General features: G+C 31.6%; 3 protein-coding genes across 14 annotated transcripts; 1 reads left to right on the forward strand and 2 right to left on the reverse strand.

Annotated features, from left to right (window-relative positions):
• Positions 1-15,740: 15,740 nt before the first annotated feature.
• LOC134695583 (uncharacterized) lies at positions 15,741-73,667 on the reverse strand. Of its 5 annotated transcripts, none has more exons than XM_063556855.1 (5): positions 73,650-73,667; positions 38,426-38,474; positions 21,763-22,321; positions 18,249-18,400; positions 15,741-17,594 (listed from the first exon to the last, which is right to left on the reverse strand). In XM_063556855.1, exons 3-5 carry the CDS (start codon positions 22,067-22,069, stop codon positions 17,121-17,123), a joined length of 933 nt encoding a protein of 310 aa, XP_063412925.1. In that variant the 5' UTR covers positions 22,070-22,321; positions 38,426-38,474; positions 73,650-73,667; the 3' UTR covers positions 15,741-17,120. The 5 variants fall into 5 exon arrangements, with proteins under 5 accessions (XP_063412925.1, XP_063412922.1, XP_063412924.1 ...); XM_063556852.1 differs by lacking the exon at positions 73,650-73,667 and adding an exon at positions 64,796-64,903; XM_063556854.1 differs by lacking the exon at positions 73,650-73,667 and adding an exon at positions 40,007-40,027.
• On the forward strand, positions 23,813-95,417 carry LOC134695582 (calcium uptake protein 3, mitochondrial-like). Of its 8 annotated transcripts, none has more exons than XM_063556843.1 (13): positions 23,813-24,069; positions 26,412-26,559; positions 45,968-46,078; positions 58,793-58,840; positions 76,901-76,983; positions 80,842-80,895; positions 84,376-84,432; positions 85,459-85,515; positions 87,392-87,480; positions 88,234-88,411; positions 89,046-89,154; positions 90,922-91,079; positions 94,117-95,417. In XM_063556843.1, the coding sequence occupies exons 1-13, from the start codon at positions 23,827-23,829 to the stop codon at positions 94,189-94,191; spliced, it is 1,410 nt and encodes a 469-aa protein (XP_063412913.1). In that variant the 5' UTR covers positions 23,813-23,826; the 3' UTR covers positions 94,192-95,417. The 8 variants fall into 8 exon arrangements, with proteins under 8 accessions (XP_063412913.1, XP_063412911.1, XP_063412916.1 ...); XM_063556841.1 differs by lacking the exon at positions 80,842-80,895 and adding an exon at positions 81,081-81,161; XM_063556846.1 differs by lacking the exon at positions 85,459-85,515.
• Positions 95,418-99,790: 4,373 nt separating this feature from the next.
• Positions 99,791-103,765, reverse strand: LOC134697467 (serine/threonine-protein phosphatase 6 regulatory ankyrin repeat subunit A-like). Its single transcript, XM_063559748.1, has one exon. It carries the CDS (start codon positions 103,763-103,765, stop codon positions 99,791-99,793), a length of 3,975 nt encoding a protein of 1,324 aa, XP_063415818.1.
• Between the last annotated feature and the right edge of the window lie 40,414 nt (positions 103,766-144,179).

Here is a 144,179-nt window from a genome sequence, read left to right on the forward strand (position 1 = left end):
TGAGGCATCAGGTTTTAATATACTAACCCACTAGGATCCTGTCAGTATTATTACTATATATGTTTGGATGGGACAGAAAGTTTCCATAACAGTAGGGCATCTGTGGACTCCTAAAGGTTCTGTCACATGCTTACAGCTTGCTGTGCCTTACGTGGGACATCAGGTGGTTTTACTATATTAACCCACAGGGATGCTTACATACACAGTCATATTTTGTCAATATTATCGAATGGGAAAGAAACTGTCAATAGCAACAAGCCACCTACGGACCCTTAACGTGTTATGTTAAAGGCTTTCCAGCATGCATAGAGTGCGACAAATCAGATTAAACATGCGACTCATCCGTGGGATATATAAACACTCAGCCACATGCGAACTCGGAAATCTATAAACGGACGTGAATGCGTATTTATACATCCAACCCATCCATTTGGACACCCTCTTATGCATATGTGTTATAGTGTGATGAGAGAAATCCACATGCCCAAATTTATATACCCTTCTCAATCTTCTTCCTCTTCGTTCTCATATTTGGTTTGGTTTGGTTTAAGTTTTAGACTACCATTTGGCGTATGAAAACTGGATGAAGATGAGACAAGCCAGCTACAAAGATAAAAACGTACATTTTTGAAAAGTCAATAAAAAATTGCCAAAATAATCAACGGATGTCGCTAAATACTGAAGTTTCCAAACTTATACCTGTACATGGACTATCTGGTAACCAATGTTGTTAATGTATGATTGATAAGTATAATAATCATTATGTCAACCTTACATAACCATTCTTGTTTATTTATCTAATTAAGTTGTAAAATGAAATATTGTTACCTTAAAGCATCGATATTGAACACGACATAGAAATCAATCAGATAAATATACATACAAAACACAACAGGTGTAAATATCGGATAATGACAAAAATTAACGGAAGGAAAGGTCTGTCGAAACAAAAAATTCTACTAAATCAAATTGTTTCTTTTCGTTAATACATGTACTGCCGATATCGTGCACCAAATGATATCCCACAAAACAGGAAACATATATAATAGTACAACGGAAATAAATTATATTTACAACAATTACAACTGTTTCTGTTGTAAGTGTTGCGGACTGTTGCAAATAATTGGAGTTTGACTTTTTCCAATGTGGAGAGTTGTCTTAGGAGATAAAACCTTAGTATGAATCTCATTCCACTAATGATAAAGTGAAAACACGGTTACTGTAAGGGGGCAGGGTAATGTTCAAACACTAAATGCAAGAAAATCGTGATGACTCAACAACTAGAGAACCTCTCAAGAAAATTAATCTAAAATAGATGTGATGCAACTCCATTGGTCATTCCGATTAAGTATCAATCTGACCTTATATAAACAAGATAGCGCCGAAGGCGAGACGTTGTCAAGATTTCGGTATTTAGCCAAGACAAGGTGTCAAAATTAACACTCTCTACTAGATTAGTCACTTAATCATTCAATGACCTCAACGTTCAGATTAACCAATAAACAGCCTTCACACTTTTAAATTTCTTGACGTAATAGCCCTGCTTCCTACTAGCGTAGAATACCTAAGATGGTTTACAGTTAGGATTACGGAATGATTACGACTCATTCTCCGTGTTTGTCTTTGTAACATTATATAAGGTATATTAACATACTACTCGCTATAAATTGTCATTATCAGATAATATCTGTGTACTTATGACTAATTTTACTTACTATCAGTGTATTATGTATATTGTAAAGATTTAAAGATTTATGGACTTTCATTAACCCACTAACTGTTGTGTCCGTATCAATGTACCCCTGGACTCTATTTAGGATTTTTCTTTACACACATTTCCCCTCTACTGAGAACGAACGTATCCGTATCTCAATTAAACTTTTAATAATCCAATAAAAAGAAAATTTCCGAGTAGTTAAGCTAGCTCTATATGGTGACTATTATTTAGTTAACGTACTCGAATCAAATTTTCAACAAGTTATGTGTACAGTTTGTTCAATTGTTTCACTCTATATAGATATTTGTACCCAACTGCCCCAGGTGAGTGAAAGGGAGGATTTTGCGCTGTCAAACAAATTAAAACGCTGTACATATTCTGAATATGTCTGTCCCAGCCCAGTAATTTGTATTGCGCTGGTTGTGGCCGGTAGCTGTCACTGAACTTTGTTCTTTTTGTTCTTTTTATATTATATATCATAAATCTGGTCATTACCTTTTTTTCTTTTGGATTGTTATACAATTTATCATTTTAAACCTTTTAATGACTTTTGCTCATTGTTGCATGCATTACCGTCCCCTAAAGGAGTGTGCACCTTTTTCACCGCGTCTTTGGTCGATTGTTGTCTCATCCTGCAATCCAAACCACATCAGCCTCTGCACACAGAACGTTAAGTGATAAGTCATATGAGTTGTACAGTGGTCCTTGATTTCAATATGACGTTTAACAGTAGATCATTAAATTCATATAAATTATTAAACACATAAATATTTCATGTATTTTGCAACATTTGTTACAAGATACGTATGTTTCGTTTAAAGGGATAGTTTTCCATTATTTGATGCTTTTAACATTTGACCAATAAGCATATAGATATCAAATTTAAAGCGACTTTTCAATTAGTGTTAAATAGTCTTTCTACATCTCTTTATATTAGTGGGCGATTTTAAATTCCTTGTTAAAATGTACACCCACAACAAGGGTCGAGTAATACTACTATAATAGAACAGGCCGTACTGATACTTGTAATTGCGAAAGTTTTGAACGTTTTTTTCATGCTATTGTTTTACTATTCAAACTGTGTCATAGCGTATTTCACAATCCGTAGAAATATTTAGCATTACTAGTATTTCACAACAATCAATTCTTGCGTCATTGCTGGGGAAAGAAAATCCAGCTATCATTTCCATTAATTGATTATAATAATGTTTAAATATTGAGAATTATCGGAAATGTAGGATAGCGTACTCCCACTTTAAGCATATAAGATTAGGATAATTGTAATATCTGTTTAATATATAACTATGATATCGGAGAGCTATAGTAACACACTTTCTCTTATGAATATGTCGTCCTGAACATCATGAAATATCTGTCACTGAACGTTATGTTTAAGCAACCAACAATCAATCAACCGTATGCATATAAGAAGATGTTTTGTTAACATAGACGAGAAGCAAAATACGGTAGATAATGTATATAAGCAAATTATTAAGGATCCTGAAGTCAATGCATGAAATAAGAAACTTGAATAAAAGTTTTCCGATTAGTTTTAAGTCATAAATGTTGAACGAACTTGAAGGTTTTTTTGCTCTTTGATAAAATCTTTGGGTTTAGGTTGTGATGGCAGATGAATGTTTGACCAATAAACTTTAAAGCAATGATTGGGTCTCATGCAGAGTAGGAAAATGGAGGTTCTTATTTCTAATTTCTGTGATTTAAATTCTTCTTGTTCCAATAAATAAAATATGACTGTTTGAAACTCATCATATAATTACAAGCTATCTATCTTTGTTAAATAAGAGACAATTCATTTTACATATTTTAAGAAAATAACAAAAATGATGCATCGTTTTGTCAGATATAATCAGATGTCTTAAATGAGGTTTTAATGCAGTGATGACCCTATACATTATTACTTATTTGAAATATGACCTGAAATTAATTTTACAGACAACAACAATCTTTTTTTATATAAAAATATTGATAATGCAGATAGAGATAAGAATTAAAAAAACACAAAATAAACACAAGGTGTAATGATATGTTATTCAAACTATTTTACAAAGGCGCATATAATTTTGTTTTTCAAACATCAATGCTTTGTTGTTCCATTTAGTTTTACTACGTGCCTAGTTTGCAGCACCAATACAAGAACGAAATCCTTACATGAATTCATTAAACCCTGAATAAACGAAGCCTTCACTTTTAACATTCTTTTGTTATCAACTTGAAGATTTTACAGATTTAAACTAGGTGTAAGTCAAGGTATAAAGCTGGATCTGTGTAAGTCAATGTATAAGGCTGGATCTATGCAAGTCAATGTATAAAGCTGGATCTGTGTATGTCAAGGTATAAAGCTAGATGCGTGTAGGTCAAGGGATAAGCTGGATACGTGTAAGTCAATGTATAAAGCTAGATCTGTGTAAGTCAAGGTGTAAAGCTGGATATGTGTAAGTCAAGGTGTAAAGCTGGATATGTGTAAGTCAAGATGTAAAGCTGGATGTGAGTAAGTCAAGGTGTAAAGCTGGATATGTGTAAGTCAATGTATAAAGCTGGATGCTTGTAAGTCAAGGGATAAAGCTGGATACGTGTAAGTCAATGTATAAAGCTGTATCTGTGTAAATCAATGTTTAAAGCTGTATCTGTGTAAGTCAAGGTATAAAGCTGAATATGTGTAAGTCAAGGTATAAAGCTGGATATGTGTAAGACAATGTATTGAGCTGAATATGTATAATTCAAGGTGTACAGCTGGATATGTGTCAGTCAAGGTGTAAATCTGGATATGTGTAAGTCAAGGTGTAAAGCTGGATATTTTTAAGTCAAGGTATAAAGCTGGATATGTGTAAGTCTAGTTATAAAGCTGATTACGGGTAAGTCAAGGGATAAAGCTGGATACGTGTAAGGCAAGTTATACAGCTGGATATGTGTAAGTCAATGCATAAAGCAGGGTATGTGTAAGTCAAGTTAAAAAGTTACCCTGATTGTATCTGCGGATTCTTCAAGTTCCAAATGTGGTATATGCTAGCAACATAGTAACCAAACTAAGAACTATATTCATTGAAAGGACGTCTTCTAAAAGTTTGTAATTTTAAGTTAACGAACTGTTCAAGAGGTGGCTCCTGGTTATTATGGAGAAGATCCTGTGATGTCTGAGAAAAAAAACTTTCGTTCATAAAAAGATCATTTGAAATACCATATAAAAAACTGGAACCCAACGTGATTACTTTCAAGTCTACATACCGGTATATAGTAGTAGGTAAAGCTTATGTCAAGTCTATATACCCGACAGTATATAGTAGAAGGTAAACAAGACATGTATTGATTACAGTTCCATTCATTAATTTCTAAGTCCTTAGTCAGCGAGATACTCCACATGAATGATCGCTCGTTTAATTACATAATTCAAATATAGATAAGAGTTAGGTAAATTGATATCTCACTATACATTTGGTTTGATTTGTGTAAACGTAAACTATACGATAGATCTGTCCGATATCTCGATCGCTTAGATATAACACTGATCGGATAACATAGTTGCATTAATATGCCACGTTATGTTTTCCTGTCTGTGTGTCCGTCTGCCCGTTACTTCTTTCAGTATCTCAATCTTCTAGGTCTGATCCTAATTGGACAACATGATTGTATAATTATGCCACGTTATGATTTCCGTCTGTCCGTTAGTCCATCATTTTTTTCGATTTTCTAGACTATTTATCGAGTTTGTGATAACATGAACAAGACGACGGGTGTCACATTTGGAGCAGGATCTGCTTACCCTTTCGGAGCACCTGAGATTACCCCCAGTTTTTATTTAAGATCGTGTTGCTTTATATTCTTTAGTGTTCTATGTTGTGTCTTGTGTACTATTATTTGTTTTTTTTCTTTTTCTTTTTAACCTTGGCGTTGTGAGTTTCTTTTTGATCTATGAATGTGGATGTCCCTGTGGTATCTTTCATCCTTCTTCTAGAAATAAACCTAGATAACTTTGATATGATTCTTACATACATGAGTTTGTTCTGTCGACGGTTGCTGTTACAGGTAAACGTGTTGGGTCAAGATAGTTTACCACTAAGTTGTGGTCACATCAACTTAAATCTGGACACACATATTGATTGAAATGCGAACATAGAAAAGAGAAAATGTATATAAATATTTGCTGTTGCATATGTTAATATAGCTTACAGTCAGAACATTAAGTACGGTGAAATATATACCTTGAAGGTAACACTTTTATGTCTTGTAGTAAAATTTGTTCTTGGCTTTGAATTTTATTTGTTTTTAATTGCAAATAATTAATTTTGTATAGTGCTGTATTCTTATAAACGATACTATGATTGATATTTATAAGTGTTTCTGTGTGTGTGTTCTGGTATTTTCAGAACATTGAAGACATTTCATAGAACTTGAAACAGTACCAATCATGGAAACTGGTCCCCATCTGCTCAATTATAGTAACCTCTATGACACTTATACAAGTCCGATAAAGTACAATGTTACAGTAGCTTACGAGTATTTTATTTTTGTGCTATTTAATGTTTGATCTTAGCTTTACGTTTCTTAAAAGTTTAACGGTAGCCATCACAAACTCCACACTACTCAACGTGTAATCGTGTTTCATCATATATCCTACCTGCTTATATATCGATGTTTCCAAGTGCATTATCAATTCACTGATAACTCGGATTAAACAGATCTTATTTGAACAGGGACCTTCAGTTTGAACTTTTGTTAAGATGGTGCTAACAATACGAACTTATTTCCTTGATGAAACCAACCGAACGATTCATACGAAATAAGTGAAATGAATTACTTATGCTACTTCGATACTTAAACGAAGTGGACACACTGAATTAGTTATTCTTAGATATATAAGACAATATCACAAATGGACTAACTTACTTTTAAACTTTATGAGTGTACACTATTGAATAGGTATTGTAGAAACGAAGAAAACCTCCCATAACGATCAAATGATAATTCACTTTGTGTACTAATTTGATTTTTTAAATTATATTTCTGGTCCGATGCCTGATTTAACAAGATGTTGAAGATGAGGTTGTTGTGGCCACTATTTTAACAGCAGTTAACAGTCTTTCACCTATATACCATTGATGGATTCTATTGAGTTGTTAAGAACCTGACAGGTAGTTAGCCTATAAAGTGATTTTTATACCTCGGGTTAAATGGCGAACATATTATCTGATCATATAAAATACAGACAAAATTGATTTATCAGTGAAAATCTAACCATAGAAACCTCTTAAAATGAATGGGATCTTTACTTGGCGATACACTGTTAACGTGATTTCATCTACCTGATACCTTCTCAAACTTTGTATGTTCAGTTGATGAAGTATAAGAGAGAACACAACGTTCTACGAAGTGCATGTAAACGCAATCAGTTGTAGCATATCTATATGTTGTTTAAAGCTTGATAAATCACTCCGGTGCATTGATAAATTCGAAACCTATGATGGCTCGCGAGAAGTATATGATATTATTAAACGAATCCTACCATAGGAGGATTCAGGGGGGCCTGGGGGCCCGGCCCCTCCCTTTCGTGGGAAAAATTTAGTTGATTATATACGGAATTATTGAAGGATGACTGGAGCCCCCCTTTTAGGTCAGTCAGCCCCCCCCCCTCCCCCCTTTAGGAAAAGTTCTGGATCCGCCACTGCATACCATCGTAAGTGCCCATCGTTCGTTGCTATAAATGCCAAAAATAATGAACAATTTCATTCAAAAATCTGTTGCGCATTTCTTGTTACTAGTCAATTGATTGCCAGTTTATATACATGAAATGTTTGCCCCTGGACGTTTAGCAAGCAAAACCAATTCATCAATTGTCCGTTTCTCATTGGCATCTATAATATTGTCATTTGGGGCAACCATTTGATATTCTAGGAGCCAAGAGGAATTTTGCTTATTCATTAGTCAGGTGCATCTATCGCAATGTATGCTTTTTTTCTATGTCTTTCTCTATTAGAAGATTAAATGTTAGTTCCTATTTCTATTAAAAGCCTTCGATTTTTTAAATCACAGTTTGCATTTTCACCGCAATACCTCGTAGAGAATATTGTGCTGTACTTTCATTGACATAAATCTTCACGAAGAATTAAACGATCTTAAGATTTATCAACATAACTGGTAAATGTATCTTGGACTGAAACGATCTTATCGAGATCTGCAACATCATACGCTTGTATACTATAGTATTGAGATTGTTAAAAGGTGATAACTGTAAGTCGCTTAACACATTATCAATAGAATCAACAGCCACTGTGCATGCTAGATAGACATGAACTAACACTTTTAAACATGGAATAATAAATGGATAGCAAGTTTTTGTGCATGTCATTTGCATGCATGATGGCAAATTCCTTTTAAAACATGCTGATAGAAATATATTATAAGACGAATTATAACAAAGTAAAACGTTAAACATAAGACAGTTTTTCTATTTTGAACATTGTCAATGAAAAATTAGAATTTAAGTGATGCACTCTTATATCGTTGCGGTTTGTTTAAGAGCAATATATCTTAATTGTAACGTGGTTTTTTTGTTGTTCTGTCACTGTTACTGACAGTCTGGAGGTTTCTTTTAATATATGCATGGTTTTGCAATATCTATATTCCTCGTCCCGTTCCTTTGTATTGTTCATTGACTTGATATCTCATCGGTATTGTTAATATACAGGCATTTCCCATTACTTGGTATTGTATACATACTCTACTCTTTATACCATTACTCGGGAGAGTTCAACTACCCTTAAACTGTTTCTCTATTGTATATCTATACCATATCACATTTCTTAATATTGTACATATACTCCATTGTTTGTACATGAATTCTAATATTTTTTCATGTACTTTTATTTGTCTATTGAAAATTGTCTATTTTCATATAGGTTTTTGAGCTATTAGTTTAAAGAGAAGTCAGCAGTTCGTATTGAAAGTTATTTTCGATTCTAATTTTTCAACTGTAAGTTTGTAGAAACTTTAAAAAATTGAACAGATAAAGAATTAAAAACGATCACTTTATTAAAGTTTTTAAAAAGAAAATAAGACTTATCAAATATCACTGTTAATTGTTAGACATTTTAGTTCCTTGGTATTCTAAACCTATAATGTTACCATACAAGCAATGTGTATATAAACAGATAAAAGTAATATTATCAGCCAATATTGCATATGTGTTTCTCGTATTTCTAACTGTTCATTTTATATTACACAATGAAAGGAATTACTTAGTCATTGTTACTCTGAAAAAAATAATAATGTGTTGATATTCCGATTTCGAACTGAACTATTATATATATTATTTTTTCTATTACTATAATTAATCGGCGAATTTCACTTATTGTTACCATTCCAGTGTACTATGTCAGTGGTTTTGGTATCAGTACATTACTTTTATATTAGCGATGTTTAGTATAACAGTATATCATTTGTATTTCAATGTTGTAGCTTGCAGTATTGTTAATATATCAGTGTTGTTTGGTAGGGAAAAAAATGCTTCTATGTCAGTGTCATATGTCACATGTTAGTGCATGTTGTTTGATATCAGTATTGTTTCTATGTCAGTGTTACTTATTAGCCGTTTACTGTTTGTATGTCAGTCTGTTTATATGTCAGTCTGTTTGTATGTCAGTCTGTTTGTATTTCAGTCTGTTCGTTAGTTGTACTTTATATGTGTCAGTGCATGTTGTTTGATAGCAGTATTGTTTTCTATGACTGTGTTTATCGGTCGGAGTTTTGTTTGTATATATCAGTGTTGTCTTCCAGTAGTCCATTAATAGCTGATGATGTCTGCGTTATTGGCTATGTCAGTGTTTTCTACTGCAATATTTGCGTCAGCTTCTTGGCCATTCATGAAGAATATATAAAATGTTTAGGAGCTAGGAGAAATAGGTCGCCTAAGCTAGTGTTTAGATGAGTATGATAGTGTTTTGGCTGTTAATGTGAAGATATCTAGACAGATTACAGAATGACTCAGGTCAATCTGATATTTAATTCTGTTCTGTTTATTCTGGCCGTAATATTTGTTATTGTTTGACTACTAGGTATCACCTCTCATTAAATGTGTCTGTCAGCAACCTATATATACAGCTCTGGTTAATCTTCTAAAACATGATATAAGCCAACACATATACATACATGTAAGCCTAATGCATTAGGTCAAGATGGCACTATAATGTTAAAACGTTTGGTTTGGGACGATATCCAATAAAAGTTTGGAGTCTTGTAGGTTTTTTTTTATAGATTCATTGTGTGTTTGGTTTGTCTTAATGGATATTGCAGTGTATAGCACATCTTGTCTTAATCTTGTGCATTTCTAAAAGGGGATTGTATTAATCTGCTGTCTTATTGAGATATCTGATTATCATAGTGGATTGTATTCTATTCAATTGGTCTTCATTTGCTTAAGTTGAATGTTGTATGGGCAATGATTGGTTGGATTCCCAATAACAAATGACGACCAACCAATCAGTGACCTCTTCTGACACACGCATGTGCAGATTATTTAAATAAGAGAGTCGTGGTATAGTGGTAAGTGCATCGGACTACTAACACAAAGGTTCCTGGTTCGATTCCCGTTCAGGATGAAAATTTCAGGAACTCAATTTTCGGCTCTCCCTTGACACCATTTGCGAGTATGGTCTTGAGGAAACGATGATAGTCCGTCGGAAGGGGACAATAAATGGCTGACCCATGTTAAGAGAGAGCCATATCTCTTACACGTTAAAGACACCCTTGTAGATTTCGAAAAATAGTAGGCTAATGCTAAGCACTCGCACCCGAAAAGTGCAAAGGGATTAATATAAGTTGCAAAACTTGTTACCCAATCCACTATAAATAAATATGTTTAAACTAAATTGCCCTCACATGATTTTTTAATACATAACATTCTTGAACTTCTCAGACAATTCTGTTTGTTGTTTTTTTAATCCATTTATGTACAGAATATTCGACCATATGCAACCTTTGCTTTTATAATCAGTTTACAACAATACGATGCCAAACGCAATCTTATCTTTACAACGACGACAGACTCCCCTTACTATGACATTTATTATATCGACCATTCTCTTCGTTTTATTTTTGGTCAATAATGATAGGTCTGTTAAATTTTAATGAATATAAATGAGTTCCTGTGCGACTTTTTCTACATTTAAATAGCGAGATGAAATACCATGAATATTGATCTCAGACCAATTTACATTTACTAATCATCAGCTATTAAAAAAAAACGGTAAGCCATGTAGAAGAGTAAACTTTGTTTTCATAGCTAAGTATTGCTGCACTTCTAAGACATTGGCCTGTAAATCCATAGCTAAGAAGTAAAGTATTGCTGCACCTCTAAGACATTGGCCTGTTAATCCATAGCTAAGAAGTAAAGTATTGCTGCACTTCTAAGACATTGGCCTGTAAATCCATAGCTAAGCTGTAAAGTATTGCTGCACTTCTAAGACATTGGCCTGTAAATTCATAGCTAAGCTGTAAAGTATTGCTGCACTTCTAAGACATTGGCCTGTAAATCCATAGCTAAGAAGTAAAGTATTGCTGCACTTCTAAGAAATTGACCTATAAAATTATAGCTACGCTGTAAAGTATTGCTGCACTTCTAAGACATTGGCCTGTTAATCCATAGCTAAGAAGTAAAGTATTGCTGCACTTCTAAGACATTGGCCTGTAAATCCATAGCTAAGCTGTAAAGTATTGCTGCACATCTAAGACATTGTCCTATAAATCCATAGCTAAGCTGTAAAGTATTGCAGCACTTCTAAGACATTGGCCTGTAAATCCATAGCTAAGAAGTAAAGTATTGCAGCACTTCTAAGACATTGGCCTGTAAATCCATAGCTAAGAAGTAAAGTATTGCTGCATTTCTAATACAATTGGCCTGTAAATCCATAGCTAAGAAGTAAAGTATTGTTGCACTTCTAAGACATTGGCCTGTAAATGTATAGCTACGCTGTAAAGTATTGCTGCACCTCTAAGACATTGGCCTGTTAATCCATAGCTAAGCTGTAAAGTATTGCTGCACTTCTAAGACATTGGCCTGTAAATCCATAGCTAAGCTGTAAAGTATTGCTGCACTTCTAAGACATTGGCCTGTAAATCCATAGCTAAGTTGTAAAGTATTGCTGCACTTCTAAGACATTGGCCGGAAAATTCAAAGCGAAGTTGTAAAGTATTGCTGCACTTCTAATACATTGGCTTGTAAATTTATAGCTACGCTGTAAAGTATTGCTGCACATCTAAGACATTGGCCTGTAAATCCATAGCTAAGCTGTTAAGTATTGCTGCACCTCAAAGACATATGCCTGTAAATTCATAGCTAAGTTGTAAAGTATTGCTGCACTTCTAAGACATTGGCCTGTAAATCCATAGCTAAGCTGTAAAGTATTGCTGCACTTCTAAGACATTGGCCTGTAAATCCATAGCTAAGCTGTAAAGTATTGCTGCACTTCTAATACAATTGGCCTGTAAATCCATAGCTACGCTGCTGTAAAGTATTGCTGCACTTCTAAGACATTGGCCTGTAAATATAAAACTACGCTGTAAAGTATTGCTGCACTTCTAAGACATTGGCCTGTAAATCCACAGCTAAGTTGTAAAGTATTGCTGCACTTTTAATACAATTGGCCTGAAAATCCATAGCTAAGAAGTAAAGTATTGCTGCACTTCTAATACATTGGCTTGTAAATTTATAGCTACGCTGTAAAGTATTGCTGCACATCTAAGACATTGGCCTGTAAATCCATAGCTAAGCTGTAAAGTATTGCTGCACCTCAAAGACATAGGCCTGTAAATTCATAGCTAAGTTGTAAAGTATTGCTGCACTTCTAAGACATTGGCCTGTAAATCCATAGCTAAGCTGTTAAGTATTGCTGCACCTCAAAGACATAGGCCTGTAAATTCATAGCTAAGTTGTAAAGTATTGCTGCACTTCTAAGACATTGGCCTGTAAATCCATAGCTAAGCTGTAAAGTATTGCTGCACTTCTAATACAATTGGCCTGTAAATCCATAGCTACGCTGCTGTAAAGTATTGCTGCACTTCTAAGACATTGGCCTGTAAATATAAAACTACGCTGTAAAGTATTGCTGCACTTCGAAGACATTGGCCTGTAAATCCACAGCTAAGTTGTAAAGTATTGCTGCACTTTTAATACAATTGGCCTGTAAATCCATAGCTAAGAAGTAAAGTATTGTTGCACTTCTAAGACATTGGCCTGTAAATCCATAGCTAAGTTGTAAAGTATTGCTGCACTTCTAATACAATTGACCTGTTAATCATTAGCTAAGTTGTAAAGTATTGCTGCACTTCTAAGACATTGGCCTGTAAATCCATAGCTAAGCTGTAAAGTATTGCTGCACCTCTAAGACATTGGCCTGTAAATCCATAGCTAAGCTGTAAAGTATTGCTGCACCTCTAAGACATTGGCCTGTAAATCCATAGCTAAGCTGTAAAGTATTGCTGCACTTCTAATACAATTTGCCTGTAGATCCATAGCTACGCTGTTGTAAAGTATTGCTACACTTCTAAGACATTGGCCTGTAAATTCATAGCTAAGCTGTAAAGTATTGCTGCACTTCTAAGACATTGGCCTGTGAATTCAAAGCTAAGTTGTAAAGTATTGCTGCAATTCTAAGACAATTGGCCTGTAAATCCATAGCTAAGCTGTAAAGTAATGCTGCACTTCTAAGACATTGGACTGTTAATCCATAGCTAAGCTGTAAAGTAATGCTGCACTTCTAAGACATTTGACTGTAAATCCATAGCTAAGCTGTAAAGTATTGCTGCACTTCTAAGATATTGGTCTGTTAATCCATAGCTAAGCTGTAAAGTATTGCTGCACTTCTAAGACATTGGACTGTAAATCCATAGCTAAGCTGTAAAGTATTGCTGCACTTCTAAGATATTGGTCTGTAAATCCATAGCTAAGCTGTAAAGTATTGCTGCACTTCTCAGACATTGGACTGTTAATCCATAGCTAAGTTGTAAAGTATTGCTGCACTTCTAAGACATTGGCCTGTAAATCCATAGCTAAGCTGTAAAGTATTGCTGCACTTCTAAGACATTGGACTGTTAATCCATAGCTAAGCTGTAAAGTATTGCTGCACTTCTAAGACATTGGACTGTTAATCCATAGCTAAGCTGTAAAGTATTGCTGCACTTCTAAGACATTGGACTGTTAATCCATAGCTAAGCTGTAAAGTATTGCTGCACTTCTAAGACATTGGTCTGTAAATCCATAGCTAAGCTGTAAAGTATTGCTGCACTTCTAAGACATTGGCCTGTAAATCCATAGCTAAGCTGTAAAGTATTGCTGCACTTCTAAGACATTGGCCTGTAAATCCATAGCTAAGCTGTAAAGTATTGCTGCACTTCTAAGACATTGGCCTGTAAATCCATAGCTAAGCTGTAAAGTATTGCTGCACTTCTAAGACATTGGCCTGTAAATCCATAGCTAAGCTGTAAAGTATTGCTGCACTTCTAAGACATTGGTCTGTAAATCCATAGCTAAGCTGTAAAGTATTGTGTATTGTATGTAAGGTTTTACAAGTACAGATACACGTAGACAAAGGGGGAGACGAATCCCATTATTTGGCTAGTAAACATTTTAAACGTAAAGTTTTGAGCAATGTTCAAAACCATAACCGTATACTAACCCCCAAGATGAGACAAAGTTGGTTCCTTTTTATTTTAATCTTTGTTTTGTTGAAGATGCATAGCCAGGAAGAAATGAAGATATCTTACAATATGTTTGCAGTTGTTTTGATTAACCACTATTGAAGAAGATTGTTTTAAATCCGGTCTTTATTTTTCTTTGTTTGGTGTTGCTGTCTAGTAATGCTACTCATATTTAACCAGATTCTTTATAAAAATAAGGATTTGGGTATATACCATCAGCGAAACAAAAAACAAAAAGGCACATAATGTAAACTATCGATAGATATACATTATATATAAAGTTATATAGGAGGTGTAAATAGATTATTACTTCGCATGCTCTTTCTAAGAAATATCCATTATATATATAGTTACATATTCCAGTTTATAGGTGGTGTAAATATATTATTACAACGCATGCTCTTTCCAAGAAATATCCATTGTAATGGAATATGTAATAGACTTCCTGGGAAATGTTGTAATAAATATCAAAGCAGAATAAAAGGTATGAAATAGTTGTTCCTCAGCCAAGAATAATTAAATCAAGCATCATAGTATATGTAATAAACTATACGTTACAAATATAATGCGGAAGACAAACGGACATTTTTGTGCTTAACCGCCAGTGACCAATAGTAGACATCTTATCAGGACGAGAAGGACTGTTAAATGGATCTTTAGTACTAGACAGATACGCTGAGACGCGAAAAATGCATGTTCACAACAGTAAAAGAAAAAGAAATGTTATCCTACTCCGACGCCATTTACATATTATACTATAATGCTGTGCTTAGCGGAGAAGAAGCTAAAAACTATTTTTGATTTAACCTGACCGAAAATAAAACCATGACCCCTCCACTATACCTCTACGCCATTAGGTCTGCTAGTTTTCTGCGTTGTGATTTTTATTCTGTTTTTAGGTCTTATATAGTTTTCTGTGTTGTGTTTTTTATTCTTTTGTTAAATCTTTTATTTCCTGTGTTGCGTTTTTTGTTCTGTTGTCAAATCTTTTATTTCCTGTGTTGTGTTTTTGTTCTGTTGTTAAATCTTTTATTGTCAGTGTTGTATTTTTTATTCTGATGTTAAATCTTTTATTTTCTGTTTTGTATTTTCATTCTGTTGTTAAATCTTTAGTAGTTTTCTGTATTGTATTTCTTATTCTGTTGTTAGGTCTAGATCTTTTAGTCGTGTTTCGTGTTAAGCCCTGAAGTGGTAAGTTTGCCGTCGATTTCCATACCCTAACATTACCATCTGATCCTCTGTCTCACTGTCAACCAATCCACTATAGTGCTTTGATGCTATTGTGAACAATAAAATATTAAATACTTTTTGTTTCATGAATTTTTTAATAATTTTATGATAAATTGTATCACAAAATAAATTCACATGAATTGACTGAAGCCCATGTGACAACATAAGAAATATTACAAAGTGAATGGCAAAATCATACAAAAATTATGTCCCTGAATAGTCAACGAAAAATATTTGTTTTGTTAATTTGTTGAACGTAACAAGCAAAGTGTATAAGAGTATTATAGAACTGCCTGTATTCAGATACTGGCTTTTAATTAAATAAATAAATAAATTGAAGTTTCTACCTCTATACACGGACATATAGCACCAAAAAATTGAATATAATGCTTTCTAAGCAACTTTAAGACAACGTCATACAAAGCAACAGTTAGGAGAAACATGCTTATCAATATCTACGAGAACTGATATGGAATGTACACAAGTATATATAGCATCTTAAAGCAGAGTATGAACGGAGACATGTGGGTAATGTCTGTTCGTCCCATGCTAATGGTATTTATTCAAGTTAGTAAATATTATTTTGTTCCGACTCATATTGATATTGAATTTGGTCGGAAAAGCGTTAATTACAATACATGTGTCAAAAGAGGTAAACTTTTAAACAAGAAATGACACAAGCAAATACAAGTTAAACAAAGAAAATGATGTATTGCATTTGGTCCCAGTTAGATTAGAGTTCATAGACATCAGATAAAGATGTTGTGTCAAATATTGGTTAATTTTTTTCCCCTGATTAATCAGTGGACAGTTCAGATCTTTATAAACCCTTACAGGGAAGTCATGTTTATGATCAAATGCTGTTTATAAATATATTTACAATCATTTGTTAAGTGTATCAACGTTTCTTAGTAATTCACATCGTAAAGAACTTGTGCACATGTTTGTGCAAGAAATTAATGCACAATTTCATTATACATGTACTACTGACTTTCATACAAAATAATCCTCCACAAGAATGACCTAACCAGAAGGCCTTTAGAAGTATGAATACTTCAGGTATTTAACCCGCCATCTTGCTATTCCTGTATTTCAGTCGTTTTATTGCACTGTTTCTTTAATTATTACAATATCCATAAAAGGAATTGTCCATAATGTCCTGGATGATATAGATGAGTAAACAATTTACAAAAACAATGAGTTATCATGAACATGATATTGAGACTTTTGGAGTAACATACTAAGGCTAGTTTGATCACAGATAATAGAATAGAGACGCTGTCACTGTACTCGTGTCAAATAAATAACAAATACTGTAAATGGTTCCTCTGGAATATCGACTCATGCGCAACCACGGCTTCCTCTTTCTGCAATGGCGGCATATCATTTGGCCGCTGAGGACGTAGTTTTGCACCGTTCTGTGTTTTGAGACAAGAATTTGAAAAACCTATAAAATGTGTATATAGCTTCACCCAGTATCACTAGTAATCGTGGGATTTTGTTTTCTCATTTGTCGTAATTTGTCCCAACAATTGTATTTTCTAAATCGCTTTATATCCTTTATAGAAGACCTAAAATAGTTTTTCCACACTTTCCGACAGAATTTAAAACGTCTTTTGGGTTTTTTTGGAGGATTAGTTTGATTTGCACAAGTAGAGTTTGATGGCATTTCTTTCATCACTCTGTTTATACTCAACATTGGTTTGTGTTTTTCTTTCCTTTCATAGTGTTTTTGAACAACGAACACTGTTCCATTCTTCGTAAACCCTAATTGAAACCGCACTGTATGATGTTTTCTCCTTTTCCCGTTTTTAAAACGTAGCGATCGTCTTTTATATTTACTAAAATGGTGTAGATGTTTGAAATAATGATATTTCCCGCCAGTTGTTTCAAACTGTGGTTTCTGTATAAAAGCACAATCAGTGTTGTTGTATTCTGTAGACTGAAAAATAAATAACAATCATTTAAATCAACTGTTGGTCATATCCCCACCCGTTTTCAACATGAATATAAAAAAGAAGATGTGGTATGATTGTCAATGAGACAACTCTCCACGAGACCAAATGACACAGAAATTAACAATTATAGGTCACCGTACGGCCTTCAACTATGACCAAAACCAATACCGCATAGTCAGCTATAAGAGGATCCTCTTTTGTATATTCTGGTCTGAAGAAAATAAGTCTTCATGTAAATTTTCTTAATACTAATATACATATACATTTACCATGTTCAATAAATCTACAGGTCAATGTGTTTCTTAATTATTCATAATTCATTTTAGATGCTATCAATCACGATGCAGAAAAAAAACTCTTGTAGAATATGTACAGACCGATATCACCGCCACCTATAGAGGTACGCACTGTCTACCTTATAGGCATAGTCATAGACAATGTACAGACCAATATCATCGTCAACTATAGAGGTACGTACTGTACTGTCTACCTTATAGATTATGTACAGACCGATATCATCGTCAAATATAGAGGTACACATTCACCTAACACTTAATGGTAAAGTATCAAAAGAAATCGCTCCGCCTTTATATGTATGCTGTTACTTAACAAATTTATAATAATAATAATATTCTTACCGCATACACCTCTCCGGTACTTCTAACACACAAGTATTTCCCCGCTTCGACACCTCTAAGATACACAGCGGCATTATCTGCCACTTCTTTCGCATCAGCCATGTTACCATTACTTGTTAATTTAGCGGAATGACTGCCACTTTCTAAAGCACCTGAATAAAAACAAAAACAAAATAACTAAAGTTATGATTTAAATGAGATACATGTATACTGTTTGTGCCGGTGCGTTTTGTGGCGAATATCATATTATTTTTTGCTACTGTAATATAGCGTTGTATTCGGTAACATTATACAGATGACCATTGTCTATAAGTGGGCAATAAACCAATGGTATATAACATAGTAGTTTAGGTAGATTTTATTAAGATGTTATTGATGTATACATGTCTTTGTGGAATCGTATATCTTTTGAAGATGGGCAATATTGTCAAAGTATTTTTCTCAAAATAAGAAAATAATGTAACTCAAAATATCCCACCATCTGAGTCAAGTTTTACGCCTACATGTTAAAAGCTAAGGATTTCCATTTATAATTGACTGTATTAGTGATAACTAATTAATTTGAACAATGTAACTCTTTGATCTCGTAATGAAATCATTACACACCTAACTAGAAACATGGGGTCAATCCTTTTATCCCGAATTCATTAATTCGTGTAAGAAATTGAGGAATAAAGAAAAACTTAATGGCAATATTTTATCGTCTAGATAAAGATTAAATACTTTAGTGTTAAATGTTTTCTCCATACAATGACTTTAATCCAATACTATAGTTTTGACTTTATTTAGCAATATAGCTAGAAAGAACACTTGATTAAATAGGATTAGGACAGGATTAAAACAGAATAAATCCGGTCTGCAATGAAAACTAAAAGCTTGGTCGAAGGGAAAGATATCATATAATCTTGTCATACATGGTATTCTTCTTTGATTGATATAAAAATAAAATGTGATATGATTGCAATTGAGACAACTTTCTACCAGAGTTCAAGCGACGTAGAAATCAGCAAGTATAGTAGGTCATCGTACTGTCTTAGACACTGAACAAAACCCATACCATATAAATGTAGCAAGCTATAAAAGGTCCCGTCTTGACAAATGTATAACTATTTGAACGACAAAAGTGACAACCTTCTTTCTGTAAAAACAATAAACGAAAAACGTATATGATATACAGCAACAAACGGCAACCGCTGATTATCCGGCTACAGTTTGTAAAAGCAAATATATAATTGCGGCGGGGTTACCTATATTTCCGAGTGCTCTACCCGTCCCTTAACATGGGACAGTGATGTAACAGCACAACACAAGAATGAGTTGTAAAAATCAGTTGACAAAGGCTCGACTCATCTCATTGAAAGAATGCACACAAACAAACTATAAAATAAGACTAGACACAAAGTATCGGGACATGAGAGTAATAGACTAGTAGTTCCTGAAAGCTAGTGGAAAGTCCAAATCAGCAAGAACAATAAACAATGTTTTCTTAATGAAAATACCATGGCAGTATACTTTCAATGTATTTAGTATTTTATTTTATTTTTACTTTTGAGCATATATTGATTATTTTGCATTGACCAATAACCTTTCAGATGGGAAAAATATTGTATGGACTTATCTTTGCATTTTCTAAATAAATAAAAAAAATCATGTATTATACGAAGCTTTGAGTATGACATATTTACCAAAACGATGAATTTCATATTGGTCAACACAATAAAGTAATAGATATTGAATGAAGATAATCCTATTAAGGCTGTGAAATTCAGATCTACTTACACAAATTCTTAAATAAAGTTTCTCACTTAATGCGTGAAAGCTAATCTTAGGGGATAATCTTTCGTGAATAAGCACCTCAATGATTTTGTTTGTTTCTGGAAATGGCAGATAAGAGATAATGTAAAACAGTCCTTGGAAGTATTGGTTTAAACATTTTAACTCGTCTATTAATAAATTCAATTGAATTCTTTTGTTAATTTAAATGTTGTCAATGAGAGGTTCATATTTCGTCTGGTTAGTATCAAATGAAGAACAACATGATAAAACGCAAATTTCTATCCAAATTCAATTATTTGAAACAATGTAAAGTGGACAAATTTAAACTTGCAAAGTTTGAATCCGTTTACCATGTTTGTGGAGCAATGCTAATATGTAATAGTACATTCATTCTTTTATTATAAAGCTACAAAACATGTTATGCCTGCATGAAAGAATTAAAAGGCACTTGAGTTTGTGTATTCGTGTAACAGTACTATTAAAATCTTAGAATAATTTAATTACAAGCCACCTGCAATAAATTTTATCATAAACAAGATATGGTGAGATATATTACATGTATATGTTTATCATATATTGACATTATTGACCATGCTTCATTATAAACGAGTACACTATCCGAGGTTTTCGACAAGGGTCAAGTATTTACTACGATCATTAGATAATTGATATAGCATGTGCTCTCCGTCTTGTATTATGTCTATGGAAGTAAACTCTTTGACCCCGTGCACGTTTTTCATTATAAGTTACCTTAATATGTGAACTTATCGTTTAAACTTTTATAAAACACAAATTCTGAAAAGTCAATTCAAAATGGTCACCCAAGGGTTAACTAAAATACGACCAACTAGATGTCCTATGATTTCATTATAGAATCCCTCAAAATAATTAATATTAAAATGTACACATAGTCAAGTTACAAGTTAAGTTGAGTTATGAATTGTTTCTGAAATTTCTAGCATAGGTGATTTGTCAAAATTTTTGATTGTAAAAAAATGAAATTTATTGGCATGTAGTAAAGTAAAATTGACATAGATTGATTTCACAACTACTTGTATAGAATATTTTATTTTTACCGCGAAAAGGTGTGTTCGACTTCAATGACAAGAAGACATCAGACTTAATTCAATTAGTTTCAACACATACTGTGCATACTTTGTATTGCCGTGTAAAATAACGATGTGTTTAACGAGAACCCCCCAGGAATATATAGTTTAAACAAACAAGAGATGATTAAAGCGTAATGACATTACCAGTAACGTGATAGCGATTAACACCAGACAGCGTTCATTTGTAAACTAATTAACAAATTACGATAATCTTTTCACAAGACGTATTTTTATTTTTCTTAAATTATTATAAAAACATTCGTCTCGTGGTTAGAATTATAGAACAAGTTTCGTCGAATCATCTCAAAATTTTAATTGGATTATAATCGGCTATTAAGGGAAGTTATTCTGGAGTTGTCGCCTGCTAACGTACAAATTAGAATTAAAAATTAATTTAACCGAAACATTAATTAATTAATGATGGATCCTTAATTGATTTGGCTCCACGACAGACAAACGACTTCGAGTTTTGCCCTTCACTACACATGAGTGAAACGTAAAGCATTTTGTATCAAAATGATCTTATTGCTTCGAAATATTTTCAAACTCTTTAGTACAAAAAGAGAACATTAGGTGTAAACCCAATTCCTAAACGAAGTGAAGAAAGTATAAAGATATTATAAACTTACCGTATTTGGTTGGACATGTGTTAGCTTTCACTGTTCCATCTTTTAAAATTTCTAACCACATATTGTTATTTGCATGTAAAAATAAATATTCGTTTTTTATGTCCATTTCTTCTGGAACTAAAATGTCCGACATATTTCTACTTGAATGAAAAGAAAACCCATTAGGTAAAGGTCCACCTTTAATAGGAGCACTATTTGACATGGTAAATATTCCAGAAAATACAACACTAAATATGATAATTGGTACGATATGTTTCAAGTTTGCCTTATATGCTACTCCGAGTTTTAGAAAGACATGCGAGTTCATTGCTTAAGAAACCCAACACGTAATGACTGTGCATATGGACATATGTGTCGGATGCAAACATTAGTAATCCTATGGTAATATAAAATTCTCCAAGTTTTATTATTTCTATTTTTTCTTTCTAGGATCGGAATCTGATAAATATATTCCATCAAGAATTTAGGTAAGCATCACTTCCCACACGTGAACATAGTAATATCTTGTCACAACATTATCATTTCAAATCCCACTAAATCCATTGATTGGTCAGTTTCTCTGCAAAATACAAAAAATAAATTTGATATTTATATATATTAAATTATGAATCAGAGAGGGACGAGTAGGCTTCCAGCTCACATAACATTATCTATTGATTGGTGCATCCCACTTCCGTCCAATAATACATGATCTAGCGGTTTCCGACGGACAACCCTAACACTATATATTGTTGTAATTTGTTGCTGTAAAACAGAAGGTTCACGGGTCAAGTGCCACTTCATAGTATACCGTTGTCATTTTATATTTCAATTCAATATTTGAATTGAGGCAGAGACATATATACACTATATGATGTTATAGGTCTCTGATTAAAAATTTCATAAAATACCATAGCCATCAACGGAAAGCTGGAAACGAAATTCAACATAAGAATTTCAGTACTGTAGTATAATAATAATAAATTTCATAATTGTTTTAAAGTTGCAGAAGCTATGATCAACCCATATAAACAATAAAACATTTTCCTGAAAGCATACACGTACAACGATAAAATAGAAAGATTTATTAAAAACACATAACAAAGCAATAACTTGTTTCATTAGTAGTCATACATCCTCGAGGAACACAGTGATCATTTTAAGGTCAAATTCATATAGATCATAAATTGTCTGAATACAGATCGAATACGGGAAATTTCAATAAATTCCAAACACAGATTATACGGTATGGGATGCATTTTGACAATGTTAGGAATTCAATTTTTTAAATGAAAAAAAATAACATGGAGAAGAAAACATTAAATAAGATATATTTTATTTTAAATAGAGGACACATTACGGATACAATCAGTAAATTGATAAGAAAATTAAACAATTTTTAAATATTATTAATACAACAGCTCAAGAATATAACAGGACTATTGAATATAACCACTATATTTCAACAGGTTTTACTGAACTAAATGTACATATATACCCTAGTTCACTGAGAAAAATGTGATCGTGTAAATTCTGAAGTGTTGCAGAAATGAAATCATTTATCTTGAACGAATTTTCACGTTAAAATATTTGTTCAAATCAGTCAGGTGATAACTATAGGTAAAAATTTTACATACACTGCACAACTTTTAACTCCAGGTCCTAGATATAAAGTACCTTGATAAAACCTAGAAATTTTTATATTGCTAGAAAACGCCTACCTTCATTACAAGTTTCATTTTATAAAACATGCAAAATTACAATTTTGCAATAAAGAGTAGAATTGTCTCTTAACAATTACATATAGAACTTAGCGCAAAATTTGTATTGAGGTCTAACCGGCCAGGAATGAATGAAATATTTTTGAGACAGAAAAGAAAACGTTAAATGGTAAATAAAACTATTGTAACTAATTTTATAAAACAAATACCTTGCGTTCAATTAATGATTAACTCCGTCCAAATGAAATATTTCAAAATCACATTTAAAATTCCAAGTTTTACGGTGTCTTATTGAAAAAAACTATTAAACCGTTTGTCTACACACCAAACTTTACAATCAGCTGAGATCTGACAGTCAACAGGTATGCGCATGCGCCTAAGAGGATTTGTATTTTTCAATATGGCGGCTCTGAGGCCCTCTCAACTATTTCAGACTTGTAAAGCGCATAAAACACTTTTGAGAAACTTTTCTAGGTTTAGGGGTAAACGTAGTGCATCATTATCGATTGTGGCAACAGGTTTTACTACTGCAGCATTTGTTTCTTTTTACCAGTGGCAGAAAAAGTACAAAACAAGAGGTGTCATACCAATTTTGCTGGCGAAAGAGGTAAGAATTGTGTGTCTTTCACTCTATTTTCTTAGTGAAACATCTAATTATATTCAGAGAGAGAAAATATATACAAAAGACGAAAATATATATGTCTAATGAAGGAATTTAGTCCTTAATTTGATATAGAAGTCACAGGAAGCTAGCCTATGCAAATATTTTGTTTCTCTTGCGGCGAGTCTTGGATAACGACTTATAATTATTAAATTAAAGTTAACCTGAGGCTGATGCTGAAAAATGTTTTTCTACAATTATCAACTAACACATTTTTTAATTTCTGGAACTAACATAAACTTGGATTTCAAAAAAGATATACAGTTAGGTCGAATGAAAAGTCAATTTTCTTAAGGGAAATACATGCAAAGGGAGGTAATTCTTATTGTTTTGATGGTACATCAGTAATTCCATCAGTAATCAAGACTAGAAACTCCAAGGATGGAGATTCATCAAAGACATTATAATCTTAATGCCTGATGCTGAATTTTAAGCAGATTTGGGGTAAATAATATTGGTGATGGTAATGTATCTGTCAGATAAATCATAATAAAAGTTATTGCGATACTCACCCAGTCATGAAACTCACATGAATAAACCCCTCACAATAATTTTAGAATTTTTCAGTACATACATTTGTTACAAAAATTAATCAGAAACGTAATATATCTGTTTATTTTACAACCAAACATATACATGATACAGTATATAGCGACCTTTAGTTAGGGTCGTGTATAGTGCCAGAATCTGGGTTTGGTGATGTACACCCATTTTTTTTCTCCAGATTTTACCCCAAATTTTTTTGCTGATCTACCGACTCTATTTTTTTTAAAGTTTGTAAATGGAACTGCATACATGTATATACTTTTATTTCATCCTAAACAAAATTGCGCACATTTTAAAAACTTGTTTCAATATAATTTTTTTGAAAATCAAAATCTGAACAATGTACAAAAATGTACCTCTAATAAGGTAAAGTACAAAATGCATGTACATTTATCAGCTAATGTTCTATTACCATAGGCAGATCCGAGGAGATCCTGCTCCTCCTTACATGTATGTGGGAAAAATTTGGTTGATTATATAGAAAATCACTGAAGTACGACTGAAGAGGGTCCCCTTAAGGAAAGTTAGTGCCTCCTTCTTATATTTAAGAACTTGATCTGCCAATGAATACATATCATTTTCCACATATGGTTTACAGTTGTTTTACTTTACTAAATTTGGAGACCTTGGTGTTATGCATATTAATCATACTATTTTAAGGTGAAAGTATTCACATACCACATACATACATAGTCTTTACTTATCTTTTGCAGTGAGTCCTACAACATGTGCAATAAGTTTATTGAAAGAAATTTGTCTGGTTGTTAAATAAAAATAATAATAAACGTGTATCATATTAAAAATTCTCAGGAAATTTGTTGATTATGCCATTTTGTACTAAGACAACTTTTATCAATTCACTCATCAAAACACACAGATAAATGCTTTTGTCCATTAGATTTACAAACAGACAAGGTTTTTTCACAGTTGAATATTTGTTAAAAGATAAGATTATTGACTGTTTGACAAGTCATTGTAATAAAACCAATGTCTTATTTTCCCATGAATTTCATTGACATAATGAGGCATCTCGTTTACTCATGTCCTTTGTACCTTGTATTTGTTTTCAACAACGACAAAATTATGTTGTTAGATTTCAGTACGTTTTTTATAAGTATACTCGTCAACAATTTTTGTGTCAACATAAAAAAAAGTTTTTCAGATTCACCAATTTCAATTCATACCTTAATTGTTAAACATGTACTTAATGACAAAATGCATATCAGTTAAAAAATTTAACTTGAATTAAATTTCTCATTCTATGTTCTGGGTCATTACGTTACTTTTGTAAAGACGAAATGTTGATGCATTGCATTCATTGTTCAGCATACAGCTGTACTCCTACTTATTTTTGTATGCCACTTTGGCATGTTTAGAGAGTAGAAATTTGAAAAAAAATTAACATGCTTACATGTACAATGTTCATAGAAGATTGTCCCAAATAATGCCAAATTTATACTTTCCCGGTACATTTTGTAAGTGTAACTTCTATAAATTTTAAATATAATATATATAATCCTAGGTACATTTAGTAAAACAATGTATGAAATCTCTTCACACCAAGTTACTACAGAAGTAGTTTTAAAGAGGTTTGCCTGATTCATTGTTTTAAAGAGGTTAGCCTGATTCATTGTTTTCCTTTTACATTGTACTTTATGAGTTTTAAGTTGTGAATTAACCTGATTCATTGTTTTCCTTTTACATTAAATACTTTATGAGTTGTTGTGAATTCCTGTTTTAAGGATGAGGAAGCTGGTCAGAAGCCGACACCTCGATCGTTGACCTACAGAGAGATGAGGTTCCTACAGTTTGCCTCGGTTCAGTACAATGGACAGATTTATATGACACCTCAGGATTTCTTAGAATCAGTCACAGAGGAGGTGCCAAGACGTAAGTTAATTACAGAAATTCTTTTTTGAAATTTAACATACATTTTTGTAAATTTTTGTACATTGTACAATAGAATCTCTATAAGGGATGCTTTTACTTCTCTTGACAATTATTTGATTTTCCTTCTGACATCTTAATTCAACTTGCTTTCAATACCGACGAACTACATGTAAAATAATAACTTCCACACCAGAAATAGGTCCGAAATTGTCACCCATGCCATCCAACAATCCTTAAAAGAATTTACATATATATATATATATATATAGTCACAGGCGATTTGGTGTCACGATATCACAGTAGCATGGGTTCGAATCCCGGCGAGGGAAGAACCAAAAATTTGCGAAAGCAAATTTACAGATCTAACATTGTTGGGTTGATGTTTAGACAAGTTGTATATATATATCCATGAAATACACATATTTGCTGCTGGCATACATGTATATCATAACTATTCCCATGTACATTTTGTACTTTCCATACTACATTTATGTACATGTTATTTTCCTATGCTTGAAATTGATGCATGAATTAAAGTTAAAAAAATATGATGCTGCTAAAATCTAGGGACTAGTCCAAAAATTATCAGGTTAAGTTTCAAAATTTGAAATGGAAAGTCCTTTATCAAATGGGAAAAATCGAAAGCTCAATTACACAAACAAATGGATAATAAAGTTCTGTAATATTCCTGACTTGGTACAGCAATAAAAGGATACCTGCTAAATCTGGAATGGAGACAAAAGATTGATTGAACAGCTAGTTAGATATGAACTGGAGAGCCAAGTCAACAAAAAGAACAACAGCTGGATACATTATTAATGTGAACTCCAGGGGCCAAGACAACAGATGAACATACATGTAACTGAGAACTTTTTGGGATCTGGTCAATTCTTATGAAACTTGCAGAACATTTTCAATGGTATACATACATGTACATGTTTATTGTTAAATGTACTAAAAATCCGCCAGTAAAAACCCACAAAATATAGGTCCCATTAATCAATGAGTTGTCCAAAATATACAAAAGTTAATTCAAAAGTTGAAGTCTTGTGTAGAACAAAATGTATTTAAAAGCACTTTGCACATATATTTATATATATATATATGACTGATTTATATGCTTAAAAATGAAAAATAGATTTATGTCATTTTTGTAGATAGAAAACGTTTGTTTACAAATTGGTCTTTAATAAACAAATTATATTGAGAAAGATTTGTGTAATGTTTTTAATGTTGACAAATAAGTATTGGTGGTTTTTATGGTGTTTGACTTGAAATGGAGTCAAGCTGAAAATATGGTAATTATAATTGTAGCTTTGCCTTTGGCCAAGAATCCATAAAATATTATTGTCAATTAATTAAAGAAAGCTTAACTTTATTTTGATATACAGCTGTTTCTAAAAAAATGTGATGTTTGAATTTCATTGATGAAACGGATATGATTTAAATTTGAATGTTATCTTAAAAAAAAACCTTTTTAAGGTATTAAGATTTATCTCATTTTTTATAGTGGAATTTTTAGGAGTTTGTTTTTTAAATGATAAACACTATTTATTGGTTAAGCAATTATGGTAAATCCTCTTCTTGTCCATACTTGTTTACTTGCCTGTCGCATGTCAAAACTAGTGTTCCGATTATCGATTATTATTTGCAGATGATTCGCAACAACATAATTTTTATAGAAGGCAAATCTAGATCTTTTACATCAGATTTTGGCATATAAGAGCTCATATAAGACATTATCATGGGACTTATCTCTATTGTTGAAAATACAGCCGAGCGTACTTAGCCTATTTTGCCTATTTGTCTGGTTGCTGTCTTATGATGTACATGCAACATTTACCTTTGACATTCTAAGGATTGAAATAAAGGGGTATCATAACAAATTGAAGTTTTGAATTTAAACCTTTCAAACACCTTTAACTCTGCCACTATATCTAGGGTGACAGAACGAGTATGAAAACTTATAGTTCTAGAGTCACATAACCATTTTCTAGTCTGATACCTCATGAGATTTTCTAGCTGTGTTATGTTGCTGGATTGCAGTGTTTCATACTGCAGATATTTACAGTAATGGTACATGTACATGTATAAATGTTTCATGTTATATAAAATATGGAGATTTTGAGACCGATTTCCACCAGAGACCAATGAGTGAAGTTGTTAGAAACTATAGAAAAGGCAACAGTTAATTAATAAGTCATCAATAATGAGCAAAATCTATACCTCATTGCAACCTATGAATGGCTCCAATATGACAAAATGTTAAAACAATTATAACAGAAAAAAAATTCAACAGCCAGATTAAAAATCAAAACATGAAACAAAGAACAAAAAAAGAGATACAACATTTAGATGTACAGGAACATCATCATTGTATTCTGTTAAATCTGCAGGTCATACTTAGGGTGAAACTCAGGGTCATCCATTTTAGCTGGTGTAAATCCCATAGGGTTTTTCCTCTTTGTTTGGATATGCTAGAAGATAATAGGATTCCAAATTGTTTTACCCATGTGTATATATAAATATACATATACATGTAATACAATTTATATATATAGAACATCATTAAAATACTGTCAATTTTTATTGAATGATAAGAAGTTTTATAACACTTGTTACATTTTAGAACATATGTGTGAATTTTGAAATAAAATATGCATGAAGAGTTAAAGTTACAAAACTAGCCTGAATACATTAGACCATTATAAACAGGATAATTAGAGGTTTAGGAATTATATCCCCACAGTTATCCTGGTGGCCTTTTTTCTTTGATGAGAATATTTAAGTAAATCAAATTAACAGATTTATTCTCTATCACTTTGTCCTTGGTTCACAATATATTAGTTCTTTTTTTGTGAATGAATTTACTTGACTTGTAATTTGAATGAAGAAAAGATTTAATTTTTCATCAGATAGGAATTTTAAGATTTTTTTAATTATACATTAGATTTCAATCTATAAGTAAGTAAGTCACAGTGTATTGGAATGATTTGAATTGAGAAAAGTTATGTCAGTGGTTTTGAAACTTCGATTGACTTAGTAAATAATATCTATTACTATATAAAAAAATGCATGTAAACAACTGAGTCAGAACATGAAGACACAATGATTTTGTAAGGTAGTGGGGTACATCTTATGTATTAAATAACATTACTGAAGTGAACTAAAAATTAACAAAGAATTGATGTGCTATCCCTACATGTATGTACATCTCCTTTCATTCATTATCACCTTTTGCAACGTTATCATGCTAATGATTTGTATATTCTGATTGAATAGACATACCGTATAGCGGTTATTTTCGCGGGTGTAGGACTTTGCAATCTATGTTGGCGGTTATTATTTTGGCATATATTCAAAAAGTTTATCAATATCTTTGTTTGTTCACTATAAATTTGGCGGAATTTAGTTTTTGCGATTTTGTTCTATCAGCAAATATAAGCGAAAATGTACTCCCTGCGAAAAATAACCTGCTATACGTTATACTATGTATCTCCATTAGAAAAATTGAAACATACATGTAGACATAGCATGTTGTATAAAGCATATAGAAATTTTATTTCTTAATTCCTGAAGCCAGAGTAAGAAAAATCTATTACAGTAGTAAAATATTAAATAAAGAGATTATGATGGTATTATAATGAAACCATTATGTTAGATTCTCACAGAGATCAAATGAGAAGGATTTTTAACATCTATGGGTCACCAGAAATCCTTTAATAGGGCTTTGCTAATTGTTGAAGGTCGTACGATGACCTACAGATGTTAATTTCTGTCTCATTTTGGTCTCTTGTGGAGAGTTGTCTCATTGGCAATCATGTATACCACATCATCTTGTTTTATATTTAATAAAATTGAGAATTGAAACAGGAAAAGGGTCTGGCATTTTTTGTATTGGTATTTTGAACAAACAACAACTTCCACACTTTGAAGTTTTTGTGAATAAGCACATTGATTGCTCCCTTCCCACTTTTTTTGGTATGTGATAGAAGGTACCAGTTATTAAATAATAGAATACAAGAGTATCTCTATATACTAGTGGTTTTAAATATATCGAAGCTCAGCTACTTGTATTCATATATATATATCGTACAAGGTTAGATCTTATGAGATAGACTCAAAAGATATTTGAAAGTAAATAAATACTTTTGTTGTATTAAAGTTAAACAAGATTTGTTTTTTTTAAATATGGAAGGTACATTGATATAAACTTTAAAAAAATTTGCAGAGGCGTTGAATTTTTTCCCACTAAGATATTGATAGAGATATTCAAATAAAAAAGAAAATCTTTGTGGTCAGAGCGTTTAAGTTTTTCAACATTTTATTTTATAAAAAGAAAACTTTATTGCGTTTTTTTTTGCTTTTGTTATAAAAGAAGGAGGTGGTTTCAATTGCCAATGAGACAACCTTCCACCAGAGACCAAATTTCATATATCATATATATATAGATGTAAGCACCTATATAGGTCTCTTTACTAGTCTGCACCAAAATCTTTTACGACTATATATAGCTATTAGCTTGATCTTAGAAAGACCAATATTTCAACAGTCTTTTTTATGTGTCTAAACAAACTTTTGCAATAATGTACTAGTCCAAATGGAGTTTACTAGTCTTGGGGTTTTAACTTATAATAAGTTGCTAAAGGTGCATACCCACAACATATTTTGTAGAGGCGTTAAATATTTTCCCTTCCAAGAAATTGATAGTGATATCTGTATAAAAAGCAAATATTTGTGGTCAGATCATAGGTTTTCAGTATTTTAATTATAAAAAGAAATTTTTGTTGCATGTTATTTTGTTATTACATGTAATATAAAAGAAGGAGAATTTGGTTTACGATTGCAAATGAAACAACTATCCACCAAAGACCAAATTATATCTATATCATGTCTATAGATGTAGTACACGTAAGCGAGTCTATATAGGTCGCTGTACTAGTCTGCACTAAAATCTTTACTGAATACTAATTTGACCAAAGACCAATATTTCAACATTTTTCTGATGTGTCTTAACATTATAGTTTTGCAAAATGTAGTACATAAACTCCAAATGAAATTTTACAAGTCTTAGTGGGCTTTAAACTATATATAGTGGCTATTTATAAGGCAACAGACGGTGACCCATACCACATAGAAAGATTTGAAAGCATCCTTTAACATTTCAAACTAGGAAATTTCTGTGTCTTTTTTCTAAGTTGCATATTGAAATATCGGCACCATAGCATCGTCTTATTGGGCCAAAAAAGTATAGCGGGCTATTTTTCGGGTTATTTTTCGCAGGTGTAAAATTTCACAATTTTCTGTAAAAGGGTATACAAAATATTTTGGCAGTTATGATTTTAGCAGATTCAAAACTTTTATCAATACTATTGCATGTGTTGTTTTAAATTGGCGGAATTTATTTGAGCAATTTTGTTCAATGCGAGAAAAATAGGCAAAAATTTGCACCCTGCGAGAAAGCCCTCTACACGCTATGTACGGTATGCATTTACTGTTAATTTTTTACTTCCTGTTTGCTGAAAACTTCTATTTTTTAATTTGCCATGCTCATATATACATGATATATATATAAGTTATTTAATAATTAAGGTTCACAGTATATCTTGTTTACCTAAATTGTAAAAGCAAGGACAAAAACATTTTACAAATGATGATACAGCATATATGTTTAATATTGTCAAAGTTCCAAGTCAAAGTGTGCAGTACTATATAAAGATAAATCACTCCCAATATTATATAATCTGGTCACAAGGTAGACCAACAGAGCTGTGTAGGCGTAGTTTTGATGATTTTTTCTGATGTTTTTTTCTCTCAATGAAATTAGATTATCAAATTTGCATTCTTCTCATGAAGTTCATGGCAGCTAGTAACATTAAACCATTAGTTTTGAATAAAATGTGTAACTGAAAAAGTTTCAAATGCAAGTCTTCTGTATAACGACTTTAAAGGAAAAGGAATCATGAAATATATTTGGTTTCTTAACTTCTCATTTATAGCTGCATTTATGGTTAACCAAAACAGATAGGGGTATGTGACACTGTACACCATGCTGTAATTGTTTATTAATGCACTGACATTCAGTAATGTAATGCACACATGGTTTTTGCTGACTCTTATATCCTATACTAAGAAGAAAGTAGGTGGGAGTGTTGAGTTGTTAACCTGTTCTTCTCTCATTCCAGATTAATAACTCAAAGACTAAACATCAGATTGCAACTTACTTTGATGTATGGTCATATAATGACAGGAAGACCACTATTTTAATTCCGAGGTCACTTAAGGTCTTGGGTTAAGGTCAGGGAAAGTACAAATGCCTTTTGAGTAAGGCCAAAGGTCAAAGTTTAAGGTCACAATTACTAACAATAGAATGTATGGAAAAATTATTTCCATATGGTTTGCTTTGCTTGATTAGAATGAAAAGAATTCAGATTGAATTCAATGGAACAGGAGAAAACATATTGTGTTGATTAAGCCTATTAAATGTAAGGTCAAGGTCATTGCTACTGATATAGATTTTTTGGGGAAACAGTTTTGGATGTAATGTGTTTACCTGTCTCATTGAGATGAAATCAGATGAAGATATTCAGATGAAAGTCATAGTGGGAGACTCCTTTTGATCTTGGGGTCTGTTTATCCAAGAATGAGGTTATTGTTACTGGAAGTTAGTTTTCATCAATTGTAAATGAAATGCAAGACTGAACATATATAAATGACATGTTCTTTTTTATTTTCTCCATTTATAAATGAACAGCTAATGAAGCATCTGTTGGCTCTTGTTATAGGTATTTTCTATTTGAATGTTGACATGTTTCAAATAAGTAAGTGAGGCAATTTTGAAAATTTGTAAAAAATCATTCTTATTTAACAAATTTGCAACAAGTTTTCTTGTCAGAACATTATGGACATTATATCACATTTTAACTTGTAAGTTTTATTTACCATAATTTGGTTAATTGCTAGGAAAATAGAAGAAATTTTTATTTTCTGACTTGAATTATACGAACTATAAGTTGGAGGTAGTCAATATAGTTGAAAGTAGTATAATGGTGACTTATGAATGTCTGTGTCATTAGATTTAAATAAACTTTTTTAGTTGATGTGAGGTTTTCAGGTGCTGAGGTGACGACTCATTTTAAACAAGGTAAAGTTATGTTTCTTCTGACATAAAGTAACAAAGTCCTTATAATTGGCTTAACATATATAACTTAAAGATATTGAATGAAAAATGATTTACAACTGCTTTTAAGGAAATGTGCATCATAAAAAATGATAAACCCTATACCAAGAATGGCTTTATATGTTTTGTTAACAAATAAAATATCTTTTTACATTTGGTGATAAAAAGAATAAAAATGGTGTTATACTTTGTGGTATTAGGTATGATAATACATTTGCCTCATAACCTTATAGGTCTTTGTTTAAATGGATTGATGGACATATTTGTATAGTACTGTACAGGAGTGTGGCATGTTGTGGTTGTGTTTTATACTGGGGATTCATTATCATTAGTGTGTTTATAATTTTCATAAAGTATATGGACAAAGGTCATCATCAAAATAAAGAATAAACGAAATAAAAGTTTCCTTAGTCAACCGAAATTGATAGCAAAATGTATCTACTGTATGGTTATTTGTAAAGGTAAAGCAGTGTTTTGCACCAGTCAGCCAATCAGAGGTACTAATTTGTATTAGCTTACCATGTGTTAACCTCTTATATCCTGGGATATTATTCTCATTGGGTTTCTATCTTGTTACCATATTATTCTACATCTCCCTTTGGGCATTTTGTGGATAATTTTGTGTTATTTCATAGTTACTTTTTGAACAAAATTGAATTTTGATATTTAATGTATTTAGATGTAAACCATTTTAAGAATTTGATCACATAGTTAACAGCAATATTCCTACTTTCATGCAGAAGCTTGAATCAATTATATGTTGATGCCTATAGTTTATTTGACATTACAATGGTCATTTATGACATGTTGTAGTTATCATTTTGTGGTTACTGAAAGGATAGGTACCATAGATACCTTTATTTAAATATATATAATCATGATTGAATTACATGTATGTCTTTACTAAGTACAAACTGTGATGGACTAATTCACCTGTTGAGAAGTGGGCTTCGTGAATTCATGAGATATACATGTAAACTAATAGTTACAGTGACTGTGAGTCACTTTAAATATTTCAATTTCAAAACCAAGGCATTTTAAATTGGACATATATCAGTCTAAAAACAATCATGAAAGCAAAAGTTACATGAATCATTCAGTTTGAACTAAAATAAGTAAAAAAGGTTTCAAAAACAGCATCATATATATACATGTAAATGTAAATATTGCAACAAATCTGAATGTCTATTGATAAATGTTAAGGGTTAGAACCAAGGTTTCCAGTACTTAGGGTTGGTTTGATTTAGCTTTTTAAAAACATAGACCTAGCTAGTCACATTAAATGATTTCATTGTATTTAAAACTGTTTGTTTGCCAAAAGTCAGAATATTTGTATTCTTGCAGAAAGCAACTTGTGAAAACCCAATTTTGGCCAAGGGGCTGGTTTAAATATTTTCTGAACATTTTTAATCAAGCATAAAGCATTACATTTAACATGAAATGATGTTTTCCAGTATACCATGTTTATTGTATTGCTACATTCAGATATTAGACAAATATTTAATTAGTTAGTTAATGTGGTACACATTTGATAAAAGAATGACTTATTCATGTATTGACAGTTTAGTAATGTTTTATTTGTTTTTCAATTATTAATGTTATTTAAATTATAATTATATGTTGAAAAATGTATTTTCAGTTATAATTTGATTTAAAATAAATTTACTCAATATTAAGTAAAGATCTTAATCCTGACGTAAACTAGACCAAAGCAAGGTCAAATCTGTCAGGGTGACACCATGCGGGCAGATCAACCTAAACTGACCACTGGTCATTTGAGATTTAAATTTTTCGTCCTCTAAGAATGACAAAGTTGATAGAGAATTAAAGGTTTACAGATATATATTGACTGAAGTGTTATCATAATCCACATTTGATTAATAAGTTCAACTATTAATATAACTCACATAAATTAGGAAGGTTAATATCACTATATATATATATAAAGAAATTAAATGTTTTTTTTTGGTTTTTTTTATCAAGGAGGAATTAAATTCAAAACATTGCTGATAAGTTGAATAATGTTGTTAATTTTTTTTAAGTGAAGAACAGATTTTATTATTGTACTATAGCAGTTATATTTTTGCATGAATTTTGGTCTCTTATTTGCAAGGTGCAGGGCAGATTAAAAAAAGCAAAACTTTTCGCCCAAGACAGATAGAATAAAGCCTAAATTAAGGGGACATTTGATTGCACCCTCATTTTTCAGTGATTTCTGTACCACTATAAAGACATTACTGAATTTGCCAGATAAAATGTTTCACTCAAAGACATTAATACATTATCTTTATTAGTTTAATTCCAGATGATTTCTCAAGCAGAACCATCATCAAATATTTTCTTTTTTATTCTTAAATGTTTGAATGAGTGATCCTTCATTATGACAGTGACTTAGTATTTATCTCATGAATCTTATACTTATAGAAATAGAGCTTTAAACAGATGAATATTCAAGCAGTGGGTTCTTGGAATAAGGGTTATATATTATATTACACTCCTTTCTAAATGTTTAAAAAATAAAATCTACTTTCGTTTTGCTTATCAAATTGGTGTAGCATTAAATTATATCCTTTACGGCACCCATATATTTGCGATTTGTGTACATTATGAATTAAGTTTTATCTTTTAGTCTATGTTTATTCATTGTACGTTATATATTTATTTGATGTGTATACCCTTGTAAGTAGGTGAGAAATATTTGAAGTCACTTTTGGTCTATTGTTTTGATTTGAAGAGTCCAAATAAGTAATGCAAACTTGTTAGTGGAGCCAGTCGGACTGATAAGTTCAAAGGACAAAACACCCATTATTACCACAAAGTCAATAAGTTTCCATATACAAGGATGGCCAACTTGTCAATTGGTAGATAAAATTCTAATAGATATTTGTTAGAGGGGATTCACAAAAGGTTGCTTGAAAAAGTTTGAATTGATTATTTGAGCTATTCTGTTTCTTTTTCTTGTGAGTATTGACACTGGATTATGGAATTTGCCTTGTATATAAAAGAGGAGTTCCATAGGTCGGTAATATTGTTAATAGAAGTTGACTTTGTTAACTTCTTGGTTCTGAAGTGTCTTGCAGTCAGTTTGGTTAACTTGTTTGTGATTATATCTCATGAATGGATGGAAACAACATTTCTGCTTTTCTAGGCCAGACAAAAAATGTATTTTCTTTCAAACCCAAATGAACCTTTGGAAATCTGTATATATAAATATAAACTACTTTTGCAAATGTTCTGAGGTCATTGGACATGAGTGCTGGTAAAGTTGCAACATTCCTTCTGAGGGAAGGGTGAAATTTACTGAAAGCAGCTCCCTAGTGCCATAATGTATTGAAAGCAGCAGCACCTCATATTTGTAAACCAACTAAATTTTAAATTCAGCTGTGTTAAAGAATTGGAGAATCAAGACTTATATAAAGTGGCTACCTGTAGTACACTTTGTGTGCTTGTATTTAAGACTTGGCATCTGTGCTAAAGCCATAGACTCTAAGGACATACATCATAACATTTAGGTATATAGATGTAGATGCATCCTTGAATTATAAGTACTCACAGAGCACTTTACAGAATGAAAATCACTTAACTCATATATCACAGTTCATTGGCTTAAAATTGAAAATGTTTTTCACTTATTTATGCATTTTGATTTTCAATGCTAAATATAATGCCTATGTTACTTATTCTATTCCTGTCAATATATTCTGATATAACCAGCATGGCTGTGGAAATGTTACATAACGTCAAATACAAATGGTAAATCAGTCAACTGTATGCATGCTTATCACAGCGCTATCAAAAATCCTGGGGAGCACACTTGCTACATATTTAATTAGTTACTTTTGAGCTTTCATAACTTACAATTATTACTAGTAGATTTTGGTTCTTATATTTTTATGATTGACCTATAATTATATTACTATGCTTAGTATCTTTGGTTGATTGGTTGATGGTTACTTTATGTTCCTTCACAATTATTCCATTTAGATTCTGAAGAATAACATGCTAATGAGGTATTGCCCTGCTTTGTTCTTGACCAACATGTAATGATAACTTACAAGTATGCCAAGTTGTAAAGCCTTTGTTTTTATTGGTACCCAATTTTATGGCAATTCTAAATGTCTTCATTATATGCAAGAAAGAGGATGCGAGTGCTGATTTTTACGCAGCTGCATTAGCCTTCTCTTTTTCGAAAACTACAAGAGTGTCTTTTACGTGCAAGAAATATATCTCATCTCTATCTTAGTAGAGGTTATCCATTTATTGTCCCCCTTGATGGACTATCATTGTTTCTCAAGGCCATATGCGCAAATGGTGTGGATGGAGTATTCAGTAATTGAAATTTTCTTCCCAGGAGGGTGATTGAACCAGGAACTTTTGTGTTAGAAGTCTGATGCTCTAACCATTATACACCACAGCTCCTAAGCTTATGTGAGAAACCTGTCCATCTTAAGTGTAATAATTGAAAGAACTTACTCCTGCTGCGTCGCTCTATTAATAATCAACAACTGGAATAAAGGGTGAAAAAAAAATACATATATCATTGCCAGGGGACATGGCAGGGTCATTGATAAGAAGCAGGATTTTATTATAATCCTACTTGCCTTATTAGACTTTTTAGCTTTATTTTAAGTATAAAAGTGTCCTTCAGATTAAGGAATGAAAAAAAACATATGTAATTGGACCTACCTTCAACTTGTTTGATGGCCTTAATCTAGATACATCTAAACTTTCATTTCTGAAAAGTTAAAAAAATTTATTCATTCATAAAATTGCTTACACATTCTATGAGCATGCTTATTTAAAAATGCATATTGAATTTCATTTTGTGAATACCTTTAAAAATGGATGATATAAAAACGTTCTCCTTGTATGTATAATAAGTAACAATACAATGACATAAAGCAATATAACAACCTACTGGGTAGAACATTTCAACATTAAGTCTTTTATTATCTCAAAATTAAAACCTTCAGGTACAATCTATTTATAGTTTAATGTCGCAATAGGTTTTTATAAATCACTGAAAAAATAAGAATAAAAATAAAGAGTACATTATACTTATGTTTAAGACATTCACATACAAGATGTAAATTTTATTTTATTGTAAAAACCTGCTGACTTAAAGCATTTAAATTGGTCTAGTCCATTGAGAAAGGTTAACGTTGTGACCGTATAATTTCTTTGATATATCTACCTATTACAGGTGATTTGAACCTACCTCGAAGTTGATGGGACCTGGCCATGTTTGTAAGAAAAGAATGACATTGTCTTCAACACAAAACCTTTTTATAGATTATAAGTCTGAAATGTTCCTTTGTTTGATTAGTGGCTTGACACAAAATCACATAGGTCTCTGTCGGCGAACATTTAATGAATGAAAGTGGGTCTATCCCGTCTGTTAATGGGCAAATGGTGAGCTAGGAAAGTTACAAGTGTAGACTTGTATAAGATAACTTGTCTTTTATCTACCTGTTTGTCAGTAAATACACCTTCCTGTGTTAATCTATAAGTTTTATTCATTTAACTTTGAATGGGAAAAACTCCTTCCAATAGATCATTGGGTTCAAATTGTTTTCTTCTTTATTTCTGAGGTCTAGAGTATTATTTGGCTTACAATGCCCGCTACTGTACATAAAATCCTTGAACTCCCTGAATTTGGACCCTTTTGTTGTATGGTATACCAAACTGTCAAAATTTGAAATGCAAATAAATTCTGGCTTGCTTAATTGTAAAAAATGCAAATGAGTGTTTTATAGATGTTAAGTAAATGGTATGCATTATTTAGGAGATGTGAGCTGGCTCCACTTTGATGATTATATGTTAGCTGTTAGAAACCTCTTACAGCTAGTCATCATCAAACCAAAGGTATTTTTATAGACGGAGAACACATGTAATGTTAAAGTGTTGACCTGTAGATGAGAGACAGTGCTGACAACATATAAGTTAGTATTAATAGCAGGTGCTTGATTAACTCATTACTGTAGCCATCATGTAATCTACCAGATCTCTTGGTGTATCTATTGATTTTAAGTATATTAAAGAAGAGAATGCAGGAGTTTAATAAGCCACCAGATTATTAACTGGTTAGGTTACCATGTGCAATCAATTCTAGATAATTAAACAAGTGTTTTAGAAAATACAGTTCAAGTTTAAAACTGGTGATTCCTAAGTTAAATATTGGAATTTTCATTATTCCAGGAATAATGATAGTTCATTAAGTCATTGAACATGTCTTGAGCTCTTTTTGTACTTAAAGATTGGTTGTACCTTATTAATGAGATGGTATTCCAGTGTTAAGTTTAAGTTACATAATGGAGAATCATGTAGCTGTATCTCATATTGTAGAACACTTAAGTCTTACTAAAAGAGGAAGTGAAAAATTAGGTATACCCATAAAGGAGTGTGTGATATAAATATTGATATTATCAATCAGCTTTATTTTCTGATTATCTCCACTTGTTTGATGTTAGCACTTAAAAGTGTACCTGAACATTAGGTATTTGTTGATTAACACAGGTAAAGAGAAGATATGATCAGATATATATGGTTTGATATATAAATATTCATCTAGGGACATACAAACATTTAAAAGATTGTGAGTGATTGTTGTAATACTTATCACCTTTACTTCTTTACAACAGATAAACCATTATAACAATATCTCTAATCTCAAATCAGTAAATCAGGGCATGTATTCCCCAACAAGGCAAATATGCAGGTACATTTTGAAATCGTTGTTGAAAGGTAGCACCAGTGCTTTGAACAAGAGAATCGTCTATTACTTGGACAATGGTGATAAATAAACCAGTCACTATCACATTAAATCAATGAGATTACATTTACATAACATTTTGTATGACTTATAAATCAGCGCCCTTAAATGTCAAAATATAGTTATATGACCTGGCCTAGATATAAAGTCAAATTGCATTGATGCAACATAATGCAAACATCGATTAAACGATCATTACCATGAGACAGCTACCAAACAACTCATCCAAGCCTATAAATTGTCAGGCAAGTGGAAAAAAAAATCTATTTAGAAATTGGCAGAACACTAATTGTTAATGACCATGATAATTTATTCAAATCTTTACTAGACTGAGAACAAATTACACATTGTTAAAAAAAAATAGGCACGTTTGGTTTTTAAGGGTTTTTGTTTGCAGGTCTTTCTGTCTTTTGTGTCTTTGAATTCCTATGATTTTACTACCTCATATATGTAAAAGGTCAATGGCCTGGATTCTGGAGTCAAAGCAGAATACATATTTTAGTACATTTGTACTAAAGAATTTTGAGAAATTGCTGTAATGCTCTTAAGCTGAATACAGTTACCATAGAAGTTATGCCCCTGCACTCCAATGCAAGTATAAAGGTAATACTTGAATAGTGTTATGTCTTCCAAGACAAACAGGGGTATACTTGTGTCATTTCAAGACAAATGGGGGCATACTTGAGACATTCCAAAACAAATAGGGACATACCTAAATATGAGTCATTCAAAGACAAAAAGGGGCATATGCTTGTGTCATTTCAAGACGAAAAGGGGCAATTACTTGTTTCATTCCAAGACGAATAGGGACATTCTTGTGTCATTCCAAGACAAATATGGACATACCTAAATATGTGTCATTCCAAGACAAATAGAGGCATACCTTGTCATTCCAAGACATTTCAGAGTGTTAAGCATAAATTTCATGAGAAGTTCCTATCCCATCAGTTAAATGAGGCAATATATTGGAAGTTACAAGTTTCTTCTAAAAATAGAGTGCAGAGAAGTGAAGGCATTGAGTAAAACATATATTCGTCCATAAAAGGAGAAAGAAGTGTCATTGCTCCAGTTTTAAGACAAGTACATGAGACGATGCACTGATGTAAAAGTTATAAAAGTGAGAGAATTGCATTAGATGGAAGATTTAAGGTTAAGAGACTGACAGGGGTTATTGTCATGTAATCAGAATAGATCAAAGACTGTTTAGGCTGTCTGAAGTTGGCCTGTACTTTAGGAGACTTATCACCCTGTCTAATTCCGACACTGCTGATTTTAAAATCCTCTGTAAGATTTCAATTATTTAATGTTTTTTCATTTCATTGTGATAAAATCAAATTGAAATGAAATTGTAACGCATGCCTTTGTGAAGTTAAATCTACCCTGACTTGATAAGTATTTTTGACCTATATTTGTACATTGTTGCAAATATTTTCTTTCATCAATCATAACTTACTAGACAAGCATATTTTCTTAGGTATGGTGATGTGTCCTCTCATATTTTAATACATTTTTGGCATGATTGCAAAAATTCTAAATGTCGTTCGTTCTGCGCTTTGAAGTTTATAAGCATTTATCATCGAAAATAAACAGTGGTATTAAAAGCTATTTTAATCCTTTTAGACCGAGTTAAACATACCAGAGATAGTTAAAGTCTTACGTTGTTGGTTGCTTTGATTATCAGGGGTACAATGTCTTTTTCCAATATTAAATATTGGTCACAATTTAATTATTGTTTACTTTTACTTAGCACATTCTTCTGCAGTGAATAATGTTAGCATATACTACAAGTAATAATTGAGGCTCTAAAGTGAACACAGTGGTTCAAATTAGCTTTAAATACTAATTAAGATCTGGGACCATTTGAAATTTTAATTTAAAGGTCCTCCATGAAAAATAAATGGTCTAAAGCATCAGTGTACAGTATAGAATGGTAAATCCTTGCAATTGGCTATTGTAAGCAAAAATGAAAAGTCCCTTTCTAGTAATCCAGGTCCTAGAATAATGTTGGCATTAGGTCAATGGCAATCAAATCAGTGGGAAGGTCATCAATGAATGAAAAAAATAGAAAAGTTAATGTAATGAATCAAAATAGGTGGAAGGTTAGTCAATGAATCAAAACAGATGGAAGTTCATTATAAATCAAATCAATGGGACTTAGGTCAATGAATCGGAACATAATGCAGGTCACTGAATCAAAACAGATGGAAGCCAGAAAGGTCACTGAATCAAAACAGATGAAAGCCAGAAAGGTCACTGAATCAAAACAGATGAAAGCCAGAAAGGTCACTGAATCAAAACAGATGGAAGCCAGAAAGGTCACTGAATCAAAACAGATGGAAGCCAGAAAGGTCACTGAATCCAGATGGAAGCCAGAAAGGTCACTGAATCAAAACAGATGGAAGCCAGAAAGGTCACTGAATCAAAACAGATGAAACCCAGAAAGGTCACTGAATCAAAACAGATGAAAGCCAGAAAGGTCACTGAATCAAAACAGATGAAACCCAGAAAGGTCACTGAATCAAAACAGATGGAAGCCAGAAAGGTCACTGAATCAAAACAGATGGAAGGTTAATGCTGACCAGATCAGCGGAATGGTCATTCCAAACAGTTAGAAAGTCACAGAATCAAAAACAGACAATGAATCATATCAAAGGCAACCTAAACTGGTGGGATTTCACAGAATCAAAATAGTTTGAAGATCAATGAATTAATCAGTTAGAAGGTTGATGAATCAAATCAGTGTGAAGGTCAATGAATCAAATCATTGTGAAGGTCAATGAATCAAATCATTGTGAAGGTCAATGAATCAAATCAGTGTGAGAGTCAAATTAATTGAATCAAATCAGTTTGAAGATCAATGAATCAAATCAGAGTGAGGGTCAATGAATCAAATATGTGTGAAGGTACATGAATCAAATTAGTGTGGAGGTCAATGAATCAAATCAGTGTGAAGGTTAATGAATCAAATCAGTGTGAAGGTCAATGATTTAAATCAGTGTGAAGGTCAATGAGTCAAATTAGTGTGAAGGTCAATGAATCAAATCAGGGTGAAGGTTAATGAATTAAAACAGTAGAAAAGTCAATAAATCAGAAGGTTTCTGAATCAAGCATATTGAAAGTCAAAGACTCAAATGACATAGAGACGATTAAAGTCGAATCAGAGAGGCATTAGGAGTGTTAAAGGAGAGTGAAAAAGATAACAAAGACCAATGTAAGCTCAGAACTACATGTACTTGTTTGTGTGTAAAACTTGCCTACATTTTGACTGACACATTGTGAAATCTTGTTTATTTGATGTCAGTAATATTACAGAGTTTTGATTCATAGAGTATCAACATTTTCCAGTCCTTATTTAAATGATCAGTAGGTCAAACATACATCAAATTGGTACATAAGAAAAACATTGTTGAAAAGACGTAATGCAGATCTGTAATTTTTATATGATTCTAAAATAAAAGACAATCTTAGGAGTTTATCAAGCATAACTGGTTATTTAAGAATTCAGTTAAAAAAAAATACGAATGAATAATTAGAAGAAATACAGTAATTCTTTGAAAGGAAAAGTTAAAAACATTAATTAGTAGAATTCCTTTGCAACTGTGTTTATACTGCATATGATTGAATGAGATTTGACTGTTAGTAATTAGTGGACAATTTTGTAAATATGTTTGAGGTGAGGGGAAAGACTTGTTTTGATCAGATTAATAGACTATTAACTTATATTTATGTCAGATGTGCTCTTTTTTATGAATCAGAAAGTTGATAATTATATTTATGGTAAATTGCACTCAAAGACACCACTTTGTGGGTATTTCAACTTCTGTCATAAAGATAAAAATGCTCTCTTTTTTGAATGTGAACATCAGCAATCATATGAAGAATTGTCCTTGAAAGTTTTCAATTCTTATAAAATCAGATTCAAACCATGATGCACCGAAGGGATATTGTTTATGCGTAGTTAAAAGCAATTTTTAGTTCTAAAAGAGACTTAAAAGTGTCCTGGTGGAACAGTTAATGACCAATGTTCCTCCATATAAACACTAGAACATTGTAGACAATTGTATAGATTATTGGCTTTGTACACATTGATATCGTAAATTATTGGCCGCAAGCCACAATGTCAACAGCAGCGAACAAGCTAAAAGGTTTCACATTGTGTTGAGCTGCTGATATTTAACGATATCTATACTAAGAAAACCCGATTCTCTGTTTATGGTTCTATTACTGGTCTTTTCCCTCTCCCTAAGACAGTTTTACGCTTGACGAAAGCAAGCTTGATAAATGCCTCCTCTCACATTGTGACATTGCTGATAATGTCTGGTCTTGTTTGAATGCTTGATACGAGAATTACAGAGCGATAGAGCAGTGTGATATAGGGGTAGGGTAGAACGATAAAAAGATATTTTTGGAAGTAGTGATTATATTATGTGGCACAATTTTCAAGCCTTTTAAAGTGTTTTTTTTTATAAGAATTGGTCATTGGTATGAAGTTGTCAATTATTTAAATGAATATCATCAGATGTGAAAGGTTTTATACCATGTTGTGTCTTTGAGATAATAACAAACAGCAATAAAACCCGTGTTCTTTTGCTCTTTAGTATGTCAAGTGCACATACAAATTAATTTAGTATAATTCCTCTTATTTATAAAAATCTTAATAATAATTTATTACATAGACAAAAATATTTGCTTCAAGAATTATCTATGAATGCCTGAATTTCTTCATGTATTACCAAAGATTACCGCAATATAAAATTAAATATTAGATTTAAATCTACATTAAGTTATGTTTATAGAAACTATACATGATGGAAAAATTTGATATATTTTGATATATGTAAATCTATAATATATATCTATGTAATGACAGTCCAAGGTCCTAAGACAAACAAAAGATGGACGTGAAATTTACTTAATAAATTACTTTTAGACCCTTGAGATTGAGAAGTTATGAATCACACACAATTTCTTTATTAATAAGTTGTTGAGACACAAAACATTATGGTTTGTAAACATCTTGGAATGTGACTTTGTTTGGGAAGAATAAACATGGTCAGTCACTTATTAGTAGAAAAAGTGTGGCATAACCGATACATGATGATTGCCACAATTCCTTTGTCATATAACTTTAGAAAGACTTAACATCACTTGGCTTCCAAAGGTCAGAAGGTGTTAACATTTTACAATTATAGAATTGGGACCATTTTTGGACCTTTCATGAAATTTAAAGAGCCAATCAGATGAATGATATGGGTTGAAAGGGCCATGGGACCAAGTGATATATACATGTAGTTCTGAGGGTCCAGTGATTTTTAGTTGAGACATCTTGATAAGTGATAAAAGGTTGGAGGGCCAATACATGTGATACAAGGACAAATATTAGAGATCAACTGATTTATTTGAGTTTTACAAACCATGGTCAATCTTTATAACATTTTCTTTTTGTTTATTTGCAGCTCGAATAGGAACAACAAATCTCACTGATAAAGATATGGAACAGTGTTTAAAACATACACCCTCCAGAAGAAAGGGAGACAATAAATTGTTTAGAAAACTCCATGACAAAGGTTGGTTATACTTAGAAGCACATACAATGTGTTGAAAAAAATAATTATTATAGATATTGGTAGATAAATAGAATACATGTGTATGTACATTGAAACTCCATGACAAAGATTGGTAGATACTTGCAATTGGTAGCACATACAATGTGTTAAAAAAAAGACCCAATAATAAATGTGGGTAGATTCCTATTATGACATTAAAACAAGCCTACACAAATAACATAGATAAATTAGTCAAAAAGGTTGCATGTAAACTTGAAAAAACATCAAACTCCATGACCCAAAAAAAAGATAGAAAGTGAAGTCCGTAAAAAATGACCAAATCAAATTAATGTTATCAATCAATGGGAAAAGTATAAAACAACTGCTATATTCCTGACTTGGTACAGGCTTTTTCCAGAGAAACCTGGTTTTATAAATTTACCTTGCTAAACCTAAGCTGAGTGGTTTATGAACACTCCAAGATAATAGGTTTACTTACTCATACATTAAAGCTCACTGACAAAAGAATTCACAGGTTGGTAGATATTAACACCACCAAAGTTTCAAGATTTTAAATACTTTTTTGTTGTACATGTAGATTCTGTATTTAAACATATTAGTTTATTTCAGTAAAAAATAATTTTATCATTTCTCATTGATCTGTAGAATGATGCATGGTTCTTCAATGGACAGTTTTCCTTAAATAGAATCAATGTGTTCCTACAATTTTGAAAAGATGTTTTTTGTATGACATACAAAGTTGTGCTTTGCAAGGGAATTTAATTATAAGAGTCTAAGTCTTGGTAGATAGTTTAGTTTCTAAGTTAGAACTAGATTAAGGACAGATTATCTTATGTCTAGGAACTGAATATACAATATTCTCATTCAAACATTAGTAATTGATTTTCCAAAAAATCAGGTCATAAATGTGTTTTTATAGACCATGTACCAATTAACACCCATGCACTTTACCAAAAGAGATTGACATATTTATGCACATGTAAAATAGGTTTTGCTATGAGAGTTTAAAGACTTGTTCTTGAAGAGTTTGTGTGGTGTGTGATTTTTGTTTGATATTTGTTTTGGATAACATGTAAATGTTTGTAAGACCTTCTACCATGATTAACCCTTGCTGAGCTACTAGATTGGCTCAACACCAAGTTATAGTAAGCTTAACATAGACAAGATGTTAACACCTGTTTCTCTCCTGAGTCTAGACAAAATCATTATGACTTTCCTACTTTTCAAAGGTTTTTATTTAATTTCTTTGAAATAATCTGGATGATTTATTGTAATGAGAGATGAATGATTGTTTAAGAATCCTTTAATTTTTATTGAAGTAATTTTTAATGATTATTTTTCAAAAGAAATTTCTATTTCCATCATGAGTGGTTTAACAGTTTAATATATATGAAAAAAGTTAAAAATAATACTTGTATAAAGTTAAATTATTGTTTAATGTCCCTTTAGTTAGCACATTAGAAAAAGTTCAGTTAAAATCTGTTCATCATTAAGTGATATTTCTTGCAAGTTTGTGTTTTCTATTAAACTGAATTGTACTTGAACAATCTAAAAACCAGATGCTCCGCAGGGCGTAGCTTTATACGACCGCAGAGGTTGAACCCTGAACGGTTGGGGCAAGTATGGACACAACATTCAAGCTGGATTCAGCTCTAAATTTGGATTATGATTAAATAGTTGACACAGCATAGGTTTCTGACACAGAATGAATGTGTTCTAATGAACTTAATTTTTTTGTTTTCTCTTAGAGCAATTCACTATGCTGTTGAATAGTAATCCTCTCAAAAAAATGTTTGAAGAAATTTTCTTTTTATTTAAGAAATTTCAAATGAGAAAAATTGAACCCAATTTTTTTAATCACATCCCCCTTTTCATTATTCCAAAACTAATCTCAATTAAAATATTCTAATGGAGTTTGCAACAATAACTACTCATTTAAATACATCATAAAATATTAAGATGTAAAAAAACTGCTTGTTTTCACTGAATGGTAAAGATTATTTTAATTTATCAGTTGGTAGTAAAAAGTGAATATACATTGTATATTGTATATATAACAAAGATTTAAGTTGATTCTGGACAAAGAAAGATAACTCCAATTAAAAAAAAATCTTGCTATTGCACAATGTTTTGCAATAAGATATTTCTTGCTTACTATTCTGGACAAAGAAAGATAACTCTAATTAAAAATTTTTTTGCTATTTCACAATATTGTGCAATTAGATATTTCTTGCCATTGCGCAATACTGTGCAATTGAAAAGACTTGCTATTGCACAATACTTAATATAATAAATTTAGATCCTGATTTGGACCAACTTGAAAACTGGGCCCATAATCAAAAATCTAAGTACATGTTTAGATTCAGCATATCAAAGAGGCCCAAGAATTCAATTTTTTTTAAAATCAAACTTAGTTTAATATTGGACCCTTTGGACTTAAATGTAGACCAATTTGAAAACAGGACCAAAAATGAAGAATCTACATACACAGTTAGATTTGGCATATCAAAGAACCCCATTTATTCAATTTTTGATGAAATCAAACAAAGTTTAATTTTGGACCCCGATTTGGACCAACTTGAAAACTGGGCCAATAATCAAGAATCTAAGTCCATTTTTAGATTCAACATATCAAAGAACTTAACCGATTCTTTTTTTGTCAAAATCAAACTAAGTTTAATTTTGGACCCTTTGGACCTTAATGTAGACCAATTTGAAAATGGACCAAAAGTGAAGAATCTACATACACAGTTAGATTCGGCATATCAAAGAACCCCAATTATTCAATTTTGATGAAATCAAACAAAGTTTAATTTTGGACCCTTTGGGCCCCTTATTCCTAAACTGTTGGGACCAAAACTCCCAAAAACAATACCAACCTTCCTTTCATGGTCATAAACCTTGAGTTTAAATTTCATAGATTTCTATTTACTTATACTAATGTCATGGTGCGAAAACCAAGATAAATGCTTATTTGGGTCCCTTTTTGGCCCCTAATTCCTAAACTGTTGGGACTTAAACTCCCAAAATCAATACAAACCTTCCTTTTGTAGTCATAAACATTGTGTTTAAATTTCATTGATTTCTATTTACTTTAACTAAAGTTATTGTGCGAAAACCAAGAATAATGCTTATTTGGGCCCTTTTTTGGCCCCTAATTCCTAAACTGTTGAAACCAAAACTCTCAAAATCAATCCCAACCTTTCTTTTGTGGTCATAAACCTTGTGTCAAAATTTCATAGATTTCTATTAACTTAAACTAAAGTTATAGTGTGAAAACAAAGAAAATGCTTATTTGGGCCCTTTTTGGCCCCTAATTCCTAAAATGTTGGGACCAAAACTCCCATAATCAATACCAACCTTTCTTTTGTGGTCATAAACCTTGTGTTAAAATTTCATAGATTTCTATTCACTTTTGCTAAAGTTAGAGTGCGAAAACTAAAAGTATTCGGACGACGACGCAGACGACGACGCCAACGTGATAGCAATATACGACGAAAATTTTTGCGGTCGTATAATTAGTTTTCTAGTGTGGATCATAGTCTTTTGGCAAATAGAAATTGACATAATTTTTGTTGGAGTCTTGGCTGCATCTTGGCTGCCTGAGTGGTCTTGGTAGTATTAGACTGTTGACACTGGGGTTATGAGTTTAAGTCCAGGCACATGGTCATTGGTAGGTGGCCTTTGACTCTGTTATTCTGTTATTCTGTTGGTACTCAGACTTCTTTTCCACCTTAAAAAGTTACGCTCACAATATAGCCAATTTAACTGAATGTTGCGTTAAATACCAACAATTGATATTCAATCAATCATAATATTTGTTAAGAAACATTATCATTGTTTGAATTCTTTTGGAAAAAATTCAAATTAAGTTCGCTCTAAATATTGACTTAAGAGTTTTAAGACTATGAACATAAAAAGTTGGATATGATTACCAATGAGACAACTATTCTCCCAAAGACTTAGATGTAAGCTATAGGTCATTGTACTCTACTAGTTTTCTACAAATAAGAATTTTGGTAAATCCCAAAAAAAGCAAGTATAAGTAAGGGAACCATATGTTTGAGTGTAGATGATCTGAGTGTTTAGGAACTTTGATCTATCTTATATAAACAGAATTAAAAATGAACTTCTATGCCTTCTCTCCAATGTAAAACACAACAAGATTAAATAAACAATGTTTCAATACTTAGGACAGAAACCTACATATGTTGTAAGAGTGAAGTGAAAAGGTAATTAAGATATAGTGAAACCTAGGTGTAACTAGTCTTCCAGTATTTTAGAGTCTTACAGCTACAGAAATATAGAGTAAGTGTAGGGAAATCTGTAATGTGGTCACTATATGATGGATAGATTTACTCCCCAGACCAAGTTAAATATCAAAGATCCTGTCCCAAGTCAGGAACCTTGTTGCTGGTTGTTTTATGTCATATCTAATGTTTTTTTGGGTTCTTTGGAATACATGATTTTTATAGCAGAACTTAATATCTTTTTGAATTATTGACAGCTTTTATAGATCTGGGATGGATTAGAGGTCAGCATATTGTATAGGCACCTAAATACTGTTGAAGACTGGATGTTACCCTAATTATGGCTGTTGTACATTTTGTTGTTGGGTTGCTGTTTTCTTGACACATATCTCTTTTCTTCTTATGAGGTCTCACATGTAGTGAGTTGGTGAGGAATCATATAATAATCCAATCATATTTGTCGAACATTTTTTTGTAAATTTAAATATAAATCAGCTGTCATTCTGTGCCACGTAATTATCAGAATATTAGCATCCTTATTTTACTGTACTAATATTTGTTGAGATAGACTTAATAATTTTTATAAACATCAATTTGAGGGTGAAGTGGTGAAATGCTGCAGCTTCTTTATAACACTGTATCAGACAGCCACCCAGGCCGACTGTTTATAAAAATTACCATCATTATCATAAATATTTCTAGTCTATTACCACTCTGGTTAATTAATCTACAGAACTAAGTCAAGGAAAAAACAAGTCTCTATTTTTAAATTGAACTTAAATTAGGCCTTTGGAAGTAACATACAGTACACTTCTGTATAATGGCCAATTACTTTTGCAGGTTTAGGTTGTCTGCACTGAAATAAGATTGGCAGTTTTAAAGGAAAAATATTCCATCTAATTAAAAACAGAGATATGGTCCCGACCTGCAGACCAAACATTTCTGACAAACCATTATAACATTGCACCAGAATATCCTATAAGATTTACATGTTATTATAGTTTAATTTAAACACAATGCACTGTTATACTGCAATGTTTTTACAGTCACTTAATTTCTATAGTATAAAGTCTTGTAATATGACTGTAGATTAGGTTTGTCGTGAGTTTCCTGTCTATGAAGTCAATGGTTGATACTAAGGTAAATGTCAAATAGTCTTTGAATTGATTGTAACTTTAACAGGCTGATGTAACTGTAGTCTGACATCTCTCTGATCTCATCACAATAACACACCAGACAACATAAAACTTTACATTCAAATGATTTATTACATTATGTAACCCACCCCCTAAAAGACCACTCAAAAGTTCAAATCATATAAATATTTAAACAGCTCCTGGATGTTTCTAAAATATCACAGGTTTCAGATTTTGTTTATCTTATATATAGCTTAATGACCATTTCAGAATTGCTTGTAAATTCTTGAAATGTTTGTAAGAGGTTGGGTGTTTTTTTTCTCTGAAAATTGAGGTTTCTGGATCCCCAATAAATATATATGTAGCAAAAAGGGTGGTAACTCTGTATTTTGGTCAATTTGAAATAAATTAAAAAAACATCATTGTTTTCCCATATTTTTTAAGTCTTTAATTCAAATTGTGCAGTATTTCTTTTTTGTTTCAATAAAAATAATACATCATGTACATGGCATGAGTAAAGTTTAAACCAGTTAAGTACCTACATAAGACAAAATTTCAAATAACATTTAATATATCCATCACTTTTCACCCATATTTTTTCTGTGTACAAGCTTTAGTAACCATGTAACCTCAAGTTTCCAAAATATATTATAGGAACACCAAATATAACCAGATGCTCCGCAGGGCGTAGCTTTATACGACCGCAGAGGTTGAACCCTGAACGGTTGGGGCAAGTATGGACACAACATTCAAGCTGGATTCCGCTCTAAATTTGGATTGTGATTAAATAGTTGACACAGCATAGGTTTCTGACACAGAATGAATGTATTCAAATGAACTTAAAATTTTTGTTTTCTCTTAGAGCAATTCACTATGCTGTTGAATATTAATCCTCTCAAAAAAATGTTTGAAGAAATTTTCTTTTTATTTATGAAATTTCAAATGAGAAAAATTTAACCCAATTTTTTATTCACATCCCCCTTTCCCTTATTCCAAAACTAATTTCAATTAAAATATTCTAATGGAGTTTGCAACAATTACTACTCATTTAAATACATGATGTAAAAAAACTGCTTGTTATCACTGAATGGTAAAGATTATTTAAATTTATCAGTTGGTAGTAAAAAGTGAATATACATTGTATATTGTATATAACAAAGATTTAAGTTGATTCTGGACAAAGAAAGATAACTCCAATTAAAACAAATTCTGGCAGATATTTCTTGCTTACTATATTGGACAAAGAAAGATAACTCTTAATTAAAAAAAAATTTGCTATTTCACAATATTGTGAAATTAGATATTTCTCGCCATTGCACAATACTGTGCAATTGAAAAGACTTGCTATTGCACAATACTTAATATAATAATTTTAGATCCTGATTTGGACCAACTTGAAAACTGGGCCCATAATCAAAAATCTAAGTACATGTTTAGATTCAGCATATCAAAGAGGCCCAAGAATTTAATTTTTGTTAAAATCAAACTTAGTTTAATTTTGGACCCTTTGCACTTTAATTTAGACCAATTTTAAAACTGGACCAAAAATTAAGAATCTACATACACAGTTAGATTTGGCATATCAAAGAACCCCAATTATTCAATTTTTGATGAAATCAAACAATGTTTAATTTTGGACCCCGATTTGGGCCAACTTGAAAACTGGGCCAATAATCAAAAATCTAAGTACATTTTTAGATTCAGCATATCAAAGAACCCCAAGGTTTCAATTTTTGTTAAAATCAAACTAAGTTTAATTTTTGACCCTTTGGACCTTAATGTAGACCAATTTGAAAACGGGACCAAAAATTAAGAATCTACATACACAGTTAGATTCGGCATATTAAAGAACCCCAATTATTCAATTTTGATGAAATCAAACAAAGTTTAATTTTGGACCCTTTGGGCCCCTTTTTCCTTAACTGTTGGGACCAAAACTTCCAAAATCAATACCAACCTTCCTTTTATAGTCATAAACCTTGTGTTTAAATTTCATAGATTTCTATTTACTTATACTAACGCTATGGTGCGAAAACCAAGAAAAATGCTTATTTGGGTCCCTTTTTGGCCCCTAATTCCTAAACTGTTGGGACCGAAACTCCCAAAATCAATACCAACCTTCCTTTTGTGGTCATAAACATTGTGTTTAAATTTCATTGATTTCTATTTACTTTAACTAAAGTTATTGTGCGAAAACCAAGAATAATGCTTATTTGTGCCCTTTTTTGGCCCCTAATTCCTAAACTATTGAAAATAAAACTCCCAAAATCAATCCCAACCTTTATTTTGTGGTTATAAACCTTGTGTCAAAATTTCATAGATTTCTATTAACTTAAACTAAAGTTATAGTGCGAAAACCAAGAAAATGCTTATTTGGGCCCTTTTTGGACCCTAATTCCTAAAATGTTGGGACCAAAACTCCCAAAATCAATACCAGCCTTCCTTTTATGGTCATAAACCTTGTGTTAAAATTTCATAGATTTCTATTCACTTTTACTAAAGTTAGAGTGCGAAAACTAAAAGTATTCGGACGACGACGACGACGACGACGACGACGACGACGACGACGACGACGCCAACGTGATAGCAATATACGACGAAATTTTTTTCAAAATTTGCGGTCGTATAAAAAGATTGTTATTATGATTTGAATTCACCCAAAATATAAATGTTTTATGAATCAATTATTTTTTTTTACATAATAAAATGAAGGGTTTAATTTCATTCCACTGTCAAATGCAAGGGAATATATTTTCTACCAATATTTTTTCATATGATCAAAACATGATGTGAGGTACAAGGTTTTGATGGTATTACACCAATTCAAAGAAATTTAGAATTAACAAGATTATTTTAGATGACAATCAGATTAAATAAACTGTCATATGGTAAGATAAATAGGATATGAAGTATCTAAAAAAATAATTTATTATTTAATTACATTATATATCATAAAAAAAGTATACATAGAATCTGTTATACTAATTATTGGCCAATTATATAATCTAAGTTGACAGATTGAAATAAATTAAATATTTATAAAATTCACTGGGCTAAATATTTTTTGAATTAACCAAGATATTTGGAAATTCCTAAATGGATTAAACAAAAATCTGTTTTCACATTTGTATGAATTATAATTGTGAGAATGACAATCCTTTTAATCCAATTAGATAATGTTATATGAGTTAAGGATTAGGTATTGTTCCTAGATAATTGACAATAGTATTGAATAATTAACAACCAATTAAAAGGTACAATACTATATAGGTATGTACTAAGTAAGTAATTAACAGGTAAGAAACCTGTCATCACAGATTAGAGGACTTAGGATAATATAATTCCCATTCCTTAAAACGTTTAATCAGATTATAACTATCTCTTTTATATCCTGGGAATAGTCCCTGATGTTCTTATGAATATTTAATTATTTGTTTCATTAAAAACCTTAACACAGTTTTGTTTTATTATATAATAATACATCAATAGTGGAATTCCAATGTTGTTTGTTTTAATGCAGATTCAATAAATAATTAATAGTGCAATTTAAACTCTAGAAATTCCAACGATACAATATTTTTTCTTCTGTGTCTTAATTTTGTCAGATTGAAAAAAAATATCAGTTCGACAAAAGTTGCTTTACAAAAGATATTACTATGTTTACAAATACAAAAATGTACCTATTAAAAATGAGTATAAAATAGTATAATAATAAAGGTGTTTTACCTTGGGTGACTCTCAGGACAATTTCCCTCCATTTTTTGAATGGACAAGCTAGGTGAGCAGATGTATAGGGCTGATTACTGTTATTGTATGCATTCATTGTAATAGGACACATTACAATAGTAGCCACGTGCTGCCCCCTTAGTCGACAGCTTTTTATCCGCTATAAAATGATGAATTTGAAGTATGAAACTGACTAAAGGTATTATTTTCAGTCAGAAATATAAGACTTGATTGGGTATAAAATAAAACTGGTATCCAAGTGATTTCTTTAGTACTAGAGGTTTAACTCAGAACAGGTTTAATACTTATCAGGTTTCACCCTCTCAAGTGGTTCTACATTCAAGTACTTGTCTAAGTAACAACTGTTAACTATATGTCTGGCATTTTTGGTAATCAAAATGCAGAAAGTTAAAAGAAATTTTCAACTTTGTCTACTGATCTATTTTAGACACTTATCATGTCTTTTAGATTTACATTTGTGAAATATATTGAACGTTATCACAATAAAACTGTTATAATAAGATAAAAATGTGACATCTTTCTATAGGAAGTAGGAAGTGACAACTATCTTTGTCTAAAGATAATTTTAGATGTTAAATCTTAACACTGATTTCTGTGAAGAGTACAAGCCTCTTTAGCATGTCATCACATCTTATTTCCTATCCTGAAAAACGTCCTTTTCAATCCCTGTTATAGACAGAAAAAGGATAAACATACATGTAGGAATGGGGGGTCATAGGGGAGTCTTGTTTCCTATTCTAAACATTGACCAACAACTTGTTCAATTTCTTTGTTACATGACCTGTAGTTATTTGATATCGCAAAATAGAATAGACCTATTCAGAAACACTCAGTTGCATGATGGGGCTAGAGTATTTAGGATGTTTTGATTTGGGAAAGATATTATAAAGAGGATTCTGTGACTTAGCAACACAATGTGGGAAAGATATTATAAAGAGGATTCTGTGACTTAGCAGTTTAATGTGGGAAAGAGGGATTTTAATTGGTTTATTTATGAGAAGATAGGCAGCTATGGTTCCATACATGAAAAATTTTCAATAGCAAAAAAACATGAAACTATAACATTTTATACTAAATCTGTTTCAGAGAAGCAATTTAACCATGTACTAGTAAAATAATCAAATACCCTATAACCGAGAAAGCCTGTTTCAAAGAACCCTAAGGATGAAATATGCACTGTAAAGTGTTGACAAAGTTACAAATACTTGTTGATGATAATTTTGTTTCTATTTGTCTGTGGTAGGTTGGTTGAATAGTTTCCAAACTTTTGTTGAACTATAATTATACCACAATCACTGCAGTTAGTGCTTCAGACAAATGTAAAAAGTCTGTGTGTGTTTGGACGACTTCAAAAGAAAGGCTCATCTATTATTTGTACCCAGTACATTTAATGATATTGAAATAGCTTGTTATTTGAAATGATAAATAAACAATTGTAAGGTGATTTGTTATAGATGTGATAAATGATCTCCCTTTGGCTTTCTCCATAGAAAATCTATTCAATCTCTCAACAAATTGTAACTCAGACTCAAGTGGTTGACAAAACATGAAGGTGACGAAATTATTCAAAAATGGATATAATACAATGATAATAGCCAGTTGGAGCTCGTTGGTAATTAATCAAATAGAAGCTTAATTAGAAACAGTTACAATGATGCACAAAGCAGAAAAATGATGACTTTAAATCAGGCTTAGATCTTCATGGTGGTCACAAACGTTGAACTTTTGATGTCCTTCTATTTGAAAAGAAAGAAATAATGAATCAAGTATGAGTAACTCCCAGTATATATTAGCCACTGTAGCTGAAGATCCATCATCTTTTGGTTTCAATTCCAAAATAATAAATAATCACTGCAGCTTTGTTGTCACTTTTAACTGAGAATTAAAATGAAAAGCTCAGTGATTAAATTAGTTGAAATGCTCAGATATCTGCGTCATTTGCTCCATGTTAGACCTGGGTCTTCTCATTAACAATCAGTACCACATGTACACATCCTTATTTTACAGTAAAGAAATGTTCCAATTAAAGCTGAAATGACAGTGCAGAACTTTATTTCAAACTAAACATGATGATTTGACAACAATTTCAGTAAAAAATGTTGAATAAGAGTGCTTCCAACAGTCAATGGCAGGAGATTTAAATACATAATTTAAATTGCATCATTGACTCTCCCATCAAAACCGTTCAACTGTCATGTTAAAAAACAAACTTTCATCATTAGTTAAGTATAAAAAAATGTAAATCCTGTTGAAGTTTATATTGAAAAGGAGTGTAGCTTTATCTTAGTATTCAATCTGTCTCTCATTCACACTTCTGTTTTTATATACATATATTTTTATAGCAATATAGGTATAGTAGGTACATGTAACAATTCTTTTCCTTGATTTTGTGAGAAGTAGAACTATATCATAGTACTAACACATGAGACATCACAAATTTACTGAAAGGTTTTCAGGTAGGAGATGAAACACCCACACCTAATTACATGAAGATTGTTTATGTACTGACCCTAGTGTTGTCAATGTAGCAGCTCTCTTTAATACTCACACTATACCTAAACTATCAATATTACTGAAGATACTTTTACAGGCACTATATCAAGTTAAATCATGTTTAAATTGTAAAACAAAAAACTATTTAATATTGATTGAATTTGACTGGTTATAATCTGAGTGTTATTTTGCTACTGAATGAACATTTTGACATTTAGAACTATACATCAGGCTGTTACTGGTTTTGTTGTTTCAATTATTTCAGTTTTGTGATATCTGTACGTTGACCTGTAATGGTTTCACTTTTACAAATTGTAACTTGTATGGAGAGTTTTCTCATTGGCACTTATACCACATCTTATTATATCCATTAATACAAATGACTTTATAGAATGGGTTATTATTGAAGGTGGTACTGTGAGTGACCAGTAGTTTCTTACATCATTTTGACTCTGCTAGTTAATAGTTGTCTAATTGTCAATCTTTATCTGCATCATCAGACTGCATGCAACCTTGCATTGCAGGGTTCTAACAAACAACCATTTGTCAATATTTATGTCATATTATAAAAATTAAAATTTCATATATTTTTTTTAAATATTAAGACATAAATAATAGGTTATAAATATTTATGGCCTTTGATCAGCATAATCTTGACTATTTCTTATGAATTATTGAAATGAAATGAAGATTTGAGAATTATATTACATAACATTTGCCATTAATGAATGAAATATGATAAAACTTTCTTTAGATATCTCCATAACTTCATTGAGAAAATGTCATATTTATGTCATATTTAGAAACAGTAGTGGGAGTATTGTTGCAGATTAATGGAATTTGTCTTTTATCTGTCGGCCTGAAGTCGTTCCCAGATAATATTAGTTCAAACATGGGTGGTTCTATATACCCTGATTACTCTTAATTTGTACATAAATATTCTTTCCAGGAATCAAAGATTTATGATATATGAGAAAATCGTGTCTAATTTGGAGATAATTTTTCTCAAAAGTACAAATACATGTATGTGATGTAATTTGCGTTTGTTTTTTAGTTATTTAAAGTTTGATGTCAATTTGTATTTTCAGGCGTTATATCTTACACAGAATACCTCTTCCTTCTTTGTGTTCTAACAAGTAAGTATATTTAATGATCACAATATATTGAGGTCTGTTCTTAGAAAATGGCTATCCCTTTTTTGCGTATATATGAAAAATATTAATGTACATTTGAGAAAAATAAGTCTTTATTAACACTATCTGTTTCAAATCAACTAATCACTTAATTACAAAAAAACAAAAAAAAAGCAAAAAAAATGGTGTTAAAAACTTGGGTATTTTCCACTACAATCAATTGTTTGCGATGTGACACTTGTTCCTTTCATTTATGATAGCGAGTACTTTTATTCAGTCATTTGTATTTAAAATTTCTAGAATTTTAGCATCTGCATATAATTCCCTGGAGTTGTGCATTTTTCTGCTTCCTGAATATTGTATTTAAATAATCATATGTTATAGAATGAAATCAATAGAATTTGAAATGTTACATATTGACATTTCTCAGTTGTTCATAACTGAAGTTAATGTTTTAGATTTCTCACAGGACTATAAAGAGTGACGTTGTATAAATTTGATTCTAACTAATTTGTGTCAGCTATGCATGTTATTAAAATTTCATGAAGTTTCTCTCAGTACACGACTGAAATATTATTGAGTTTTGTGTCTGCAAATCCATTTTCTTCTGGTCTTCAAGATGTTTGAGAAAGCACAGGGAATTCACATTTTTTTAAACGCTGTAATCATGCTTAATTTCTACACTTTGTGTTGGTTGTGATGGGGTTCTGGTAGAGGGAGCTTTAATGAGATAAGGGTCAATGATAATATCTGTGTGGCAGGTTTAATGAGGCTCTGTATACATTAAGTACTGGTTCTGCAGCCAGGTTTTAATATATCACTTTCAACACAGTGAAATCTTTATAATAAGCTTAAATTTTGAAGTATAAACACTTGTGAAATTAGTAAGTGTTCACTCTCTGCAGCCCAAATGAAACTTTTCATTTCTAGGCAAGCAGATACTTTTATATTTGAAGAAGTATTCTTTTGAAGGGTTTTCATCCATTATATAAGTGTAAGTATTAAATTTGTATCATATTATATTCCTTTGTTTTTCCACAATACAGTAAATTGATGAAGTTTACCTTATCAGGGCTTCTTTCCCAGATATCACTGGAATCAATTCATATTTAAAAGGCTCTTATTTTAATTCCACAAATGGAGTTTATGTATTGTAAAGATTTTAAAATCCTTACCCATTATACTGATAAAAGATTAATACGGTAAAGGTCAACCGGCATGAGTCAGGGTCACAGGAGATTATTTCAAGTCCAAATTGCCACTTGTTTAGCTATAGCCCAGAAGGCCAACAGAAAATTACCTGTTAAATGAGTATTGTGAAAAATTAATCGGTCTAGCATCAAATTCTCTTGGCCAAGCTTATAAATATTCATCTTGCGTCTGGTAATAGACAATGATTTGTGGAAGGTGGAGTTAATAAGCAGTGGTCTATAGAATTGTAAGGGCAGGTGTCGGATCACTTACTGAAGCGGAGGGGAGATGTTTCTCATTTATTTTATTCTCTGCTCAATTTTGTTAAAATGTGGTCAGATTTTTGAATTTTAAGTGAACCTATTCAACATTATGGTAAAGAATTTCACCAAAAACCTTTTTATGATTTATTGGTTTAAATGTTAGGGTAACATTACTTGGATGCATGCTGATGTGTGCTTCTATACATTACAGGGCAAATGTCAATCAGGGTCATCTATAGGCTTTCAATATAATGATATTACCTGTCATAATTATGTAATTGTTTAACATTGACAGATGATATGACCTTGAATAGTATCCCATGATGCCTTGGTGGTCTGAAATGCAAGTCTGTTCAAAAATGTATCTCAAACAACAAGATTGCACTCGACACAATAGGTTCATATATAAAGATGATCTTTAAATGTTTTCTTAACATGAAATTTTCTTTTAAATAAGGAAAATTATTTAAAAATATAATTATAAAAGATGAAATTACCTAGAACAATTTATCATGTGGAAAATTAAATTATCAGGCATATGATTAAGAAGTGATAAAAAAAATTCATGTATTTACTTATATATGACTGCATGAAATTTGTTCACTTGATAACTCAGCCAAAATTGAAAAAAATGTACAAATTCTGGCATTCATGTGGAAGAATATTTAAAATTTAAGGTCAAAGGAACAGTTAATGGAACTTAGATTTTATAGTAGAGTAGTATAAATTCATACTTTATGATTTTCTTGTATAATTTTGTAAGTGAGTACTCCTAAGAATGTTTATATTGACCATTAAAGCTTTGGTCAGTTTGTTGAGTATTGGTCAGTTGACTGTTGTTTTGATAACTTGTTTAAAATCAGAACCAAAAGAACAGTCTCTGTTTTGACTTTTGATGTATGAATCTTTTATTTAAAGGAAGTTACAAAACTCAAATGATGTCTTAATTTGTTACTATACATGTACAACCATGTAAAATATATAAAATTGAAAATTCACTTTTTGATTTCATTCACACTTTATAATTAAACTTCTCCATAAATCCTGAATAAAACTTTGTGATGAATGACAAACATGAGTAAGCTCGTCCTGAGTGAACCTTTTCTCTCAGTTCAATGTTTGAGGACAGATGCAGGACCATCTGTTATGGAACTTGTCCCTGGTGGACACCGGTCAATAATTGTCTTCAAACTCCAACATATGGCTAACACCAGCATTCCGATGGTCCACCTGACCTATACATTCCGATACAAAGTCTGTTCATTGAGAAGTGCAGTCATTCATCATTTTATTTGAATCAGTGATTTGAGGAGTTATCAATGAAAGTGGTAGTTTTTAAGATGATTGGGTGTAATTGGTTATTGTAGCGACAGTTCCTTTGTCAGATATGATACTAACATGATTTAGTATTATGTCCTCCAGCTAAAAGTTAGATGCTCTTCTTTTTAACTTTTATGAATGAAAGTTAAATGTCCTGTTGGAAGAATATAATTGTTTTGGTCATAGATAAACAGTTGACCCTTTTAATAAACAACATCATAATATTTTTCATGTCATTGAAAAACTGAAAACTGTGCAATTTTTTTTTCATATCTAAATATAAATGAAAGTTTTTTCCTTAATGATTATGATATGCTCAAGGGGCAATTTTATGAGTGCCCTAGTGCTCCCAGAATGATTTGATATTACTATATTTCAAAAGAATTGAATAACTACTATTTATTTGCATTTTCAGAGTATTCCAATTTTAACGTTTGTTAAAGTTTGATGTTGATAGATCAAGTATCAGAAGTGTACAGATGAAATTAAGATGATGGGTATGATTGTTAATGAGAAAACTCTCCACCAGAGACCAAATAAAACAACTGAATTAAAGTATTATGACCTGGGACAGGCACATATATGCAGAATGTGGCAGGATTAAATATGTTTTTTATGGCACCAACTCCACCCTGCTTATACTTGGGATAGTGGTGTAACAGTTCAACAGAAAAACAAACTATAAAAATTGAAAATGACTTTACTCATTAGAAACAGACAAAGCACACAAAAACTAACTAAAAAAAGTAAAGACACAAAGAACAGATTTGAGAGTAATGAAATTTACATTAACTGAAAGCTATAGCTAATAAAAATTATGCCTCTAAAACTAAGTATAAAAAAGAAGATGTGGATGAGAGAACTCTTCACCAGAGACCAAATGACACACAAATTAACAACTACAGGTCACAGGACAGCCTTCAACAATGAGCCAAATGACAATTGTAAAACTATTCAAACGAGAAAACTATGGTCATTTAACTATGTCATAGTTTTTATTGTAATGGTCTTTTAATGGGTCCCAATAAGCACCAAAGTACAAGTTACATGATCTAGTCAACTCAAGCTTCTATATCTTGTTTTATCATATATTTAGTACAAAATACAGCTATTTTGTATATCTAATAAAGGTTCGTTTTTCCAGTCTGTATCACCTACCCTGTATCGCATACTTCGTATCGCATAGCTAAACCCGTATCGCATACCCCGTATCGCATGGTAAAACCCGTATCGCATACCTTTTTTTTTTTTTTTTTTTTTTTTTTTTATACAGAAAGTCAGTTTTTTGGGTTTTTTTGCTTAAGTAAAAATTTCCTAAAAATAGGTCAATTTTTTGAATGACGTCATTGTTTGGTATGTAACGTCACGAACATCAAGTTTTCATATTGTATATGACGTCACGAACATCAAGTTTTTACAACATATTTTTTGGCACACTAAATGCAACTATAAAAAATACAAAACACTCAAATAAATACAATAATAAACAAAATATTTTCAAAACAACAGATTGTAAGGTAACCCAGGTGCTTCGTATAAATAATTGAGCAGTTATTTTAAGGCTTTGAAACAAGACAAAAGCAAAATTGAAGGTAACACAGTGCTATGGATCAGAAAACAGTTCTGTTGAAATATATGATAAAGCATATAATACATGGCAAAATCCGTATCACATGCCGTATCACCCTCGACCAATATCATCCCTCGGGCCTAAGGGCCCTCGGGCTGATATTGATGTCTCGGGATGATACGACATACGATACGGATTTTGCCATGTATTATTCTCTATATAATACTTTTATATCTTTCTTTGCATCTGTAGTTGCATTGACTGTTCAGTTTCATGAACTTTAAAAAAGTTTTTCTCATGGATAAAGATTTTGGGATAAATTCATCTCAATTCTTCCCTGGTGTGATTGATAGATTTTATATCTCGAGCTTTAGGACCCTTTAATATTCACTATACCAGATAGATACAGAAGAATAGTAAATTGTTTAATGGTAGTTGGCTCCATTGTAGATTAGCACACCTGTCAAGTTAATATACCACAAACTCTACTAATGAGTATGAATCATATATAGAACTAACAAAATAAACATTCAATCTATATATCTATACACTGTATCCATTAACAGTCCCCATGCTTTGTTGACCAACTCTTACCATTAGTGGTTACTGAAATAATTAAAGGGGGGGGAATTTCCCCCAATTAATGGCTCTTAGGTTATGTCACACACCTGAGTATTTAGACAGGTATGCCTTTGATGTTTATGTATCATTTTAAGGCTTCATTAGTTTAAGTTGGTATTTTGCCTAATTTTATCCTTTTTTTAGCAGTTGACTGGATTAACATGATTATAAAATTTAATTATTGTCTCAGTATCAGTAAGAGTTCTTTTTGATAGAATAAGTAATTGGAAAATCTGCATAAATTTACAATAGATAGATTATAAGAAGATGTGGTATGACTGCCAATGAGACAACTCTCCATCCGAGTCATAATTTGTAAATTAAACTATTATAGGTCACAGATCGGTCTTCAACACATTAACCTTAATCTGACTATTCTTATAAATTGTAACTGTTAAAAACAAAAACAACTAAATCATAATTCTTTGTTCAAAAAATTAAATCTTAATGTTACAAAAAATTGCTTAAACTGTACTACTCATTATCTCAAACACTGTAACCTGGCAAAATGTAACAGTTAAAAACCTTAAAATCATTATGTTACAAACCTATAACTTATATTATAACAGTTTTAAAACTTAATTCTATTTTCTGACAGAAAACTGCTGGCAAGACATATTGTAAAACCATATAATACCAGAAGTTCAAACCCGTATTCTGAAGTCTTATAAAAATAGTAAGGTTGATTGTAAAACTAATGGTTAAAATACTTCTATGTTATTGGTTGGGTTGTCACCAATCATAACTAAGTGAATTATGACAGTACTGTAATACATGTATGTACCAATAAAGGTGAAAATGTTAAGACAGGTTTTTTACCAAGTCAGCATAATTATAAATAGAGCTAAAAATTAATAGAAAATTTAGTGCTTTGAAAATGTATATATTTTTAAATATATTATCTTGACTAATTTGAATATAGTTCTGTTGAATTGATTTTTCAAAACATGAAAATCATATATATGGATATAAATTTGAACAGGTTAAGCCTACCTTGAATGTTCTACTGCAGAAGTATAGAATAAAATTCAATCAAGATGACTTTTCCCTCAATTTAAGGACAGCTTTTCACCCTAAGGGAGTTTCTGATGAAAGTTAGCTTCTTAACATTATAATGTAAGATAAAAATAAAATCAGGTAATTTCTACAGGTGAAACAAGGCTAAAAATAAAGTTGATGAAAGTTGTTTTTGTCCATCTATTGTCTGAATTAGGACAGTGTGTGACTGACTGACATTAGTGTAATTATAACATTTTTGATGAAATGATATGTTTAGATTAATGAGTATTTACTATAGAAAGTGACTTTATGAATGACATACCAAAGATATTTCCCATAGAACTATGTTATGTAAGGTTATACTGATATACTTGAGAAATTGATTAGAATACCTGAATATCAAGGTAAAAATAGATTTATATATAGGTATGATCCAATCCTTATAAATGCTTGGGAAGGACATGTCTCAAGATCTGTTATAAGGAAAGGTTAGGATTAGGAATATCAGACAAACACATAACATTTGTTAATTTAAGCATACATTTTACCATAATCTCTTAGTGATCTTTCATGAAATACATGACTTACATGCAATATCAAAGTTGATGATTAAGCAAAATTACCAGTTTATTGTTTTGACAAAAATGGGCTTCAAAAATATTATAATCCTTTAAAAGTAATAAATATGATCATGGGGGTTAAATTCCCCATTATCTTATTTACAGATGAGTTCAACTCTGATTTAAACCATCTTTAAGATTGGCATCTATCGTGTTCCAGTGGTCCCCCAGCTTGTCTGCTTCCTTCACCAATAAAAACTGGCCACCATATAGGGGGATAGAACCTTTATCAGTGATCAGGTAATTTTAAGCTCGGGATTTCGGGATCTGGAAAATCTTATTTACGAATTTCAGGACCTCAGGATTTAGTGTTTTTAAGCCCAGGATTTCGGGATCAGCACCCCTCCTATCCCCCTTCACCATAATAACACCAAGAGTGCTTAAGTGTCAATAAACACCCAAAAATCAATCAATCATAAATTACTTGGGGTTGGTTTATTATGATCTTTTCATAGTTAAAAATGAGGGAAGGAGCAAATATTTGGTAAGCAGTTGCTGCAGACTTGGGTGTTTATGCTAAACTATAATGGGTGCTTTAAGCATCAACATAATAATAAAGATGGAATGATGAAATTTGTGCAATAAATTTAAAATACTTGAGTGTAACCTAGATTCATCAAAGGCATTATCTTGTAGCAACAGATTATAATTTACAGCGGCAGATTTTAACCATGTTTTCTTTTCTGGCATCTCCAAAGTATAATATGAATATACTGGTGCTTATTTTTTTTGTATTTACTATTTCAGGAGTCAATAAGTCTAAGATTATACTATTATGGGACGGCTGTAGAATTCCTTACATTTTAGTCATGATTTTGAGATGTTTTTCGTGTAGGGTCTGAACGTACTGAGTGTACGACAAAAGAATGTAATTTGAACATAACATTAACATTTTCTTTCCTTATAATTTCACTTTGAAGTCGTAAGAAAAATTAAATTGTGAAATTTAATGCTTTAAGTTTAAAAAGTTTTCTATTTTCATGTTTTGTTATTGTATACCTGAGATAATGTTGTGTATAATGGGGATTTAGTAAGTAGTTATACCTGTTGTCTAAAGAGAATTCCTTTTTAGATTAACTCTCAACGTTGAAATCTATACCTACACTATATTTTTTACCATATTTAACAAGGTGGACAAAAACCTTAGGACATGTGTTTACAACAGCGCATTGACTGACCCTTACATTTGAAAGCTGACCCTTATTCTTTTTATGCCCTGGCTGTAGAGGAGGGTGCATTAAGTTTTACCCTTGTCTGTACATCTGCACATCTGCCTCTACCAAATATTACTAAACTTATACACGATGCTTATAACTACAAAAATCAGGCCAATTTTAAATTCTGGTGGCATCACTTTAACCGTTCCAGAGTTATGCCCCTTTACAAAAAAAAAAACTGCTGAAATTTTAGTTTCTGTTTTCTAACTCTAGTTTGCCTCAACCAAATGCTATGGAACTTATACTCCATGCTTATTACCACAACATACAGATCAAGTTTGAATTTTGGGGGCGTCAGTATAACTGTGAAAAGGTTAATACAAAACCGCATCTCATTTTTCCAGAACCGGATAAGACTATATATATCCTGTTTTGTTTATCAAATGAAAAAAATTATGCACAGATCCTATTTTACCAGCAGGTTACAGTGAAAACACATATTTCATTTTTGGAAAGGTGGGCAGATGGCATGAGAAGTGCCTTTTCTAAGGTATTGAAACCATTTGGGACTTACTGATAAAAGATAAAAAGAAAAGAACAAAAATTAATTAAATAGCACTGAATATCAAATGACAACAATTTGAACTTTCTTGTTCATAGAATCGTTTTGAAGATATATAATTCTGTTTGTAAACTGAATTAATCACTGGTATATGACTGTATTGTGGTTGTCTTAAGGTAACACGATACAGAATGACGTTACGCCACGAGTTATCGTTCCTGACGTTATCGAATAACGTTCACACATGTATACAAGCCAATATAGCAGGTTCTGCAAGTACAACGTGATCTTAAATAATAAAAAAAAAACATTTTGGTAACTATGTGACATTTTTAACGGAAACTTTTTCTAGACGCAGAGTGCCAAGATTTTTTATGCAATACGTAACAGTTAACTTATTTGACATAGATTGCTTTATAGTTTTCCGGCAACTCTTCTGCTCATTGTTAACCTTTACAAATGTATTACTTTACTTTTAATCATTTTGTTTCTTGAATATTTAAGCATCTGCAAGATTTATCTATATATATGTTCTTATGAATAAAAGACTCAGTGTTGTCACTTTATTTTATTCTTGGTTTATTTTTGCAATAAATACTTATTCATGATGCAATATACCCCCATTTTTCAGTGTCATTCCAAATTTACTTAACCATAATCCCGGAACGCCTCTTTTACATAACCTATCACTTGTTTTTATTATTATTTTGTTCTCGCCTATACATGGAACATGCATGATCTATTTGCCACTTGACGTAAAGCAAACAGCAATCAATGCTACAATTTACAACCGTCACTTGAAACTTTAGTTGTTAAAATTCAAATCGATGCCTCTATTTTTTCTAATTAAAAGAAATCGACAAAGTTTACGAACATTTACGCCAAAAAGAAATATCTACGTTACCGCTTGCTCATTATGGAAGCGGGGTAACATGAGACTAGTAAAAGTACAAGTATAAATAAAGCAAACAATTAAATTGAAAATTTTATTTGTACAACAGTTGGCTGTTATAATGATAAATGGAGATATGGGATATGCAATTTATAAGAAAGCAACATCTGGAGCCAAGGCTCAGTGTTGAAGACCGTACATTGACCTATAATGGTTTACTTTTTTAAATTGTTATTTGAATGGAGAGTTGTCTCATTGGCACTCACACCACATCTTCCTATATCTACTTAACGACATCAAAACATCAAAGTATATGTAGTATAAGTATCACACTAACATTCCAGTCTCTAGTACATATTTGTTTAAGTCTTAAAACTTTTATTCCTCGGTAGAAAATTAAAACCATATTGAAATAAGGCGGTGCGGTAGAATTGCCAATTTATCAACTTTCCACCAAAGACAAAATGACGGAAATGTTAGTTCGCTAACATTGCTACTTCATTCTAGATCTCCAAATAACTATTCCATTATATGAACTCGATATTAAAAAATATGTTTTGTCGCCAAAATCCTAATAGGCACGTATCATCATATTGTGTCATTTGTGTCCTTTCAACCGTCAATCCCACACTTTTATTTGTAGAACAGTTGGCTGTTATAATAATAAATGGAGATATGGGATATGCAATTTATAAGAAAGAAACATCTGGAGTATAGGGTGTATACTGCTAATTATTTAGCACTACAGTCTTTTTGCTTCGGGTTTAAAATATGTACATGGTGTTACAACTTATATTGAAGCTGCGCATATCGTCTGGATTTTCTTTATTTTTTGTTCATGACAGGTTGCTTGATTTAAAAAGGCATTTTGATAAAATATAAAAGGCACGCAGAGTTCAGACAACGGTTTACATCTCCTACATGTGGAATTTCAAGCAGGAACCTTTATATTTCGCAGTTTGTTTTACTTATAAGGAATGCAAATCTCAAGATTTGTTTTGTAAATAATTTTCCACAAATGACAGACATTTGGTGGAATGTTGCTTACAGTTTGCAATGTTTGTCTTACTTGCTGAGCAACCAACTGACACATTTACACCACACAGAGTACGCTATACTTATGTGTGTAGCAAATTAAGAATATGATTGAGTTCTGAAATTTCCTTTGAGTTAGTTATTTTATTTTTTAAAATGTGTATTTTATCAGGATCATAATTTCCACAACTAACAGAGTGTTCAACCTTTTTGACTGGTGCATCAAATGTGTCTTTTATAAACAACTGTTTTCAAAATTGTATTGTATCGTCCCGAACATGCATGATCAAAAAGGATGGAGTTAAAAACTCAGTTATTTAAAAAAATCACACGTGAAATTTCTCATGTTATTTCCACGTGAGCTTTACAAAAATAGGAAGGTATTTTTCATGATTTTGATTAAATTTTAGAATAAAGATATTATTTGAATAATCTTATTTAAAAAAATTACGTGAATTTAACGTGTACCTATTTCCGGTGATTCATTCATGAACTAGTCTAAAGATTCACGTGGAACTAACCACTTCAAGCAAGTTTCAAGTATATATAAAAAAGAAGATGTGGTATGACTGCCTTTGAATGAGACAACACTCCACAAGAGACCTAACTGACACAGAAATTAACAACTATAGGTCATCGTATGGCTTTTAATGATGAGAAAAACCTATACCGCATAGTCAGCTCAGATAAAAGGCCCCAAAATGACAATGTAAAACAATTCAAACGAGAAAACTAACGGCCTTATTTATATATAACAATGAACGAAAAACAAATATGTAACACATAAACTAGGTTGGTCGCCTCCGCAAAACATTCAGTATGACCTCGGAATATACAAATATTAACCAAGAATTTCAATAACGGACTACACATAAACAAACGACAACCACTGAATTACAATATGCTCGTTTGGTGTGAAAATCAGACAAAATTAATATTAATTCATTTGAGTGAAATTTCTATGAGCGGGACGAAATATTTCATATTGCATTACTAGGAAATTTACGACACCCGACAGGGGAAATGAAAATAAAATAAACACCATTTAGATTCCGACACACATTTTGTTAAACCATTTTTCTGAGTAGGAATAACGTTACGTTCTGTATTCAATAACGTCAAACGTTTTAGGCCAAATTCTAAGGATATCAATCAACTTTGAAGCCATTTATCTCAAAAACAAGGATGGTGACATATAATTTTCTATACGTGTATGGATTCAGTATGCAATCCTGGATATTATGTTAGTTTTTTGTTTTTCTCCGTATATCAGAACATAGCCATCCATTGGGAAATCTAAAAAGGTAAGCCGAAAAATGGCCATTTCCCCTATATACCTAAGTAAATTTGTCGCCAAAATTGACGTTTTCTTTTGAAAATACCAAGAAAACAAAAATGGTGACCCCCATTTTTTATTACATATTCCGATGTAACTCGATTCAAAGAACACGTGTGCCAAAAAGTTTGGAAATCGGGAGATATGCCATTCGGTATCGTGTTACCTTAACAAAAAAACATTGAAAGTTTTAGAAAGGTAGTCGTTTTAATATCTATGGATAAGAGCAGGTTTGGTGTCATGCTTGAAGAAAGAAAATAGCTGAGAATTAAAGAACTTTGAGTATCTAGTGATGCACTTGTTACTCCTTTGTACTAACTGTTTTGTCTAGATAAGTATGGTTTTATGGTGCACAATATTGTATATGTCAATTTAAAGAGGATCTACAAATTTCAGTCATTATTTTTACACTGGAAAATTCTTTCCCATTCATAAAAATACCTGGTTTGCATTGTTGCTTGAAATTCTGTGGTAACTTTTAGAAAGAGTTAAATATTGAAGCAGAAAAACCACAAACTAAAATGATTTGATTCAAGGTTATTAAAGAAATATCATAACTTAACATCTCTGTAATGAGCCTTGAAAAACTGGAATTTCTATCAAAATCTTAAATTAGAAATTTATCACCACCTTATCATAGAACTGTCTGACTTGGCTTCTATCAGCCTCCATGTAGATGTTTTTTGTCAGAAGCACAGCATTAAACAGTTCACTACATTAAAACGATTGAGCTCTAGTAGGGAACCAACCGAGACGATTAATTCAGTGACAATTTACAGATACTATATCTAAAACATCAAAACACATGCTGGGCAAGAAAAAAATGTATTTACACAAAAAGTTTAAACATGTTTCTCCTCTGTTTTCTCCGTACAGTAGCCTGGGATAGTACTTTCTGCTTTTAATTTACCATGACATTGTATTTGAGCATTGATTCCCATGCAAACATATTTATAATAAGGATGCTAATAATTTTTGATAAAGTTGTAACATGCAGCATGCTGATTAGTACCTTCCCTGTTAAAGATAAATGTGCTGCTTTCTTCCTTTCTTAATTCAAACTCAATACATATATGATGTGTTTTTATACAGCGACCATACCTAAGTATTTCAGTGCAATATCTGCAATGAGTTTTAGTGCATACAAAAAGAACTTGAAAGACATGATGATTTTTTGACATGGCTTAAATGGTGATGTGGGACAGCAACCAAAGGCCCCAAAATGCCAAATGTTAAACAATTCAAACAAGAAAACTAACAGGCTTATTTATGTACAAAAAATAAATAAAAAAGGAACAAATATATTTTTGTAACACATCAACAAAGGACAACCACTGATTAACAGGTTTCTCACTTGGGACAGGCCTATATACATACAGAATTAAGTTAAGTTGACAAATAAGAGGTTCAAATGTACTATTTAAACTTTTGGTAATTGCAGGAAAAAATTGCTGTTTTAATTCATGATGAGAGCTATTTACAAGAGTATTTTAAATTTTTATTAGTTATTCAAATATTTAATGAATTGCCGAAAGAATGGATTTAAATTGATCTTAAAAATTTCATTTATAACTATATATTGATCTCTGTGGAATTCAATTCATATCTTGCATATTTGAAATGCAGACGAAATGTGAAGATTGGAAGTAAAATAGATCATGCCAATATAATAGTGTGACTTGGGATGGGTACCTCAAAATGGAGACATGATTATTGTATTGCTAAAAGTTCACCGCTTACTTTGCAGATCTGATAGTTTGTCATAAAATATTGTAAATGCAAATGTCACTGTTTGTATTTTGAATCTGACTTAAAGATTAGAACTCAAAGAACTGTTTCAAAATATTCTTTGGTGTGCAGCATAATACTATATAATACATCCAAATAATTTTATGATAAATAGTCAATATATTTTTTTTAGATACAACCTTTTTGTGAATAAATGCTTGATGAAAAAGAGATACTAATACCACAGAATGTTACTGTATAAGCAAAAATTCATTAACAAAATTTGGAGAATATGTCTAATATTGGCGGCTGAATAATAATCAATGAATGAGCATTTAATTAATTTGTTATCACATTCAGAGTAAGGATGATGATGAATCTCTCAAAGGATATAAAATAGAACAAGTTGCAATCAATTAGCAGATAAACTTCCAACATTGCATGTTAAAAAAAAGGGGGATTAAAAAACTGGGTTGACATCCCTATTGTTATGTGTTTTATTGTTATTTTTTTTCAATATTTCCAATTTGTCAACATTGAAGGTTGGCATAACTCCAGCAATGTCTCTTCTCTTAGGTTCCAGTGGAATGTTTCTTACTTTTAAACTTCTACCTACAGATTATGACTACAAAGCCTACATAGAAATGAATTATAAGTTTAGATAGATGGGTTTTACCCTCATTTAAGATTCAATCTACACACACAGCCAGTGGTTTTCAATTATAAGTATATTGCTCAGTACTTGAGGGTGGGAGAGTGGATAGAAAGTGGAAACAGTAGAATGTGTCGAGTAATATTGCATCGGTGAGATTGATGATTATGTTTTGTGGTTTTGGTATACTCTGGTCTATAAGTTTAGTGAATAGAAATGATAATATACAGTGAATTGGTTCTATCTATCAAATGTATTGTCAGTACAGTGTTATCTAGTTAAAAATCAGAATTTACCTGAATCAAATTACATACCTCACTTACCATTATACTTATATACCCTTTATTTAATCATCGAAGCAGCTAGGTATAATAGCTGATCAAGAATTATTTTAATTTGTTTCACTTCTCATATTTCAGTTAGTTCATTATTAGAGATTTATACTCAAAATAAGTCCATATGAAATGAAATTTTTCAGTCATCCATTAATTTATTACAATATGTGGAGGGGGGCTCCAGTCATGCTTCAGTGATTCCCTTTATAATCAAGTCCCCATGCCCCCTGGATCGGCCTATGCATCATGAAGATCCTCCTTAGGATTCTTCAGTCTTACGTTTCAAACCTGTAATGATTTCTATGTCACTCCACTGCTCAATATTAACCTCTATTGTAAAAATAATTATCTTTAAGGGGGTCTCAGATAATAGCACAATACCCTTTCCAATTGAAACACAGACTGGTGTTCACTATACATGTAAATAAACTTCTTAGATCATTCACTGGGGCCTCTTGTATCTAAAAAGTAACTCAAACATGGTGTAAACATATGTCTAAAAAAACAAAACAAAAAACTCAGTATACTTACATCCCCTGTCTTCTTAGCTATTGAATCAAAATATAACAAGATTGTATTGATTAAAATGGAAATTACTTGCGTAAAGTCTATAATTGAAATGAAAATTTACCGTCATCAATGTATAAAGTTTATATATATAGTGATGATTATGAAATCCTTTCAATTATTCGTAACACTAAGGAATATAAGGTAGAGATCAAGGAAAAGATCAAAATGTTATAGGATTTTCTAAAGAAGTAAAATTACAATATTTGTATTACACAAACAGGAACAAAATTTCAGGGAATAAATCAGATTTTCATTACAATAGGCGATCTGCTTGGGGAATTTAGAAGGTTATCTTACATTGTTCTTTTTATACATTGAAGATGTGGCGTATTACAAAGGATATCTTGTACTATAGTGAGACAAAGTAGAGAAATAAAACGTCTCACACAATGGTTTCTATATACTGTTAACTTATTTTTTGGTAAATGAATTAAGTGCATATTTGTAATTTTAACCTTGATAAACTGCATTACCTATAAATAAATGAGAAAATTAATGCTAATTCTGTAACTAAAGTATTTAATTTTTCCTAATGTTGAACTGCACCTCCTTTAATAAAATGGCTGATGTTAAAAGGGGGACCTGTGAGGTCAAGTTTAACAGTAGTTACATTGAAATACAAATTTATCATCAGGAGTAAATGGCATTTGAACAATATAAATCATACTCATAACACATTCTCTGATGGAGGAATGTTAATATACTGATTTGACTTAGATAATACCAGACTGATGGGTGTTAGTCATGTTATAACATGGAAGGGTACATCTTCTTGTCAAAGATATATATTGAAAAGGCATTCACTGTTTAGCATAACTTTATAAAGATAACGTCTTGGTAGTCGAGTAGTCCAAGAAGTTACTACTGTAATCACTATAGCAAGTCAACACTGAAGCTGTGAGCTTGTACCCTGCTCATGGGAGTGCACTCACTGTGAGTCTGTACCCTGCTCACCGGAGTGCACTCACTGTGAGTTTGTACCCTGCTCATGGGAGTGCACTAAACTCTAATTTTAACTGACTTGGATTGTCAGTTTTCCTATTGAAGGGTGTTGTTTGATCTGAGCACTCAGGCTTCCTCCACCAAAAGTCCAAATGTGGTGATTGAAAGTGGTGTTAAAATACAAAAAAAAATCAAATCAACTTATTATTTATAGTTTGGCTTTTTAATTGGTTGACATTATTGTACAATGTATAGATTTGTTATAAATAAAGGCAACAGTAGTATACCACTGTTCAAAATTCATACATCGATAGAGAAAAAAACAAATCCGGGTTACAAACTAAAACTGAGGGAAACGTATCAAATATATAAGAGAACTAAGACACAACAGAAACACAACACCAAGATGTAACACACACAGAAACAAACTATAATGTAACAAATGCCATTTTCCTGACTTGGTACAGGGCATTTTATGAAAAAATGGTAGTCTAGTACTTGTAGTGAGATGTTTGAAAAATAATCTTCTGAGTTACTTGAAATATTTTCTAAAATTATAAGAATTGAAAGCTGTCATCATAATTGTACTAATTTAGAGAATTTATTCAGTGTCATCATTTTTTGGTTCAATCTATAATTCCCATCAGATATTGGTAAACTTTGGAATCCCTAAGACAGTGTAATGATGCATGGACCAAATTATATGGTTAATTTAAACCTAATCAGCCTAAAAATGCACTCAATATGACCTAAATATGAAAGAAAATATTGAGGTCATGTATGATCAAAGTTTTAAATGTTTTACAATATTTTTTATGTCTTAAGAATTTGTTAATAAGAGAGTAAAATGACATACATAATTTAAGAATTGAATTTTTTAAATTCATTATATAAAAGTACAACTAAAAGTTGGGCCATAAAAAGTATTAATGGTTTTGACATGATTCTCTTCCATTTCCGACAAGTTTATTTTACTGATATTAATTTTGCTACTATATATTTAACATAAGATAAATGCTTGCTAGTTTCCTGTTATCCACATGAGGACATCCACATTTTACTAAAACAATTTATATAAGAAAGGCATACAACGTTTTATTTTAGGTGTTTTTCATCTTTTTTTACTGTTTTGAAAGTGTTAGAGATTTTTTTTTAATCATTACACAACAAGAATAAGAACATGGCTTTTTTTACAAAACAAAAGAATAATATGTTTAAGATATAATTTGTTATATGCCATGCTCTGAATATATTTGTTTAGACATTGCTTTGTAGGTATAACATTTGTCAGTATCAGATTTATACCAAGTGTAGCAATTTTTGGATAGAGTGGATTGTATGTTGAAATATTTTGATTCAGATGGGAAAATTATAAACTTTTGTACTTGCAGACCTTTGTTTCTAAAGGCTGCCATTTTGATTGGACGAAGAAAAATACTCGAGAAAAAACCAACTGTTTCATTACAAGAAAATAAACAGATACATATAATAGATATAGGAAGATGTGGTGTGAGTGCCAATGAGACAAGACATGATGACACAGTACATCACCCTCAACAATGATCAAAACCCATTCATAATTTAACTTTTTTATAAAGTTTATAACTGATTTAGTTATTTTATTTGATAATTTGCCATGCATGTCAGAACTATATGATAAAGTGATTAATACATGGCGTTTTCCATATTTGCCCAGGTATCATCCCTTGACCTCAGTCTCAGGCTGATATGGGGGTCTCTGGATGATACCCAGGCTGATATGGAAAAGGCCATGTATTAATCTCTATATATCAAATGGGTGTTACACAGGCACAAGTGTATCTACTACATAGGCAGCAACTATTTGGTCTTTCCTCTTCCAGTATACGGCCCACATAGATTATTTGTTGTAAATTAAACATTTTGATTCCCATTCCAGGATGAAAATTTAAGGGACTGAATTTTTCGGCTTTCCCTAAACACCATTCGTGAGTATGGTCTTGAGGAAAGGATGATAGTCCATCGGAAGGGGACGATAAATGGCAGACCCATGTAAAGAAAGAGCCATATTTCTTGCATGTGTAAGACACCCTTGTATATTTCCGAAAAGAGCAGGCTAATGCAGCCACAAGGCTGAGCACTTGCACCCGCAAAGTGGAAAAGGATTAATAAAAGTTGCAAAACTTGTTTCCGAATCCACTATAGATAAATATGTTTAATCTAAACATTTTATGAAATTTATAGTCAATGCTTTTTATCTTATTTTGATTTTTACCTTGTTCTCATTACAGAACCAAAGTCTGGTTTCCGGATAGCATTCAACATGTTTGATACAGATGGTAACCAGATCGTGGATAAAAAAGAATTTTTAGTTGTACGTATTAACTGGCACAAGTATTTTACATATTACAATCTATAACGTTTACAAGGTCTCTACTTTATTTTTTTTCTGATCTTGCAACTCATTCAGTAACTTGTTTTGCTTTGCAGATGTCACTTTTTTCGAAATTTTCCATCAAATTATGAACAAAGAGTGCTCAAAGGGAGGCAATTCTTACAAACCTACTTTGATAGCTTATGAATGAAATAAAATAAAAAGTTGATATTTAAATATGTTTTACAGCCCTTGCTTTACATTAAAACTTAATTATAACTCTAATGCAGGTGTCCTGTTCAATTAAATAAATATGTGAACATTTATCTGATAAGTAGTTTCTCTTAAAGTTAATTATTGAATTTACATTCCATAAACTTTTTTATATAGATGATTAAAATTGCTCAAATATTCTAAACTTTAGTCTACTAATTTTAATTGTCATTATCTAAATTTTGTAAATGTATTCATGGAAAAATGAAATCATGAAATTTTTTACTATGGATTTATTCATTAATCAAGTTTATTATCTAATGACCGAGATGTATTTTGAATTTTGACAATTACTTTTGTGTGTTAACATAGGGACTTTGTATATTAGCATAGAAAGTCCCTGGTAAACAGTCTATCTTGATTCTACTATACACTGTATTACCTAGAGGGTAAATTGGGGTTTTTTTTAATTTTTTTTTTATTGAATTATCAAACTTCTTTTCAAAATTGTTTTTTCTGCAGTAACAAATTTCTACATTTGAAACGATTGCAAACCCAATATATCGGTGACTGCAAGGTTACATATTTTACTGGTAAATCAGAGTTTTAAGATCCTACTTTTTATGTGATAAAGGGAACTGATATATAGCTTCTATTCATGTTGATCAACAATACAGTGATAGGTCATTCTATACTAGACAGAAGACATTAAAATTCAATTGTATTCTCATATATTCTGTATATAGGAGTGAAATAATAGTTTTTAATATCAAATAAATCATCATTCAACAGAGCTTGGTAAAGCATTTATTTTTCACCGAGCCAACAACACTATAGTGAATACGATTAGCATTAAGATAGTTCAAAGTATAATGAAACACATCAGCTGAGATGTAGGGTGACTTATATAGCGGGATTAAGTTTAGATTCTGGTATCAAACTGTTTGTTTCCCTTACATGTTTTGTTGGTTACGTCATTTGGAAATCTTGTCACAGAAAAGATATGTTTATAATCAATGTTTTCACAGGGAGAATAAAGAGACTTGTTTTATGAATGGTGTTTAATCAGGTTAAATGCATTACTATTCAAGTTTATTATCAAATTTCACTGTATTACAATTAAGTTCTGGCCCATTAAGTATCTGTTATGTGTAACTCTTATAAATCCTGGACCATTAAATATACGATATGTATAATGTTTTGTACAATCCTTGAGACTCAGAATATGTTCTAACTTCTATATATAATACATGCATATAATTTTTATGTATCTCTAGTTTTACATGCTCTAGTAGGCCACACACTGTTGACTTATCTGCAAGATTGTTATTGACTAATCCATATATAGTCATTCAATTGAAAAATAATTCTCTTTTTACCAAAAATAAACTTAGAATAAGTGTGATATTTTCTCTCTTCTAGAATTAAAATTGAGATACATTATTTAATTGTAAAACTTTAATTCGGATTTTGATACCCTTGTCTAAGAAACACCCTTCTTTACAATTTTTTTTTTCGAGCAGATTATTTATAGATATAGTTCATCTATTATTAGATAAATCAAGTTTGTGTGGTCTTAATATGATGAAACAAAAAAAATCACATAATCAATGTAATAAGTAAACAATATGCTTCTGGCTTTCACCCTGTATTAACCAGGGTACACGTCAGTCTTCAATATCTTGACATTATATATCGCTTCCTTCACACCAAGCAAATCAAGTAGTATTTGACATTATACAAAATATAAAAAACTTTCTGGTAGATTTTTTTTGTCAGAAGAGAATTTATATTTGTTTCTTCTAGTTGGTGTGTAGTTGTATCATTATATAGATGTGACAAATTAGTTTGCACATGCACTCGGGTAGAATTTTTTTTCTATGTTTATAATATTTTTGAGTAGTTTTTCAATGGCATAGTGTTTTGCTGTACTAAGGGAAGCAACTCTAGACAAAAAACAAATAATTAACAGTAACAAACGAAAGTGAACCAACGCCTGGTGAGTCTGTACTACGGTAGAGTCCTTAATTAATTAAATAATTAACAGGTACAAAAATTCCTTTTAGAAAGATTAGCTATTAAAACCGTGGGTTGTTAGTTTTTTTTGTTCCTGTTGTTTTTCATGATTGTGTACCAAATCAATACCTAATGTATAAGTTTGTAGTTATTCCAGATGAAATTTTGAAAGATTTTCTCAATAGAAAAAGATGATTATAGGTTGCAATGCATTAAATTTAATATAACTCTAAGATATAAGTATTTAAGAATACAAACTATATGTATTATCGTAGAATTTAACTGCATTGGTAAGATATGACATTTCCTATAAGTTTTGATGTATATATACCAGCTCTCAATTGTTTGTTCACTTCAAACTGACTTGTCATATTTTAACTTTAGATCTATTAACAATGAGTTTTTTTTTATTGTTTACAAATATATAAAGTGAAGTCCTGAATTGGAGCCAGCTGTTGTCTCTAAAATGTTAAATGTTATTGTCAATACTCCGCCCTGAGCAGTACACGCAATCTGTATAAACAACTGGATTTTATATTAAAATCTAACAAATTTACGACTTGACCAGGTCTTGTAATTTCCCAGGGAATCCATCATTCTAGAAGTCTGTGCCGATAGAATTGTGAATTTCACTGGATTGTACAAAACCTTAGGCCTAATTAGATGTCAAGCCTACAAGTTGAGTCCTAAAAAGACCAAAAGGTTAAGAATGTTAGCCACAATAGGTAACAAAACTGCCTTCAACAATGAACAAAACAAATAACGAATAGGTAGTCATAAAACAATTGCTGGTTATGTGCTATCTGAGTGAGTTGATAAGGGTAGCTTGTATCTTCTTTTTGTAAGGGTTACCTCCCATTTATTGAAATTTTAAGTAATTTTTTTTTTTATATAAGATTTAATCCAACCTTATCAGTTTGTCATTGACTTATGAGTTTGAATATATATTTGCTATCTTCCACCTGTCTTTGAAAAAAATATAACTGAATTTATGTATAATTTTAGTAGAAGATAATCTTTGGTATACAGCAACATATCAAAACAAAAAAAAAACTCACTAATGCATTTGTGGTTGACTTTTGGTAGTCCATAGAACAAAGGTGTTTATAATCATGTGAAGCTATAAGTAATACAGAAAATAAATATGATGTGAACTACACAGAAACTATCAAAGATCCCCTGTCTGTACCAAATTCTGAAAGGGTAAAGCTGTATAAAGAACAACACAAACACAACTATGATAAGCAACACCATACCTATGAAAACTCAATATATTGTAAGCTAGATCATTTAAGTGTGTATAGAACTACTCTTTCATAATTAATACATTCTAATTATTTTTGTGCCTAAAAACAATTTTGTACACATATTAACAATAATAAAAAAAATCACAAGTTAACCATATAGCCTCAAATAAACTGTTTCAAGGGAGGTAATCCTAAGAAATTTAAAAATAAAAGAATTGATATACATGTATATTGTTACTTTCAAAAAGTTTGAAATTCTTCTTTACAATATCATCAGGAGATAATATTGTATTAAACAAAGTTTGTAATATCATAAACACTTATGACAAAGATGTTTATCATTGAAAAAGGGGATGATTTCACTTATTTTCTTCAACCACAGATCTTGAAAATAGACATAGAAAACAGAAGAGTCCATGCTACTGATAGTCTGAAGGTATAGGTTACGACACCAGGGTTATTTAGTGACCTTTAACCTTCCACCGATACCATGCATGACTTTAATTAAGACACGTTCACACTATGCCATTGTTTTTCTTCATCGTAATAATTTTATTTATTTGCTTGTACTGAGATTTTTTGTTTATTTTATACATATTTTGATCTTGTTCTTTGTTTCAGTTGGAATCATTCTTCGCTCTGCCCCCACAGGAACGTAAATTTGTTCCTCGACCACGTGCCAAATTGCAGGCAATTTTAGATGTATGTTCAAATCCTATGCAAAGGCAAATTATATATCCTGAAAGGCTTAAGAAGTACTAAATTATTTAAGAAACTTAAATAAATAAACATGATGAAAATAAGATATCTATATATTTTTAAACCCATTAAATATATTCAATTGAAATTGTATTTAAATGAAAAATACTGTTTTAACAATGAAAATAGAATAATGATAAAATAACCCTAAAAAAATACACAAAACGTTTTGAACGTTGATAGCTTTCATGAATGATTTATCTTCTTCTGAAGCCTTTCTGCCGCCATTCTCATTTGCATCATTTTTGTGTCCGCAATGCCTGCATGCTATCCTATACTGCTAACCATGCTTTGATATTATATAAACAAGAAATATTTGTTTTAAAGTCAGCTAGACAAGATAAAAACTGTCATGTTCATAGGGATTATACTGGTAACTGCTGCCTCAATTTGCTGAAGTATAAAATAGAAAAGATTCATATATCAATCAGATGCTTTTCTTACAATGTCTTAAAATATAATAAAAAACAAAGGCTTTAGTTGGTATATTTAATTCTTACCATGCAGAAAAAGTAAAATACAGAATTAAATATTAGTTCTAGTTCTTGTTTCTCTTATGAACATTATCTAAACCAAAAATCATTTCTTAAAAAAAAATGGGGTAAAGATAAGAGTAAAAAAAGAAGTTTTTTTGTGTATTTTGTCATATATATCTTTAGTAAAATAGCAGAAAATGACAGTTTTGGATACTGTATCTGATTTAGTAATATATCAGTTGATTTACATGTTGTTTTCAATCTTTGATACATTCATTAATCTAGATCTGTTTCATCAAGGTCACATGGATGGTTTCTTTTTTGTGTTTTTTTTTTTTAATCTGTGATGAATCTATTGCTGTGCTGCAAGTTTTGATTCTGTTTTCTTTCCATTGATTTCTGACCTGAGTTTAAGTGCTTAGTTATGTTTCTGTCAGATTATTGCTTGTTATTATGCTTAGATATTAGGCTCAATTGGGTTTGACCTTAGCATGCTAGATATCGATGGATTTTATCCATACAGGTAAACAGGGTATAAGATATTTTAATAATTGAGAAATGTAACAGGCATGTTATAGACTAAAGCATGTTAGAGGTTAATGTAATTTTGTTTAATTAGAAACAAATCAGTTATTTCGCAGTGATTTAATATTTTTAGTAATGATTGCATCGAATATTTTGTCTTTGACAGCATTTGCCTTGTTTTGTGACAATTTTTTTTTTTTTACTGAATATTTACATAATGATTTATTTTTTAGTATGAATAATTACAATGTTTAGCTTTATTCATGCCAATCTACATACACTTGATCTTGGTGTACAATTTATTGTTCCATACAGCAATATTTAGTGTACTGCAAAGCAGCAATATTTAGTGTACTACAAAGCAGCAATATCCTGTGTATGATGATACTTGTACATATATGTAGACTAGTAGTAGTTGTACTTTATTGACCAAACTTTACCATCATTGCTACCATTTAATTGTCACCAAACACAGTTAGAGACAAATGACAAATTTATAACACATATACGTTTTTGACTCCTTAATCATAGCTACTTTTTTTCAGCTAACCAAAATAGAAATAATACAAAATTAAGCATTATAAATAATTATTATGTATACAAAAAAATCTTTAAACTTTTTTCATCAATATTGTGTGTTTGTCATTCATTGAAACAGTATTGTAGATCAATATAAATGTTATAATTAGGAAAGAAGAAAAAAAATAATGTTTACTTTGGTGATATGAAGGGGAGAGACTCTTGAGTATGTAACATTTGGTCAATAGAGTTTTAGTAGTTAGGAATTTTTCTGGCGACCATTGTAACACCACACACACAAAAACACACAAACACATAACAATTTCCCAGTATGTTTATGTTGTCTGCACTGAGCCTCTGTCTGCAATCTGGACCTCACTCCATATATATATATATATTTACCCAGAAAATCATGGTCGCTGTTGTTAATAACAATACTTATATAATCAGGAAATAATTCAGAATTAGGACTGTTACATAAATTTGAACCAATCTCCCATCTCTGAGAGAGAGAAAGGACAGATAACTCTGCATGGGAGATTGAAATTTGAACATGGCTGTTTTGTGTACCTTAATTTAATTCTGTTGCATTGTTGACATCATTATTGATCTCAGAATGTGATGATTTACCATGATGAACCAGGCTTAAAACAAAGGGCATTAATTCACTGTCTGTTCTGTGCATTATTTACACTTTTGTAAATAAGATATCTGAATACAATATACACATGAAAAAAGGTTAAGAGGAATTTATTGCTTACAAAGTACAATTCCATTAGCACTACAGTATACTTTCAGAGTAATGTTTGCACCTTTATCTCAGTTAATTTAAGTTAGAGAAACATTTTTGAAGTATAAATGGGTTAAAAATGCATTGTGTGACTTACCAAATGTAGTTATATAACACAATATCTATTAGCTATTATAAATAGCTTGAAACATAAAACTGAATTGGTGTAATTTACAACTCAACTGGCGTCTCAAGCATTCAAAATGATCATAAAAAGTAGTTCTGGAATATAACTTAAAGAAAAACATTCAGAAGGTTTGTCTAAGGTGAAAATAGATTTAACAGTTATGTTGTTGGTAAAAAAAACACAATGAAGCACCATAGAAAGTTTAAAATAAGATAAAAAAGACAAAGGGAAAATAATAAAAAGGTCATAGGAAATTTGACATGCAAAAAGATGTGGCAGAAATTCATGCAAAGTATAAAAGATTAAATTATTACTTGATATGAAACTTCAAATAAATATAACATGAATGCCAGGATTACATATGCATGGTCACTTTTATTGATGTTTTTTTTTTATAGTGTAGACTGAAAATAGGAACTTTTTTAAACAGTTTAATCTACACACATAAAACTATGAAATATAATACAAATTGTCAACTACAAATAGGGAATCCCAATATTTTTGATAATCTATTTTTTCCATAACATTTACAATGCATATGATTTTCAGAATGGTGCAGCAAGTTTCATTTTAAATAATTACACTGACAAAGTCTGCATTGGTAATTGGGTTATCTCCCCTTCCTTGGTTTATTATTTGTTTATCTTTGCCTCATTTTGACCTATATTTTTGTTTAATTAATTGTTTACCTGTGTTTTTATCCCATTAACCATTTTACAGTTGGAAGGTGTGTTTAGTAACCAGCAACAAGATACAGCACAAGCTATTACACGTAAAGTATGTTTATTTTATGTTGATATTTTCATGTGCATGCAGCCATATCATCTGTATATACATGATACACTGGCGAAAGGTTTATATCCCTCTATTAACAAAAGAAATATAAAATAAATTTCAAATTTTATCATTTCACCTTTAAATTAGTATGAATGGAGATGTGATATGATTGTCAATGAGACCACTATCCACCACAGAGTACAAAGAAGTGAATGTTAAAGCAGTTATTGTCCATGGTACAGCCTTCATAAAGTTTAGTCAAATAATTATAACAGTATTTGACCAATATGGGTGTACCACATTTAGATACTTGAAACGTTGCACATTTGGGTCATTAATTAAAGATTCATTATTAACATGTTTGAATCAAACTCAAACTAACAACCTTGATGGTCTTATACACTGCAAATCATCATATTTAGTAGGGAAGGCCATGTGTGTGAGCCCCAGCCAGTTCAGACCCAAGATTCTGAAATTGGTATTTGTGACTTCTACATAACATGCTACATTTAGGAATTGGAGAGAGAACTGGCCAACTGAGAATTGCAACAAAGAATCCAAGTAGGGGAACAGTTTTTTTTTTCCTGCTGATTTTTAGGAACTGTAAACTAGCATGTTAAAAATCCAACTTAACATGTCTGTCCAGTACAAAGCAGGGTTAATATCCTCATCACATATAACATGTCCTTGTCCTGAATATACATTTAGTTTGCCACTGGACAATAATTCATCATTATCATTAAAACTCATCAATTCAGTCTCGTCTGGAACATACATGAAATATTTGCCACTGGACCTTAAATAAACAATCAATCAAATCTGAGCCCCATTTTTGCTTTGATGAATATTTTAGTTGTGTGTCAGGAATTAAGCTTCAATAAAATGTTGCCAATTATCTGTTCATTATAGTTGTTTAGGATGGTAAGTTTCTGTTTAGGAAAGTTTATAGAAATTGTTGTTTTTCATTCTTCAGATATTTATAGATTTTACTTATATTATTTCTATGTTTTGTCATTGTTGTAACAGGATTCTCCCGCTATAAAAGGAACAATGGGTCATGTTTTAGTAGAAGCTTTCTTACGGGTAAACTTTGTGTCAGTTGGAAACACATATCTGTAGCATCCATTGTTTTGTTCTATCACTGATCATTACTAACAATATATATCCATGACAAAAATCTACAATTATAATGACATTTCACAGATTTTTATCATATTTTGTTTGTTTCTGTTAGAAGTGAGGGTCAATGCTATGATTATATATTTGTTGTTTGTTTTTATATTTCTTTGTCTTGCATGTGATATTAGTTGCAGGAATCAAGAATTGTTAGTTTTCCTGCTGTTCTAAACATTTTTACAAATACTTTATGTCACTTTCACTTACATAAAGGTTAAATGATGGAGATATATGATGATATTTTACATTATACAAAAAAGAAGATGTGGTATGTTAGCCAATGAGACAACTATCCACAAAAGACTTAAATGACACAGACATTAACAACTATAGGTCACCGTACGACCTTCAACAATGAGCAAAGCCCATACCGATAGTCAGCTATAAAAGTCCCCGATAAGACAATGTAAAACAATTCAAATGAGAATTATACATGTATATGATTTGGTTGTAATATGAGTTGTCGGTCATGCATTTATCAGTAACATTGTATTCATACCCTTAACATGAAACAGTCTTTCATTGGTCAATAACATTATTAATGAGTATTATTTAGTAAGCAATGCATATAAACACATGCAAGGTGCAATTTCTCCTTCAGTTTTGATGATCTTTAAAATTATTGACCTATTGTTCAGTCAGTGAGACATTTTAGTGTGTCCACACTTTTGATATAGGATGGTAATGCTGGTTAAGTCTTCATTTTACAATATACTTGACATACACCCATTTGAAAAAAAAAAAAGATTATTAAAGAGTTAATGTGAGCTTTGGGTACCTTAGGTATTGAAATGATCAGAATTAATATTGGTAGTGAAAAATAAATAGATAACATGCTTTTTTGCATCTGACCGACAACCTTCATGTACTCTTTAATGGTTCTAGTCTCAAATATATTGTCAGGATGATTTAAAAACACTTCTTGTAGTTTAAATAAATCAGATTGGAAAACTACAAAATGAAATGTTATCACTTGCCTCAATGTTAAATATTTAATTTGTATTTGATGTGTCTGATCACCAAGGTCAGAGTTTCTTACATTTATCTATCGATTTACTACTTGTGAACATAAAACATACATTTATTTTAGTTTGATTTTTGCATGTCTATCATGCATAATTGTTGAATACAGTTAAATTTGTTGAATATTTCTAGAATATAATACACTCATTAAGCTTTTGAGGTCAATCTCAGTTATCCGTAACAAGGGCCGAAATTTTATCAATTTAGTCTTGCAAGATTTTTTAAAGTTCATTACTGCAACAGAATTCTCTTGTTCAACAAGTTTAACTGGCAGTAACTTACCATTTTTTCATTAAGTTTTTACTGGCAGTAACTTACCGTTTTTTCAACAAGTTTAACTGGCAGTAACTTACCGTTTTAAGATACATGTAGATGTGCTTTTTAGCAGATAGAAGTGTTTGTGTTCTGAATCAAAGCAGAACAACTAAGAACTAAAACACTAATTTTTAAGCTGTGCATGAACGGCAATAGACATTTTTGCATGTCATTTTTCTTTGCTTTTGTTGTGATTTGATTGCATTGTCAATACCCTATTATTTAAAGATAAAAAAATCTCATATTACAAAAATCTCAGTCATTCGTCAAAAAATAGATAAAAAGCAATTTGTCCCTGATTGTTTTCAGTACATTACATTTTTTTTGGGGTTGTTTTTCCCAATGTCATTCTACTATTATAGTGACTGAAACATTGTTATGTGACATGAATATGTTTTTGTATGTTTGTGGAAGTATATATAAACTTTGATTTTATTTTGAACAGAATTTAGAGCCCATACCAGATACAACATTGTTGATTCACTTCTTCGGACCTAAAGGAAATGATACAATGCAGTATGATGATTTCAGCAGGTAATTGTTGTGGATCCAATCATATATTGTGCCCAAGATCAAAACAAAATGATATGCTCTGAACACCCATGTGATGCTGTATTAAATAAAAAAACCAACTACATGAGATCAACACATTGTGTTCTAGGGGCCTTGTTGGATGAGTGGTCTTAGTAGTTACTACTGTAATCTCTAGCCAGTCAACACTGAGGTTGTGAGTTCGAATCATGCTTGTGTAGGTGCACTTGACCCCAACTTTAATTGACTAGGATTGTCAATTTTCCTATCGAAGGTCGAATGTTTTCCCTAGGTACTCCATCTTCCTCCACCAATAAAAACTGGCCGCCTCGAGATAGTCTAAATATGGTGCTTAAAAGTGGCGGTAAAATACCAAAAATCCAAAATCATTCATTGTGTTCTACAATACATTGGTGTCCTTACCATATTTTTGTCAAGCTCGGAAGTTGTTCAGTCTACAAAAGTAGTGAATAAATGTAACATTTTTGAATAGAATTGCAGTATAAACCAAATTCGGCCAAAAGCAAAAATAACACTTTAAAATACATATATAAACTTTCACTTTAATCATTTAAAATTTATTTAAGATTGAGGAAAGAGTCTTGAAATGTGTGATGAGTTCTCAGGCACTAAAAAGGAATATTAAACGAATGGTGAAATGTTCTGGACACATTTAACTAAAATGTAGCTCACATATACACAGCTTATGTTACCTTCTGAAAGGGAAAAGACATATGTATGTATTATTTTCTTCAGGTTTATGGAGAATTTACAGGCTGAAGTAATAGAGTTAGAGTTCATGGAGTTCTCTAAAGGTTTGAAGACTATATCTGAGGAAGACTTTGCTAGAATATTACTACGTTATACAATGTTAGATAAGTCTGATGTGGAAGCATCCGTGGAGAGAGTTAGAAGTAGAATTCCAACAGAAAAGGTTGGGTTATTAAACTTGCAACTTCTATACAACTTATCAACTATACAAACTTTCTTAAAATGATTTCCCATTTCTGTATTAACTGGGTTTTAGTGTTTTGGAGTGAAGAGTTCACACACCCAATCCTAAATTTAAAGTTACTGGCTTAACAAATATCAAATTTACAGACTTTCACCACTATCTATAAGATAAACAAAACATAGCGCATTACATTCTATGAATCCTATGTAAGAACATTTAGAGAAATTTTGCAATTATATATAGTACTCAGATATTCATATTACAAATTGATGTGTATGTATTTTGCCAAACATTGCCAGAAAATTATATAAATCAAGCATGGTGCATTAATTTAGTTATCGGCTATTTTAAAATACATCAATGATTTCATTGTTGAATTGATATATAAAATTTGAGTTATCTTCCTTTGTATGTATTTGTAGTCGATCAGTCCAGTCCATTCTTAGTATTGCTTCCTATTGCTCAATGTAAATTCCAATGCAAAGAATGCAATCTTTACCTTTAAGTGCTTACATTTTAGCAAAGCGTGGTGAAAAGAGTACATAAATAAACTTTAGACACAAAAATGCATACATATTATTTTAGATTTAGACATATTCTTTGTTTGTTTCAGGGGATTACCTTTGAAGATTTCCAACAGTTTTGTCACTTTCTGAATAACTTAGATGACTTTACAATAGCCATGAAGATGTACACATATGCTGATAAATCTGTGTCAGAAGGTAACAATAACAGCTGATTCCTGGTGGTGTGCCACTATTTTCGCAATAAATCTTAGAATAATACTGAATGTGTATGACTGTCGAGTAGCCACAGATTCTTATGGTAAAATAAGAACTGGTTCCTGGTGGTAGTATTAAATAATGATTCATTTTGATGTTTGGGTTATAATGTAATGAGTTATGTTTTTAATTACATGATATCTGTAATAATCTGGGATTTAAAATAAATCTCCTTTATTATATGCCTGTGTTTAACAAAGTTTTATGATTATAGACTGCTAAGAATTTATATTTTTTACATGAGCTATTCCAGAATTAATGGTATGGAGGGAAATGAAGGCACTTTTATTAAAATTTGATGGGTGGTGGTTATTTAAGAAAGATTGCTTGAACATTTAGATGAAATATCCAATTTTAAAATGCATGCATAGTGGGATTAAAAAATGCCTTCCTACCTCCATACATTATTTTTTGGAACAGCACTATGGTTTACCATTTCTCATTAGACAGTTGACCAATCATGAAATGTGGGTCAACTGTGTGACTTCACAAAATGTTGGACCTAATGTTACGAGTTTCAACCAGAGCTATTAAATACTTTAAATTGATTTGACCTTCATGACCAGGTTTAAAACAACAAGGATTGGACTGAGAAACTCTACTACTAAAGTCTTGTTTTCAGTAGTTTAGCAGCCAACACAATATTTACCTGTTTAACTTTTTACCTGTTTGTGTAACTATCTTAATGAGTTTTGATGTACTAATTTGATTGTCTCTTTACACATTCACCATTTTCATTCCAAATTTCCATTCCCAATTTCATCCCATTGACAATGTTCCCTACGCCTTCTAAGAAGTGAAGGTTGTGGTTTTAGATTGTCAAACATTAATACCAAGAACTATTTCACCCACCACTGATAAAGTCTGTGGTTCAAACGACTTATCATGTACAGTGTTTGGTTTTGCGGGTTCTTACAAGATATACCCGGTATATAAATTTAATGTGTCAGTTTACTTCAAATATATAAAAATTCATATAAACAGCATCCAACTTATTCTTAATGGTATCTTTTACTGTGGTTAGCCCTTTCAAGCAGTGATTTATTTTTACAAAACATTATAATATTCATAGTATTTCAAACGAAAAATTCATACATATTTTTGTGATGTACCTATTTTGTTTAGGTATTCATATCAGAAGTTTCACATATTCATGACAATTTATATTCCAATACTGAATGTTCAGAAAATAAAGTGGGGTGTTTATAATTACAAATCCTTAACTTCTGGCAAAATGGTGAAATCAAAAAATTAAATGAAGGAAAATCACCTTGAGTTTTTATTATTTCTAAAGCAGATGCTGTTGCATTTTTCTCATTTTACTGTTAAAGAACTCCAGAAAAGACTTATGTACCAAATTTAGAATTATTTGCAGAAAACAACTATAGAATTGTCTTTCAGTCTTGAATTTGATTGGAAATTATGAAAGAAAAAGGACCATTATACCCATTTGTTGATGTTTTGAATGCTCAAAATTAGTCTTGATACGAAACACTAAATTTTCAGATCTCATACAGCATTTGGGTAAACCTTACTGGCAAGATGCTGTGATGTACAAGGGAGTGAAAACAGATTTACATTCTTGCTATTATAAAACTCTAGAAATACATTATTTTCTATCATATTAACTAGATCTACATACTTTCATATAATTTTTGAGTGACAAAATTTTATTGCTCCTACATTAATTGTGTATCATATTTACAGAGGACTTCCAGAGGGCTGTTATGGTGTGTACTGGTCAAACATTAAGTACACATTTGGTCAAGACTGTGTTCCAGATCTTTGATTCTGACGGAGATGGACATCTAAGTCATAAGGAATTTATTTCTATTATGAAAGACAGATTACATAGAGGATCAAGGGTAAGGATGATCTCCCTTGAGATTTGAAGTGTGTGTACTTATTTGGCAACTCATACATTTGAGCTTGTAATGGACTTCCTGTTAAAATTTAATTAACAAAATTAAGTCTGTTTGTTTTTAATTAAAAATTTGTTATCTTTTTACATTTCTAAATTGTCCAATGTGATTAGAATACAATTATGTATCCATACTTGAAGGCCATACCTTGACCTATAATGGTTTACTTTTGTAAGTTGTTATTTGGAGAGTTGTCTCATTGGCACTCATACCACATCTTCCTTTATCTATTTGCCTACAATGATCTTACAAAAATCTGTTCTACCTCTGTTTTGAGAAAATTTAAGGATAAGGTGGTTTTGTCATAATGATACTCTTTTCAGAATTCACTATAAACTTTTCAACCTGAGGCCAGACAATTTTAGGTGGTAAACTTAGTATAGTACTGGCCTGTAATAAAAATGCTGATTGCTCACTAGAAATTCATCAACCTTGCAATTGGGATGGTGGGCTTGTGATCAAGTGTGAATAGTAAATGTAATCTTTAATGATAAAAACGGCTGAAATTTCAATGGCCCATGTAATAAATACTTCAACAGAAAGTAGAACCAAACAATATTTTTTTAGGTAAACAAAGCGTGGATGCATGATCTATATTTCAATCAAATTGAACATAGACAGAAATATCATGATCCCTGAAACACATCATTACACAGCTTTTACTGTGGCATGACCTTATTCTACACCTGATAATTCAGTCCCTTTATTGTTCATTATCAAATCAATTCAGTTTATTCCTTTTTATAACAGATTTATACTAAATGTGTCTTGTGTTTTTGAGCATGATTGCACCATTATACAAAAAGGTTCTGTCTTCATTTTTTGTGTGAAGTAGTACTATCATGGATTTGATATATATTTTCAGGTTATAAGATTATTTTTATTTATAAGAGTTTTCATATATCAATGAATAATGATGAAGAAATTAAAACCGAAATAATGAAGAAGAAAAAATGTATAATTCTTAGACACTGTTTTTTCTGAAACACAATTTGAAGACAGAGACTTGTTTGATCTTGATGACATTGACACATTGTTTTTATCCCCTCAGAAATACAAGGTAATATAATTGTCTCATTCCATGTCATGTTATAGGTGATGAAAACTTGTTACACTTTTTCTCAAGTAAATGTTGATGGATGTATAAAGATAGTTCAAACCTTGTCATCATCTATGAAACACGTTTTATTTTGCGGCTGATCAGCTGTTTAGTAAAAAATAAATGATTATTTAAGCACATGGATCAGGGGAGGTACTGCCATAACTTGGCGTTCTTAGTTGCTTTGTAAACTTTTGCAAAAATGTTATTCTATGTTATATAAATGTTAAACTAAGCTATAGAATGATATATGAAAAATTGAGGTTCAAAGTTGATAAAGATATAAGTAATTCTAGTTAAATTATCTGTATGCATCTATCAATACTAATTAACTGGTACTACATTAACAAGCATACTTCACTTGTACTAATAATTAGGTAACAAGTACTTTAAAATGTATTAAAACCACTTAGTCCTTAGACATGTATAGTGATATTATTATTTAAAAAGTTGTACAAGTTTTCATTGTGTCCAATATTTTTGTTTTGCATTAGCTTTTGTTATGTTTTATTTGAATGTTCATATAATAAATAACCTTAGAAATAAAATGGAAAGATTTTTGTACAAATGCGCTGCATGATTTGTTCATACATGTTTATACACAGTCTATTTATTTTTTTACATATGTCAGAGTGGTTACCCTGTACAATGTTATTCAGTTTTATATATATAAACAGCATGTTAAATCATCATATTGTAAATTAGTAAAAACATTGCTTTTATCAGTAGGTGACAAAATAATACTGGGCAAATGAGCATAGATTACCAATTTATTTATATATATTTTATTCTATATCCGGAAAGAATTTTTATTAGTAGAAACCAGTGGTACATGTTACTTTTAGTTGAGATTATATACAGAAAATTATTTTTATTAAGAATATTTGAATTTGAGCTTGTTAAAATTCAATACAAATGAATTTGAAGTTATGGAACAAAGTGTATTTATTTTAATACATGATGCTTATATCTATTTTAAAGGAAAAGCTATCAAAAAATTACCAGTATGAAATAGTAAAATAGTAAAATGTGATATTGTTAATGAGTCTATTATCCAACATAGTCAAAATTAAGCAAAATTAAGCAGATTTTAACAAGTATATTTCACTGTATCGCTTTAAAAAAATTAACAAAAACTTGAATTAATATTTAAGTCTCTTAAGTCCAGGCATACTAAATAATTTAAGTCAAAATTGAGAATAATAACAAATTTATTTCACTATTTTTTTACGCACAGCAGTTTAATGTATTAAATTATAGGAAATGAGTTTGAAGTACAAACTTTTAAAACTTTTCTGGAAAAAAAGTATTTTTGGTGCTACAATTTCAATTTCAACAATAAAATTATATTACTGTAAAAGACTAATGCTATCCCAAATGATACTTGATGGTTGGTTTGAAAATGTTTTTGGTTTCCAGATAATAAAAAGATAGCTGCTTTTAAAAATTAATTGGAAATTTTTCTATCAATAAACAAAATTATGATCTCTCAGTCGCAGCCGGCAGGGTCATCTGTGAACACTAGATTGCATCACACTAGAGTGACTGGAATCAAATATGGGCATATTTGATAAAATTTAAAAAAAAATAGAAAGGAAAATCACATAGAAGATTCAGTTACTGTATATTTCACTTACTATCAACAAATGATACATACAGCAGTGCACCATTGCACACCTAAATTATATAAAATTTAACCTAAAAGTACAAAAATTAGTTCATTTCAAATAAATATTTTTATTAAAATTGTATAATTTGAAATGTGGTTTTCTGAATTTTAACACTCTAACTTTCTTCAGCATTTATATCAAAATACTAAGTTTATACTTCTATTGTGTATTATATCATATAATTTAAATGAATTGTGTTCTGTATTTTCAGTCCCACCTGATGCACACACAGGACACATGGAGCACTTATAAAACCTGTATCAAGAACGAGATGAAATCTTACTGATGATTGAGCAACAAAAAGATAGAAGCTAGAGAAGGAGCAGAGAGAACCCATATTATAGAACTATTATTACATAGATTTCTACAAAATGTCCCATTGAAAGGGAATAAATAGAGATTTAGAATATGAAATATATTGTTCCATAGATTTCTATGACAGGATATTATGTACAAACAGATATATGGAGGTTTCATATAAAACATCTGTTAGTTTATTAAGTCATATATATGTATAAAAAAATCTCAATATCTGCAGACTATGTGATAATGTTACAAATAGTTGTATATTTTTAAAATATTACATGTTATAACTATTTGTTGCAGCCTGAGTTTGATTCTTCTTGCATTAAAGATAATTAGATCTGAAATATTTACGCTAGAAGAACGTATTTTGTGGCATTTATCAGAAGTCTATCAATGGCCATTTGTTACTTTTAAATGTTCATTTATCTATATATTTGTCAGTATATTGAGTTAATAGTCCTAATTCTCTTTCTGTTCGGATTGTATTGTATGATTTCTCTGATTTATGTTCTGAAAACTTTAATTTATTTATTTGCCACCACCACTTTAGGTTAAACATTGTACTAGCATATCATATCATATGTTACATAGAAATTTGCTTTGTTTTGGTGTACCAGTTTTATTGTGTTGAAAGGCAATACTAACCTTGCTTTCAATTTCGAAAAGTTTTCTGAAAGCAAGAACATATGGAAATTTAGTGTGAGTAAATGATCAGAAAATATAAATATGCACTTCTGATCTTTGCCTGAAAAGTCAAAAGTGTTTTTAACAAGAAAAAACCTACTACGTATCAAAACCATGCCCTTGGAAATTTAAATAGTTTTATCAATTATGAAACAAGTCTTAACAATATCCTTAACCTGTTGTATATGTTAGTGTCAGTACTTTTATACACACTTTTCTTGTCATTGTAGTTAAATCCGATACATGGAACTGGACTATTTATGTCATATCCTAACTATATTTATAAGAAACTGTTGATTTAATATGTATGTGTTTGTGCTTTTCTATTGGTCTTTATGAATGTAGCTATTTCCAGTTGACTAATTTACTGATTCTATAAACATGGTCTTTGTTTAAAAAACAAATACAGCAATTAGGAGAGTTTTATGTGTTATAATTTAAGTTTATATGATATACATTTTTATTGTTAATTCTGAATAATATTTTACAAAGTTTTTTTAAATAAAATATTTCTTATAGTTATATTTTTTTCAAGACAATCATCTCTTATTATGGCCCCACAACGAAGTTGTCGGTGCCATATAGTTTGACCCTTCTGTAATTCCGTAACAAACCATTATATGGCGTTTTTTTCTAAACACCTTCAGATAGTGGGGTGATTTTTGGTAAGTGAGTTAACCATGATGTGTTACAGATCAAATTTAAGTTTTGTTCCGCTCCACTAAATTTTTATCGAAATTATGGGCTTTGGACTTTGATAAATTGTTGAAAATCACAGTTATACAGACTTTTTTTCCAAATGCCTTCAGATTTTGGGCTGAATTTTGGTGTGTAAGTTAACCATGATGAGTTACAGATCAAGTTTAAGATTTTTTACGCACAACTAGTTTTAACCAAAACTATGGGCTGTGGAAATTGTTGAAAACCACATTTTGAGCAGATTATTGAAATGTGAGACTACCATCATGTTTTGTCCACATGTGTTATTCAAATTTCAGATTTTCCAACTTTATGGGATGGGGCCATTCGTGTCGCTTTGATACATCTAGTTTGGATATACAAGTGTTGTACCACATAGATCCATGATAAAAGATTTAATTCGATTTGTCAATATTTAAAAGAGGATGTGTTATGATTGCCAATGAGACAACTCTTCACAACTGATGCAGATATTTACAACCATAATTAACCATATAAACTTCAATAATGGAAAAGCCAATACCGTATAGTAATCTATAAAAAGCCTTAAAATGATCAATTTAAAACCATTCAAACACAAAAACAAACAGTCTTATTTATGTTCCAAAAAATGAACGTAATTCTAATATGTAAAACAGCAACTACAGAAAATCACTGAATTACAGGCACATATACAGAATATGGCAGGCTTAAACATGTTAGCGGACCCCCAACCCTGCCTATAACTTTGGACAAAGGTGTAACAGTACAACATAAGAACGATCTATATAAATCTATTGAAAATTGCTTACATACATGGATCTACAAGCTGTCGAGACCTGTATATTGGCATTGCACAAGGCATGTTTTTTTCTCTATGTGTCCATGACATCTTATACTAAATCCATTGTATTTTGGATGTGTACTGATTGATAATTTTGTCTTGTATGCATGATTTATTGGTCCTCTACAGACAAAGTCAAAACAGACTAGGTTTGCATCCGTCTGTTGTTCTGTCTGTCCATTCATCAGTTTTTCAAATCAGTTTTCCACACTTTTTGTCTCCATGCTTGAAGATATGGATTTATTATATGGTGGATTGTATTTATTTAATCTCATGATGTTGTGCAGAGTTATGGTCCTTTGACTTAGAAATTTCACTAAAATAATTTCTGTACTTATTTTGTCATTCTTGAAGATATTGATTTGATAAATGGTATATATCGTTTTATCAGGACAAGTTACAGTTTATTCTGGTCTGATGATTTTGGGCAGAGTAATGGTCATTAGACTTAGAATATTCAATAATAAGTTTTATGCAAATTTTCGTTATGCTGGAAGGTAATGGTTTGAAAGTAATATAGTTATATCATGACCAGTTACAGACGAAGTTCGAAACTTATTTTGGACTGATGATTTTGTTTCGAGTTATTATCATTCGACTTATGGTTTTGGTCTATTTCAGATACTACTAGAACACATCAGGGAAATCGTGGATCCGTGCCTGAATTACAGTAATGTTTTATTTTTAGTCTGATTTTTTAGTATTCCCCTATTGTTATCTGATTGCAAGGTTCACAGTTTACTCTGCTTTCAAAATCTTTCCATTTGACCCGTCCTGCTTTTCTTACAACAATAAACTTGCTATAATAAACTAAATTATTTTTAAACTAATTTACCAAAAATGATAGTGGTATTGAGTTGGAAGAAAAAAGATAAAAAACACAAAATACTGAACTCCTAGGAAAATTCAAAACGGAAAGTCCCTAATCCAATTGAAAAATCAAAAGCCAAAACACATCAAACGAATGGATAACAACTGTCATATTGCTTACTTGTTAAACGATGTACAACAAATTAAAAGAAAACTACTAGAACAAATAAATGTTGATCTAATAAAGGAGGGATTTACAGAAAGTAACAGGTACAACAGACAACTCCGGTGCGACATATACTTATGGCATCGGATTCGACCCGAGACTTGTTAATCATGTGGAAAACAAAAGGACAAGACATGATAAAAAAAACTTAAAACAACACCATTGTCCTGCATTAGTTATAAATAAAGTTGAATTCTTCAATTCGTCATTTTTTTTCAAGCCTACGACTTCTGTCGAAGAAAGCTTGATATAATGATAGTGATTCGGTGGCAGCGTTAGCTAACTGCATAAAAAAACTTTATTAGAAGTTGGAAGACCTGTAGGCTTCATACTTTGTATATAGATGCTTTATGTTACGAAATTTCCTTCTGTAACATGGTCATTGTCCTTGTCCTCTTTTTCGTGGTTCAGTGACTATTTGATTTTTTGTAATGTTAATTTCTCTGTTATTATGTGGAAAGGAATAACCATATTTGGTATGTGCGTACCTTGCTAGGTCCTTATGCTTGTCAGACTGTTTTCATCTTTCCTCGACCTCATTTCATGGATCAGTTAACATGGTTAAGTTTTAGTGGTCAAGTTTATATCTCAGATACTTTAAAATAAGCAATAAATCTCCTACATTTGGTGTATGGAAGGAGTGTAAGGTGTACATGGTCAACATGCAGGTGTCTTCTGACCTTGGCCTTATTTTGGTTGTTTAGTGAATAAAGTTAAGTCTTTTTTGTTCTGGTTTGTTTTTATGCGATTGAACTACTATATTTGGTGTATGGAATAATTGTAAAGTGTTCATCTGAAATTGACATAATTTTTCATGGTTCAGTTGTTAAAGTGAAGTTTTGTGGGTTGTTTTTACTGCTGTATGCAATTGGCCAACCATATTTGTTGTAAGCAAATATTTAACAATGCACATATCAGTCTGGCAAGTTTTATTTGACCTTGACGTCATTTGATTTCTTATCCCAGGCATAGATTACCTTAGCCGTATTTGGCACAACTTTTTGGAAATTTGGATCCTCAATGCTCTTCAACTTTGTACTTGTTTGACTATATAAATACTTTGATATGAGCGTCACTGATGAGTCTTATGTAGACGGAACACGCTTCTGGCGTACTAAATATTAATCCTGTTACTTTTGATAACTATTTACACCACTGGGTCGATGCCACTGCTGGTGAACATTTCGTCCCCGAGGGTATCACAAGCCCAGTAGTCAACACTTCGGTGTTGACATGAATATTTTTATACATTTCATGTTTATAAAACTTCGAATTTTCGAAAAACTAAGGATGTCTTATCCCAGGCATAGATAACCTTAGCCGTATTTGGCACAACTTTTTGGAATTTCGGTTCCTCAATGCTCTTCAACTTTGTACGTGTTTGGCTGTATAAATAGTTTTATATGATATGAGCGTCACTGATGAGTCTTATGTAGACGAAACGTGCGTCTGGCGTACTAAATTATTATCCTGATACTTTTGATAACTATTGAATGGGTCATTGCTCAAAGTAAAGTTGTTTTGTTTTGCCTATTTTCTAATATTTTAAGAAATAGCAATAGGTCAACTATATCTGTTGTGTGGAATGCTTGTATATTCATATTTCATATTTTATCTTGAAAACTATTACAGTTAGAGAAAATTTTGAGACAGTAAAACAGCCAGACCAATTTACAAAAATGTCAACTTGGCATAAATCGTTCAATGACCCAAACTAGAAGATATTGCTTTCAAATGATGTTGTTTATCATTTGCTTCTGAAAAGGCTATGTGTAACTAAAGCTGACAGAAATAATTTTTCCTCTTATAGTTGCTGTATTTCCTTCGATTTGTGACACTTATTTATTTTCACTTAATCCATTTATGACTATTGAACACTGGTATATACTACCGATGCCCTTATTTTTGGCTAGTTTTAAACGTCTATGTTATTTGTAGAGGTCGGATGATGGTGTTTGATTAGTTTTATTTGACTGTCCAATATAGCTGGTGATTCATGTCATCCTTCTTGTGTATCACTAGAATTAATCACGTGAGTGCTTATGTTTGGATTAAATGCAGTTAAAACGGTATAACATATTGTGTCTGTTAACGGTAGCGAACGTTAATGTCTGGTGCCATTTTGAAGCAAATTAGTAATTGCTTGAAATGTGCTTGCTAGGACATCAACATTATCAGTTTATTCCACTGAAACTGCAATAATTTTGATAAGAGCATTATTGTAAATTATGAATCGTTAAAATGTTGATTAAAATATAATTTTTAAAACACAAATTACATCCATTCCTGTTACAACTATATATACTACACTCATTGTATCTCTAGTTAGGTTCTAAATTACATTACAGTACATTTTTTCTGTTTGCGTCTATATAATTTTAGAAGTTTAACACAATCATTATTACCATCTCGTTTCAACAACTTTAGGAGTTTTCTCCCGTTCTTGTCAGTATGATTTATGTCAGCTCCTTTATTAATTAGTAACTCAATAGAACTCTCTTTATCAATGTTGAATTGAATTTGGCACACCTTTTGTAGAGCAAAGTTAACGTCAGCGCCATTTAAAATCAGAAAATCAATTATACTTTCTAGTTCCGACCACAAATACCGATTATTTCTAATGTTTTCCTGTCTGATAAAACATGCCCAGGTCAGTGGACTCCATTCAATCGGATCAATTTTGTTCACATCAGCACCACATTCTACTAAAAAACTGGTTGACTCCATGTTAAATTGTTTGAATGCCCATTTAAATGTCTCCCCAGTATCTGCTCCGTTATATATAAGTAATTCTGCGAGACGCTGATACTTATAGGTACATGCTATTATCAAAGGTGTGTCTCCAGCCTCATCATGTTGATTGATATCTACGTGTTTTTCAATTAGTAGTTGCATTATTTCAAAATGTCCCATTCTTGATGCCTGATATAGCGTTTCTGACAAATCTTCCTTTCTGCATTTTCCAATTAATTTTTTACAAAAAGCAGAACCTTCTTTAATGTAGCCATTTTTAAGTGATTTGAAAATGTTTGCTTTACCAATTTTTAATACGAGCTGAAATATTTCGTCAGTTGAATACGAGCAAGCTATCATTAAGGGGGTGCAACCTTTTCCATCGCAAATATTGATGTCAAATTCAAACTTAAGAATTGTTTTGACAGCATTCGAGTCATGAGAACAGCAGGAATGACAAAGCACTTCATTCAAATTTACACCGAACCGAATGAGTAACTTTTGTGTTCGTTTGTCGTTTCTGCTACATGAGTCAATAAAGAGATCATTCAAACCTCCACCTACTTTAATTAAAGAAATTGCTAGATTATTCTCTCCTAATTTGACAGCAGTAGACAGATCGTTAGCAACAAAAGATCCGCGATCCACTAATAACTCGACAACGGCTTTGTTTCTTAACTTGCACGCCCTCATTAAAGGCGTCCACGTCTTTTCATCTTGATGATGAATATCAGCACCATTAGAAAGCAATGTGTCAACTATGTTTTCATCTCCATATTCACATGCAATAGTCAGAAATCGATCGATATTTGTAGTGTGTCTCTGAATCAAGCAGTTTGTATCTTCGTTCGTTTGATGGCAATTTTGCTTTTCAAAATCAATTAAAGATTGGATAATTTCCAGATCCTTTTTTTTTATTGCTTCGATGAACTCTTTTAAAGGACCTACATTTTTGTTAAAGAATAATTCAATAATGAATTCTTTATCGTCATGAAATACCATCTGTAGGATCGATTTTCCATCTGAGGAAATATGGTATACATTTGCCCCATTTTCAATTAGCACTGCAGCTATTTTGATGAAATTGTTTTTGCAAGACCACATTAATGGTGACCAACCATCTTTATCTGGTTGATCAACATTGGCTCCTTTACTAAGTAGGACTTTGACTATCTCAAGTGCATCTTTGTTATATTTAGAGTCACTTTTATTGACGTAAGAATTGGTGTAAACTCCTGTGTCGATGCATAACGCAGTTGTTCTGTTAATAACACCTTTACACACAATCAAAAGTGCTGTTTCGTCGTTCTTATTGCTTACATTTAAATCAGGTCCGTGATCCACTAAAAACGTTGTGAGGTTGTAATTATTACTTAGGCAGCATGCCATCAATGGAGTCCAACCTTCATTGTCAGTTTTATTGAAACATGCATGGTTCTTGATAAGAGTGCTTGCCAAAATGAGCTGGCCTTGAGAACACAATTCAATCAAGGGAGTTACTCCATAGGCATCTTGACGGTCAATATTGACGTTGCTATTAATCAAAACATCAACTACACAAATATGTCCTTCTGTACACGCCAGCATAAACGCTGTTCGACCAAATGTGTCTTGAATGTTTGTATTAACCCCTTTTGTAAGTAAAAGTCTTACGATGTCTAGTTTACCACCTTTACAAGCTATCATAAACGATGTCAAGCCTTCATTATTAGCCTGGTTTATATTAGCACCATTTAAGATGAGAATATCTACAATATTGGTTAGCCCATAAAAACATGTCCACATCAATGAGGTCCACGCATGGTTATCACCTTTATTTAGATTTGCACCTTTATAAATTAACAAATCAAGCATAGTATCATCAGAACGCTTACGGGACCACATTACCGGTGTTCTTCCTTCGTAATCAGATCTGTTTATATCGGCGCCATTAATTAAAAGTAATTCAGCAATTCTTTTGTTACCAGTCGAACAGGTCCACATTAATGGAGTTGGACCTTTGTTTGTTCTTTTATTTAAGTCTGACCCTTTTTTGATGAGCAGCTCCACTGCAGATTCATGTTTACCTATGCATGCCATAGTCATTGGAGTATGGCCACTTTCATCACGATGATTGACATCTGCTCCTCTGGAAATCATCAACTCTACCAAATGACAGTGACCAGAAGAAGCTGCCGCATTCAAAGGATGAAAACTATGATCAAAATCATTTCCTGTACTATCTAATATAAATTCCGCTAAATCTAAGTAACCTTTACAGCATACAACATATAAGGATGTAACTGGATCAGTAACATCATCGCGTGCTTCATCTTTGATTAAAAATAGCTTATCTAGTTCGAGCTGAGGATTTTCTTGGAGAAAATTAATAAATTTTGATCTGTAGCTTCTAAATTGCATTTGTTTGTTACAGAAAACATCATATATTCTTCCATGTGATATGTCATTTATAATCCTAAAGAAATATAGTGTTTCGTTATCTTTTTCTATTATAACAGAAAACGTATCATGAATTTCATTCAAAGATGATATATATGTATGATCTCTTATTATTTCACTATCACAATATGAAATCACCTCTCTTTGCAAGTGCTTTCCAAAGTAGTAAATTAAAAATTCAAATACACTATCATGAATGCAATGGTAATTATGTTCTGTCTTTAACATATAAGTATTTAATAAGCAATCATATTGTCGAAATATTAGACTGGTTGGCGTCTCTAGGTTGAGTTCACAAAGATCGAGAATTGTTTGCAGATCATTTCGTGAAAGCTTATTATGAGTACCATATATTTCTGTTTTGTCAACACCTTTGTCATCAATTACGTCATTACCAACTTTGTTTATACCAAAACGGAGATATTTTTCATATCTCATATCTGCCTTCCTTATACACCCATTTAAAAGAACACATACCAACAATGCACAATACTTCAACTTGTCTTCCTCTCTCATGGCAGATATTTCTTGTTCGAAAATGTCGAACGGATTATTAAAGAACCTCAATGGGTCAGTTATTGGGCGTGTAGTATATTGCTGACACATTAAAGGAAAATGATCCATCTGTCCTATATGATGTTGGATTTTTTGGAAAACATCTGGAGGTAAATATTTCAACGCAATATTTTTCTTTTCCTCCACAGAAATACGATGAATTCCGATGGATAAATTACATGCATTTTTAATGAAAACTTTTAATTTTCTGAAGCTAGGATTTTGAAAGACAGAAGACCGATTTGATGTCAAAATTTTGATATCACCTGAACTAAGAATAGTCAATTCTTCTGATAAATATTTTTGCCACTCTCTGACATCGTTTTGATGTATTGTATATTTCCCACAAAAGTCGTCGACTACAAAAACTATCTTTTTCCCCTTTCTGAAATGCATTGGGATCTCGGAAGGATTGCGACAGGGGACAATAATGTAGTCTTTCGTATCTCGAAGTTTTAACGCAACATGATGAATTGTAACAGATTTACCAACGCCAGCTAATCCTGTGACTGTTATACTGTTCTTTGTTTGTAGTTGATCACTTATATAATTAACTGCTGAGGTTGGAACAAAACACTTATCCATATCTTCCCAACTGGAAATTTCTTCTTGGTGCAAATCTAAACATGATATATAAATACTTCATTAGAAAACAGCATTAGTCAGTTCACAAAGTTAATTAACTCAAAATTAATAAAGTTTTAAAAAGTCAAACTCGAATAATGGAACAAGGCTATGCATGAAGGAGATTACTTACTTAGTTCGAAGTGATTTTTAAATTCTAATAAAATCTGATTAAATTTAAATTTAACTTTTTACGAAAATTCTATATCCACAAAATTATCGAAATCAAACTTTATATTCACTAGGCCATACATGCATTTTGCCTTTACTTATTCAGATTTTTCATACCCACTCTAACGGTGAAATCAAAATGGAAGTGCTAACAAACATTTTGATATTTATAAACAATAGATGCACAGAAAATGACAACACAGGTATAACATACTTACAATAATTATCTATTTTTACAACTTCTAATGGCAGCTGGTTTTCCAAACTTTTTGGTTTTGTTTTGTTAGAAACAAACCTCGAATGATATGTAAAAATTGTTGATGTTTCGGAGGACAGTCTTTGCTTGACTTGACATCAACAATAACATTTGACAGGATATTGTGAAACGTCTTGTAGCAAAATACAATTATCAGTATTAACCTCTATTATAATATTTACCATAACATGGACACTCTGTTGTTAGCTTCTTGGATTTTAACTTGTCACAATGTATTTTCAAAGCAGGACTGAATCGTACCACTGCCTACAAAATATATTTTTCAAAATAGAGTTTTCTTACATTTCGACGAAAGGTACGAACAAACGTAAATTGAGCATGTATTTCTTTCCCACGATAACGTTAGAATCATGTGTAACGGCAAATCGTCATTCTGTACTGAGCCAAATATATTTTAGTAATTTCATGATAATAAAGCAAAAAAAAAAAACAACAGTTTTTAATATCTGAGAATAAAGCTTAAGACAAATAGTTTAAAATACACCTACGTCCAATACGTCACTAACAAACTACCATTTCACACATTTGCGCGTTAATTTTTGGAGCATGCTTTTCTTCGAAAATAAACATAAAAAATTGTGATGTAGCTTTTTTCATTTATTTTAAGATGAAGGGTTAAAAAGAAGATGTTGCGACACGTGCATGAAACAAATGCAAAACGGAACAAAAACCACCTATCCCGGAAATTTAAATGGTCGTTCCTGTCAACTAGCATTATCTTCAGTTAGTGCTAGATGGACGGACTAATTTGATAAGATTCATTTAAACCTTGTCAATTTGTTTAAAATAAGTGATGCATTTAGCATTCACAGAACACGACCGAACCTGTGAAATGCAATGTCAATCCTTAGGAATCAATTAACGCAACTACACACATCCTCACATACAACTGAGGAAGTAACCGACTTAAAACAGATTTTCGTCTACAACAACGTATATAGAGTTCTATAGTTCACACTGTTTATCAAACTTTAAACGCTTAATTTATAAAAAAAATCTGAGCAATAAGTTGTTTTGAAATAGCGGAAATTTTGCATCAACTAGTGTCTCTCTTTTTCTTACATATAATAGACAAATTCCACAATATTAGGCTAGGAATATGCCTGACGGGTAAAGACACGCCAGGTTCACTTAAATCCTGAATCCTCCCTAAGTTCCAACTGTAGCTGAACTAATTATGGATCTGATTTTGTTCATTTACAAGACTTTTGTATTTAATGTTTGACCATCTAAATGATTAAGTGAGCTTTGATATAGTTGAGCACATATTTTAGTTTACCTGGCCCGAAGGGCCAAGTGAGCTTTTACCATCACTTTGCGTCCGGCGTCTGTCGTCGTCGTCTTCCGTCGTCGTTAACTTTTACAAAAATCTTCTCCTCTGAAACTACTGGGACAAATTAAATCAAACTTGGCCACAATCATCATTGGGGTATCTTGTTTAAAAATTGTGTCCGGTGATCCGGTCAACCAACAAAGATGGCCGCGATGGCTAAAAATAAAACATAGGGGTAAAATGCAGTTTCTGGCTTATAACGCACAAACCAAAGCATTTAGAGCAAATTTGACATGGGGTTAAAATGTTTATCAGGTCAATCGAAAAACCTGTTGCTGGTGTACTGCCCCTGAATTGGTAATTTAAAGAAAATTTAGCTGTTTTTGGTTATTGTCTTGAATAATATTATAGATAGAGATAAACAGTAAACAGCAATAATGTTCAGCAAAGTAAGATTTACAAATAAGTCAACACGCCCGAAATGGTAAGTTGACTCTTTTAGGAGTTATTGCCCTTTATAGTCAATTTTTAACATTTTTTCGTAAATCTTAGTTAATTTTTATACAAATCTTCTCCTAAGAAACTACTAGGCCAAATTAAACCAAACTTGGCCACAATCATCATTGGGGTATCTAAATCTAATGTATTAATATCTGTGGCATACGATACAGTTTTGATTTATTTATTTATACAACAAATGCATAGAAGCTATAATTTAAATGTTCAACTAGTCAGTTATTACAAATTGTACCCTTATGTACGTGAGTACTTTCAGAGAAAATTGGAGCAGAAATTTTAAACATTCACTAAAATGTCGTTTTTTTGCACATTATTTCTATTCACAGAGAAAGACATACTTACTTTTTTTTAAAGATAAACACAAGCGGATTTTGTTAAAATATTTTGAAAATCATTATTACATTAGTATGATCTAAATGGGTTTAACAATTCTTTGAAAAATTATAATTTGTTGATTTTTTTATTTTTTCGCGTTATATTTATGCAATCTTAACACAAATTCAGATAAGACTTTTTCATAAAACTTGATACATATAATCTCCATACATAGTCAAAGCATGTATTGTATTTTAAGCTTGGCCTTCGTTAAATTTAATTTGACTGTCGCAAATATCTGTTTACATTGCTCGTCGCTGGGCAAACCTAACATCCGATAGTGAAATAAACGTTTTACGAAGGCTTTATCAAAGAATATTGCCAATAGACATTTTTCATAATTTAGGATAAAAAGTAGATTCATTACGATCCGTCTAAAAATGTTTCTTACAACCGGATGTTTCTACTTAAGTGCATCCATTTGAACAGACACAACATCAGATGTCACCAATTTTTTTTTAAACTAGCTGAGCACTGTAAAGTGTTTATTGATAAATGTTTGTTTGCCTGCGACTAGAGATAATAAAACTTGGAATAAAAGTAATTTTTGTTTTGATGTTTGGCTAGTTGCCATAATGATTGATGGATAGTAAAAGGTGTAATAATTCCAATTTTTTTTTGAAATTGTTAACAGCGCAACCCAAAAACCGGACGTTTGAGGTTTGTAAATAGGTTACTTTTTTAATTTTCCGTGTATTTTTGTTGTTCGTGGATTTGTGATATGCACTTTCGTAATTTGTACATTTTTGACATGTTTGTTTGTTATCCGAATTTGTATATTATCAATTTTCCTTTTCTGTGTATTTAAAATTAAATTCATATTCTTGAAAAAAATATTTAAATAGACACGAAGGTGACGTTTATAGAGCGTCAGCATTTGTTTGTCAGATTGGTGTTATGATCGTTGTATTACATGTCATGACGACAGATTGCATCGCTGTCGAAACATTCGATGATGGATTAAACAGCCTAAACAATCTCGGCCTAAGAGAAACATGTAATTCAAAATTGAGTATGAAAATGGGGAATATGTCGGAGACAATAACTCGACAAAAGAGCAGACAATATCTTAAAATAGCGAAATAAACTTGTAATAATCAAATATTTCTGGTAAGTAATAATGAAATATGTTGAAGAGATCAAAGAAGGAGCTATTGACCCCTGATCTTGATTGATTTGTAAATTATTGATTGATTGATTCTTTGTTATCTAAATACTGACTGAAGTATTTATATAAGGTCTAATTCTCATAAAAAAAATGTAATCAAGGTTTCAATATTTTCCTCTGAAATTTTCTCAAAAATAGACTATCTGGATTATATAACATTTGTGTTTCAATTTCATTTTTTAGAACTGACAACATGTTCACAAATTTAGTTCTCTTTCTGATAAATAAAAACATTAATAAATCACAAAACAAATCATTGTTATGACATGATTAAGTGGATTATATTCAATATCTTCAATTTTATATCCAAGCACAAGATTTCAGGTTCATCTTACGAAAGTTTCTGAACACTATTTAATCACTTAAGTGTCTATTTCAATTGATTCGATTAGTTTATGTGAAAGATTTTAACTGGTTTAGTCATTAAAAACGCTTTGATCCAAGCTTAAATATAAAATAATTCAAATATGCCAAAATACGTCACTTTTCAGATGATTTTAGTCACCAATGAAAGATGCCGCATCCGTGTTCATCCTCAACCTTTAATTATATGTTTCGTATTATCATCAAATACAACTTACATTTCAATATTATGAATGAACACGAATGCGGCCACTATCATTTTAGACGGAAACCGTCTAGAAATTAACCAAAATGCCAAAATTTTATTGGTCTCTTGTGGAAAGTAGTCTCATTGGCAATCATACCACATCTCCTTTTTATAATAAGATTAAAATGTTCAAAATTTGGATAAAGCAACTTTATGCTCAGGACAGACACTGGTGACGTTTTATAAAGTCGGAGTGGCAGCTGCAAGCTTTTAATATCGAATTAGTTGGGGGAAAATATATCCCATATGCAGGTGAAATTGATATGTTACTGCTGAAGTTGAGGGAATTAATGATTTTATTATTATAATCTCCTCGTTTGTTATAGATTCAGGACATGAGATGACCACTTATATCAAAAGAAAAATAGCAAAAATACAGAGCTGCAAGAAAAATGTTTAAAACGTAAAGTTCTTCATCAAATGGTTATTTAAAAATTCTAACACATCAAACGAATGGATAAGAACAATCATATTCCTGACTTGGTACATGCATTTCCTCATGTAGACATCGATCAGTGTATGAATATAGCTACACTATTTTCTATGCTGTTGTTTGTATACTGGTGTTTGCATTTTGGTCTATTTTTACTTATTAGTTAAAAGATTAGTTTAGTATCATTTGTCCTTCATTTAAAAAAAAAACACTTGACAGAAAAAAAAACCAAAGGTTACAAATCATGATTGCCACAATATTCGGATGTTTAACTTAGATATCATGAAAAGATAAGCATGAAATCAAAGGCTAAGTTTGTTTTAATCTTGAATTGACATTTCAATATTTGTAGCCTTGGGATTGCCTCATAATGATATCAAATACAGTTTTTCGTAATCATGAAGTTATTTCTTTAACTTCAAATAATGGAGGCAAATTAAACTTATCAGTAAATGTATCATGAAGGTCGGATGTGAACTCAACTTATTCAAAACTGAAAGGTTCAACTGATATAGTTTAAAACTAACCTTTCTTAAATTGTCCGTTTTTGTATAAATAAACTAAGGTTAAAACATCCACGGGCAAAGTTGACTAAAGATAGATTTAAGGTCCTTTTTTCTCTTATAATTCTTTAACTGTTTTGATTCTTATAATTTTTTGGCTTTTAAATATTCGGTAGGAGACGATTATCGAAAAATATTCGTGTTCATTTGTTACATAGATGTATAGGGATGCATTATGACAAACTCATGATGGCGTAAGTAAAAATGTCGAAGGGATGGTTTCAACTTTACCACTTGGAACCGTTGGCTTCATATCTTTTGTCTAAGTAGCGATCCTCTATCAGGAAAACCATTGCAGAAAACGAAAGCTCTGGAAAATCTATTATTACTGGAAATGATAAATAACTATTATGCATACCCTGCTTCTTCTTTTTATTCATCACCAGCCATGTGAATTCACGACCAGTCAAAATTAAGGCAACAGAAGTATACCGCTATTTAAAAGTCATAAATCGATTGAGAGAAAACAAATCCGGGTTACCAACTTAAACAAAAGGAAACACATCAGCTATATTGAAGAATAGGACATAATCAGTAAAAATAAAAATAAAAAAATCAGACGGCTTATACTAGTATTGATAGATCGAAGATCGCGAATACATGTCGCTTATGAATTGATTAACTGACATATTGAATTGGCGAACTAATTATTTATATAGTGAACTTAAAAATATTAAGTGTACACTTCAGTCGTCCTCCTTCAAACCTCTGTTGAAGTAGTATTTCTTATAAAGAAAATTGCGTTTAGTGTGAATATCCACGAGCATAACGTATGAACTCAGATATGGATGGTAATTATGATTAGATCTTCAATAACCTGTTGTGCTTGAAATTATGTTTGGAAAAGCATTACATCTATGCATGCCATCCAAAACCTTTTTTTATTCTACATGAAAGGATATTATGGAGACTTTATTATGCATGTCATGCCCTCATTTTAAGTTCGATTGGAGAGAAGCATTCTACATATCTATCAAACTTTGCATTTTCACTGAGAGGAAATCATATTCGCCCTAATCTAAATTTAAAGAATATTGATAGCTTCTATAAATTTATTCTGAGGTAAAACCTTACCGCTGTTAAATCGGACCATATGTCATTATAGTCGTGTGTTGTAAGTTTGCTATTATGGAATAACAAATTCCGGTACCATTTGATTCTTGCTATATCTCCTCCTTCGTTTGTCTCCTGAATTTGAGGAAGCACGTTAAAGCCATTTACAGGAGGTACAATGTTTGTAAGGTTCCGCAAAAGACACACCATTAGTGTGATGTCAAAGTTTTCCGACACTGGTGCTCCTATTTAAGAAACAAGAAAAGTTGACATGTAAAAAAATGGACAATGAGCCTATAGTGCAGCTTAAATAATAACAGTTGTTACCTTGACTCGGGCAGAATGGCTTGAGAAGGATTGCATTGCAATATTTCTTGACGAATTAACAAGTTTTGTAATTGCACTTTTACTAAAAGCAGGACGAAAGATATCAGAGGGACAGTCAAACTCATCAATTGAAAATAAACTGACAACACCATGGCTAAAAATGAAAAAAAGACTAACAGACAAACAATAGTACACATGACACTACATAGTAAACTAAAGAATTAGCAACACGAACCCCAGATAGTATAAAAGTTTACCACGATCTTCAATTTTATAATAGCAATACAAAATATTTCTAAATTCCAATTGAGTCAGAAATTGTGATGCAGGAATGCAATTCACTAATAAGAATTTTCTTGAACGTTCTTGAAAATCTGACGTCACATTAAATTACCCTCAAATCGAAGAGCATTGTTTGGTTATGCCTATATAATCGACGTCCATTGTCTTTGGTTTTCTAATCTACGTCCAATTTTTGGCTTCTCCGATCGACGTTTATTTTGGACACAAAATAGCAAATTGAACTTTACCGATATCAACTGAAACCTTTGACTTTTAAACATATTATATGTGACAAATAAAATCTATTTAAAAAAAATGTTAAAACAAATATATTACCTAATAGTCAAGTATGTAAAAAGTTTGTGATATATTTTTTTTTAAATTTTAGAGACTACATAGAAATAAGGAGATGTGATAGGTTTACAAATGGGACAACTAATACTATCCACCGAAATTCAAATAAAGTGAATGTGAGAAATTATAGCTTGATTATATAGGCGAATGTGTGGCTTTAATATGGTAAAAAAAAACATACCGTAAAGTCGACTATAAAAGGCCACGACATGAATAATGTAAACAATTCAAATTAGAAACAATCGGTCTTCTTTATTACAAATTAATTCCGAATAATAAAAATATGACAGACATAAATCAACGAAAACCACTGGACAACAGGTACTTACAAAATGTGACGAGGTTAAACATGTTAGCACCTAACCCTCCCCTAACATGGAACAGTGGTGTAACTGCACAACGTAAAATAATATTGCAAATTTCCTGCGGATGTGTTTCATTCCAGGTGTAAACATAGTCCGAATTATAATACTCTCAAAACAATTGCTTCTTTCTTGTGTGTATTGCTGAAGACTGACTAATGCACTCTAAATTTCGTTTTTATTTTGTCGTTGGGTTGCTTTCTCATTAATTTTCACTTACAACTATGTCATTCATTAATATAGCAGTAGAGATTTCCAATAAAATGACTTTACTCGACATAACCGACCTAACTCAACATATTTCGTCCTAATGCATTGAAGCATGACGGAGGGGAGCATACACTGCATGCATGTTTTGCTCTTTGAACACGCATTGTTGCTTGAATATGCCTTCAGTAAAAATCAACCACAACTATTTTGTTTTACTCTTTAAATATTTTGTCATTAAACTTTGAATGATTTTATTAACATAAATACTATAATGGAACAAGTACATTACCAACTTGTAATCAAACACACCCATCATTTCTTGTCATTTCACTTGACCCATATCTTAGTTCTTCTCACATTATGAATTTTGAAAACTACCAAGACGACATTTAGCATACACATATTAAAATAACGAATTCCGAAGCGAGAAGGTTGCCTTTTTGTTGTTTTAAAAAGATTTAACGTTTAAAGTAAATTCCAACACACCCGAATGTAAAAGGTGTACTCGACTTGTAAAACAAAATAATATTTTTCTATAATTTAATTGAAGATAATTTGATGTGGGCAGAAATTCATATCAATGATATATTTTTCAAAAGTACTTTTTCGTCATTAACTATACCAAATTAATAATAAGTTCATTACATTTGCAATTATATCTGAAAATCAAAGTCATTGTCAAAACCATGAAAGACAACTCCAATGAATCGTATGATAGGTAAAGATACGTATATATACGTGGTCTTATGACAGTGAAGTTTAGGCGGGAATCTCAGGAATCACGTGATATATACAAATCATGATTTCTTTCGTTTTTCATCATCTTAGAAATATTTGATATTGATTAAATTTATTATGAATGGGTTTCCTAGTTTATGAATACTTAGTTAAAACTTGAGTAACGCATTTTACAAGATTATTTGGTTAACAATAACCGGTCCCGTTACGTGCGTACGTCGAGTTAGGTACGTATGTCATTTTATTGGAAATCTCTACTAGGAGTATCAATCAGACGTCGTTTTAACAATACGTTACATTGGACATCAGATTTGAACATCGATCTGAGACACAGACATCGATTAAAGGCCGGACGTCGATCTGAGTGTAACATATATATTCTAGTGCAGTGATAATGAACGCCATACTAAAATTGTAAACAAGAAACGAAGATTACAAGAATAACAAAGGCCAGAGACTCCTGACTTGGGACAGGCGCAAAAATGCGGCAGTGGTTAAACATGTTTATGAGATCTCAACCATCCCCCTATACCTCTAGCCAATGTAGAAAGTAAACGCATAACAATACGCACTTTAAAATTCAGTTCAAGATAATTCCGAGTCCGATGTCAAAAGATGCAACCAAAGAAAATAAACAAAATGACAATAATACATAAATAACAACAGACTACTGGCAGTTGACTGACATGCCAGCTCCAGACTTCAATTAGTCTGATTGAAAGATTATGTCTCAATCATATGAATATCAGACACAATCCTTCCCGTTAATAGGTGTTTATGTCATACCATCATAACATATATGAGCAGAACATAACCCGTGCCATGCCAGCAACTGGTTTTCTGGTTGAAGAAATATATATGGAAAGTAAGTATAATGTTTGATTTAGTTGTAAAAAGAACCCTGCAAGACGTGTACATGTATAAGTGTAAATTAAGTCCAGTAATTTGTTATTTATTGATATTGGACATCGATGAAAGATGACTACAATCAATCGGATGTTGTTTTGGCAATACATTACGTCCAATTAGAGTATAAAAATATTGGACGTCTAACATATATAACAGAGAAACACAAAAAGGCGCATATACAAAGCACATTAGAAAACAACGAAAGATAAGAAAGACAAGAAGACAGACGAAACGTGCAGTCTGGCGTATTTACAAAATTTAGTCCTGGTATCTATGATGAGTTTATTTACCAACACTGGGTTGATGCCGCTGCTGGTGGAGATTTATTTCCCCGAGGGTATCACCAGCCCTGTAGTCGGCACTTTTGTACTGGCATGAATTATCATTGATATTGTTATATCTATAAATTGACTGTTTACAAAAAATTATAATTTTTTAATAGCTAAGGCTTTTCTACCTCAGGCATAGATTACCTCAGCTGTATTTGGCAAAACTTTTAGGAATTTTGGTCCTCAATGCTCTTTTAATTTCGTACTTTATTTGGCATTTTAAATTCGAGCGTCATTGATGAGTCTTTTCTAGACGAAACGCGCGTCTGGCGTATTTACAAAATTTAGTCCTGATATATATGATGACTTTATTTACTAACACTGGGTCGATGAGGTTGCTGGTGGAGATTTATTTCACCGAGGTGTATCATCAGCCCAGTAGTCGGCACTTTTGCGCTGACATGAATTATCATTGATAAGGGTATATTTATAAATTGACTGTTTTAAATACTAAGGCTTTTCTACCTAGTTTAAATTACCTTAGCTGTATTTGGCCAAACTTTTAGGAATTTTAGTCCTCCATGCTCTTCAATTTCGTACTTTATTTGGCATTTTTAACTTTTTTGGATTCGAGCGACATTGATGAGTCTTTTTTAGACGAAACGCGCGTCTGGCGTATTTACAAAATTTAGTCCTGATATATATGAAGAGTTTATTTACTAACACTGGGTCGATGAGATTGCTGGTGAAGATTTATTTCACCGAAGGTATCATCAGCCCAGTAGTCGGCACTTTTGTGCTGACATGAATTATCATTGATATGGTTATATTTATAAATTGACTGTTTTCAAAAATTTGTAAATTGTTAAATACTAAGGCTTTTCTACCGCGGTCATAGATTACTTTAGCTGTATTTTGCAAAACTTTTAAGAATTTTGGTCCTCAATGCTCTTCAATTTCGTACTTTATTTGACACTTTTTTTAAAACCTTTTTGGATTCGAGCGTCAACGATGATTCTTTTTTTAGACGAAACGCGCGTCTGGCGGACTTATAGTCCTAGTATCTATGATGAGCTAAATTACCGTAGCACACTTACTCAATGACGGGATGTATAAGTACAGAAGTAATATGTGAAGTTGATACCAAATAAAGTTCTTTTACACAGTATTATACCCGCCACATTATGTATGTACCTGTCCCAAAACAGAAGCATGTAATTCACTGGTTGTCGTTTGTTTATGTGTTACATATTTGTTTTTCGTTCATATTTATATATAAATAAGGCCGTTAGTTTTCTCGTTTGAATTGTTTTACATTGTCATTTCGGGGACTTTTATAGCTGACTATGCGGTATTGGCTTTGCTCATTGTTGAAGGCAGTAAAGTGACCTATAGTTGTTAATTTCTGTGTCACGTTGGTCTCTTGTGGGAGAGATGTCTCCTTGGTAATCATACCACATCTTCTTATATTATCTATTGACATCTCTCTAAAAAAAAACTAGGTAGTCTCAAAAACCTTTTCGTACAAATTAAAAAGGAAAGTTAGGACGAAGGCTTAACCAATTAGTCTTGTAAAAATTATACTAACGTAAAAAAATATTTATATGAAATATTTGTTAAGAGGGACAAAAGATACCAAAGGGACAGTCAAACTCATAAATCTAAAACAAACTGACAACGCTATGGCTAAAAACGAAAAAGAGAAACAGACAAACAATAATACACATGACACAACATATAAAACTAAAAAATAAACAACACGAACCCCACCAAAAACTAGGAGTGATCTCAGGTGCTCCGACAGGGTAAGCAGATCCTGCTCCACATGTGGCACCTTTCGTGTTGCTTATGTGATAGAAAATCCGGTAAATAGTCTAATTCGGTAGGTCACATTCATGAAAGGGAAGGGGATGGATTGTAGTTACGACGTAAGGCACATATCCGATATCACTTTTGAAACGGTTATTTCATAACGGTCAACCAACTCGTGATGACGTCCGTAATATTTACGACGGGATAAACTTTTCAAACCCCAAACTAATGTTAAAAATCTACTACAAAATGAGCATGGCCTGGTTCTTCTTTGTATATGAAAACATCGACTATCTTCTTTTAGTACTGCAACTGACCTCGAAAAAGACGCTTAGTTAACGAGTTTAATGGTCCGGAATAACACACGGCTGGAAATTGTTTTAAATGATAGAAAAATATCTATATTTTAATTTTCGTCGGGTCGTAAAAAGTTTCTATGGTCACATTTTTTTATTTTAGCCCGTTTATGGGGTATCCCTCAGTTCACGGTTTTGGGTAGTCGACTTAAGATTGAAATAAAAAAAGTTTGGTTCAATTTCAGTCTCAGTTCGTAATTATTTTCGATACACATAAAACCAAGGATCATCGGAATTATAAAGACATAAATATAATACTTTCCCTAAATAAAAAAAATCAAACTTAAAGTTGACAGTTTTTTAGGTGGAAATATAAGGCATTTTTCTCTAAAAACTAGAAAACATACATTTCAAAGGCAGTATTTGTTATTTGATAGGTAAGAATATATTATTGTGATACTGCATGCAAATATATATAGGCATATTCCAAACAGTTTTGGCAAAAACTCAAAAACAAAAACATCATTTGTATCCTGTTTTTATTACGGAAATTTCATATCCGTCAATCAGCTCCATCACTTATAGTTACCATCTATCAAGTTCATCACAAGGTCGTTTTGCTCCACAATTAATTAAATAGTTTCGATACGATTTTGTACTATTTCCTTGATAATTTGATTATTTTTGAGTTTTTTTAAGTGTTATTTGATTTTACATCGTAGTTTTTTTGTGTACATTGTGTAAATAAGTTATATTTTTGTTGATTGAATATTGGCTTTTTATAAAAGTTTACCCGAATCCTTTGGATCCGATTTTTTCCGGATAATGGCTAGTTATGGTAGTCCAGTAAAGTTTACTCCTACTAGTCCCAAAAGGAGAAAGAATGATATTGTGTGGGAAAAATGCATTGTGTGTCAATGTACAACATCGGAGCAATTAATAAGTATGCGAGCGGTCGGGAAAAAAAGTTTTATTGAAGCTATGGATATACGCAGAGATTTGGTGTGCGACAGGGTGATGCAACAACTCACTTCTCTAAATAATCTACTTTCCTTAGATGAAAGAGTTGTGTATCATCGGGCATGTTACAGGACATACACCAGTAGACAAAATTGTAGCGTGTTTTAATTAGAAACAGAAAGCCAAGTATGTGATCAATCTGATCCACAAGTATCCCCACAACCTGATACTTTTATACAAACTCGCGCTCAATTTCCTCCTTGTAGTTTGGATGTAAAAACATGTTTTTTGTGTAAAAATAAAACTTTTAAAAAAGACAGAAAACTACATAAGATCGAGTCGCGTGAACGTGTTGACAGTCTCTTGAAGTGCGCTGATGCGAGTAATGATTTATCCATGGCAAAGATAATTTCTAGTAAAGATTTTTTTCCAAATGCAGTCTACCATTCAGCATGCATTACGAAGTATTTATTAAAGTCAACTCCTGTAAAACCAGACAATACAGTATATGAAGAATCAGAACATGAACTTGCTTTCAAGTCATTAATAACAATTCTTAATGATGATCTTTTCCTTCACAAAAAGGCCTTTCTAATGTCGCATATCCTTGATATATACCAGTCACTTTTACCCCAAAATGTCTGCGATACATACCAATCTTACAAACTTCAAAACAAATTAATAAGTTATTATGGCAGCTCAATTACAATTTAGACACAACGGGGACAAGGGATGTCAAATATAGTGTTTAGCTCTGACCTTACCATAGGGGATGCCATATCGGCAGCAGGAAAATTAAAGTCAATGTTAAGACTTTCAGAACTACATCAAGGTGTTTCTGCAGATATTAAGGAAACATTAAATGAAGACCAATTACTTCACTCTGCAGCTAACACTCTTAGGCGTGATATCAAAAACCTTGCTATTTCTGATGACTACCCTAGTGCCAATGAAGCCTTGCTTGGTGCTTCTATGGAAACTATGCCAGCATCTCTTCTCAAGTTCATTTGTTGGTTGATTGATGAAAAATCCCACAAAGTTGCTTCTAACCTTATGTTGTCCCTCAAGATAAACTTCGCAAATCTATGGCTATTACAGAATGTATCGTTTCAGTAGCTAAATCAGCATTTACCCCATTCCATTTGGGCCTAGCCGTTCAGTTACATCATGAATATGGGTCACGAACATTAATCGAAACTTTGTATTCGCATGGCTTTTGTGCTTCTTATGCAGAGGTCAGACGATATCTGACAAGCATTGCCATGCATGAGGTTGACCGTATTCAAGACGGTATTTATGTTCCGGACGGCATTGTTTCAAATCATCAAGGGGGTATTTGATACAAGAAGGTGCTGACAATATAGACCTCAACACTGAGACAATTGATGGTAAGGACACGTTTCATTCAATGGCACGAGCAGTCTTTCAGGTTTGTCCGTCCACAATTGTTTCTACTTTGCGTCAGATTAAGGTAAAGAGAGGTCAAGATAAAACGTTTCCGTTGACTGACAATGCATCTTCTTTGACTAATGTTCTACCTTTCATTAAACCAAAGGTAAGAGGAGTTCCTGTTCGTGTTCCGAATGCTTTCAACAACATCTTGAAATGTGCTGAAAAAATGCAAAATACATCGGAGATACTTTGGGTAATTTTGCGCTCCATGTCAAGAGATATTGATAACTTTCCTGTTCAGTTAGACAAGTTTGACCATCAAACCATTCCATTTTGGACCGGATATAACAGCACTCTTTCTGATCGAATTCAGACATGAATTTGCTGTGGTGTCGTACGCTCCAATAGTAGACGCAAAGCCAAGTGATATGTCAACAGTTTATACGACTATGAAACGATGTTCAGATATGACAAAGTCAATGGGTCAGAGCTATTCGATTCAAACATTCCACCAACAGCTCTATGCAATTGCGAAACAAGTGGAATGGGCAATGCCAGAAACATTTAAAACGCACATTATTCGTTTAGGTGGCTTTCATACTCTGTCATGTTTCATTGCGTCGATTGGGAAACTTTGGGGTGATGGTGGTTTAAAGGATTTACTAATTGACTCATCTGTTTATGCAGCAGGGACTGTTGATCAGATGATGTGTGGGAAACAGTTTAACCGTGCTGTAAGAGCACTAACCGTTGCATATGAGGCGTTGGTTGCTTTGTGGTTATCCGCTTTCTTTCAATGGTGCAGAGACAATGATTTGATGGCTTCATTTCCTGATAGATTTTGTTCATTACTGTCTGAGGTTGTCTCCAATTTCAAAAGTGATAAGGACAATAATAAATCTGTAAACGAAGCTCTGATTGTCGTGAGAACTATTCTGATGCCACGTCTTGAAGAATTCAGACAGTGGGGATGTCAATCGTCATCAACATTCAAGTATTGGGATATGTTTTTACGCGCTGTAGAAATCATGATTCAGAATGTTAGGGCGGAACGAGAAGGTTCGTGGGATATGCATTTGGCCTCAATTTCCTCAACGTTACCATACATGTTTATTGCAAACAGAGTAAATTATTCGAGATGGTTACATGTATATATTTTGGATATGCTCAATTTAACATCTGATATACAACCGGCATTTTCAGCAGGACAGTTTGCCATTCGCCAGAAGCCAGGTAAATTTAACGGGATATGGAGCGATATGGCGACAGAAAAGACAGTAATCAAAGATTCAAAAGCCGGGTGGCATAGTTGGCATTACAAGACAAAAGTCTGCACTAATTCGCTGGTCCCTGACCCGTCACGTGCTCGCAGAGTTTAGTGCAGAAATGAGAACCAGATCTGGATTTTCTGCTCCAGAAGAACCCTCTCATGAGGAAACTCGACCAACAGCATTACGGCGAGACGAAGAGCATGTCAAACTTGTTATAGAACATGTTCAACAGCGAATGACAAATCCTTTTGATATTAAATCTCATCCTAAAGCACTCATTAACATCTCAACCGGCATGCATGCGCCTACGGAAATTGAATCATCACTGACAAAAGCATTTGATGATGGTATTAAAATGGTCAAATCGTTTGTCAATGGTGCGTTGGCAGAAGGTAGCAACAGTGACTTCTATGGCCCAATATCGAGATCAAAAATCAAAACCTTCGAAGATTTAACGAAAAAATCTAAAATCAAGTGTAGGTCAGGAGAAGTTCTAAGTGTACATATAAGTCCAGAATTAGTATTCCGTCGGGCTCTAGTTCTTGCGGGGTGTCGTGAAGATATTACAATAGAGAAGGTTCTATCCCTCCCAATCGGACCTGTTCCTACCTCTCTTTTCCACGAAGACGGCACTATGCGAAAAACATGCAAGGCCGATCTTTGCCATCAAATAGAAGCAGAAGCTGCATCTAAGCACCAGTTGGCACCATACGATCGTTCTGCATCCGTACTTATTAGAGATGGAATGGCCTTAGTCCAGTCATTGCATGTTAAGACATTTAGAACTTTCGGTGACCTGGCTCTCCATCTCATTCAAAGTCAGAAATCATGCCTTGCCAATGCTGCTACAGTTGTTGATGTCTTTGATAGATACGATCTCAAACATTCAATTAAATCTTCGGAAAGAGACCGACGAACTGGAGTAAATTCGAGCTAAAAGGTATTTCAGGTAATAGATGGTCGATCCATACCAGACTGGAACAAATTCTTGGCCGTCAACGCAAATAAACAAGCTCTTCTTAAGTTTCTTGGTGATTTTACTCTCCGTCATCATGCTCAGTACCCGGTGCTGACTTCGCCAGAGGATAAACTTTATCTAGCGGGTATTTTTGTTGACCCAATTGTCGTGAAGATGTTATCTTCCACGGGGGTATCTTACTGCCATGATTTATTCAGCACACACGAAGAGGCAGACACAAGAATGATCCTACATGCTATGTTTGCTGATGAAGAGTTTGGGAAAAAAAATAAGAAGGGTCGAATTATAATACAGATGTTCTTATTCTTTGTATGCATTTCTTTCCGTCAATGAAAAACACCCACGAACTGTGGTTTCAAACAGGAAAAATAAGTAGCAATGTAGATTGTCGTAGGTTCCTTTCTGTACATGAACTATGCAGTGCTTTAAACCCTGTCATGTGTAAAGTTGTACCTGCTGTTCACGCTTTAACAGGTTGTGATACCACTTCATCATTGTTTGGAATCGGGAAAAAGACAGTTTACAAAGTTTTAAAGGACAATCTTACAGACTTTGTTGATTTAGACCTTCTTTCCAGTGGTGACATTGATAAATCTGTAGGTGTCAGTCGGACATTTGTTGCAAGGCTCTATGACCAAAAAAGGAAAGCTAAATTTGACCACATTGATTTGAATAAACTCCGTGTTAAGAAAGCTAAACAAAAATATGCTAGCTTAGCCAAACTTCCCCCATGCGAATCAACTTTCCTGCAACATGTTCTGAGAGCTTCACTTCAGACCACTATTTGGACTTCGTCAAACATTGCACAGCCACCACAGCAGTCTCCTTTAGACTTCGGATGGGAAGACAAAAATGGATTAACCCCAACACTTTTTAAGGGACAAATGTCATCTGATTATCTGCAAGATTTAATTTGTACCTGCAAAGGTAAATCTGTTTGTTCAAAAAGCTGTGTTTGCTTCGACCAGAATCTGTCATGTACCGAACTTTGTCCGTGTCAAGGAAGTGAAGCGTGTTGTAATGCCAATACTCGTATGGAATCCGCAAATGACGACGAAGAGATAGAACCATAGCTACGATTCTTATTAACACTTTCCCACTGAAACTTTTCGTTTTTTTTACAGGCAGTTTATTCTTATTTATCAAAGACAGGGTTTTTATAATGTAGCTCTTCAGAGACAAGTTATATATGTTCAAACCAGCATTATTATCTTTCATTATCTTTAACAATTGACGGGTCTACGCATAAAAGAACAATACGACAATGTTCATGCATTTACAAACAGATTTTGTTTTACACTAAACCAACCGCTTATTCAATGCAAGTCACACTTTTGATTTTTTTTAAACTCGCATTCGCCTCGGTTGACTGGTATTTTTTATGATATAATTAATCTTTCCGACTCTGTAAATACAAAATATTAATTTATCTATAGCCAGATACTTATTTTCCAAAAATACAAAACCTTTTTGAAGCAAAATGTAAAACACTGTTTTATCGCCTGAATTTGTTTTTATTAAAGGAAGAAAAACTGTTAACGTAATTTGAAAAACTCATGTTTTTTGGTTTAGAAAATAGTTCTAGTATATGCTTTAGTAGAAAATAATAAGTAATCTGAGAATAAATTGATGTGAAAAGGTCAAGGCCACTTCTACATTTGCTATCTCATAAATAAGACAAATTCAGATGGTTCAAGATTAGCGCCATTTTGTAATGGCATCCCTTGATATAAGTAGTCAAATTTGTCGTTTTGGCATCCTCTGAAGCATATGCTGGCGATTTTATCGTTTTTGTAGCATTCAAATCAATATATATAAGAAAATTTCTCGTTTTTCACCTCATGGTCGAATTTATAATATTTTCAGGTTTGATCTTTGACCCCAATTTAAAAAAATTGTGACCACTCTGGGTTTTTACGACCCAACTTTTCTTATTGTACACATTCTCCTCTTTCCATCGATATATAATTTAGGTGTGTGTTCTTCCGGACCATTAAAGTTGTAAAAAATGAACTCTGGTTGCAGTACTATTTGTCTACACTTTGCATGGTCACACATCATCGTATTTTGTACATGTACATCCCGTACTGAAATTGTGTCTGTTCTTTATTCAACTATTGGTTTGTTTACTTTTTCATTAGTTTTAAATTGATAAAGTTGTTACCAGTGTATGGTTATGCTATCGTCCTGTACACATTAAAGCGTTCGATGTTCGTAAAGGTTTTGGTGTTCAAGTCTTGCACGACTGGTACATAATGTAGTAGAGCATACAGTCATTGTATGATTGGAATGAAATAGAAAATTAAAGAACAATAGAATAAAAAAATCGATTTAAGCATGCATTAAATATACCTGATGTTGGGAACAAAAGATCCAACTGCATAACATTTAACACTCGTATGGCTCGCAGCTTAGATTCTCCATTCTTTAATATTGTAGGAAGTAAATGAGGAGGAAAATACTGGTTAAATTTTACTCTCAAAGCTGTTGTGGCAATGGTATTGACGAATCTGATCAAATTAAGATAATTCTCCTCTTCTTCAGCGAATTTGAACATTTTAATGATATCTTTATTAGTTCTGCTCTTTTCTTTATTTCTATGGATGCATATGGGTTCCTCCTTAAAGTAATACAAAGAAACATTTTTAATGTTTAAATAATTGTATTGTTCGAAATGACATAAGATCCGACACAAATTAGGAACGTCTTCTCCAAAACAATCTGATATCTTAATATGCCTTTTAATTGAGTAAAGCCATTTCAATTGGTATTTTATAGTGTGTCTCTTTTTTATGTTGTGATGTTACACTACTGTCTCAAAATCTGCAGATTTAAGCAAAGATCTAGATTGATTGTGTTCTGCGATTATACAAGCCATGGCGATATACCATGAATCAGCTTAAATCTATTTCTGTGAAAGTCTATCTTCCTGTTTAAAATCAACTATATGTTTATCTATCCTTGTGTGAATATCTATTGTATTAATTTTTATCTTACCTCCTATACATTTCTAGGAATATGATTGATTAAAAACGTCCCCGTGGAGTCCGTGCATGTATATTTCATATTGAGTTAGTAGTAAGGCGGGGATTATTTCATACACGTTTAGTAGTGGTGTTACGTCTCTTTATATTCCATATAAGGTAAGAAGGTAGGCGGGGTTTATTTCATACACGGTTTGTAGTGGTGTTACTTTCCTTTATAAAAACAAAAAGTTTCAACAGACGAATAAATTGATGATTGAGATGGAAATAAATTCATAAAACACATTTAAACTTACACGTTGATATTGTTGGCATCTGTTTTTGTAGGACCAATGGAAGTAGTTTCATAATGCTAACAATATTGAAAAATTGCTCATTTTGATAGGTCACTATTCTAAAATTCACACGTTAGAATAGTCGGTAAGATAAATTCGTTACATAGTGTGCTAGTGATGTACGGTATATATGGGTGAGAGCGAATATGGAATTTACTGACCCCATATATACCGTATTAGGTCACTAACACACTATGTAACTTATAGTATTACACACATTCTATATCAAATATTTGTTATTGTTGTAATATTGTCTCTGTAACCTTGTATTTGATTTATGAGAATACAGATCATTCATTCATTCATTGAAGTGTTTTTGGCAAAACGATTTCAATGGTTGATCTTTAAATGAAAATTATGGTGACCGATATCGTGGCAGTGGAGGCCGATATCGTGGTAGGCATTATTAATATAAATGTGGGTTATGGAACATTAATGGTTTGTATAAATGTTTTAATAAAAGACTGCATTACAAAACTAGAACTTCATATGATTGGAATAACTGAATCTCATCTTTTGAAAAATAATACTATTAATATAATTAAAATTGACAATTACAAATGGTATGGAAATAATTGTAGTCATATCCATACCCGAGCGAAAACTGGATCAGGAGGCGTCGGTCTATTAGTAAAAGAAGAATTACTATGTTCACTTAACATGAATGTCAAAGATAAATCCACAGATGGAATACTTTGGGTAAAGTTCAGCGATAAAACAAATAATAGAAATAGATTATATGTGTGCGTTGCATATTTACCACCTGATTTTTCTGCTAGATCTACTAATGTACATGATTTTTTCGTTACCCTTATTTCACCAATATATTCCATCCCCAATGTATAGTCATTCTATATGTATGGAGATTTCAAAATTCGCATAGGAGAAATGGAAGATTGTCTTCTAGAAGTTGATAATGTACCTGTCCTAGAAGTGCTCGAATTTAAAACAGCTTTGGGGTAATATTTTGTGAATTGTTTTTCAAATATAAATTGGAGTGTATTAGATGGTAGAAAAAGTATTAGAAATGATTTAACCTATATATCAACACGAGGTTCATCCGTTGTCGATTATTGTGTCGTACCATATAAAAATTTAAAATGTTTTAAGACAGGAGAAGGTCCAGTTAGGTCCGATTTTGGCCTCAAATTTCAGGTTCATCTAACGAAACTGTCTATTTCAATTGATTCGATTATTTTATGTGAAAGATTTTAACTGATTTGGTCATTTAAAACGCTCTGATTCAAGCTTAGATATAATAAATCTATCAAATATCTCTTTTCAGATGGTTTTTGTCAAAAATGAAAGTGGCCGCATCCATATTCATCCTCAACCTTTGTATTTGTATTGTATTAGCATCAGATACAACTAAAATTTCAATATTATGAATAAACACGAATGAGGCCACTTTCATTTTTAGACGAAAACCGTCTAAAAAATAACCAAAATGCTAAAATATTAAAGATTTCAGTAATTAATAGATATAGGAAGATGCCATAACGGGATATGTGTGCATTGTATTGTCAAAAACAGCGCATACTTATGTAGCAGAAGCATTGTACTTTCTAAAATATAGGTTTCAAGATTACATTTGTACAATTTTCTCAAATTGCTATATTTCGGGGCCAAAAAGGGTCTTACTGAACCTTCTCATTTGAAGTAGTCAAAGCTAGTGAAATAAATAACAGAAATGTTTTTTTGGGGGTTCAATTAAACCAAGATTTATTCCTAACCATTCCATATTGTGTTGGGAAACGGAAAATTATATGTGTGGTACTATTGACATGAAAATATAAATACAACAAATCAACATGTTCAGACACGTGTGATATATGATGTTACAAATATTCCGAGTAGTTGGTTTGAAGATGAGAATGTGATTAAGGTTTATGTACCCTTCTGTAGCCATTTTTGTACGAATTTTTCAAACCTCAACTGTATCAAAACTACAGATATAATGAATAATAGAGATAGGCCATTTTGTACATATTCCAAGGGGAAACTTGATGCAAAGCATTATTTTTTACTGTTCCATTGCATTTAATAGAAAAAGAGGACTTTGTGGCCAATAAGTCAAGATTTTTATAGAAAATCCACAGCCTTTATCCTTGGACTCTCATATTTGTCAATTTGATGACTGATAGATATAGGATTATTGCATGCAGTTCTAGCATTGATTTCATTAAAACAAGTTTATAAATGTAGTTATTTGTTAAAACAAATATAAATATGGCCAAAATGAAGCACATCTTTTAGGCTCGACTTTACTGACTCAGCACGAGGTGTTTTGGAAAATACAGGTTGTTTAGAACTTTTTGTGAAAAATAAAGACTAGCACATCATAGAAAATCAAGTGTGTAATTTATATTTCAAGTTTTATAACAAAAATCTCTGTATTAAAGGCTGTGGATTTTCTCTAAAAATCTTGATTTATTTGCCACAAAGTCCTCTTTTTCTATCAAATGCAATGAAACAGTAAAAAATAATGCTTTGCATCAAGTTTCTCCTTAGAATATGTACTAAATGGCCTATCTCTATTATTCATTATATCTGTAGTTTTGATACAATTGAGGTTTGAAAAATTCGTACAAAAATGGCTACAGAAGGGTACATAAACCTTAATGAAATAAATTCATGTATTAGAGATATAGAAAAAATAATAGTGATCAAGATGATGTAGATAATATATAGTGTGAATTTGTTAATATAATGCATAAAGAGATGAATTCTAATCTAAATACAAAAACAAAACTTTTCAATAGCTGTAACAATAAAAGAAGAAGTTTCAAGAAACCGTGGTGGTCCAATGACTTGACTTCAAAGTGGAATGAAACATGTTCGGCCGAGAACATATGCGTTGTACGAACAAAAGCAATAAATCTGCATTAACAACTCTGTATTTAAACAAGAGAATTCGAAAGGACTTTGATAAAATTGTTCTACAATCTAAACGCTGTTATTGGCACCATTGCCAAAAGATTTTTTATACATAAACAATAATGACTCCAACCAATCTTTGCGAAAAAATGTTAACACTGGTATAGGCAATGGGAGACAACCAGTCGTTCCGAATTAATTTGTGCTGTCAGACGGTTCTGTAACAAACAATTTGGACTCAGAATTGTATAAATGGGAGGATTGTTTTTATAATTTGTTAAATCAGAGTAACAACTCAGATCCTAAACTTGTAAAAGAAGATTTGAATTAAGAAAATATTATTGTTTCTGATTAATTAGATAATGAAATAATTGTTGATGAAGTTCATAATATTGTCATGAATTTAAAGACTAATAAAATTCCAGGTGTAAATTTAATCTGTAAGTGTAATCTGAAATGTGTAAAAATTTCGTAGTTACTTTTACTTTAGCAAAATTGTTCAAGTTATGTTTTAAATCTGGTAAAATACTAAATACTTAGAATAAAGGTTTAATTAATCCAATACCCACGGTGGGTATGGTTGTCCTGCGAGAGAACGTACTGTGCTGGTGATTCGGTCCTGACGGGTGCTGGTGATCAATGAAAAAATGTAAACAAAGACGAAAATGATGATTTTTGACGTTTTCACTCATAAAAAATGGAAGAAAACAGTTGAGATTTTTCAATTTCGTTTCTTATGGGTTCATATATAAACCATTAAACAATTGACCCTATAAACTGTTTTAGTAAGCGTAACACAAAAATGCTCATTTTCAGAAAATCTCGAACTGAAAAAATAAAACAAAAAATGCTCATTGAGTCCGCTTTCTATACCGCAATCCACACGACAAAATAATTTTGTGAAAAAAACATTGCAATTTATTAAAATTTAGCATTTTCTCAATTTATTCATGTCCTGATACTGTGCTGGTGGGTCCTGTCATTGTGCTGGTGGGTCCTGGTACGGTGCTGGTGATTTTGGATAAGAAGTTGGTCATATTTGAAACAAATGTTACAAAATCAATAAAGTAAGCCAGATAATTTTTGCCAACAGGATCTATACTCCTATTTTAGGTCTTGTGCATCCATTTGGCTGTTTAATATGTGTTTTCAAATGATCGGAACTTGTATTACATAATAACCTGAAAGGGCAACATCTTTCGTCCAATATCAGATAACAATATATAGTATCTAAAATAAGTTAAAAATTCCACAATACTATATAATGCATTTTATGTGTCGATTTGTTCGAAAAAAGTCGAAAAGAAGAGACTTTTTTAAATGTCATGATTATTTGTCGCTTTTAGATCTATGCTTATCATTTATTTCAGATGACATGGACTCCTCACCCTGATGACCTTGCTGCCTTTCATAACTTTATCCGTATACATATATTAATAGATAAACAAAAGGCTGCAACACGTATTTTTATATTTAAAATGATTCGTTGTAACGAGAATATTTGTGGTGAATGGAAACTGTGAGGGTCACAATCTTAAATTGCTTATAAATGTTGCTGGACCCAGTTTCGTTATCTGATCTGAATTTTCTAAAATGTGCAAGGTAGATAGACATTTTGATTTTTTTTACTCGGTAATGAACCATTGTGTTGATCCCATGCTAAACATAACAAAAATCTCTGTACAAAGGTCTGTGAATTCTCTACAAAAATAGTGATTTTATTTTCACTAAATTCTCTTTTTCTACTAAATACAATAATGAACCATAAATAATAATGCAAGAAATTTTCCCTCGATATATGTACAAAATTATATCTCTATTATTCATTGTCTGTGCTGTTTTGATACTATTGCAGTTTGCACATTTCGGAAATGACAGGCCACAGGAGGGGTCATAAACCGTACACGAAAAGATAAAATATTGATATAAGTACTTGATTTGCATCTTTGAACCCCCACCCCGGCTTGTGTTTTAGGAGCCTAAAAATGGTCGATTACAGACAGCCGAGTACGCATTTTCCAGGAGTGTTATTGTTGATTGTTAAAGTCCTGAAAACGGATAGATGGAAACAAAAATGTTTGATATATCTGGCTTTAGATTCATTTTTTTTAAATATAAATTAAGGCTACATTATAATATAATAATTCTATGAATTCACAATATAATAAAATGCAGGGAAAAAAATGAATGAAGTGAAATATCTTAGTAAGGAGTCATTACTACAGAGATGGTGTGTTTGACACACAAAACTTAAAAGCTTATTGATATTTCCAATATTAAAATAAAAGTGTATTTTAGTTGGGTATTTTTTCCATTTACTCATTTTCAATTATAATCAAGGCACATTTTATTTTTATTCATGAAAAATATTTAAATATAGAAAAGAAGGACACATTGTTCACTTCCTCACCCGTAATTCTTTTTCAAAAATATTTATTTTGAAATGAAAAAGCTAAGAAATCTTAATTTTGTTAGTGTTCTCTAGGTTATCTCGTCATCATTCTCTTGACATATTCTAGCCTGCCCTTTCATAAAATAGTGATTTTTTAGTGTTCTATCGAACTTTCGAAAAAAAACAACCTGATAACCGTTTAGCCAAAAAATATATGTTGGAAAAATCTAACAGAAAGTGATTCTTAACAGCTATAAGATACATTTTTCTTTTACAATACAACTTTTAAATCTTATGGGAAACTATTCCAAGCTTTTACTGTAACCTCGCTCTAACTTATCCCCATCCCTCCCCCACCCCCACCCCCACTCCCCCAAAAAACACCAAACAAACAAACCCGCAATACTATTGTCATTCTTTTAGTCAGCACTCAATTGTTCACAAACAAATGTGTTTTAAGCTGCTAAAGACATGATTCAGAAAGTCCTTTGTTCTATATTTTTGCTCTCCATTTTTATGTAAAACCTTTTACATTTTTATTTTATGGGTTATTGTTGAAGGTCGTACGATGACGTATGGTTGTTAACACATACTTCCTTTGGTTTCTTATGGAAATTTGTCCATTGACAACAAACATACCACATCATCTACTTTATATAAGTATTGTATAAACTACAACGTATGTTGGTTATCTTGCAAAATGATCGTAATCCCGAAAATCGTAAACATATTTTCTTATCTTAAAAGGGGACAAGAAGGGTTCCATTAACAGGGCAAAAAATAAGATTACAGTTAATTTAAAAAAAAAAAAAAAAAAAAATAGGGGTATTTTTCTCTCATAATAACAGTAAACAGATTCACAACAATGTCAATTTCAAGAAAGCAGACAACAGCTAATTAGTCAATAACAGTACAGCATCAATGATCTTGAATGTATGCCGCTTTTAACTAAAATATAAAAGCACAGAACCAGGACATAGGAGCACAGAACCAGGACCGTTTTTTTATCACCAGCACAGCGTCAGGACAATTCCGTTTAACGAACTTGCACGACTTTTGCAATATAATATTGTTGTAATATACTTTGCATAGTACTTATGACACATCAGAGAAAAATTAAGCAACAAAACAGTCGTTTTATTGCCGTTCTGATACAATGTAAACAAACCCACCAGCACAGAATCAGGACCCACCAGCACCCGTCAGGACCAAATCACCAGCACAGTACGTTATCTCGCAGGACAACCATACCCACCGTGAATACCAAAATTTTCAACTTCTGATCCTAGAGATTCATTGTCATACAGAGGGTTTCGTCGGATATCGGAGGCATTTACAAGTACATACATACATACATACATACATACATACATACATACATACATACATACATACATACATACATACATACATACATACATACATACATACATACATACATACATACATACATACATACATACATACATACATACATACATACATACATACATACATACATACATACATACATACATACATACATACATACATACATACATACATACATACATACATACATACATACATACATACATACATACATACATACAGAGGTACAACTTTAGCACCATTTGCATACAAACTTTATTGCAGTGTTTTTCAAATAATGGATTAACAGAATGGTTAGATGAAAGGGAGATAATTAATGATGAACGAAATAGTTTTATCAAAAGCAGGAGTACGATTTACCATGTCTTCACCTTAACGTTAATAATTGAAACTAGGAAAAAATGTAAATTGTCAACTTTTGTCGTTTATATAGATTTTAAGAAGGCATATGATACAATTGACAGGTCACTACAGTTTAACAAATTAGCAGATTTAGGTATAAGTACAAAGTTTTTGTGTGCTTTGCAAGCCATTTATTCAAATATAGAATGCTATGTTCGTGTGAACGGTAATACTACTGATTGGTTCAGTGTAAATACTGGTTTGAAACAAGGATGTTTTTTATCCACTGTCATGTTTAATATTTTCATAAAGAACTGATTTGATGATATAAAAGAATTAAATATTAGTATAGACAGTGACAGTGAAAAGGTTGCTGTTTTATAATATGGAGATGATCTTGTTTTATTGTCTGAAAATACAGAAGATATGCAAAAATTGAAAAATGTATTAGCTGTTTGGTGTATTGATAATTGCTTAAAAGGTAATTTAGATAAATAAAAAATCATGCAATTACTTATCCCTCTGTGATAAGATCGAATTTTGTTTTTAATATAAATGGTGAAGTCATTGATTATGTAACTACCTATCAATTTAGGATTAGTATTAAATGAATTTTAGATTATAAAGTCATGACAAAGGCAGTTACAAGGTCAGCAAAGTGGGCATTTGGCCTTATTATTGTAAAATGTAAAGCACATGGTGGCTTTTAACACAATATTTTCAACAAATTGTTTGACATGTTAGTTTGGTCAGTCATCAATAACGGGTCAGCTATTTGGGGTACAAGTTAATTCTCAGCATTTCAGAACCGAGTCACGAGATTTTGTTTAGGAGTTGGAAAGTATACCCCAATGAATCTGTTTCAGGTGGCATGGGTTGGTAGCGTCCATATGTTAAACAGTGGTCTAACATTTTAAGACACTGGTCAAGATGTACAAAAATGGATAAAGACAGGATAAATTGTAAAGTACATACATGGTCAATTAGAAATGTTAAAACTTCATAATATGGACAAATTTTGTAATGTAGAAAGTTAAATCACAAAAATACTGAACTTAGAGGAAAAAGTCCATAATCACATGGTAAAATCAAATAACAAAACGCATCAAAAACGAATGGACAAGAACTGTCATATTCCTGACTTGGTACAGGCATTTTCAAACGTAAAAAATAATGGATTAAACCTGGTTTTATAGTGCTAAGACTCTCATTTTAATGACAGTCTCGTCAAAATCCGTTATATTTACATTGATGTGTTAACTAAACAGACACAATAAACAAAATAGTCAAAATAGGGGTACACCAGTCATCATCGTATAACAATTTTAAAAAGCACAATTTAAGAGAACACAAAAAACATATGTGATGATTACATACTGGAACATAAATAGTTATCAAAAGTACCAGGATTATAATTTTATACGCCAGACGCGCGTTACATACTGGAAAACATTGAAATGGCTCAACATAATAATATGTTTCTAACTTTGTCAGGTGATGAAAAATTTATATTTTTGTTCAAAAATGAAAATGTTTGTAGTTCTGTTGCCTAAACCTGCCATAATATTTCAATGCGAAAAAATAGATACAGGAAGATGTGGTGTGATTGCCAATGAGACAACTCTCAATCCAAGTAACAATTTTAAAAGTAAACCATTATAGGTTAAAGTACGGCTTTCAACACGGAGCCTTGGCTCACACCGAACAACAAGCTATAAAGGGCCCCAAAATTACAAGTGTAAAACCATTCAAACGGGAAAACCAACGGTCTAATCTATATAAACAAAACGAGAAACTAGAAACACGTATATATTACACAAACAAACGACAACTACTGTACATCAGTATCTTATACTGTTAAAATTATTAAAATATTTTATTTTTGAATCTGTATTGTGATATTGCACTTTAATGGTTTTTTTATGTATTTATACTTGTATGTATGTATTTGGTGAGACTATAATAAAATTTTGGATCTGTTAAAATCATACAACTTACAGGTAATGTGTCTCAGGTAAAAAGTATGTGTTTGTCAAATTTAATTACTACTATTACTAAAGAAGCAAAACATATCTATATTTTTCTACCTTGTCATGCATGCGCTTAGTCTTGACAAATGTGAACAAAAAAGGATGATGAAAGGGAATTATTATTTCAGTTTTTCACTTTTATTAATCATTGATAAAAAAAAAAAAAAAATTCTAGTTTTTCTTATTAATCTCGGAGAAAATACTCCTTTTAAGTACATGTTGTTGTTTTTTTTCTTTTACAACATAATAAAAAAAATTCATCTGATCTTGCTACTTACCAATTTCAGCCCGATTCCAAGTTTTTTTTTTAGTTACCCTGTTACACTCCAATGATTATTCAGGGAAATGAACAGCTGATCCCACTGGTTAACTTATAAAAAGTAAGATAAAGGATACACAATTGTTCTATACAGAGACTAATTAATGCTAACATTTCTTATGCAATTACAGCGTCAATATATATTTCGAAAAGAAATAATTACTATCTGTGATTTTATATTCAAATACAAGATGTTACAATTTAACATCACAATCTATTATACCTCTTTTTTTGCCAAATCTTTTCAAATATGTAGACTTCAGAAAATGGTGAATATAATCTTCTTCATCGTTCTAAAATTTACACTTATCTGTCTTAGTTACTTTCCACTGCAATATCAGTTTTTTAGTGGGGACAATATAATGTAAAATTTTCCATCTCAATATTTGTATTTTTTTTCAGTCATTTAGTCAAAAATAGATGGGTACAATGAATTCATATTAAGATTTTCTTGTATTGGTAGGATTCTAAACCATCTGTTTATACCTTTAGACGACTCTAATTTTATACTTCTTAAAGAGTTATATATAACATTGTATTTTTTTGTTAATAATGTTGTCTCGATATAATGAGTTTTCCATATGATCTTATTTCTCTGAATATTAACTGTAGTTTTGATGATTTGTTTTGATGATGTAGTTTTTTGGTGATTTGTTTTGTATATGTGACTCTTTGTATTTCTTTTGTGCTTATAACGTGACTCTGTACTTTAAAAGATCCCGTCAGTATGATATTTGTCTATAATATGTCATTATGATATATTTCTATTATGAATTACTTGTATACGTTGAACCACAAACGTCAAAATCAATCAATGGCGTAGTGGAATTGACAATTTTTGGATTCTCATAAATTCTATGTATAACTTTTGAACTAGTTTGAATCTCGGTCTATTTCTGTAATTTATTCTTACATACTTTTGATTTTTTAACTCTGTATGCGTACATTGCCTATGAAAAAAATTTAAAATTGTTTGTATGCACATTGAACAACAAATTTATGTGACGTATATAATTTTTCTAACGTCAGACACTCAAATCAATCCATGTGTTCTTAGACAGTAGATGTTATTGTGTCCTGTTAAATTGTTCCCTTTAAAAAGTTTTGGATTCTCATATATTCTATGAATAATTTTTGGACTAGTTTGAATCTCGGTCTATTTCTGTAATTTATTCTTACATACTTTTGATTTTTTAACCCTGTATGCGTACATTGCCTATGTAAATTTTAAAATTGTTTGTATGCACATTGAACGACACATTTATGTGACGTATATAATTTTTCTGACGTCGGACACTCAAGTAGATCCATGTGTTCGTGGATAGGTTTTTGTGTCCTGTTAAATTGTTCCTTTTAAAAGTTTTGGATTCTCATAAATTCTATGTATAACTTTTGGACTACTTCGATTTCTGTAATTTATTCTTACATACTTTTGATTTTTTAACCCTGTCTGCGCTCATTGCCTATGTAAAATTTAAAATTGTTTATAATCCAGGTACTTTTGATAACTATTGTATGCACATTGAACGACAAATTTATGTGACGTATATAATTTTTCTGACGTCAGACACTCAAATCAATCCATGTGTTCGTAGATAGTAGATGTTGTTGTGTCCTGTTAAATTGTTATACGATGATGACTGATGTTCCCATATTTTGACTATTTTATTGATTGTGACTGTTTATTTAACGCATCATGTAAATGTAACGGAATTTGATGAGACTGTTATTAAAGTGAGAGGGTTAGCGCTATAGAACCAGGTTTAATCCACCATTTTCTACATTTGAAAATGCCTGTACCAAGTCAGGAATATGACAGTTCTTGTCCATTCGTTTTTGATGCGTTTTGTTTTTTGATTTTGCCATGTGATTATGGACTTTCCAAATTGATTTTCCTCTGAGTTCAGTATTTTTGTGATTTTACTTTTTTTTGACAGAATTTTCTTTTCAAACAACTTGGATTCATTTTTCTGGGATAGATTTTTGTTCCAATTTATGAAATTCAGCGAACCAGTTTATTTTAGTTTTAATTTGTTTAGGATGTAGACTTCCGATAATGACTTTTTATGATCGAATATATCATTGATGTACATCAGATCACTCATTATCCAATTCTTCAATATACTTATTGGTTTATAAACCCAAAAGAAAGAGCCAAGTATCAAAAATGAAAACGAGATAACAATGTACCAAGTATGTAAAAGGATGTATTCAGCGGAGCTATTGTGTCATAATGGTGATATCATGATATCAATTTAATACTTATAAATCATACAATAATCAAAAATAATTTTGATAGTCATTCCCAAGATCAAAATATTATTCATTAAAATGTCTCAGGTAAACACAAAGATTACAAAATTGATTGGCAAGCCAATATAATCAATTGATTACCCCTAATTAAGAGACAAAGAGTTGTATTCACTAAAGGTGTGAAAAATATAAGTGACAGGTGAACAGATGACACTAATGAGTTGGGAATAATTTTAATATAAAGTTGATTAGCTTCACTTAATTGTTTAATCCTTTAATCATCACAATATAAATAGAAGTATGAAATCTACATGCTCCTTTAAAAATGAGTTATGTGTGCTGTGAAAATTATTGATTGATCTTAATTTTTTCATGTTCCTATTGGTTTATGTTCGCTTTTCTCAAACAATAGGTTGTTAGTCATACCCTACAAAGTCATTGATGCATTACTGAACAACACGTGGCTAATCTTTAAACAAACAGTGAACAAAACAACAGGAATAAATACATCTTTATTATTAGAAGCTATATAAATGATCATAATCAACATCAACTAAATTCAAACCAAACAAACATTCATGCAGAAAATGAATATAATTCCTGGATTTGCATTGATTTTACCGGCGTTCAGTAACTCACTAACTGTCAGCTGCAAAAAAAAATGTCAAAATTTTGTCCGACTTATACGAGGGTCAAGACTAAATCCTCAGAATTTGGAGCTGAAAGGGGTATCCGACTTATAGTCTTTACTTTACTTTACTTAATTAGTCTGATTCAGTACTTGATGATCTGTTTGTAGTCTGAAATGGTCTTGACTAAGGATCGACCTGTCTCGACCTGTCTTGGCTAGTCTTGACCTTCAAATTTAGTTTTGACTAGTGTAAATCAGCTCATCTAACTAAATTAAATATTGATCTTACAAAATTCAAGCTTATTACGTAGTTTGACTCATTGCTATGAAATGAAAGAATTAAATTTTACAATAGGTAAAAATTAAAAATTATTAAAGAAATTGAGATAGACATCTTTAATTTTTTTTAGAACTTTTTCAAATCAACTTGGATGTTCATCAAACTATGCAGCTATCTTACATATATATTAAGCCTACTGAATCCCATGTCAATTAGTTATTTGTTGTATAGCGGTAAAATTCATTTTATACCTATATGGAGTTATTTTCTTTCAGAACGTCAGGTCATTCTTTTTCAGAATCAACCCGGACGATACCATGTTTCAATGATATACAATGAATCATCGGCTCCTAGGCATAAAATAATGACCTGTGTAAGGTCATTATTTTCCTTGATAAACTATGATTAACTTCAAAACTTTATTCGTCTAATAGTTTTTTGTTGCCGATTTGGAAACTTATTTTTTAAAGTTCAATCGATGTTAGGTGTAAAAGAAACCGTCATTGCAGTCCCATCTTTTAATTTTAGAAACAAATAACGTGAAGTTTGTTGATTTATCGCTACAATAAAGAAACATTATCATATATGTCAAATGAATTTTAATGTAAACTTTCATAAAATAAATCCAGATTTAACATATTCGTGTGTAATATTTTGAAAATCTTATTGAGACAAACTGAATAGGTTGATTCATTGATTTTTGGTTGCTTGCTTAACGTCCAGTGGCAGATATTTCAGGCATGTTCAAAACGATACACACTGAATAGGAAATCATTCTGTGACCTACATGTATTTATATTCGTATTCGTGTCGGTTCTTAACTTTTTAAAATTTATGTATACCTTTTACTCTATCCAATGATCAACTAATAAGATAATCTTATATTCTATTGAATAACATTAACGTAACTCACGAAAGGGTCGGGTGCGGAGGGTATATAATTATACCCTTATTATCTTTTAATAAAACGTATTGCTATTCAAAAGACAATCTTTCTTAATTTTTCTTCGATTCAAGTAAAATTGTTAAAAAAATCATAAAATAACATAACAAATAGAAAAAAACATACCCCTCCCCCTTTTCTATAAGCTAAGTGGTAGAATACATAACTTACAATGTGTCTTGTATTTGTCATACACCGTTATCGGATGGTAACAATATAATTGTGTCTTACTTCATGCAGTTACAGTAATATTTTTATTGTTTATGGATAACAATTTTTAAAAGGTTTATATCAAATTATTTAGTGAGTTTTCTTTCACGTTTTAAATGAGCCGCAGGACGTATTAAAACCTGAACGCATTAGAAAGGAATATCCCACTTTAGTCTTGTTGGTAAAATAGGATACTAAATTTTACAAATCGTTATAAAATTAATATATTTTTACGGTATATAAGTCAGATAATGCATATTTTAAGTTTTTTCTTGTCGTAGAACACACCTCGGTGTGTCAGGATTGTTCAAAGAAAGACCTCCCTACATAGTTTGATGAAAAGCCAAGTTGATTTGAAAAAGTTATTAAAAAAATTAAAGTGTACTGTCTCTATTTCGTCAGAACTACAAATTCTAGCTTTTTTTTTATTACCTAGATTAAATAAATTCTTGAATTTGACAGCAATACAACAAAAAATAAAATGACCTGGGATTCAGTAAGCTTAAGATATATGTAAGATAGCTACATAATTTGATGAAAATCCAGGTTGATTTGAAAACGTTATTAAAAAAATTAAAGTGTACTGTCTCTATTTAGTCCGAACAGCAAATTCTAGCTATTTTTACCTAGATTAAATTGATTCTTGAATTTGACAGCAATACAACAACAAAATAAATGACCTCGGATTCAGTAAGCTTAATATATATGTAAGACAGCTACATAGATTGATGAAAATCCAAGTTGATTTGAAAAAGTTATTTAAAAAATTAAAGTGTACTGTCTCTATTTCGTCCAAACTGCAAATTCTAGCTTTTTTTTACCTAGATTAAATTAATTCTTGAATTTTACAGCAATACAACAAATAACTAATTGACATGGGATTCAGTAGGTTTAAATATATGTAAGATAGCTGCATATTTTGATGACAATCCTAGTTGATTTGAAAAAGTTCTATAAAAAATTAAAGATGCCTATGTGAATTTATTCAATAATTTTTATTTTTACCTATTGTAAAATTAAATTCTTTCATTTCACAGCAATAAATCAAACTATTTAATAAGCTTGAATTTTGTAAGATCAATTTTTAATTTAGTTAGATTGGCTGATTTACACCAGTCAAAACTAAAATTGAAAGTCAAGACTAGTCGAGACAGGTCGAGACTGGTTGAGACTAAACAAGACAGGTCGAGACAGCTCGAGCCTTGGTCAAGACCATTTAAGACTACAAAAAGATCATCAAGTACTGAATCAGACTAATCAAGTAAAGTCGAGACCTAGTCGAGTACACTTAAGTACAGTCGAAACAATGTCGAGACTAGTCGAGTACACTTAAGTACAGTCGAGACAATGTCGAGACTAGTCGAGCAAAATATGTGCTCGATTTTTACTGGTCGAGCACAAAAACTGGTCAATTCAGACTCGTAGCAGTTTGTAGTTTATTTAAACCATCGGATCGGTGCCACTGCTGATGGACGTTTCGTTTCCGAGGGTATCACACGCCTAGTAGTCAACACCTCGGTGTTGACATGAATTTCAATAATGTGGTCATTTTTATAAATATCCTGTTTACAAAACTTTGAATTTTCGAAAAACAAAGGATTTTCTTATCCCAGGCATAGATTACCTTACCCGTATTTGGCACAATTTTTGAGAACTTGGAATCCTCAATGCTCTTCAAATTTGTTATTGTTTGGCTTTATAAATATTTTGATATGAGCGTCACTGATGAGTCTTATGTAGACGAAACGCGCGGATGGCGTACTTAATTATAATCGTGGTACCTTTGATAACTAGTTGATACTATATCTGCCCTTTTTTTATAACATTTGTGTTCGCTTTGGACATTCCATATATCGTCATATCTTTTGGAATTCCAATGGGGTCTAACTGTGCACCACTTAGTGCGGGCCTGTTTTTGTTTTGTTATAAGTTACAATTGATGACTAAAATCAGCAAAGACCAATCGAAACAACATTTGATACAAAAATTTAACAATACTTTTAGATATTTGGATGATATATTGGCTCTCAATAGTGACTGCACCAGTATGTATACTAGAAAAATTTATCCTGTTGAACTAACTTGAAATAAAGCAAATACTAACGATGAACACTGTCCTTTTCTCGGTCTTGATATCTATATCATTAACGGGAAGCTTTATACAAAAAAAGATGAAAAAAGAAATGATTTTTCATTTCCTATCGTTAATTATCCATTTTTAGATGATGACATATTCTTGTCACCATCTTATGTTGCTTATATATCGCAACTTGTACGATTCGCTCGTGTATGTAACAACGTATTTAATTTAAGCGAGATAAATGTATGTATTACTGACAAATTATTACACCAGGGTTTTCTTTATTACAAACTAGTCAAAACATTTACAAAATTTTATCATTGGTCCAAAACATCATTCGTAAATATAACTCAACATGTAGACATCTTTTACGTTCAGATATTTCAAATCCAATCTTTTATGGTAATATTCTTTACAAAGCACAAAAATGTAAGTATTCACCCCAAAGCTAGCAAAATTTTTAACAGACTTATTAGTAAGGTAATGATGCTGTTGTCTGGTCATTAAAGATTGCATATTTTGTTTTTAATATTGATTCAATTATAGGATCTTTGAATCGGAATTATACATATTTATTCTAAAACATTTTGTTGGCATGACATGGGTTATGTTCTTCTCATAAATTTAATGTTGGTATAATACTCAACCCAAACGGGCGGGATTGTGCGAGATATTCATATGATGAAGACATAATCGTTCAATAAATTTAATTGAGGTCTGGAGCTGTCATGTCAGTAACTGCTAGTAGTCCTTTGTTAATTTATGTATTATTGTCATCTTGTTTAGTCTCTTTTGTTGCCTATTCTGACAACGGACTCCGACCTCTCTTGAACTGGGTTTTACTATGTGTATTGTTTAGCGTTTGTATTTTCGCAATGGCTAGAGCCTAGAGGTATAGGGGATGGTTGAGATATGAAAAAAAACATGTTTAACCCCGCTGTTTTTTGCGCCTGTCCCAAGTCATGATCCTCTGACCTTTGTTAGTCTTGTATGATTTTTAATTTTAGTTTCTTATGTATAATTTAGATTTTAGTATGACGTCAACTATCACTGAACCAGTGTACATATTTGTTTAGGGGTCAGATGAAGGACGTCTCCGGGTGCGGGATTTTATCGCTGCATTGAAGACCCATCGGTGGCCTTCGGCAGTTGTATGCTCTATGATCGGGTTGTTGTCACTTTGACACATTCCCTATTTCCATTCTTAATTATAAAAATCGACTTGGAATTTTTGGATGTAAAATTAAAACTATGGCGATGGTAGTCGCAACATATTTGTTAATTTACATTATAACTTCATTACATTAATAATACATAAAATTTCAATATGAATATAGTTCTGTTTGAGATCCAAGGCTTCGTGTTGAAGACAGTTTTTAAACCAATAATGGTTTACTTTTACAAATTGTGACATGGATGTAGAATTGTCTAATTTGCACCCTTACTATATCTTATCATATAGGAGGTAGGAGTGGGGATTCACGGAGATATTATGGGTAAAGAAGGAAAACTAGGGATTAAATATTTTTGAACGTTATTACGTTTGAAATAAATATCACAAACGGAGAGGTTCCAAACAGATTTAAATTATAGCCGATACTTTAAAATGATCTGCTATATCGCCTATAAATATTATAAATGTTCAAATGTTTGAATTGTCCCATATCGTACACTCAGTACTTTTGTACATGTGTTTGGTGATACTGATAGGTCGATAAGAAATCAATAATGATAATTATAACCATAATCATACGTATCACACACATCTTTAAATATACTGCCCATATCTATACTATTAAACGAGAATACCTCATTTTGTGTGTTGCTTCTATTCCTCGTACAATAAATTAATCACCATGCCTCTGTGTCTTATAGGTAATATGCATAGTCGCATTTGTCATCCATTATAATGATTAATCCGTTTGAGTTATATTTTGGGAGAAAAACGAAAATAAAGGTTGCCGGATATTGTTTCCGTATTCAGATCGACTTTTAAGTCATAGACTTGAGACAATTATTTTCGTGTTTATCCGTAGCTATACTATAGTTATACTACTATAATATATGGAGACTCTCTATATTATTTAGCAGTGATCGCTGTGGATTACAAACGTTGAATTGATAGTTAATAGTAAAAAGTTATCAAAGGTTCCAAGATTATAATTTAATACGCTCAGATAAAAAAAGTTATAAAACCAAACAAGTACAAAGTTGAAGAACATTGAGGACCCAAAATTCCTAAAAGTTGTGCAAAATACGACTAAGGTAATTTATTCCTTGGATAAGAAAATCCGTAGTTTTTCGAAAAATTCAAAGTTTTGTAAACAGGAAATTGATAAAAAAAAAAAAACCAACAACAACAACATAAAATTGATAGTCATGTCAACACCGAAGTTGTGTAAAAAGTTATAAAAGGTAACAGGATTAATTTAATTCGCCAGACGCACGTGTCGTCTACATTAGACTCATCAATGAGCTCAGATAAAAATAAACTTATTTAGAATAAACGTATGTTCATAGCAAACAGAAATTCGAAAATAATGGAATTAAACAGAAAACAAAAAATAACGGACTTTGGAAAAAAAGACAAGATCTAATAAAATTGTCCTGTCCCCAAGTACCTAAGACGTTTGATACCTTTCATGAAATTTGTCAGACATAAAATCTTTTTTTCAAAAAGTTTTCCTACAAAAGTTTACATACTTTTAACCAAGCTCTAAATGTCCACGACTTTTTTGCGGGTCAACTAAGCTCTAAATGCCCCCGATTTCGAGGGTGTTTTCAAGTGCAAATTAAAACGATGAGTTGCAAATTGTTTTTAATACAGTCATTTCTATATGAAGTATAACAATAAAACTTGGGTGTAACTTCTAATTGTTATCAAATGTTACGGGTATATAAAATGATAAATTACAACCAGCAATTAAAGCCTTCAATATATAATAATGGAAATGTTTAAAGCTTGGACACAAAATGGACACAAGATGGCTATATACTATAAGCACCTATCGTGTTATTGTAAGGATAATTTATAAAAAGTCATGCACTACAAGCAAACATATTTAATGATAATGTCAGTAGGTGTTCTACGCCGTTAATTTAGACTATAACCTGAAATATATCAATTTACTTTAAATATGTGACGTTATCCAAAATTTGTCGACTTGACTGACAAAACCTTAAATACATTATGCATCTTAAAATGGACAAAATTGCAGTACAAAGCAATTAATTGCCAAACAACAAACCACACATTGTAATACGCATTGTATATACCCATTGTTTTAAAGTTCAAAACATACAGCACTCAAACATTGTTTCTTAGAGGGATAGTATACTTACAAAAAGTTGTCCTTTATCTCATAGCGGTGTTTTGAGTTTATAAATTACCATATTTCATCTCTTTTGTAACAACTTTGAAACTTGTCCATTATTCCTGACCACAAGATTGCCACTGTTATTATATTTTACTTTTAAAAATATCTGTTTATAACCACCATTATGACACATTTCTATTTAGTAAACTGTGATCACCTGTTATCAATATTTAAGTACTTATCTTTTATAGCACAAGTACACACCTTTTACCTTTTGGTTTAAAGATATAATATAAATCCTGGTGATAATACACTAACATGGTATTGCAATATTTGAAAAAGTATCATCTGCCTCTTGACATAGTTTTAGCGAGCAAGAATTTTTCATTTAATCTGGTTTTCGGGTTTCAATCCTTGTTTTCCATTTATTCAATTAATGAATTCTTTTTAAAACAATTTTTGTTGAAAGATTCAAACATAATAAAACATTTCAGGTGAGTTGAAAGCTTTAGTAAAATCTAAACACAAGGTTGCACCATCTACTCTATTTTTTTTTCTCCAAAATTAAAATCAATAATGTCTAGGTTTCTAAATTTTATTAAACTCTGACATTTAATGTTTGGTTGAATCAAGTCTGAATGACAGGAGTCCATAATTCAAGGCCTGCCTTTAAACGCGTCTGTCAAAATGTTTTTTTTTGTTTGAGGTATTGTGGATATGTAGTTGTCTTATCTCATTGACAATCGCTCAAATCGCGATAAATCCCGCCACAAGTATTCTAATAAATGAGATACCATAACAAACTATTTTTATATAAATGAATCATAATTGTTTCGTTCGTTTGAAACATATTCCACTGATGAATACATTTGTATTGACTATTCTTAAATAACATTGTAATATTTCAGTTTCATAATATATATAGACAACATTCAATAAAATGTTATCAATTAATCGATCAAAAATGTATATTTGTGGCCTTTTGTCATCTCTGTTCTTTAAATCAGCATGTAACTAAAACTTAACCTGAAACATTTTTACAAAACTCTTTTTTAGTATAATCATACACATACTGTTCTTAATAAAATGAACGGTACTAATTTTGATAGTCGATTTCTGGTGTGGTACAAAGGTGCATATGGTTTGTTAAGTCTTTTTGGGGACCTTTATGGTTTGCTAATTGGTTCGAGCAAGCGCTTCACGATGAAGACTGCACTTTAACATATAATACCATTCGATACATTGTTACTTAAATGAAGAATTGTTTCATTGGAACAAATATGACATCTTCTGATTTATATATATACGTACTTTAACCTATAATGGTTTACTTTTTAAATTGTTATTTGGATGGAGAGTTGTCTCATTGGCACTCACACCACATCTTCCTATATCTATCAGTTTTACA

The sequence above is a fragment of the Mytilus trossulus genome, chromosome 14, assembly GCF_036588685.1.
Source record: "Mytilus trossulus isolate FHL-02 chromosome 14, PNRI_Mtr1.1.1.hap1, whole genome shotgun sequence".
In the NCBI taxonomy this organism is placed as follows: Eukaryota; Metazoa; Mollusca; class Bivalvia; order Mytilida; family Mytilidae; genus Mytilus; species Mytilus trossulus.

Bases quoted from the DNA above. Each gene is read 5' to 3' on its own strand.
- LOC134695582 (XM_063556841.1), top strand. From the start codon at position 23,827: ATGCGCATGCGCCTAAGAGGATTTGTATTTTTCAATATGGCGGCTCTG. The intron at 81,162-84,375 runs GTATGTTCAAAT...ACCATTTTACAG, and splicing joins AATTGCAGGCAATTTTAGAT to TTGGAAGGTGTGTTTAGTAA. The intron at 89,155-90,921 runs GTAACAATAACA...TCATATTTACAG, and splicing joins TGATAAATCTGTGTCAGAAG to AGGACTTCCAGAGGGCTGTT.
- LOC134697467 (XM_063559748.1), bottom strand. From the start codon at position 103,765: ATGGATAAGTGTTTTGTTCCAACCTCAGCAGTTAATTATATAAGTGAT.
- LOC134695583 (XM_063556855.1), bottom strand. From the start codon at position 22,069: ATGAACTCGCATGTCTTTCTAAAACTCGGAGTAGCATATAAGGCAAAC. The intron at 18,401-21,762 runs GTAAGTTTATAA...GTTTTTATTCAG, and splicing joins CACATGTCCAACCAAATACG to GTGCTTTAGAAAGTGGCAGT. The intron at 17,595-18,248 runs GTAAGAATATTA...TTTATTTTTCAG, and splicing joins GTACCGGAGAGGTGTATGCG to TCTACAGAATACAACAACAC.